General features: G+C 46.9%; 2 protein-coding genes and 1 long non-coding RNA gene across 3 annotated transcripts; 2 read left to right on the top strand and 1 right to left on the bottom strand.

Annotated features, from left to right (window-relative positions):
• The first annotated feature begins 35691 nt into the window (after positions 1 to 35691).
• LOC149450118 (uncharacterized) lies at positions 35692 to 85252 on the top strand. Its single transcript, XM_089692350.1, is given in 5 exon segments — positions 35692 to 35836; positions 36918 to 38065; positions 66809 to 67741; positions 70086 to 70235; positions 83612 to 85252. Coding segments are annotated over 5 exon segments (3366 nt in total). The 3' UTR covers positions 84602 to 85252.
• On the top strand, positions 74676 to 81701 carry LOC149450119 (uncharacterized). The gene is made up of 3 exons (XR_016315309.1): positions 74676 to 74732; positions 81113 to 81226; positions 81573 to 81701. It is a non-coding gene; the product is annotated as an uncharacterized LOC149450119 (long non-coding RNA).
• A 13891-nt stretch (positions 85253 to 99143) lies between the features above and the next one.
• Positions 99144 to 135350, bottom strand: LOC149450117 (uncharacterized). The gene is made up of 8 exons (XM_089692349.1): positions 135207 to 135350; positions 134655 to 134789; positions 134445 to 134568; positions 134231 to 134328; positions 133945 to 134151; positions 109705 to 109926; positions 101658 to 101799; positions 99144 to 100336 (listed from the first exon to the last, which is right to left on the bottom strand). The coding sequence occupies exons 1-8, from the start codon at positions 135300 to 135302 to the stop codon at positions 100269 to 100271; spliced, it is 1092 nt and encodes a 363-aa protein (XP_089548475.1). The 5' UTR covers positions 135303 to 135350; the 3' UTR covers positions 99144 to 100268.
• Positions 135351 to 144179: the final 8829 nt, after the last annotated feature.

The raw sequence follows: 144179 nt of genomic DNA, 5'->3' as shown, positions 1-144179 counted from the left end.
AGGACCCCCAGAAATCCCCCCTGTATCCATCTCAGGCTCTCTCCTTCCAGTCACAGGGCTTTTCAGAGGACATCTGACGGAATGAGGACATGTTATTACCACCCCCACCACCTGATTTCACCATACAATGACACACTACCACATTGTAATTGTGTGCATTGTACGTAGTGGTGGTGTGGCCCCATTGAGCCTAGTGGGGGAGCTTGATAAGAGGTGCTGCTTGTCAGACTCTGCACCCCGAGGTAATAATGCTGCAGACACGGCCTGTTAATAGCCCCATCTGGCTGTTATTTTACAGTTTGAGAGCAGAAACACTGGCTCAGCTGTCCATTTTTACCACCCCCAAAACCCAACTGAAAGAGACCAATCTCATGAGCAGTGGTATCTAAAATAAATTGAATAACTAGCGCTAACTATGGTGAAATGAAAAAAAAATTACAATTAAATACTGTAGCTGCTAGTGCACACAACCCATGTCTCAGTGCGGGAAATTATACAATCATAATGTGAAGTGAAAAAATGCTGCGCTACATGAAACAATGGCACAATCCTTATATAACCAAAAAACAAAGTGAAAAAATAAAAAAAATATATATTATAAGATAAAATAGTAGAAAAAAATATTAATATTGAAATTAAAAAAAATAAAAAAATAAATATATATATATAAAAAACAAAAAACACAAAAAATAAAGAATAGTTTTAAGTATGAATCAAAAAAAAAGTCATTCAAAAAATCAAGTTCAATCAATAAAGTGTTCATTCAGTGAGCCCTCCTTTTGGATAATGAAAAATATGTGCATCTGTTATGAATTCCTGTGCAGAGACATCCTCCACCATGTATCTGCTCACCATCCTCCGCCATGTATCCGCTCACCATCCTCCGCCATGTATCCGCTCACCATCCTCCGCCATGTATCCGCTCACCATCCTCCGCCATGTATCCGCTCACCATCCTCCACCATGTATCCGCTCACCATCCTCCACCAGGTATCCGCTCACCATCCTCCACCGTGTATGTGCTCACCATCCTCCACCATGTATCTGCTCACCATCCTCCACCGTGTATCTGCTCACCATCCTCCACCGTGTATCTGCTCACCATCCTCCACCGTGTATCTGCTCACCATTCTCCACCGTGTATGTGCTCACCATCCTCCACCATGTATCTGCTCACCATCCTCCACCATGTATCTGCTCACCATCCTCCACCATGTATCTGCTCACGTCACGCAGTGTGACCGCACATTGTACAATGTTACCGTCTAACTGCACTTTTGGTCCCATATGGACTCAGAAGATCAGCTTGCTGAATGAAGACTCCAAAGTAATCTCCCTCCTGATAAGCGTCTTTGTATCAGCCGTATTCCTCATTAAAAATAACTCAACATGGTGCTTTATCCTTTTATACTTTTATCAATTACACATAAGAAATGCTCTCACGTTCCGGAGGTGTACATTGCACCATGTATGATGAAGATCCAGTGATGTACTGATCAGACACAAGGTGGCAGTATCATCTCAGCAGCAGAGTCCTGCACATGCTCAGAACAGACACCGTCCATCGGAGAGGAGTGTGCGGATGACGTCATGACGTTGCCATTCATCCGGACAGCGGTTGTAGTACTCTACAAACGGCTCTTGGAAGGACATTACAGCAGGCAATAGCATTCACTAAGGGGCCCCGTGCTTTGCCTTGCCTCATATGACGAATGGTGTCTGTTCTGAGCATGTGCAGGACTCTGCTGCTGAGATGATACTGCCACCTTGTGTCTGATCAGTACATCACTGGATCTTCATCATACATGGTGCAATATACACCTCCGGAACGTGAGAGCATTTCTTATGTGTAATTGATGAATAAAAGTATAAAAGGATAAAGCACCATGTGGAGTTCTTATTAATGAGGAATACGGCTGATACAAAGACGCTTATCAGGAGGGAGATTACTTTGGAGTCTTCATTCAGCAAGCTGATCCTCTGAGTCCATATGGGACCAAAAGTGCAGTTAGACGGTAACATTGTACAATGTGTGGTCACACTGCGTGAGGTGAGCAGATATATGGTGGAGGATGGTGAGCAGATACATGGTGGAGGATGGTGAGCAGATATATGGTGGAGGATGGTGAGCAGATACATGGTGGAGGATGGTGAGCAGATACATGGTGGAGGATGGTGAGCAGATTCATGGTGGAGGATGGTGAGCAGATACATGGTGGAGGACGGTGGGCAGATACATGGTGGAGGATGGTGAGCAGATACATGGTGGAGGATGGTGAGCAGATTCATGGTGGAGGATGGTGAGCAGATACATGGTGGAGGATGGTGAGCAGATTCATGGTGGAGGACGGTGGGCAGATACATGGTGGAGGATGGTGAGCAGATACATGGTGGAGGATGGTGAGCAGATTCATGGTGGAGGATGGTGAGCAGATACATGGTGGAGGATGGTGAGCAGATACATGGCGGAGGATGGTGAGCAGATACATGGCGGAAGATGGTGAGCAGATACCTGGCGGAGGATGGTGAGCAGATACATGGCGGAGGATGGTGAGCAGATACATGGCGGAGGATGGTGAGCAAATACATGGCAGAGGATGGTGAGCAGATACATGGCGGGGGATGGTGAGCAGATACATGGTGGAGGATGTCTCTGCACGGGAATTGATGACAGATGCATATATTTTTCATTATCCAAAGATGGGGTTCACTGAATGAACACTATTGATTGAACTTGATTTTTTTAATGACTTTTGTTTGATTCAAGCTTAAAAATATATTTAACTTTTTGTGTGATTTTTGTTTTATATATATTTATACTTACAGTGAGGAACAGAAGTATTTGAACCCCCTGCAATTTTGCAAGTTCTCCCACTTAGAAATCATGGAGGGGTCTGACATTCACATTGCAGGTGCATTCCCACTCTGAGAGACAGAATTAAAAAATAATTCAGGAAATCCCATTGTATGATTTGTAAAGAATGTATTTGTCTCGCACTGCTGAACAGAAGCATTTGAACACCTAAGAAACAGCAAGAATTCTGGCTCTCAAAGACCTGTTACTGCGCCTTTAAAAAGTCCACCTCTACTCCACTCATTCATCTAACTTAGTAGCACCTGTCTGAGCTCTTTAAAGACACCTGTCCACCCCACAGTCAGTCAGACGCCAACTACTACCATGGGCAAGATCAAAGAGCTGTCAGAAGACACCAGAGACAAAACTGTGGACCTCCACAAGGCTGGAAAGGGCTATGGGGCAATTGCCAAGCAGCTTGGTGAAAATAGATCAACTGTTGGAGCAATTGTTAGAAAATGGAAGAGCCTTGAGCAGAGGAATGACGTTGCAAGCTGACTGAGGCTGGGTGCAACAAGTCTGTCCATGTCTGCAGTATGGGTTGAACAAAGCTCAGCTTACACAAAGCCTGTCTGGTCAAAGACTGCACTGCGTTTATACAGTCTCTTAGTACCTGTTGTGAACATGCAGAATAACGCTCCAGAAAGTAATCCACATCATCCTCTAATAACCATACCAGGGACTCTACCTGGTCGGCACTAAATGGCGGCAAAAATTCATCCCTGCTTTCGGGGGTACCAGATGAAACCAACTCTGCACAAACCTGAATCAATGGTTGCACCTCAGAGAACTCTGTGCCCTGATCTACTAGGCAATGAGCGATCCTTATGCACTCTAGTAGTTGATCCCGGGGATACTCCTTCAGAGTCTGATAAGCATAATCTCTGTCATCAAAGACTAGCAGAGACAAATACACAACCTCATCAAGATCCATCCTTCCCAGCAACAAGCCAAGATGGCTTCCCTGTGCAGCCACTTCTGGTCAGGATTGGCCTTGGATTAATGTCAGGGCAGTTCAATCAGAGTCAGGGATCAAGCAGGATCAGACAGGAAGCAGACAGGATGCAGGTACAGGGGCTCTTGGGAAAACATACACCAAGTCGCTGATTGCAAGTCTGGCCATTCCTTATATGCACCTCCTGCAATCAGCCTCGGGTGTTTTGGCGGACTGCAGAAGTGAGCCTCTGGTTGCTGAGAGCACCCGCTGGCCAGTCCTGGTACTGCAAACCACAAGGCAGGTGAGTCCCACCACTATTGGTGAGTCCATTCCTGACAACTACATTCTGTACTCTGGGATGTAAATCACATACTCCTGACCACTACACTCTGTACTCTGGGATGGAAATCACATACTCCTGACCACTACATTCTGTACTGTGGGATGTAAATCACATACTCCTGACCACTACACTCTGTGCTCTGGGATGTAAATCACATACTCCTGACCACTACACTCTGTACTCTGGGATGGAAATCACATACTCCTGACCACTACACTCTGTACTCTGGGATGGAAATCACATACTCCTGACCACTACATTCTGTACTCTGGGATGTAAATCACATACTCCTGACCACTACACTCTGTACTCTGGGATGGAAATCACATACTCCTGACCACTACACTCTGTACTCTGGGATGGAAATCACATACTCCTGACCACTGCATGTTGTTTGCAGGGCTGTATGAAGTAGTCTCCTGACCCCTGCACTCTGGGCCATTATTCATGGTGAACCAGAAACTGGATGACCTGTAAAGGCTTGTAAAGTTGTCAGGGATCGCGGGACCTCTCCCGGCGCACGCGCACTTGCGACAGCTCACGCCTGGACACAGGCACTAGATCCCGGCGGGCCGCGGCTGACAGGACGCCGCGCATGCGCAATAGGAGCCGCGGGCACGCCTCGGGCGGCCAATGACAGCCCGGGGGCGCGTCCTGGCCGGCCAATGACAGTGCAGGGCGCACTATTTAAAGATGCCCTGCACTGTCACAGATTGCCGCAAGGTCTATCTGTGATCCTGAAGTTCCTGTACCTGATTAGTGACCCTGATTGCCCTGGCTACGCTGCCTTCTCCTGTGATTTGACCTGGATTGCCCTGACTATGCTGCCTTCTCCTCTGCTTTGACCCGGATTGCCCTGACTACGCTGCCTTCTCCTGTGCTTTGACCCGGATTGCCCTGACTACTCTGCCTTCTCCTTTCCTGACCCCTGGCTTGTTTGACCATTCTGCGGACTGACTTATCCTGCTGACCCTGCATGTGACCTGACTATTCTTCGCCTGCTGATTCGGTACCTCGCTTACCCCACGGGACCACGGCTCGTGACCATCCTGCTAGGTCCCGCCGTCCTTCTCACAGCTGGCTCTCCCGGTACCTGCATACATCCCCGGAGGCTCCCTCTGCCACTGGTGGCCCTGCTCGGAGGTCGTGACCTGGCCCTGGTCTGTTACAAGTCCATCCCCACCATCAGGGGCCCTGGTGAAAGCACAGACTGGGCTTAGACTCTACGCTCTGGGTAGGTCTGTCAAGTGGGCAGCCTGAGGCACCACCTGGCGGATCATAACAAAAGTGTTTCCTGTGAGAAATGTTTGGGCCCCAGAGATCCCCATCGTTGCCCCGACACACACAATTCTTTTCACTCAAATTCTTTATTATAGTTTTACTTCTAACAAGATTGTAATCATAGAATCAGGAAATAACAAAGGAAGGAATCTGATTGGTCAGGAAGATCCCTTGTCTGGAATGTGAGGGCGGGGTCATTATTATTGGTGTACAATACAATACACAACGTGTTCCATTATTATAACAAAGTATTGTAGAAAAGATCCCAACATGTAACATGGCTGAATGAATGCTGGTCATATTAGTTCATCTATTCTCTAAGTGGGGCGGTATCTATTGGGCCAATCCCTTTTACAAACCACACATAATATCGCCCTTCAAAGTGAAAACAAACAATTTGCACAAAATCAAAGAGTAGAAATATTTTCCGGTGGATCCCCTCTACCCAGACCCCATATGTAGACATAGAACAACAAGCTGTGTTCCCTCTCGTGCCGCACTCCTCCAACCACCCAAACCCACACAGAAGCCAAGGGAAATAATGAGAGGAAAGTTCCCCCCTAGTTTGGGGCGGAGTTCTCCTTCCCTCCTGTTGGGGGATGGGAGAAGGATGGACTGAAGACAGAGAGACGCTTCGGGGTCACCACTGTTCTGTAGAGCCTTGAAATGAAGGACATCAACTTCAGAAGTTCTTGTTGTCTGTGTAAAGTTCCCCGATAACGAGATCTGGGCTCTCCCAGCTTCTAGCTCTGTAACCCGCTATATCATTATCAGGAAACGCAACTCCGACACCCAAGAAGGGCTGAAGTTGTGTCCTTCATTTCCAGGATCTACTGACCACTCTGCACCCCGACATTTACTGCACTTCATCCATGTCTTTGGGGACCTCATCTCCTTATGAACTGTTTCTTCCATGATGATCAGCCATGGAGTATATCTGAGGTGTATATCAGGGTGTGCTTCTTCCCCACATGAGAGCTGGGATGTCCAGCAACATTCATCTAGAAGACATTTCCCGCACTCAAGGCACTAATATACCTCCAGGGTTGTGTGGGACCCCTCATGTACAGGAAGACAGGACTTCAGTGAGGAACAATCACCTCACTCAGGACAGGAATATGGCTTCTCTGCCATGTGAGATCTCTGATGTTTCGAAAGACCGTACTTCTGTGAAAAACATTGGCCGCACTCAGGACAGGAATATGGCTTCTCCCCCGTATGAAATCTCTGATGTCTGAAAAGACTGCACTTCCGTGAAAACCATTTCCCGCAATCAGGACAGGAATACGGCTTCTCCCCCGTATGAGATCTCTGATGTTTGTAAAGACTGGATTTTACTGAAAAACATTTCCCGCACTCAGGACAGGAATACGGCTTCTCCCCTGTGTGAGATCTCTGATGTGTGTAAAAACGGGACTTGTCTAAAAAACTTTTCCCACACTCAGGACAGGAATATTTCTTTTCCCCTGTGTGAAATTTCAGATGTCTGTAAAGACTGGAATTCTGTGAAAAACATTTTCCACACTCAGGACAAGAATACTTCTTCTCCCCCTTGTGAAATCTCAGATGTCTGTAAAGATTGGTCGTCTGTGAAAAACATTTCCCGCACTCAGGACAGGAATACGGCTTCTCCCCCGTGTGAAATCTCAGATGTCTGTAAAGATTGGACGTCTGTGAAAAACATTTCCCGCACTCAGGACAGGAATACGGCTTCTCTCCTATGTGAGATCTTTTATGCACATTAAGTTTGGATTTAGAACAGAAACCCTTCCCGCACTCAGGACAGGAATACGGCTTCTCCCCTGTGTGAGATCTCTGATGTGTGTTAAGATTTGACTTATCTGAAAAACATTTCCCGCACTCAGAACAAGAATGTGACTTCTCCCCCGTGTGAGATCTTTTATGCCTATTAAGGTGGGATTTAAAATGGAATCCCTTCCCGCACTCAGTACAAGGAAACCTCTTCCCTGTTGGAAGGCCGGCCTGGTCCCGCACAGTCTGAGGTTCCTCAGGATACGAGGAATCCGATGGTCCATCTACACTGGGTGGTGCCAGATGGACATTGGAGGGAGCCGGGTTTTCTCCTGGACTATACTGTGTGATGTCCTCATCTTCTAGTTTCCAGTCTGGAGACAAAGTGAGACAATCCTCGGAGGTTTTCCTCATCTCCCGGCCATGGACTAAAATACAAAGACAAAGAGGATTACTAGACAGGAGCTGATTGGTTCCCCCAAACCAGGACTCCGCCCACATCAGGCAGCTTGGTCTCTGAGGAGCTTACAATTCCACCCTCAAGGGAACTAGGAAATGGCTCCTCTGATCTCCTACCAGGTCATTTCTTTATTCATGGACCTTAGTCAGAGAGTGAGGAAACAACCAGAACTGTCTTTTATAGGAGGGACAGTGATGAGGGGATTATAGGACGAGGGTCCCCACCCCCTCTATCACTCATCGCCATCTTCCCAACACAAGAAGTACTGCACTTCCTTATTTAGTCCATGATTTAGTCATGAAGAACAGCGGGGCTGAGCCCCACCAGAGGTCAGAGAGTGAGGATGGGGGGAGAACAACCAAGATGAAGACTGGACTGATCCTGAAGACCACCATCATTGGGGTATTGACTCCTCCCTCATTATCACTTTCTGTTTAAGGGTCCAAAGTTGGAGGATGTTATCACATTATTATCACCATGTAGAAGTCTATGCTCCAATCACATCATCCGATATAAAATGTCCAGCTGGGAGGAAATGGGGGGAACAAAAGAGAATCCATATTATGTGTATATATAGCTGTCAGGGAATTCCATGATCCCCGTAGCGATGGTCCCGGAGCAGGCGCAGTATGCCGCCCTGTGCAGGGACACTGGCACTAGGTCCAGGCCGGACGCTGCGTTCGAGTTGGCGCATGCGCAGTAGAAGCCGCGGCCACCCGCTGGGCACCAATGGCAGCGCAGGGCGGGATATTTAAATGGGCCTGAGCTGTCATTCAGTGCCTTCTGGTCTCCTTGTATCCTGTGAACCTGTGCCCTGTAAGTTATTGACCTGGATTGTACCTGACCTTGCTATAGACTCCGTGCTCTAGGAACGCCTATTCAGTGGAGTGCTAGTGGTACCGTCGGGCGGTCCCTTACAATAGCAGTAGGGGGAGGGTGGAGAGCAGAAGTCAGGACTATGGAATGTACAACATAGAGTATATAGTGCAGGGGTCAGGAGGATGTAATGTACAACATAGAGTATATAGTGCAGGGGTCAGGAGTATGTAATGTACAACATAGAGTATATAGTGCAGGGGTCAGGAGTATGTAATGTACAACATAGAGTATATAGTGCAGGGGTCAGGAGTATGTAATGTACAAACTAGAGTGCAAAGTGCAGGGGTCAGGAGTATGTAATGTACAACAGAGTATATAGTGCAGGGGTCAGGAGTATGTAATGTACAACATAGAGCATATAGTGCAGGGGTCAGGAGTATGTAATCTACAACATAGAGCATATAGTGCAGGGGTCAGGAGTATGTAATGTACAACATAGAGTATATAGTGCAGGGGTCAGGAGTATGTAATGTACAACATAGAGTATATAGTGCAGGGGTCAGGAGTATGGAATGTACAACACAGAGTATATAGTGCAGGGGTCAGGAGTATGTAATGTACAACATAGAGTATATAGTGCAGGGGTCAGGAGTATGTAATGTACAACAGAGTATATAGTGCAGGGGTCAGGAGTATGTAATGTACAACAGAGTATATAGTGCAGGGGTCAGGAGGATGTAATGTACAAGTTATGTAGTATAAGGGTCAGGACTCTCAGTATTAGTATTCTGTAATCAGTGGAAGCTTAAATGTTTACTGTAGACAACATGTAGAGGTGAGCTGGGATTAAACCATCATGAAACAGGTTAGATTGGATGTGACGGTGTAAGTGGTATACTTGGACAGAAGGGTGGCAGTGGACGTGGTATACTTGGACAGAGGGGTGTTGTTGGACGTGTTATACTTGGACAGAGGGGTGGCAGTGGACGTGGTATACTTGGACAGAGGGGTGGCGGTGAACGTGGTATACTTGGACAGAGGGGTGGCAGTGGACGTGGTTAACTTGGACAAGGGGTGGCAGTGGACGTGATAAACTTGGACAGAGGGGTGGCAGTGGACGTGGTATACTTGGACAGAGGGGTGGCGGTGGACGTGGTATACTTGGACAGAGGGGTGATGGTGGACGTGGTATACTTGGACAGAGGGGTGGCAGTGGACGTGGTTAACTTGGACAGAGGGGTGGCAGTGGACGTGGTATACTTGGACAGGGGGGTGATGGTGGACGTGGTATACTTGGACAGAGGGGTGGCGGTGGACGTGGTATATTTGGACAGAGGAGTGGCGGTGGACGTGGTATACTTAGACAGAGGGGTGGCGGTGGACGTGGTATACTTGGACAGAGGGGTGGCGGTGGACGTGGTATACTTGGACAGAGGGGTGGCGGTGGATGTGGTATACTTGGACAAAGGGGTGATGTGGACGTGGTATACTTGGACAGAGGGGGGGCGATGGATGTGGTATACTTGGACAGAGGGGTGGCGGGGGACGTGGTATACTTGGACAGAGGGGTGTTGGTGGACGTGGTATACTTGGACAGAGGGGTGGCGGTGGACGTGGTATACTTGGACAGAGGGGTGGCGGTGGACGTGGTATACTTGGACACAGTTCCCCACACATGGCTAACGTGTAAGGTAAAGTCTATGGGCTGGAAAAATCTGAATGTAAATGGATAGAAAACTGGCTAAAAGATCGTATTCAGAGAGTAGTGGGTAATGATTCATACTCTGAATGGTCTGGGGGTGTCAGTGGTGTACCCCAAGGTTCAGTGTTATTAGTGGGGTACCCCAAGGTTCAGTGTTATTAGTGGGGTAGGATTTCTGAACTCTATAACTTCCCTACAGACTAAATCATAAACTATGGGAGATATCTGAAAATTGATCAATCCTGAAGTACTGACAGCCAATCTTATTTCTTGAGGTCCAAGAATGTCAGAACAGTACAGATATCCCCCAAATGTCAGGACGGTACAGATATCCCCCAAATGTCAGGACGGTACAGATATCCCCCAAATGTCAGGACGGTACAGATATCCCACCAAATGTCAGGACGGTACAGATATCCCCCAAATGTCAGAACGCTACAGATATCCCCCAAATGTCAGAACGGTACAGATATCCCCCAAATGTCAGAACGGTACAGATATCCCCCAAATGTCAGGACAGTACAGATATCCCCCAAATGTGAGAACGGTATAGATATCCCCCAAATGTCAGAATGGTACAGATATCCCCCAAATGTCAGGACGGTACAGATATCCCCCAAATGTCAGGACGGTACAGATATCCCCCAAATGTCAGGACAGTACAGATATCCCCCAAATGTCAGAACGGTATATTTATCCCCTAAATGTCAGAATGGTACAGATATCCCCCAAATGTCAGGACGGTACAGATATCCCCTAAATGTCAGAATGGTACAGATATCCCCCAAATGTCAGAACGGTACAGATATCCCCCCAAATGTCAGGACGGTACAGATATCCCCAAATGTCAGCACGGTACAGATATCCCCCAAATGTCAGAACGGTACAGATATACCCTAAATGTCAGAACGGTACAGATATCCCCAAATGTCAGCACGGTACAGATATCCCCCAAATGTCAGAACGGTACAGATATCCCCCAAATGTCAGGACGGTACAGATATCCCCCAAATGTCAGAACGGTACAGATATCCCCCAAATGTCAGAACGGTACAGATATCCCCCAAATGTCAGAACGGTACAGATATCCCCAAATGTCAGCACGGTACAGATATCCCCCAAATGTCAGGACGGTACAGATATCCCACCAAATGTCAGGACGGTACAGATATCCCCCAAATGTCAGAACGCTACAGATATCCCCCAAATGTCAGAACGGTACAGATATCCCCCAAATGTCAGAATGGTACAGATATCCCCCAAATGTCAGGACAGTACAGATATCCCCCAAATGTGAGAACGGTATACAGTTGTGTCCAAAATTATTCAACCCCCAATGCTGTAAAGGGGTTTAGGGACTATAGTGTACATTTGGAATTGTATTCAGAATCAAATCCTACAAGGACGTTGTAACTACCCAAATGCAACTAAAATGACATCAATTGTTTATGTAATACAGTAGTAAATGGTTCTTATGTGGTTTCTTCATTGCCACAATTATTCAACCCCTTAAAGACTACCACTCTGAAGAACAGAGGTTCATACAGGTGCTTTCCATCAGGTATTGAAAACACCTGTGGATGTCACCGAGCAGCAATCAAGCATAATAAGCACCAATTAGGCAGCTTTAAAATGACTGTGATACTCAGCTCCTTCTAGACATTTACTGGTGTGGTTACAAACATGGTGAAGGCAAGAGAATGGTCCAGGAAGACAAGAGAAGAGGTGATTTCTCTTCACAGGAAGGGCAATGGCTATAAGAAGATTGCAAAGATGTTAAACATACCAAGAGACACCTTAGGAAGCATCATTCGCAAATTCAAGGCAAAGGGCACTGTTGAAACGCTACCTGGTCGTGGCAGAAAGAAGATGCTGACTTCGACTGCTGTGCGCTACCTGAAGCGTAGAGTGGAGAGAAGTCCCCGTGTGACTGCTGAGGAACTGAGAAAAGATTTGTCAGATGTGGGTACAGAAGTTTCAGCCCAGACAATAAGACGCACACTGCGTAATGAAGGCCTCCGTGCCAGAACTCCCAGGCGTACCCCCTTGCTGTCTCCAAAGAATAAGAAGAGTCGACTGCAGTATGCCAAAAGCCATGTGGACAAACCACAAAAGTTGTGGGATAGTGTTCTGTGGACTGATGAAACAAAATTAGAACTGTTTGGGCCCATGGATCAACGCTATGTTTGGAGGAGGAAGAACAAGGCCTATGATGAAAAGAACACCTTGCCTACTGTGAAGCATGGTGGAGGGTCAATCATGCTTTGGGGCTGTTTTGCTTCTGCAGGTACAGGGAAGCTTCAGCGTGTGCAAGGTACCATGAATTCTCTTCAGTACCAGGAGATATTGGATGGAAACGTGATGCAGTCCGTCACACACCTGAGGCTTGGGAGACGTTGGACCTTTCAACAGGACAATGATCCCAAGCATACCTCCAAGTCCACTAGAGCATGGTTGCAGAGGAAAGGCTGGAACATTTTGGAGTGGCCATCGCAGTCACCAGACTTAAATCCGATTGAGAACCTCTGGTGGGACTTAAAGAAAGCAGTTGCAGTGCGCAAGCCTAAGAATGTGACTGAACTGGAGGCCTTTGCCCATGAAGAATGGGCGAAGATACCCGTAGATCGCTGCAAGACACTTGTGTCAAGCTATGCTTCACGTTTAAAAGCTGTTATAACTGTAAAAGGATGCTGTACTAAGTACTAAGATTGAATGTCACTTGGGGGTTGAATAAAACTGATAATGCTGTGAGCACAGAAAAGACATTTGTGGTTATTTCATTATAACTGTTATGTTATATTTGTCTGACCTACAAGTGCCTCTTTAATGTAAATGTAAGCAAGATGACTGAATGATCAAAAGCAATGTCAAACTGGCCAAAACACTCAATTTCAGTGGGGGTTGAATAATTTTGGCCACAACTGTAGATATCCCCCAAATGTCAGAATGGTACAGATATCCCCCAAATGTCAGGACGGTACAGATATCCCCCAAATGTCAGGACGGTACAGATATCCCCCAAATGTCAGGACAGTACAGATATCCCCCAAATGTCAGGACAGTACAGATATCCCCCAAATGTCAGAATGGTACAGATATCCCCCAAATGTCAGGACGGTACAGATATCCCCTAAATGTCAGAATGGTACAGATATCCCCCAAATGTCAGAACGTTACAGATATCCCCCCAAATGTCAGGACGGTACAGATATCCCCAAATGTCAGCACGGTACAGATATCCCCCAAATGTCAGAACGGTACAGATATACCCTAAATGTCAGAACGGTACAGATATCCCCAAATGTCAGCACGGTACAGATATCCCCCAAATGTCAGAACGGTACAGATATCCCCCAAATGTCAGGACGGTACAGATATCCCCCAAATGTCAGGACGGTACAGATATCCCCCAAATGTCAGGACGGTACAGATATCCCCCAAATGTCAGAACGGTACAGATATCCCCAAATGTCAGCACGGTACAGATATCCCCCAAATGTCAGGACGGTACAGATATCCCACAAATGTCAGGACGGTACAGATATCCCCCAAATGTCAGGACGGTACAGATATCCCCCAAATGTCAGGACGGTACAGATATCCCCCAAATGTCAGAACGGTACAGATATCCCCAAATGTCAGCACGGTACAGATATCCCCAAATGTCAGCACGGTACAGATATCCCCCAAATGTCAGGACGGTACAGATATCCCCCAAATATAAGGACAGTACAGATATCCCCCAAATGTCAGGACAGTACAGATATCCCCCAAATATCTGACAGTACAGATATCCCCCAAATGTCAGGACGGTACAGATATCCCCCAAATGTCAGGACGGTACAGATATCCCCAAAATGTCAGGACGGTACAGATATCCCCCAAATGTCAGGACGGTACAGATATCCCCCAAATGTCAGGACGGTACAGATATCCCCAAAATGTCAGGACGGTACAGATATCCCCCAAATATCAGGACGGTACAGATATCCCCCAAATGTCAGGACGGTACAGATATCCCCCAAATGTCAGGACGGTACAGATATCCCCCAAATATCAGGACGGTACAGATATCCCCCAAATGTCAGGACGGTACAGATATCCCCCAAATGTCAGGACGGTACAGATATCCCCCAAATGTCAGGAAAGTACAGATACCCCTAAATTTTAGTTTGGGTACAATGTTGCATTACCGTGCAATTGTCATTCAAAGTGTGAGAGCGCTGAAACCTGAAAATTGGCCTGGGCACGAAGGGGGTAGAAGTGCCCGGTATGGAAGGGGTTAGTGGGGTACCCCAAGGTTCAGTGTTATTAGTGGGGTACCCCAAGATTCATTGTTGGGACCCCAACTTATTAATATATTTATAAACAATATCGGGTCTGATATTAAAGATCCCAAGAGGGGATATGATCTCCATGTATAATACATAAGGGGGGATATGATCTCCATGTATAATACATAAGGGGGGATATGATCTCCATGTATAATACATAAGGGGGGATATGATTTCCATGTATAATACATAAGGGGGGATATGATCTCCATGTATAATACATAAGGGGGATATGATCACCATGTATAATACATAAGGGGGGATATGATCTCCATGTATAATACATAAGGGGGGATATGATCTCCATGTATAATACATAAGGGGGGATATGATCTCCATGTATAATACATAAGGGGGGATATGATTTCCATGTATAATACATAAGGGGGGATATGATCTCCATGTATAATACATAAGGGGGATATGATCACCATGTATAATACATAAGGGGGGATATGATCTCCATGTATAATACATAAGGGGGGATATGATCTCCATGTATAATACATAAGGGGGGATATGATCTCCATGTATAATACATAAGGGGGATATGATCACCATGTATAATACATAAGGGGGGATATGATCTCCATGTATAATACATAAGGGGGGATATGATCTCCATGTATAATACATAAGGGGGGATATGATCTCCATGTATAATACATAAGGGGGGATATGATCTCCATGTATAATACATAAGGGGGGATATGATCTCCATGTATAATACATAAGGGGGATATGATCTCCATGTATAATACATAAGGGGGATATGATCTCCATGTATAATACATAAGGGGGGATATGATCTCCATGTATAATACATAAGGGAGGATATGATCTCCATGTATAATACATAAGGGGGGGATATGATCTCCATGTATAATACATAAGGGGGGATATGATCACCATGTATAATACATAAGGGGGATATGATCACCATGTATAATACATAAGGGGGATATGATCTCCATGTATAATACATAAGGGGGATATGATCTCCATGTATAATACATAAGGGGGATATGATCTCCATGTATAATACATAAGGGGGGATATGATCTCCATGTATAATACATAAGGGGGGATATGATCTCCATGTATAATACATAAGGGGGGGATATGATCTCCATGTATAATACATAAGGGGGATATGATCTCCATGTATAATACATAAGGGGGGGATATGATCTCCATGTATAATACATAAGGGGGATATGATCTCCATGTATAATACATAAGGGGGGATATGATCTCCATGTATAATACATAAGGGGGGATATGATCTCCATGTATAATACATAAGGGGGGATATGATCTCCATGTATAATACATAAGGGGGGATATGATCTCCATGTATAATACATAAGGGGGGATATGATCTCCATGTATAATACATAAGGGGGATATGATCACCGTGTATAATACATAAGGGGGATATGATCTCCATGTATAATACATAAGGGGGATATGATCTCCATGTATAATACATAAGGGGGGATATGATCTCCATGTATAATACATAAGGGGGATATGATCACCGTGTATAATACATAAGGGGGATATGATCTCCATGTATAATACATAAGGGGGGATATGATCTCCATGTATAATACATAAGGGGGGATATGATCTCCATGTATAATACATAAGGGGGGATATGATCTCCATGTATAATACATAAGGGGGGATATGATCTCCATGTATAATACATAAGGGGGATATGATCACCATGTATAATACATAAGGGGGGGATATGATCTCCATGTATAATACATAAGGGGGGATATGATCTCCATGTATAATACATAAGGGGGGATATGATCTCCATGTATAATACATAAGGGGGATATGATCTCCATGTATAATACATAAGGGGGGATATGATCTCCATGTATAATACATAAGGGGGGATATGATCTCCATGTATAATACATAAGGGGGATATGATCACCATGTATAATACATAAGGGGGGATTGCTGTAGGAAAGTCCTGGATTCTTTCTTGGATACACAGAATATAACTGGATATAACATTTATAGGGAAAGTTGATCCAGGGAATATCCGATTGCCTCTCGGGGGGGTCAGGAAGGAATTGTTTCCCCTGCAGGAGCAGATTGGATCGCTCTTTGCTGGGTTTTTTCCTTCTGGTGGATCAGCTGTGGGTGTCGGATTATAACTTTTATTATTAATGGTACAACTAGATGGAATGTCTGTTTTCAGCCAGACTAACTATGTAACTATGTAGGTCCCACACCGCTGCCTCCCATCTCCTGAGACTGCACTCAGTGACTTGGGTCTGAGACACTACAGACATATCCCTCCACCCGGCACAGCCAGCAGATAACAGAGAAGGGCCCCTGGAAAAGTCAGGCACAAGGCAGGAGACCCCAGTCACATGTCCTGGGTGCCTACATTATGCAATGCTTAGAGTAAAAATCAACATTTTGCTGCCAGCTGAACCCCAGAACCTCCATAAATCCAGTCTAGATACATAAATTGTGTCTGCAGCACAGAGAAGGAAGATTATCCGAGAGAAATCCAGGAATACAGGACGGGGAACACAGCTCAGGAAAGTGACCAGGGGATTCCAGGCTGATATCACCCAGTCCCCGCCCTACTCTGGACCAATCAGTGAGCAGTATGGGTGGAGGAATGGATTTAGTGTTCATGACCCACCTGTGCTGATCTCTGTAGGAGTGTCCTCCTCTATAAATGTCCCCGTTATTCCATCCTCCTCCATAGACTGCTGATCATCCCTCACATACGCCTCTTCTTCTTCTGCTTTCACCTCAAATTCTATATCGATTGGATCTCCACTCTAAATCAAGGAAATGAGAGAAAATATCATCTGTAAAATGTAAGATTTATGATTGTGACATCACACACAAAATCCACACATTGTCTCCCTTCACAGAGCAGATCACATGTGATATGTCGGTACATTTCCCCTAAATACCGCATGCCATCCTGAAACTGTCCATTTCCTATCCCGTGTTGCGGTATTGACCACAAACACTGAACACGCTCAGTAAATACCGCATGAACAGGCGTTACATTCACAGAAGGAAATAAAGAATGAAATGCATGCGGTCATTAATTAGTGGTGGAGACATGCGGCATTCAGGAAATGTGTACTGCTTGTTAAAGAGTGGGCGGCCGCTGGCATCCTTGACAACCAGTATACAACATGGTTGTTAGGGAGCGAGCGGCCGCCACGTCCTAACAAACCAATAAATATAAAAAAAAGAATTACCGGCAATGAAATATGAAGAAAATAGCATAGGATTCCCCCTTTGGCGGGGTCTAGTATGGATTTTGAGGGGGACCCCTTGCCAAAATGAAAGAAATACATATCATACCCCTATCTGAGCATGCAGCCCAGCAGGTCAGGAATGGGGGTGATGAGCAAGTGACCCCCCCCATCCTGAAACATACCAGGCCACGTGCCCTTAACATGGAGTGGATGCTCTGGGGCGGGGGGGGGGGCTTTGCTCCCCCAGAGCACCTTGTCCATGTTGATGAGGACAAGGGACTCTTCCCCACAACCCAGGCTAGTGGCTGTGGGGGTTTGCAGGCAGAGGACTTACAAAATTTAACAAGGGGGCCCTCAGATCCCTCACCCCATGTGAATCAGTATGGGGTACATGGTACCCCTAATTATTCACCACCAAAAAGTATTCTGTTAAATACAGCAGGCAGTTTTTGAAAAGTCCTTTATTAAAAAAGCAAAACTAAAGGAAAATGTCCCCCCAGTGTAGATCCATCATCAATCACGATGCTCGCTGTCACCGCTGACTCGGAAAGAAAAGCTCCGCTCCCAATGAAGACTCCCCTCTGTCTGACAGCTCTGCTGCCTCCTGCCACTAAATATACTAAGGGACGGTGCCACTTGGTGACGTCACTGACCAGGGCATGTTGTATTGGTGACGTCACTGACTGGGGCATGTTGTATTGGTGACGTCACTGACCGGGGCATGTTGTATTGGTGACGTCACAAGAGGGCAAGGCCACCCAGTGATGTCACAGGGTGGTAGCGCTCCTTAGTTTATTTAGAAGTGGGAGGTGGCGGAGCTGTCAGACAGCAGGAGGAGAGCTTTGTTTTTTCTTTGAGTCAGCGATGACAGCGAGTATTGTGATTGGATCATCGATGGATCTACATCAGGGGGATATTGTTCTTTATTTTTGTTTTGTCAAAAATATCTTCAAGTGATTTTTTACACTACACTACAATGCCCAGGGTTGTGGGGAAGGGACCCCTGTCCCCATCAACATGGGGACAAGGTGCTTTTGGGAGGGCAGAGCGTCCCTGCCCTGAAGCACCCACCCAATGTTGAGGGTATGTGGCCTGGTATGGTTCAGGAGGAAGGTGGGCACTCACTAAGGGTCTGGTATTGATTTTGGAGGGGAAACCACACTTTTTGTATTATTTTGTCATCGGGGTTCCCCTCAAAATCCATACCAGACCTGGAACTTGGCAGCCGTCTGCTCCTTGTTTACTGGTTGTTGGGTACACTGACGGCTGCCCTCTCCATAACAACAAGCTATTTACAAGTGTTGCTATGGACACCAGTGGTAAATTACCCGCAGGATTCACTACTAAAAAACAGAATGCAGCATCTTACTACATACTGGGATACGGGAAGATACCGCTTTGTGATTGGACCCCATAGTCTCTACAAGTCCATGTTCTAGATTCTCCATCCCACCAACCTTGTAATGGTGAGGGATGGTGTGACCTTCCTGTGTGGAATCCCAGGAATACAGAGGACGGGGACATCTCTCTGGTGGGTTCCTGGTATTAGGTGGCTCCATCATATCCTTGTGTCCTTCTGAAAACTCCTCCATCACTCCATACTCCTCATCCTCCTCTTTATACTCTTCTTTAACATCAATATTATCATCCCCGAGGATTCCACTCTGAAAGATATAATAAAACATTCATTGTAACAAACATGCTGTGTATAAATCACAACTACCAATAATTGTCATCATCTACCTGATGATGGTGAGGGATGGTGTGACCTTCCTGTGTGGAATCCTGGGAATACAGAGGACGGGGACATCTCTCTGGTGGGTTCCCATGACTGGATCCATCTGTAGGAAACACACACACTGACTGAATCCATTGTTTCTATGTGTTTATCAGATGATGGGGGATCTAGGTGGATCCTCCGTACTGCTCTCTCCTTTACAATAAAGTCTCCTCTTACCCGGTGATGTGAGGGGCGGCTGATTGTCCATCATGACGTCCTTGTAGAGATCCTTGTGTCCTTCTAAATACTCCCACTCCTCCATGGAGAAATAGACAGTGACACCCTGACACCTTATAGGAACCTGACACACACAATGATACAGTCACCATCCAGACACATCCCTTGTCTGTTACTGGAGAATGTCCCAGAATTCCCGGCACCGCTCACCTCTCCTGTCAGCAGATGGACCATCCTGGTGGTCAGTTCTAGAATCTTCTGCTCTTTCTCCCTCTCAGGTATCAGAGAATGAGATGGAGGCACCATGGTGAGGCTCTGGGTTCTGCTCCATCCTCCTGAGATTGGCTCCCCACTAGACTTCTTCTTTACAACATAATCCTACAGATCAGGAGAAAAATAAAACAATATCAACCACCTGACATCATCTAAATGTGTGCAAAAATAAAATGATCTATTGACCAGAATAGACAAGAGTGATGTCATGTTACCTCCCAGAATCCTCCTCACCTCTCTGGTCAGGTCTGTGTTTTATTAATAGAGATGAGAGTGATGTCATGTGACCTCCCAGAATCCTCCTCACCTATCCGCTCAGGTCTGTGTTTTATTAATAGAGATAAGAGTGATGTCATGTGACCTCCCAGAATCCTCCTCACCTCTCCGGTCAGCAGGTAGATGATCTCCAGGGTGAGGTTTAGTATCTTCTCAGTCATGTGACTCCGGTCCTCCTCCATCCTCATTGGTGCCATCATGTGATCTATACAGGTCTCCTTGTAGACGGATAACTTTGGGAAATGAAAGTAAGAATGATTTGGATGGTATTGGTCACACAATAATAGGATGTGGATGTGAGGGGGGAATAGGAGGGTTGCTGGACATTGAAGAACTACTCCCCTCATGGGAAGACATTTTGTTTGGACTGTTTAGTGTTTACTACAATTTTGAGGTCCGGGGCCCCTTTTCTCTGTTGGGTTTGTTTGGTCTCTGAACTGGTTTTGATGAGTATTAGATCTGCAGACAAGGAATGATAAATCTGATCCTTCCTATGACTAGTTTGCTCTGAGGCAGTGCTGTGAGGTCAATGTCGGCTCATCATGCAGGGATGGTCACTTTACATCGCCCGACGCCCGGGACATGTAGTTCTGGGGGCCGGGCAAGTATTGTTTTTAATCTTTATCCCTGCTGAGGGCAAGCCGCAGGGCTCTCCTTTCAGGTGCCAGCCTCTGCCACCCTGTGTGTGTGAACCTCTCCTGTACCTACTATGCTTCCCCGGCTCTGCTTGCCCATCTGTGGGCCCGGGTCAGCGGGTGTCGGAGGGTAGAGGGGATGGAGGAGAGCGGACACGTTCACTCCCTTCTTGTCCTGACCCAGAAGTGATGTTATGACAGATTTCCCGACCATCGAGGCCGGCAAAGAATGTAATGCAGTGTGATGTGCGCTACATTACATCCAATGGAGTACAGGGGAGACATTGGGGGTCTTTTAGACCCTGGATGTCTCAATAAAGAGAACCTGTCATCAAAAGTCATTTCATAGAGGACTTTGTCCCCTTAAGTAAAAATGTTTTTTTTAATTGTAAACAATTAAAGTTACACCCAAGTACATAACTCCTCCCCTTAAAAAATGTTGAGGCTCCCCCACCCCCACATATATGCACGCCCAAACATAAGAGCACACGCTGGAGCGCCTACATGTGATAACATTGATTGTGATACACGTTACATATCGCCGGTCACACCAGAATGAGAGGATAATTCTAGGAGCAGACCTCCTCCGTACTCTATACTGATGACCTAGAAGGGGCTATAAATGTGTCCCCTATAGATAATACCGGGACTAAAGGTTGTCACCATTTCAGCACACACAACTTAAGGTTTGACATGTTGGATATCTATTTACTCGCTGCAACCTCGGCTTTTATATTATTACACATAAATGGGTCATTTATTGCTTTTTGTGCCCTGAAATCAGCTTAAGTGTATTTTTTTAATGAAATTTGGCATTTCCTAGACTTTGTGATAATATTTTGTGACGTAAAAATTAGAACTGCCGCTATTTTATTCTCTAAAGTCTCTACTTTCAGAAAATCGATATTTTGGGGGTTTTATGTCATCTTCAGGCCTAAAATGATTTTCTAAACGTGTGCAAAAAATGGCTCTGGGCGTGAAAGGGAGAAAGGATAAGCCAGACACTCCCCTTTTCTGAGGAGCAGCCAATCAGTTCTCATTACACTGCAAGGTCTCTCCCCTCCCTGCTAGTCCCCGGGTGCAGTGCTGGAGACAGGCGGGGGAGGGGAGGAGGAGATAAACAGAACAATGTTACACATATTACACATTTAAATTGCTATAAAACTCTTTTAATTTTTTTAAAGCCCCCAACATTCCTAAAAGAGCCTCAGATTTATATATATTGTTGTAAATAGGAAATAACATCTTATTACCTCTTCTGCTGCCACTTCCACCAACGTCTCCTCTATACTTCTTCCCACGTCACCTCTGATCTGGAACTTCCTGTCTGTACCTGACATCACTTCCTGTCTGTGCCTGACATCACTTCCTGTCTGTGCCTGACATCACTTCCTGTCTGTACCTGACATCACTTCCTGTCTGTCTTCCATAGAGACTTCCTATCTGCATAGAAGTTAGATCCCCACCTTGTGGAGCTCAGAGGAACTGCAGCCCTGAGATCCATCCCATAATCCCCCTTCCTGTATAATATGTACCTTACAGGGATACTACGGGAGATGAAACATTACTGAATAAAGGAAGAAGAAATAAATGTAACTCTTATGTAACCAACTGTTCAACAAACATCTCTTATTACATATAGAAAAGTCTTACAAACACAGAACACAAAATACAAATGTATAGCTAATGAGAGCGATCACGCCAAACCTGATCCTTCTGGGGGGGACAATGCAAAAATATATATCAATCCACTCATAATGACATCATCTTCTGGGAGTGTCTGCACATCCATCCATTTCATACACATTTCATTGTCTCAGCAGATCTCCTGCAGCCTATTAGCTCCCATTTCCCTTTCTATGTCTCGGCAGATCCCCTGCAGCCTATTAGCTCCCATTTCCCTCTCTATGTCTCAGCAGATCTCCTGCAGCCTATTAGCGCCCATTTCCCTCTCTATGTCTCAGCGAATCTCCTGCAGCCTATTAGCACCCATTTCCCTCTCTATATCTCAGCAGATCTCCTGCAGCCTATTAGCACCCATTTCCATCTCTATGTCACATATTACAACAAGCAGTCACAAAGGTAAATGTAAAATAAAAGCAGAGAGGGAGAGAAGGCTGATAAAGCAGCTCATCGATGAGAGGTACATAAGAACATACAATGTCAATACAAAACAGTGACATGGCCATCAATCACAAACGATCGGAGCAGACAGATCGGTGTCATAGGTGTCCCGTGGGTCCTGAACTGCCTCCAGCGCAGGGACAGTAGCAGGGTGTAAAGCAGGTAGGTACTCCAACTTTCTCATTTCTGCTCTGACCTTCATCAGTGCCGGTAACATGGGGGACATAGAAGACAGCCAATGCATGGGAATGGTTCTCCTGGATGCCCTCATGTAGGTGGAAAGTTTCTGTTCATATTTAGAGAGACCCGAAAAGGTAGACCCAACAGAAAGTAAATGGGCTCAAAAGGGACAGGAGCCCGCAGAAGTCACCACAATGGATTAAGGACCTCCCCCAAAAGGGCGCAATGGACCGGCAATCCCAAAAAATGTGGAAAAGAGTGTCAGTTTCCGTCCCACAACACCAGCAAACAGAAGAAACATTTGGATTACGATCATGGAGAACCTCAGGGGTCCGATACCAAAACATCGGGGTCTTAGAAGGATTTTCTGTATACATTACACACACAGAAGATTTAGAAGAGGCCTCCCAAATCCTACTCCATTGATCCAACCCAATATCACATTGAAGGAAACGGGACCATTTACACATATAAAGGGGAGAACCAATAGAAAAAGGGCGACATCTACAAGCAATGTATACGTAGCGGAAATGATGTCCCGGTGGTGTGGGCCTTGGATGCAGATATGATCTAAAGGGGTAGGTTGTTCAAGAGTCAGAGAAGAGGCTTTGGAGGCAAAAATGTGTTGTATCTGTAGATAAAATACTGATGGGGTGGAATACGAGCAGCTTTTTGAATGTCGGGAGAATTTAAGGTTGTGAATTACGGGATTGACCAAATGTCACAATTGGAATAGATAAGCCTCAGCCCAAGGATGGACTCGACCAATGGCCAGACCATCTGGGAGACTTGGATTAAAAATGATGTTGGTCAAGGGGGAACACTTAGAGCCTAGGATGAATCTAACCCTACACCTCCTCCATATAGACAACATAAACTGCATGGGTCCTAATATGAGAGGAGAGGTAGTGCGGGCTGTGACAAAATAAGTCCCCCTCATTCCCTCTTTACACCAAGTCACAGCCAGACATGCACGCCTAGGTTAGCAAGTCGCTGTGGGCGTGTGCATGTGGGTGGGATCCGTGACAACCTCTGATGACTCCTCTGTCATCCAATAAAGCTGATGGAACTCTGATGTCTTCCTTGTCCTACGATGAAGCTGATGCACCTCTGATGTCTGCCTATCCTCTGATGAAGTTGATGGACCTCTGATGACTCCCCTGTCCTCCAATAAAGCTGATGGAACTCTGATGTCTCCCTAGTCCTACGATGAAGCTGATGGACCTCTGATGTCTCCCCTGTCCTCTGATGAAGCTGATAGACCTCTGATTTCTCCTCTGTCCTCTGATAAAGCTAATGGAACTCTGATGTCTCCCCTGTCTCTAATGAAGCTGATGGACCTCTGATGTCTGCCTATCCTCTGATGAAGCTGATGGAACTCTGATGTCTCCCTAGTCCTACGATGAAGCTGATGGACCTCTGATGTCTCCCTAGTCCTACGATGAAGCTGATGGACCTCTGACTTCTCCTCTGTCCTCTGATAAAGCTAATAAAACTCTGATGTCTCCCCTGTCTCTAATGAAGCTGATGGACCTCTGATGTCTCCTCTGTCCTCTGATGAAGCTAATGGACCTCTGATGTCTCCCATCTCCAATGAGGCTAATGGACCTCTGATGTATGCCTATCCTCTGATGAAGCTGATGGACCTCTGATGACTCCCTTGTTCTACAATGAAACTGATGGACATTTTGATGTCTCCCCATTCTCAGATGAAGCTGATGGACCTCTGATGTCTCTCCTGTCATATGATGGACCTCTGACGTCTCCCCATCCTCTGATATCCACCAGTCAATGTTCACTGAAGGAAGGGGGATCCAGGAGTGAACATTCACTGAAAGAAGGGGGGATCCAGGAGCGAATGCTCACTCCAGGAGGGAGAAATCCAGGAGTTAATGTTCACCATGGGAAGTGGAAATCCAGGAGTAAATGTTCAATGAAGGAAGTGGGATTCCAGGAGAGAATGTTCACTAATCTCCCACCCCTCTAACTGGCATCACCCCCTGTGTCAATCCTAGGTGTGCTAATGGGCCCATGGCATAGGTGTGTGGGGGGACCTACCTTTACCAGGGTGTGTGGGGAAAACCCCCATTGCTGGGCTATGCAGGGGGACCTACCATTACTTATGTGTATGGAGGAATCCATCATAACCTGGGTGTGTGCGAGAGGGCTCACCATTACCAGGGTGTGTACACGGGGGGGCACCATTGCTGGGGTGTGTGGGGGAACCCACCATTACAATGGAGTTCGGGGGAGCCAACCATTACTGGGGTATATGGGGACCCACCATTTGTCAAAAAGATAACACCGTGTTATCATTAGTTCATTTTGAAGTGGAGTTCCCCTTCATCTTCATTCTTCTCCTAATGCTGGATGAGGATCTGGTATGGATATTAAAGGGGAACCCCACACTTATTTAGTTTTGAAGCAGAGTTTTCCTTTATATTGTTAGACCTCACAGTTGAGCTGAACTTTTACTGCCCCCTATATCTGCAGAGGCAGTGGGCAGTGTCTACACATATCCCAGTAGTGATGGTTGTCTTCGCAGTCACAGCAGGAATTATCCCCAAGATGTCACTTTTGATGGGTGTAGCTCCTGCTGAATGTGACCCATTGAAGTGAATGAGGCTGTTCTTTGACCCCAACAAGTGCACTCAATGCATGTGACTCACAAACTGCACCAAAAACACAAGGCAGGTGCATTTTTGATGTGGTTTGCCATGTTTTCCATTGATTTCAATGGGGAGGTGCATTTTTTGTGTGGCTTTTTTTTTACCACACCAAACCTGCACTAAAAATGTGACAAGCAGGACTTCGAAAAATGCAGCGGCCCCGCATCGGCTGAGTGTGAATCTGGGAGGGAAATGTAATTTGTTGGCAATTTAAAACTCTTCTCTAGATTTGTAAATGTCAGGGACGTGCGATGATTGATACCCCCTTACACAGATAATGGGGACTTGTAATCTGACAGATTCACACAGGAATTGTTCATTGCTGAAGGAGCCCCGAGAAACCTTTGGAGGACCCCTGGCTGAGAAAGGCTGGACTAGGCAGTCATATATCTCTGCCCCCCTTGGTGGGAGTGGAGGTGACCCCTCTATAAGTGTAGCGATCCCCCCAAAGGGGGTAAGTTTGTTCACTCCAGCACTCTGCCTCCCAAGAACTGTCTCAGCCCCAACTGACACCCCTGACAATAGTGAAGTACAAGGACCAATGAAAAGCACACACGGTATAATAAACACAGAGATCAGCTTTACTGTAAGACCTCTATGGGAAGTAATAAACATGAACAACAGGTATACGTTCGGTGAATCCAGAGAACAGCAAATCCTGAGACCGGAAGCAATATAACTCACTTTTCAACTCAGGCTGCTTTCAGGGGATTCCAACCGTGAATAACCCCAAGAGCAGAGGAAACACTTACATGGCGCCCTCAAAGTGGGTATAAACCCCTTTACATAAACTCAGCTCTATGATGTCCAAGCAGGAGGAGAGCAGAAGGATGACTCTCTGTGGTGTCAGACTTCTCCCTTCTAACCCCCGACACCACAAGCCCAATAGGCAAACACTGCGCCCAACTGATGCTTCATAGCTACTTTCCAAGGTAGAGCTATTCCCTCCCACACCATGCAATATAGAGGCCTGAATACGCATGCGCGTGCCCGTATGGCACCAGTAACTTCAGTCTCTTGGTAACAGGATGAATGTTGGGGTCTTCAGCGAGACACTTTCATTGGTGCACTTACACTCCTATGGTAAAGTATCATTGTAATCCCGTGGCAGGATTTGTATAGCAAAGCAAACACTGTGTCTGTATAGCAGGACCATCTACACAACCCAGTGCCTGGTGAGTATGGGAGAAGTGTCATGTCTCTGTGTGCCGTGTTCCTGTCATCTGCCAGGGGGCAAAATCCCTCTCACCAGATCCTGGGACTAAGGCCCAAACCATGGTCCTGGAAATGACCGGCTCCTGTGGTCACCTCACGATGAGCCCTTCACACTGGCGGTGTAGGCACTGTACTGTAGGCCACATCTCTCAGGTTGGATGTTCCCTGACTGATGCAGATACCTAAACATGGAGTGAACTGACCCTGAGCACTTCTCTGCCAGGTCCAGACTGTCTCCTGCCACATGCAGACTGCCTCCCCTCAGGAAAAACAAGATGGAGTCCTTCACTCTGCTCTCACTAAGCATGCTGGTCTCTGTAGTTCCATCCCTCATATCAGCCTATCAGGCCATTTCTGTTCAGGACTGCATATTCCACAATGCTTTGCAGCTGCACCTCCTGCTTGAGAAAGTCCCTGTCATTGGCTCCTTTAATACCTCTTCTGATTGGCTCTCTCTGTATTACAGTCTGAGAGGAGAAGGGAGGGCTGAAATCCCTCACTGCCTTGTGTGTATCCAGTGCAAGTGTCAGATTTCACAGGAGATGCCAGTCAGCAGGTTACAGCAGTCACAGATAGGAGTCATTTCCTCCCCTACACAAGGATCTACAGTCCATACACACCCAGCACAAGGCCGGGGTCACACTACCAGACGCTTCTCAGGGCTGCAGTTCCTCTGAGCTCCACAAGGTGGGGATCTCACTTCTACCCACACAGGAAGTGTCTATGGAAGACAGACAGGAAGTGATGTCAGGTACAGACAGGAAGTGATGTCAGGTACAGGCAGGAAGTTCCGGGCGAGAGCTGAATTGGGAGGAAGCAGAGAGGAGACTTTGCTGAAAGTGGCAGCAGAGGAGGTAATAAGATGTTATTTCCTATTTACACCCAGTAACCCCCCATCATGTCCGTCCTCTTTCTCCATAGTCATGTCCGTCCTCTTCCTCCATAGTCATGTCCATCCTCCATAGTCACTGTGACGTCTTTTATCTCCAGCAGATGATGATACACACGTATATAGTGTGGGAACCCAGATTAACCCCTTCAGGGGCAGAACATCCCCCACTTCTGGGGCCGGAACATTCTCCTCATTGTGGAGAAGTGTCACCTTCTCACCTCATCAGTCTATACTAATGGATTATACCACTTTTATAAGTGCCGGGGAATGGAGAATCCTATGACATCACACTGACCTCACAGCTCCTCCTCCCAATGTCCCTCCATCCAGAGTCAGAGAATCCTATGACATCACACTGACCTCACAGCTCCTCCTCCCAATGTCCCTCCATCCAGAGTCAGAGAATCCTATGACATCACACCGACCTCACAGCTCCTCCTCCCAATGTCCCTCCATTTGGCTGCTTTCTTTTTATTCTATGGTCTTAGGATGTGGGAGACCCTTGGCATCCTCATAAGCAAAACAAAACTGTAGATCCTGTGTTGTATGTAATGACGTCAGAATTCCTTATACCCTGCGTAGTGTGGGGGTCCTGTGGGGGAAATGATACCTCAGCCTGAAGTGGGGCTTTAATAAAATGGAGACCTGAATGGAGAGGTGAGGAGGATTCTGGGAATATCATTTGATGTGACTCTTTGTGTTCAGATGTAGAGTTTTCCTCCTGTGAAGTCTGGAGATCATATGACATCACATTGCCTCCACCTCCCTCCCTGATAGAAGAGAGAAAGAAGAAGAAGATTCTAGAAGTCACCAGAGAGATCACTGAGCTGCTGACAGGAGAGGTGAGCGGTGCCGGGAATTCTGGGACATTCTCCAGTAACAGACAAGGGATGTGTCTGGATGGTGACTGTATCATTGTGTGTGTCAGGTTCCTATAAGGTGTCAGGGTGTCACTGTCTATTTCTCCATGGAGGAGTGGGAGTATTTAGAAGGACACAAGGACCTCTACAAGGACGTCATGATGGACAATCAGCCGCCCCTCACATCACCGGGTAAGAGGAGACTTTATTGTAAAGGAGAGAGCAGTACGGAGGATCCACCTAGATCCCCCATCATCTGATAAACACATAGAAACAATGGATTCAGTCAGTGTGTGTGTTTCCTACAGATGGATCCAGTCATGGGAACCCACCAGAGAGATGTCCCTGTCCTCTGTATTCCCGGGATTCCACACAGGAAGGTCACACCATCCCTCACCATCATCAGGTAGATGAGGAACAATCACTGATAGTATCATTAGGATCTGTACATTATCTGCATTGTTACCATTGATGGCATTTTATTATATATTCAGAGTGGAAACCTGAGAGACACTAAAGTTGAGGTTAAAGAAGAGATAAAAGAGGAGGAAGATGAGGATGGGGGGATGGAGGAGTCAGAGATTCCAGAAGAACACAAAGATCTGTACCAGGACACCATGGTGGAGTCATCCAGCTACAGGAACCCACCAGAGAGATGTCCCCGTCCTCTGTATTCCCGGGATTCCACACAGGAAGGTCACACCATCCCTCACCATCATCAGGTAGATGATGACAATTATTGGTAGTTGTGATTTATACACAGCATGTTTGTTACAATGAATGTTTTATTATATCTTTCAGAGTGGAATCCTCGGGGATGATAATATTGATGTTAAAGAAGAGTATAAAGAGGAGGATGAGGAGTATGGAGTGATGGAGGAGTTTTCAGAAGGACACAAGGATATGATGGAGCCACCTAATACCAGGAACCCACCAGAGAGATGTCCCCGTCCTCTGTATTCCCGGGATTCCACACAGGAAGGTCACACCATCCCTCACTATTACAAGGTTGGTGGGATGGAGCATTCAGAACATGGACTCATAGAAGTGATTTTTTTATGTGATGCCACAATATTGGAGTTCATGTTTTACAGATGAACTCTTCTAAAATTATTTTGTTTTAGGTTGAAGATCTGATTGATATAAAAGTTGAGGGTAAAGCAGAAGAAGAAGAGGCGTATGTGAGGGATGATCAGCAGTCTATGGAGGAGGATGGAATAACGGGGACATTTATAGAGGAGGACACTCCTACAGAGATCAGCACAGGTGGGTCATGAACACTAAATCCATTCCTCCACCCATACTGCTCACTGATTGGTCCAGAGTAGGGCGGGGACTGGGTGATATCAGCCTGTAATCCCCTGGTCACTTTCCTGAGCTGTGTTCCCCGTCCTGTATTCCTGGATTTCTCTCGGATAATCTTCCTTCTCTGTGCTGCAGACACAATTTATGTCTCTAGACTGGATTTATGGAGGTTCTGGGGTTCAGCCGGCAGCAAAATGTTCATTTTCACCATAAGTGTTACTAGACCTAGGCACCTGGACATGTGCTTTTGATCTTATTCCTGATGGTGGTGACATAGCAATTTTCCCAGTATTTGTCACCTGTGCCGGGTGGAGGGATATGTCTGTAGTGTCTCAGACCCAAGTCACTGAGTGCAGTCTCAGGAGATGGGAGGCAGCGGTGTGGGACCTACATAGTCACATAGTTAGTCTGGCTGAAAAAAGACATCCATCTAGTTAAACCATTAAAAATAAAAGTTATAATCCGACACCCACAGCTGATCCACCAGAAGGCAAAAACCCAGCAAAGCACGATCCAATCTGCTCCTGCAGGGGAAAAAATCCCTTCCTGACCCCCCGAGAGGCAATCGGATATTCCCTGGATCAACTTTCCCTATAAATGTTATATCCAGTTATATTCTGTGTATCCAAGAAAGAATCCAGGACTTTCCTACAGCAATCCCCCCTTATGTATTATACATGGAGATCATATCCCCCCTTATGTATTATACATGGAGATCATATCCCCCCTTATGTATTATACATGGAGATCATATCCCCCCTTATGTATTATACATGGAGATCATATCCCCCCTATGTATTATACATGGAGATCATATCCCCCCTTATGTATTATACATGGAGATCATATCCCCCCTTATGTATTATACATGGAGATCATATCCCCCCCTTATGTATTATACATGGAGATCATATCCCCCCTTATGTATTATACATGGAGATCATATCCCCCCCTTATGTATTATACATGGAGATCATATCCCCCCTTATGTATTATACATGGAGATCATATCCCCCCTTATGTATTATACATGGAGATCATATCCCCCCCTTATGTATTATACATGGAGATCATATCCCCCCTTATGTATTATACATGGAGATCATATCCCCCCCTTATGTATTATACATGGAGATCATATCCCCCCCTCATGTATTATACATGGAGATCATATACCCCCTTATGTATTATACATGGAGATCATATCCCCCTTATGTATTATACATGGAGATCATATCCCCCCTTATGTATTATACATGGAGATCATATCCCCCCCTTATGTATTATACATGGAGATCATATCCCCCCTTATGTATTATACATGGAGATCATATCCCCCCTTATGTATTATACATGGAGATCATATCCCCCCCTTATGTATTATACATGGAGATCATATCCCCCCCTCATGTATTATACATGGAGATCATATCCCCCCTTATGTATTATACATGGAGATCATATCCCCCCCTTATGTATTATACATGGAGATCATATCCCCCCTTATGTATTATACATGGAGATCATACCCCCCCCCCTTATGTATTATACATGGAGATCATATCCCCCCTTATGTATTATACATGGAGATCATATCCCCCCTTATGTATTATACATGGAGATCATATCCCCCCTTATGTATTATACATGGAGATCATATCCCCCCTTATGTATTATACATGGAGATCATATCCCCCCTTATGTATTATACATGGAGATCATATCCCCCTTATGTATTATACATGGTGATCATATCCCCCTTATGTATTATACATGGAGATCATATCCCCCTTATGTATTATACATGGAGATCATATCCCCCCTTATGTATTATACATGGAGATCATATCCCCCCTTATGTATTATACATGGAGATCATATCCCCCCTTATGTATTATACATGGAGATCATATCCCCCTTATGTATTATACATGGTGATCATATCCCCCCTTATGTATTATACATGGTGATCATATCCCCCCTTATGTATTATACATGGAGATCATATCCCCCTTATGTATTATACATGGAGATCATATCTCCCCTTATGTATTATACATGGTGATCATATCCCCCCCCTTATGTATTATACATGGAGATCATATCCCCCTTATGTATTATACATGGAGATCATATCCCCCTTATGTATTATACATGGAGATCATATCCCCCCTTATGTATTATACATGGAGATCTTCAGTGACTTCATAACACTGAGAAATCCACCACCAAAAACGATGGAATGAACTCACCAGAGCTATTTGCTGGTCAAATTATAAACCAGCAACAGCGCTTGTGCTCTGGGAGCGATGAATAATGATGTCCAATTAGTAGATGTAGTAATACTCAATCACTTTCCAAGTAATCAATAATAGTAAGCAGCCTGAGGAATACTATATCCCGATCATAGAAAATACTCTGCAGCCAAAGGATCTCATGGGAAATTTCTCCACTCCATTTCATACCTCCATATATCCATGCAGCACACTCAGGAACAAAGAAGAGAACATAATGGTGCCGTACGTTTCTACCATTTATCTGGAGGGGCTTTGGAGGGGCTCTGAAATAGATCTTCATGTATTTTCAAATTGTATTAATGAGAATTGTTATGGTTTAAAGTTTACAGTTACGAAGGATTTTGAACGGGTTAATTTCCTGGATTTAAACTTCTATAAATATGAGGGACAGATTTATACTAAATCTTTTGTTAAAGATATTGATAAAAACAGCTCCATTCCAGTTTCTAGTGGACATCATCCTAAATGGTTAAAAGAAACTGTAGTTTAACCATTAGCCGCCCTGCCAATGGCCGTTTGGCTGCTTCAGAAGTGTCTCTCCACTCCGGGTGCACGCCATTTGGCGTCTTCCCGCACATGCGCAGTTTGCGCTAATGCAGAGCGGCGCAGCAGTGTGATCTGTCACCGGCCGTGCACCTCGGACACGGCTGATGACAGATCCGAGTACCGCCTCCCGTTGCTGGTACCATGTGACCTGCTGTGACCAATCACAGCAGGTCACATGACAGTTGTATACAATGGATGGCTTCATTCATGATGCCATCCATTGTATACTAGTGCCTAGCTGTGAATGGTCACAGCTAATCACATGCACATGTCATGTGATTAGCTGTGACCAAATCACAGCTAAGCACAAAAAAAAAAAAAAAAAAATCTGAATGAATCGATTTCATTCAGGTAAATGCTTGCTTATAGCAAAGTAATTCTTTGCTATAAGCAAATTGTGTAAAAAAAAAAAAATACTGATCACTTCCCCAAAGTAGTACAATGTTACTTTGGTAACATTGTACTACTTTGGTCATAGTAAAATATGAAAAACAAATCTTAAAAAAAATTAAAAAAATGTAATAAAAAATTAAATATAATAAAAAAATTAAAAAATATATATATTTTTTTTTTCATACTGTCACCAGTCAGTGTCGCTGTTCACCGCCATGCCAGTTATATGATGACGCTGAACTGCACTGGTGACAGTATGTAAAAAAAAATAGTGAAAATAATTTTTTTAATTTTTTCATTTTCCGAAAAATTATGACAAAAAAATACAACTTCAAAAAACTCGCCATGCCTCTTATGAAGTACGTCGGACTGTCTACTCTGCAAAAAGGGGTCATTTGGGGATATCTGTACTATTCTGACATTTGGGGGATATCTGTACTGTCCTGACATTTGGGGGATATCTGTACTGTTCTGACATTCTTGGACCTCAAGAAATTAGATTGGCTGTCAGTACTTCAGGATTGATCAATATTCAGATCTATACCATAGTTTGTGAACTCTATAACTTTCCTACAAACTAAATAATACATCCTAATTTGGGTTATTTTCACCAAAGACATGTAGCAGAATACATCTCGGCCTAAATTTATGAAGAACAATTATTTATTTGTAAACTTTTATAACAGAAACAAAGAAAAATGTGTTTTTTTTCAAAATTTTTGGTCTTTTTTGTTATTTTAGCAAAAAATAAAAACCCCAGCGGTGATTAAATACCACCAAAAGAAAGCTGTAGTTGTGTGAAGAAAATGACAAAAATTTTAGTTTGGGTACAATGTTGTATGACCGCGCAATTGTCATTCAAAGTGTGAGAGCGCTGAAACCTGAAAAATGGCCTGGGCAGGAAGGGGGAAAATTGCCCGGTATTGAAATGGTTAAGGAAAGATTTCGTTGACCAAACCGATCTATTGATAGACAGGTTTATTGATAAAGGATATAAAAAACCCTTTTTGGTGGCTGAAAGGGAAGTTATTGATAGAAAAGATAGAAGTAGTTTCCTGTCTAAGAGAAAGATTAAAAATGATAGATTTGATATTGCCTTTATTACCAACTTTAATAATCAATATAAAAAGATTGAGGGAATTTTTAAAAAATGTTGGCCAATTTTGTTAAAAGATGAGACACTGAAAAAGATTATTCCTGAAAGACCTAAATTTATTTATAAGAAAAATAGATCTGTAAGGAGGAAATTGGTACATAATGTTTTAGATCCACCTAAAGAAGTAACCTTCTTCCCCGATCTTAAGGGCTTTGTTTATTGTAACAAATGTAAAGCATGTAGAACGGTTAATAGATCTGGGAAAATAAAAAGGAAGAAATTTGTTTCAAATATAACAAAAAAGGAATATAGTATTGATACAACTTATTTCATGTAATTCCTCTCATGTAATATATGTTTTAGAATGCCCGTGTCAATGTCAGTATATAGGAAGAACAGGGAGACAGTTAAAAACTAGGATAAATGAACATTTGAATAATATAAAAAGAGGATTTGAGAAACACAGAGTCTGAAGACATTTCAAATGAAAACACAATAGTGATCTAAGTTTAACGACATTTTATGGTATTGAGAGAGCAGAAAGACATTGGAGGGTACTGATTTGATTAAAGAAATATCCAAGAAAGAGACGTTTTGGATATATGAACTGGATTCTTTAGTACCAAAAGGTTTAAATATAGATATTGATTTGAATTGTTTTTTGACTAATTTTTAAATATAGTGGCTAGCTATAGAGATTGGAGGATGGGAACTGGCTACACATATATTTTATATGTTTTGGAGATTATAATTTTAGGAAGATGGTGGTTTTTTTTATATATTTTTTATTTTTAATTTTTATTTTATTTTATATTCATTCCTTGTATTAGTATTTACATGCAGGGGAAATAGGAATTAGGTTGTCTATTCCCTTCCTTTTGTGTGTATATTAATGACTGTTTTTTATATATATTTGGTATTTGATATATATTTTTCCTTTATGAGAAGAGTGATGCTTTAAGTTGTGTGTATGGCCCTTTAATGTTGTTATGAGCGGGGGAGAGCCATACACACGATAAAATGTATTGAATGTTTGTATGTTTGTGTGGGTGGCCCTTCAATAGCGTTTCACTGTGGAGGGTCAGACACACAAAGGTTTGGATTCAGCCATTTATTCATCCTATCTACATTCGTGTGGAGCGGACTGAATGGAGAGTTCTAATGACCTGATTAATTGAGCGGTGGTGGAGTGAGACAGCACTGTGGTGATTGGCGGGTCATTAGCATTATGTAAATGTACGGCGGTATTTGTATGAGCCATCTGATGTTTCCATCTGTACCGCCCCTTGATGACGTGGTGACGAAACGCGCTGGGCGTGGCCTACTCGATGCGGATGTCAGAACGCTCCTTGTCCATTGTTCGGTGGAGGTGATCCGTGGTGAGCGGTATTTGTACCCCACCTCTGTTGAGCATTGCAATTTAAGCTGGTGTCTGTCTGGACACCTTGTTTGTGAGTTTTTTATGAGCTTTTTTTATTAAATAGATAAATGGTAGAAACGTACGGCACCATTATGTTCTCTTCTTTGTTCCTGAGTGTGCTGCATGTATATATGGAGGTATGAAATGGAGTGGAGAAATTTCCCATGAGATCCTTTGGCTGCAGAGTATTTTCTATGATCGGGATATAGTATTCCTCAGGCTGCTTACTATTATTGATTACTTGGAAAGTGATTGAGTATTACTACATCTACTAATTGGACATCATTATTCATCGCTCCCAGAGCACAAGCGCTGTTGCTGGTTTATAATTTGACCAGCAAATAGCTCTGGTGAGTTCATTCAATCGTTTGTGGTGGTGGATTTGTATAACACTAATATATGACACATTTAAAGTTCAACCTGTAAGTAGAAAATTTCCATGACAACATGATATGGATTCTCTTTTGTTACACCCATTTCTTACCCGCTGGACATTTTATATCGGATGATGTGATTGGAGCACAGACTTTTACATGGTGATAATAATGTGATAACATCCTCCAACTTTGGACCCTTAAACAGTGATAATGAGGGAGGAGTCAATACCCCAATGATGGTAGTCTTCAGGATCAGTCCAGTCTTCATCTTGGTTGTTCTCCCCCCATCCTCACTCTCTGACCTCTGGTGGGGCTCAGCCCCGCTGTTCTTCATGACTAAATCATGGACTAAATAAGGAAGTGCAGTACTTCTTGTGTTGGGAAGATGGCGATGAGTGATAGAGGGGGTGGGGACCCTCGTCCTATAATCCCCTCATCACTGTCCCTCCTATAAAAGACAGTTCTGGTTGTTTCCTCACTCTCTGACTAAGGTCCATGAATAAAGAAATGACCTGGTAGGAGATCAGAGGAGCCATTTCCTAGTTCCCTTGAGGGTGGAATTGTAAGCTCCTCAGAGCCCAAGCTGCCTGATGTGGGCAGAGTCCTGGTTTGGGGGAACCAATCAGCTCCTGTCTAGTAATCCTCTTTGTCTTTGTATTTTAGTCCATGGCCGGGAGATGAGGAAAACCTCCGAGGATTGTCTCACTTTGTCTCCAGACTGGAAAGTAGAAGATGAGGACATCACCCAGTATAGTCTAGGAGAAAACCTGGCTCCCTCCAATGTCCATCCGGCACCACCCAGTGTAGATGGACCATCGGATCCCTCGGATCCTGAGGAACCTCAGACTGTGTGGGACCGGGCCGGCCTTCCAACAGAGAAGAGATTCTCCTGTACTGAGTGCGGGAAGGGTTTCTGTTCTAAAGCTGTTCTTAATAGGCATAAAAGATCTCACACAGGAGAGAAGCCTTATTTCTGTACAGAGTGCGGAAAATGTTTTTCAGTGAAGTCTAGTTTTCACACACATCAAAGAACTCACACGGGGGAGAAGCCGTATTCCTGTCCTGAGTGTGGGAAAAGTTTTTCAGTGAAGTCCAGTTTTCACATACATCAAAGAACTCACACGGGGGAGAAGCCATATTCCTGTCCTGAGTGTGGGAAATCTTTTTCAGAGAAGGCCAGACTTTACACACATCAAAGAACTCACACGGGGGTGAAGCCATATTCTTGTCCTGAGTGTGGGAAATCTTTTTCAGTGAAGTGCAGTCTTTACACACATCAGAGATCTCACACGGGGGAGAAGCCATATTCCTGTCCTGAGTGTGGGAAATCTTTTTCAGAGAAGGCCAGACTTTACACACATCAAAGAACTCACACGGGGGAGAAGCCATATTCATGTCCTGAGTGTGGGAAATGTTTTTCAGTGAAGTGCAGTCTTTACACACATCAGAGATCTCACACGGGGGAGAAGCCATATTCCTGTCCTGAGTGTGGGAAATCTTTTTCAGAGAAGGCCAGACTTTACACACATCAAAGAACTCACACGGGGGAGAAGCCATATTCATGTCCTGAGTGTGGGAAATGTTTTTCAGTGAAGTCCCGTCTTTACACACATCAAAGAACTCACACGGGGGAGAAGCCGTATTCTTGTTCTGAGTGCTTAAAATGTTTTTCACAGAAGTCCCATCTTTACACACATGAAAGATCTCACACGGGGGAGAAGCCATATTTTTGTCCTGAGTGTGGGAAATGTTTTTCACAGAAGTCCCATGTTTACCCACATCAAAGATCTCACACGGGGGAGAAGCCACTTTCCTGTCCTGAGTGAGGGAAATGTTCCGCACTGAAGTCCTGTCTTCCTGTACATCTGGGATTATAATGGGGAAGACAGATCAGACAGGGGTCAGTACTTATTGGGGTTGGAATGGGGAAAGATGGGGGGAGGGCTATGGCAGATGGTAAGAAGGTTCCCATGTTATAAACAACCAGTGGAATTGGTACCATTTGTATGAAAATAAAAATTACACAAAAATCGTGTGAACAAGGTGTCAGTGAATGAACAAGGTGTTGGTGAATGGCCAAGGTGTCGGTGAATGAAAGTGTTCACCAATGCCAGAAGTGTGCCCAGCACAATAGGTGAGTTTGAAGGTTTGGTGCATGAAGAGAACTAGGATTGAATTGGTATTGCTGAATCTTGGCTTCATTCCTCACATGACTGGGCCATTCATATTCCTGGCTCGGTTCTCTTTTGGAGAGACGGGGGAAATAAGAAAGGTGGTGATGTCTGTCTCTATGTGAGAAGTGATCTCAGAGTGAGTGTGAAAGAGGACCTAGTTGATGGAGAGTGTGATGAGGCTGAAGTATTATGGGTGGAACTGTACATGGGGGGCGGTACTACAAAGGTCATCATTGGAGTTTGTTATAGGCCTCCCAGTGTTAATGAGGAGGTGGAGACTCAGCTCCTCCCACAGATGGAAAGGGCTGGGACAGTGATAATAATGGGGGATGGTAACTACCCAGAAAGTGACTTGAGTAATGGTACTGCAGGAACAGTTAAAGGGCAAAAAGAATGTATAAACCTACTACAGGACAGTTTTATGGTGCAGTTCATAGAGGCCCCAACTAGGAATGATGCTCTGCTGGATCTGGTCATCTCCAACCATGCAGAGCTTATTACGAATGTCCATATATAGAACATCTGGGTAGCAGTGACCATAACATGATTGCATTTATTGTTAGCTGTAAACAGCGAGCACATACGGGGAAAATAAAAATGCTCAACTTTAAGAGAGTTAATTTTCCAAGGCTGAGAGCTGCTCTCCAAGACTTAGACTGGGAGGGCATATTGGCATTGATGAACACAACACAGAAATGGGAGTTCTTCAAAAAGACTGTATGTGACCACACTGCAAAATATATTCCCATGGGCAACAAGTATAAAAGGCTAAAAATCAAACCTATGTGGCTTACGGCCAAAGTTACAAAAGCGATAGATAATAAGAAAAGAGCTTTTATTAAATATAAAAATGAAGGAACGTGATCATCGTTTACACATTACAAAGAATAGAACAGAATATGCAAAAAGGAAATAAAGACACAAAAACTGAAAACAAACGACAGAAAGATATCAGGACGACCCCAAAACATTCCTCCAATATATGAATAGTAGAAAGGTCCGGTCCCAGCATGTAGGCCCTTTACAGAACCATCTAGAGGGGGTGACTGGGGACAAAGAGAAGGACAATGTATGAAATCCCTTCTTCAGCTCTGTGTATACAAAGGAGCATGGGGGGGCTCTTGTCCATAATGGGGGGGTGGTACTGACACCCCCCAGATGATCCACATTGGCTCACAATTGATATGATCCAGAAATATTTAGACAGAATAAAGGTGAATAAAGCCCCTGGACCGGATGGCAGACACCCACGGGGCCTTAAAGAAGTCAGCTCTGTCATCTCACAGCCATTGTTTCTCATTTTTAGGGACTCTTTAACCTCTTCAGCGCCAGCCACTGCATATGTATGTTTGCAGGGCGGCACGGCTGCACAAAACCACGTTTTAAAACGTGTTTTTGCAAAACAGGTGGGCGTGCGTGAGGCACGTGCCCGCCCTACCTGTCCCGCGGGTGTCAGCAGTGGGTCTCTGCCGCCGGGTCACGGCCGGTCATTACCGGCCGTTTCCCCACGATTCACGGTGATCGCTGACAGAGAGCAGGGCTGCATTGTTTACACACAGCCCTGCTCTGTGTCAGTTCCCTGACAGCTCGTGACAAGCTGAAGAGGGAGAGAAGAGTTTTTCTCTCTTGATCAGCCTGCCCTGTCCAGCACACACCCCCGCCCCCTAGTAAAACACTCCCCTCACACAGTAAACCCCTAAAATGTTAACCCCTTCCTCCCCAGTGCCATTAGTACAGTGTCAGTGGGGTTTTTTTTCACTGATCCCTGTATTGGTGTCAGGGCTCCAGGTATGACCAGAGGTATGTGGACTGACGCAGGGAAACGCAGGCTTCAGATATGTTATAACAATATAATTTATTAACACTAACAATACATAAACGCAGTGCAATACTAAAACATAACACAGTGCAAACGAACCAAACCAAACCACCCACAGATAACAATACATACAATGCAAGCGTAGTCAGGCAGGCCGGGTCAATAACAATCGGGCAGGTAGGAACAGGAGGAGCAGGCAGAGAGTAGTCAGGTCACGAGCCGGGTACAGCAACTAACGGGCAGGTAGGTACAGGGGGTCAGGCAGAGAATAGTCGGGGTCACAAGCCAGGGATCAAACAGGAGAAGTCAGCAGAGGTCCAGATCAAGCAGGGTCAGCAACGAATCAGTCAGACAGGGACAGGAACAGGGATGCAGGTAACAAGATACAGGGGCCCAGGAAAAACACACACACCAAGGCCCAGACTGCAGGTCTGGCCATCCCTTAAATACACCTGCATAATCAGCTTCAGGTGTTTGGCTGGCTGCAGGGTTGAGTCTCTGATTGCTAAGAGCACCCGCTGGCCAGCCCTGGTACTGCAGCCCACAAGGCAGGTGAGTCCCACCATTACTGGCAAGTCCATTCCTGACAATTGGTGTCACTGGGGATGTCAGTGACCCCAAGTTAGTTCCCCCCCAGTGTCAAAATGTCCGCCGCAGTCCTGCCATAAGTTGCTGATCACCCCGCCTTAAGTCGCGGATCGCCGCCATAAGTCGCTGATTGCCACCATAAGTCACTGATCGCCACCGTATGTTGCTGATCGCCGCCATTATTAGTATAAAAAAATTAAAAATCCCAGTATCTTTCCCGCCATTTGTAAACACTATAAAAATTTCATGTAAACCAATTAATTTACACATATCGGGATTTTTTTTTAGCAGAGACATGTCGCAGAATGCATTTTGGACAAAATTTGTAACAAAATTAATTTTTTTAATTGACATGTTTTATAGCAAAAAGTCCAAAATATTGTTTTTTTTTCTAAAAATTGTCAGCCTTTTATTTTAAAGCGCAAAAAAGTTAAAACGCACAGGCAATCAAATACCACCGAAAGAAAGCTCAATTTGTGTGAAAAAAAGGATGTAAATTTAATTTGGTGCAGTGTTGCATGACCGCGCAATTGTCCGTTAAAGTAACGCAGCGCCGTAACACAAACCTCTTCTGTAACCACTTCCTGACCACCCTACAGCAGAAATACTACTACAGGGCGGCATGGGTACGCAAAATCACATATATATATATATATACGTGATTCGCGCTCCCATGGTTTTCACACCCCTCCCAGATAGCATCAAATTGTCCGTCAGTACACCAGTCATCACATTTAACCCCTTGATTGCCAGGAGCACGCTCATGTACAATAAACCTCCATTGCTAGTATAGTGTCTGAACGGGTCAATATCTTTGATCAGGTCAGCACTATACCAGCGTTCACATTAGTATAGCGTCCCCAAAAATGCAGCATTAGTGGGATCAGGCCCGGCACCTGCCAACACCTGCATTTAGCCCCTACACTTACCCCCCCTTCTCCCCTAGCAAGTGCAGTGTCAGTAGGTCACTGTCACTTGATACATTGCACACAAATGTATGGTCGCAGAATCAGGCCTGATCTCTGTTAGCACTTGCCGGTAAATATTGATGACTCTCATATGCAGCAGAGTGCCAGTACTAGTGCCGCGCTACCTTTTGGTGAACTGGCGAGTACCAGCAGTCTAGTACATCCTGGTCTTTCACATACCTCCTTGATTTTTGGAGCTGTTTTTCACGGAATATCTGTATGCGTTGATTGTGGATCAAAGCAGTTTATATGAACAATTTATCGCCACCAACCCAAATTCAAACCTTGCCAGACCAGTCGCATGGAAACTTATTATGGTTTTCAAATTTACATTTTTTTGGTCCTAACCCTCAACATGGGCATTACTAAAAGAAATGAATTGTGGTTGTATTGGTCCGCAGACCCGATTCATCATATGCCGTGTTCTCTGCTGCCATGGCCAGGCATAGATATGAGTATAATGTGATTTATGCATTTCAGCGACAATACACTCTGTCATCCTCGGGGTGACCCTGAATTTGACCGGCTCCACAAAATTCAGCCCCTCGCAAATCACCTTAACCTAAAATTTGCAGATGTCTATACTCCCCAGCAAAACATCTGCGTTGATGAGTCCCTCATTCATTTTTCTGGCCTCCTTGCATTCAAACAATTTCTCCCCAGCAAGCATGCCAGATATGGGGTCACGATGTAGAAGACCTGTGAGAGGACATCAGGCTATACTTATAAGTTTTGGATTTACAAGGGAAAATATAGTCACATGGAGCCCCCCCGGATGCCCAGACTACATGGGGAGCAGTGACAAGATAGTTTGGGACTTGGTGTCATCATTTCTCCATATGGGGTACCACTTATACGTGGACAATTTTTATTCAAGCGTGCCACTATTTAGACATTTGTTCAATCTTGGAACTGGCACATGTGGCAAAGTGTGACCTAATGTGTGCCCACCATTAGAAGTGGGTGGATGCAGGGCGGTATATTCTAATGGTGGGCATACCACACACTTTTTCTGGCAGAGATTTCTTCTCTTTTTTCATTCAGTCCACAGGCTGCATACAAAAAAAAAAGAACATAGCATATATACCCAACAAGGACCAGCAACGTACTGGTATATCACTGGACTTTGAATGGTTATACCAGGATGATGCCTATAGCTGCAGGCATCATCCTGGTGTTGTTTTTTTCAGCCGGCGATCTGCTTTTATGTAAAAGCAATCCTAGCGGCTAATTAGCTGCAGGATTGCTTTTACAAGCAGCGGGATATGATGTCCCCCCTCCCCCGCTGCCTTCCACGGCCTTCTCAGGCAGTCCCGTGCCATCAGGGGAACCTGAGAATACAGCCGGTGTTTCTGCCAGCTGACCATAGAGCTGATTGGAGACCAGAATGGTGCCAATCATCTCTATAGTCTAAGAATTTGGAAGCTACGAGCATTTCATCACTTCAGTTTCGCAGGATATAAACAGCGCCATTTGTAAATTGGGAAAGCATCTGATCACCGATGTTGGTTTGATTAGATAATGTAAGGGCAGAGGAGAGATCCAGAGTCTGATAGACCCCAGATTTCTCAAAAAAGAATATATGACAATGCCCATTGCAATTATAGGGGATATTTGCATTCCCTGTGATAGCATTAAAAGTGATAAAAAAAAGAAATAAAAGGTACAATGTTAAAATAATTTAAAAAAATCAAAATAACTAAAAAAAAAAAATTGCCCCTCCCACGCGCGCACACCTGTGTGCACAAGCCTTGACCCTGTGCCGTTATGTAAACAGCGGTTGCACCATGCATGTGAGGTATCGCCATGAACGTCAGATCAAGGGCAGTAATTCTAACACTAGACCTCCTCTGTAAATCTAAAATGGTGGCTTTTAAAGGCTTTTAAAGCGTTGCGTATGGATATTAAAAATGTATGCAGTTTGTCGCCATTGAACGTGGCATGCGCAGTCTTAAAGCATGTCATGTTTGGTATCTATTTACTCGGCATATCATTATCCTTTATATTTTACCAAACAATTGGCCAATATATTGTGTTTTTGTGCATTAAAAGTAAAAAAAGTGTATTTTGTTTTTAAAAATTGCTTTTGAAAAATCACTGCGCGAGTACTATGTGCCATAAAAAATTGTAGTACCCACCATTTTATTCACTAGGGTGTCTGCTTTAAAAAAATATATAATGTTTGGGGGTTTAAATTAATTTCCTAGCAAAAAATACAGATTTTTTTCATGTGAACAAAAAGGCTTGGTCTTCAGGTGGCTAGAAGAGTGAATGATGTGTGGCATAAACTTCTAATGCTGGGCATAAAATGACCCCACCCCCCAAAATGACACCTTTTTGTAAAGTAGTCACCCCAAACTATTTGCTGAGAGGCATGTTGAATCAATAGAAGAATTTATTTTTTTACCACAAGTTTTTGGAAAATGACAAAAATAAATATATATTTTTTTTTACACAAAATTGTCACTTAAATGATTCACTGCTCACACATGCCATGGGTATATGTGGAATTACTCCCCAAAACACATTTTGCTACTTCTCCCGAGTATGGGGGTACCACTTGTGTGAGACGTTTTGGCAGTATAGCCAAGTACAGGACCCCAAAATCCAATAAGCACCTTCAGGCTTTTAAAGGACTTTATTTCCTCATTACACTTCCTGACTACCTATCACAGTTTCGGAGGCCATGAAATGCCAGGATAGCACCAAACCCCCCCCCCCCAAATTACCCCTTTTTCGAAAGTAGACACCCCAAGGAATTTGATAAAAAACACGGTAAGTATTTTGCAGATCTCATTTGTTGCCACAAGTTTTTGGAAAATGAAGAAAAAAAACAAAAACATATTTTTTCTATTTTTTTTATATTTCAAAACCTTGTGAGAAAAAAATGAGATCTTCAAAATACTCCCCATGCCTCTTTTTAAATTCCTTGGGGTGTCTACTTTCCAGAAAGGGGTCATTTGGGGGGGTTTGGTGCTATCCTGGCATTTCAGGGCCTCCGAAACTGTGATAGGTAGTGAGGCAGTGTAATGAGAAAGTTACGCACCTTCAGGCTTTCAAAGTGGTCATTGGCTTTCAGGCTCCTGTATGTGGCTAGGCTCCCAAAAAGTCTCTCACATGTGGTATCCCCATACTCAGTAGAAGTAGCAGAATGTATTTTGGGGTGTAATTCCACATATACCATGGCTTGTGCGAGAAATAAATCATTTAAATGACAACTTTGTGTAAAAAAAAAAAAAAAATTTTTGTCATTTTCCAGAAACTTGTGGAAAAAAAATAAATCTTCCATGGACTCAATATGCCTCTCAGCAGATAGCTTAGGGTGTCTAATTTCCAAAAAGGGGTCATTTGAGGGTGTTTGTACTATTCTGATATTTTAGCACCTCAAGAAATGTGATGGGCAGTCAGAAAGTAAAAGCTGTAAATTCCATTATCTCTCCCATAGTTTGTAGACGCTATAACTATCACACAAAGCAATCAATATACACTTATTGGGATTTTTTAACCAAAAACATGGAGCAGAATACATTTTGGCCTAAATTTATAACTAACTTTGAGTTTACTATATTTTTTATAGCTGAAAGTAAAAAGGTGATCAAATACCACCGAAAGAAAGCTCTATTTGTGTGAAAAAAATGTTTAGGTGCAGCATTGCATGACCGCGCAATTATCAGTTGAATTAGTGCAGCGCCGAGTAGTAAAAAGAGGCGTGGTCATTAAGGGGGGTAAATCCTCTGGAGGTCAAGGGGTTAAAGAGCTGATAACATTGCTTAACATGGACAAGAGCTGAACCACGCCTTATCATCCAGAGGGTGATGCTCTCCCTGAGCGTTTCAATCGTACCTTGCTGAATATGTTGGGTACCCTCCCTAATGGTGCTAAACAAACCTGGAGCCGACATGTTGGAGCTATGGTACATGCCTAGAATTGTACCAGACATGAGTCAACTGGTCTCTCTCCTTATTTTCTCATGTTTGGGAGAGAAGCCCGTCTGCCTATTGACATTCAGTTGCATGTGTCTACCGATGGACTGGAACATAGAAATCACTACCAGTATGTGGCACAACTCAAACATAGGTTACAAGAGGCCTATCGAATTTCTGAGGAAAATGCTGCAAAAATAAATGCTGCCAATAAAAGACGCTTAGATGCCAAAGTTCGTTACAAAGACTTGCAACTGGTGATAAAGTGCTTCTTCGCAATTTGGGACCCTCAGCCAAACATAAGTTAGCTGATGGCTGGAGAAATTAGTTGTTTGAAGTTATAGAAAAACTGCCTAGAATTCCAGTCTACCGGATTCGAGGACCTGAGGATCGGATCAAAGCCTGGCATAGGAATCACTTGCTTCCAGTACCACAAGTTGCTACTGAGGATGAGGAGCCCCAACCTGATATTGCTACAGATTCTAATGATGTGCCTTGTGCAGACAGTGGAGGACAGTGTGATGACAATGACTGGTTTACACCTCCACCAGAGTCTCCTGTACAGGCTCCTTCACCTATTACTAATGGGGGTCTTCCTCAGAGGGGAGGTCTGAACCCAACCACTCCTGCTTTTGAACCAACAGCCCAAACCTTTGTGCCTACAGTTCCAGGCATGATTGGAGCACCAATTTTTCCCACTAGTGCAGCCCCAGATTTATCTGGACTAATGCCTGAGGGCTTGATGAGAGGAGATCCTGTTCGATGACCTCCACCAATGTTTACTAATGGCACCTTGGGAAGACCCTGCTATGCTGTACAGAACTATGCTGTACAACCTCATGTTCTGATGGACATTACAGCCCATTCTAGACTGGGTAGCATGATGCCTACTTGTTACTAACCATGTTTTCTTTGCAGCTAATCTCTGTAATAGATTGCTTCTGGAGAAGTGGTCTGCAGAAGGCGACAACGATTATAACTTGCTATATTTTGTAGTTGTTTTATGTGTATTGCCACTAGAGATGAGCGAATCGAAGTAGCCGAAGTGGAATTCGAGTCGAATATCGGAAAAATTTCGATTCGCGCCGAATCCGAAAAATAGCCTACTTCGGACGCGCGAATCGAAATTTTTCCGAAAATGGCGGCGGACATGTGCGGCGACGGAGCGGGGATGTCTGGGAAGGCACGCAGACAAGGCGCGCTGACCCATAATGCATTCCTCAATGACATGTGACCGCATCAGCCAATCAGCAGCCAGCCAGCCAGCACTGTGTAATGGTCGAGCTATAAATAGCGGCCATTTTGGAATTCTTCATTTGCCTGCAGTCATTGAACAGAGGCAGACCGCTCTGTATTAGGGACAGAGTTAGGGCCACAGAAACGATACTTGGGGACAGAGAAACGTTACTTAGGGACAGAGAACCATTACTCAGGGACACAGAATTGTTAATGAGGGCCACAGAATCGTTACTTAGGGACAAAGAAACGCTAGTTAGGGCCACAGAATTCTTACTCAGGGAAAGACAGAATTGTTACTGAGTGCCAGAGAATTGTTACTTAGGGCCACAGAAACGTTATTAGGGCCACAGAATTGTTACTCAGGGACAGACAGAATTGTTACTGAGTGCCAGAGAATTGTTACTTAGGGCCACAGAAACTTTAGTTAGGGCCACAGAATTGTTACTCAGGGACAGACACAGAATTGTTACTGAGGGCCACAGAACTGTTACTTAGGGCCACAGAAACGTTATTAGGGCCACAGAATTGTTACTCAGGGACAGACAGAATTGTTACTGAGTGCCAGAGAATTGTTACTTAGGGCCACAGAAACTTTAGTTAGGGCCACAGAATTGTTACTCAGGGACAGACACAGAATTGTTACTGAGGGCCACAGAACTGTTACTTAGGGCCACAGAAACTTTAGTTAGGGCCACAGAATTGTTACTCAGGGACAGACACAGAATTGTTACTGAGGGCCACAGAACTGTTACTTAGGGCCACAGAAACTTTAGTTAGGGCCACAGAATTGTTACTCAGGGACAGACACAGAATTGTTACTGAGGGCCACAGAACTGTTACTTAGGGCCACAGAATTGTTACTCGCACAGACACAGAATTGTTACTCAGGGACACAGAATTGTTACTGAGGGCCACAAAACTGTTACTTAGGGCCACAGAATTGTTACTCGCACAGACACAGAATTGTTACACAGGGACACAGAATTGTTACTGAGGGCCACATAACCGTTACTTAGGGCCACAGAAATGTTACTGAGGGCCACAGAACTGTTACTTAGGGCCACAGAATTGTTACTCGCACAGACACAGAATTGTTACTCAGGGACACAAAATTGTTACTGAGGGCCACAGAACTGTTACTTAGGGCCACAGAATTGTTACTCGCACAGACACAGAATTGTTACTCAGGGACACAGAATTGTTACTGAGGGCCACAGAACTGTTACTTAGGGCCACAGAATTGTTACTCGCACAGACACAGAATTGTTACACAGGGACACAGAATTGTTACTGAGGGCCACAGAACCGTTACTTAGGGCCACAGAATTGTTACTCAGGGACACAGATTTGTTACTGAGGGCCAAAGAACTGTTACTTAGGGCCACAGAATTGTTACTCGCACAGACACAGAATTGTTACTCAGGGACACAGAACTGTTACTGAGGGCCACAGAACTGTTACTTAGGGCCACAGAATTGTTACTCGCACAGACACAGAATTGTTACTCAGGGACACAGAATTGTTACTGAGGGCCACAGAACTGTTACTTAGGGCCACAGAATTGTTACTCGCACAGACACAGAATTGTTACTCAGGGACACAGAATTGTTACTGAGGGCCACAGAACTGTTACTTAGGGCCACAGAATTGTTACGCGCACGGACACAGAATTGTTACTCAGGGACACAGAATTGTTACTGAGGGCCACAGAACCGTTACTTAGGGCCACAGAATTGTTACTCGCACAGACACAGAATTGTTACACAGGGACACAGAATTGTTACTGAGGGCCACAGAACCGTTACTTAGGGCCACAGAATTGTTACTCAGGGACACAGAATTGTTACTGAGGGCCACAGAACTGTTACTTAGGGCCACAGAATTGTTACTCGCACAGACACAGAATTGTTACTCAGGGACACAGAACTGTTAATGAGGGCCACAGAACTGTTACTTAGGGCCACAGAATTGTTACTCGCACAGACACAGAATTGTTACTCAGGGACACAGAACTGTTACTGAGGGCCACAGAACTGTTACTTAGGGCCACAGAATTGTTACTCGCACAGACACAGAATTGTTACTCAGGGACACAGAATTGTTACTGAGGGCCACAGAACCGTTACTTAGGGCCACAGAATTGTTACTCGCACAGACACAGAATTGTTACACAGGGACACAGAATTGTTACTGAGGGCCACAGAACCGTTACTTAGGGCCACATAAACGTTAATCAGGGACACAGAATTGTTACTGAGGGCCACAGAACCGTTACTTAGGGCCACAGAAACGTTAATCAGGGACACATAATTGTTACTGAGGGCCACAGAACTGTTACTTAGGGCCACAGAATTGTTACTCGGACAGATACAGAATTGTTACTCAGGGACACAGAATTGTTACTGAGGGCCACAGAACTGTTACTTAGGGCCACAGAATTGTTACTCGCACAGACACAGAATTGTTACTCAGGGACACAGAATTGTTACTGAGGTCCACAGAACTGTTACTTAGGGCCACAGAATTGTTACTCGCACAGACACAGAATTGTTACTCAGGGACACAGAATTGTTACTGAGGGCCACAGAACCGTTACCTAGGGCCACATAAACGTTAATCAGGGACACAGAATTGTTACTGAGGGCCACAGAACCGTTACTTGGGGCCACAGAAATGTTAATCAGGGACACAGAATTGTTACTGAGGGCCACAGAACTGTTACTTAGGGCCACAGAATTGTTACTCGGACAGACACAGAATTGTTACTCAGGGACACAGAATTGTTACTGAGGGCCACAGAACTGTTACTTAGGGCCACAGAATTGTTACTCGCACAGACACAGAATTGTTACTCAGGGACACAGAATTGTTACTGAGGGCCACAGAACTGTTACTTAGGGCCACAGAATTGTTACTCGCACAGACACAGAATTGTTACTGAGGGACACAGAATTGTTACTGAGGGCCACAGAACCGTTACTTAGGGCCACAGAATTGTTACTCAGGGACAGACACAGAATTGTTTCTTGAGGGACACAGAATTGTTACTGAGGGCCACAGAACCGTTACTTAGGGCCACATAAACGTTAATCAGGGACACAGAATTGTTACTGAGGGCCACAGAACCGTTACTTAGGGCCACAGAAACGTTAATCAGGGACACATAATTGTTACTGAGGGCCACAGAACTGTTACTTAGGGCCACAGAATTGTTACTCGGACAGATACAGAATTGTTACTCAGGGACACAGAATTGTTACTGAGGGCCACAGAACTGTTACTTAGGGCCACAGAATTGTTACTCGCACAGACACAGAATTGTTACTCAGGGACACAGAATTGTTACTGAGGGCCACAGAACTGTTACTTAGGGCCACAGAATTGTTACTCGCACAGACACAGAATTGTTACTCAGGGACACAGAATTGTTACTGAGGGCCACAGAACCGTTACCTAGGGCCACATAAACGTTAATCAGGGACACAGAATTGTTACTGAGGGCCACAGAACCGTTACTTGGGGCCACAGAAACGTTAATCAGGGACACAGAATTGTTACTGAGGGCCACAGAACTGTTACTTAGGGCCACAGAATTGTTACTCGGACAGACACAGAATTGTTACTCAGGGACACAGAATTGTTACTGAGGGCCACAGAACTGTTACTTAGGGCCACAGAATTGTTACTCGCACAGACACAGAATTGTTACTCAGGGACACAGAATTGTTACTGAGGGCCACAGAACTGTTACTTAGGGCCACAGAATTGTTACTCGCACAGACACAGAATTGTTACTGAGGGACACAGAATTGTTACTGAGGGCCACAGAACCGTTACTTAGGGCCACATAAACGTTAATCAGGGACACAGAATTGTTACTGAGGGCCACAGAACCGTTACTTGGGGCCACAGAAACGTTAATCAGGGACACAGAATTGTTACTGAGGGCCACAGAACCGTTACTTAGGGCCACAGAATTGTTACTCAGTGACAGACACAGAATTGTTTCTTGAGGGACACAGAATTGTTACTGAGGGCCACAGAACCGTTACTTAGGGCCACATAAACGTTAATCAGGGACACAGAATTGTTACTGAGGGCCACAGAACCGTTACTTAGGGCCACATAAACGTTAATCAGGGACACAGAATTGTTACTGAGGGCCACAGAACCGTTACTTAGGGCCACAGAATTGTTACTCAGGGACACAGAATTGTTACTGAGGGCCACAGAACTGTTACTTAGGGCCACAGAATTGTTACTCGGACAGACACAGAATTGTTACTCAGGGACACAGAATTGTTACTCAGGGACACATAATCGTTGAATTAAAGAGTATGTCAGACAACATGCAGAGGAGTGGCAGAGGAGGCAATGTTTTAGGAGCGAGCAGACGTGGCAGCAGAGGAAGGGGTCGAGGCAGCACTATTCACAGCCAGAGGCCAGTGCTCCCGGTGTCATCCAGCGGTCGTGTCTCCACCGACAATCCTGCCGTCATCGATTGGTTGGCTCGGTCGTCTTCCTCTTCCCAGGTCACCTCTGACATCTACAGCCAACGGTCGCTGTGTACGTCAGACACAACCATTAGTTGGCATGGCCCGGGAGCAAGCCCACTGAAATCACAGGTCCTCTACCTGCCCCTGTCCTTTGCTGTTCCCTCACCAAGCAAAGTATCGCATGCTGTGGGCTCAGCCCCACTGTACAGTGAGGAAGAGCTAACAGAGGGCGGTCAGGAACGGGGGGAGACATCCGCCTCTTCAGCAGCCAGGCGAAGAAGTAGTGGCGAGGAGAGTGGCTCGGTAGCCGGTCTAGAGACAGGTCTGTCTCCTGACCCAGACGCAGCCGAGGGGGATAGTAGTGAGGCGGAGACCGTACTTGATGATGAGGAGGTTGATCGCACTTGGCTGCCTCGTCGTCATCAGGCAATTTCTTCCGCATCATCAGGAGAAGAGGGTGCCAGCTTGGCAGCGAGCGAAACAGTCGGTGGGTTGCCCAGGAGGCAGCAGGGTCGCATCAGTGTCAGTGGAGCCAAACGTCCACGGAGTAGAGCACCAGCTCCACTGCAGCCTACCACCACGGCCAGTAGTGGTGCCGGTGCGCACGGAGGAAGTAGCAGTCAGCCAGTGAGGAGTAGCGGGGGCAAAGTTTCCTACTCGGCGGTGTGGCAATTTTTCGTCAAGCCGCCCGAGGAAGTAAACGTAGCCGTATGTCGACTATGTGGCCAGAAATGCAAGCGTGGCCAGGGGGCCCATGTTGGGACTACAGCGTTGCGTCAGCATATGCAGCGTCACCATTCGGTGGCCTGGGAAAACCGTGATAAAGATACGGCGGTTCTGCCTGCCCCAGCCCCCGCTCCATCACCCGCTCCGTTACTTGCTCCGTCACCCGACGTCGTCAATCGCCCTCTATCAGCCAGTCAAGGCTCCAACACCTCTGCTGAGGGGAGTTGTCGCTCGTTGGCATCTTCCGTTCGTTCAGATGCTCCTTCTCCTGCTACTCCTCTTCTCGGATTCCGTCAGCAGTCTTTCTTGGAATCCGTTTCCAAGAGACAACAGTTTGCGAGCACGCACCCGACGGTGCAGAAGCTGAACGTCCTCCTGTCCAAGTTGCTGGTGCTGCAGTCCCTCCCTTTCCAACTGGTGGACTCAGCACCTTTCCGAGAAATGATGGCTTGTGCCGCGCCGCGGTGGAGAGTGCCAAGCCGTCATTTCTTTGCCCAAAAGGCAGTGCCAGCCCTGCATTCACATGTAGAAGAGATGGTGGGCCAGTCTTTGAGCATGTCGGTCTCTGCCAAAGTGCACGGCAGCGCCGACGTGTGGAGCTGTAACTACGGTCAGGGACAGTACATGTCATTTACGGCCCACTGGGTGAACGTGGTGCCGGCACAGCCGCACCAGCAACTTGGACAGGTCACGACGCTTTTGCCTCCACGTTTGCACGTCCTTGGTCCAGCAAACATGTCCGCCTCTACCACCTCTTTTTCCGCCGTGTCCTCAGCCGCCACCCCCGTGCCAAGTCCCATTACCCGACCGGCATATCACATGTGCAGGGCGCAACGGTGTCACGCTGTGCTGCACCTGGTATGCCTTGGCGAACGTAGTCACACAGGGGAGGAACTTCTGAGTGTAATGAACAGAGAAATCGACAGATGGCTGTCTCCGCGCAAACTGAAAATCGGAACCATGTTGACCGACAACGGAAAGAACATGGTGTCTGCTCTGCGTCAAGGAAGGTTGTGCCATGCGCCATGCATGGCTCACGTGTTCAATCTGGTTGTCAAGCGGTTCCTAAAATCCACCATCCCACTGCAAGACATCCTTAAAATGTCACGTAAACTGTGCATGCATTTCAGCCATTCCTACACCGCAAAGAACACCCTCATTGAGCTGCAGCGGCAGAACGGAATTCCACAGCATCGCCTGATCTGCGACGTTGCAACAAGGTGGAATTCAACCCTACACATGTTAGACCGCCCTTACGAGCAGCGAAAGGCCATCACCGATTTCCTGATGTTACAAGCGGATAAAGGTACTCCCCTGTGTAACTTTGATGTCAGCCATTGGCAGCTCATGTGTGACACCTGCCGCTTGCTCAGGCCCTTTGAGGAGGCCACGCTATTCGTGAGTCGGCAGGACTATGGGATGAACGACGTCATTCCTCTGTTGCACGTCCTGGAACAAATGCTGTTAACAATGGCTGGTCAGGGTGCGGTAGACGTGGCGCACAGATCTCAACGCCACATGACCCCTGTGGGGGCAGGACAGGAAGAAGAGGAGGAGGTAGAGGAGGACATTTGTGCTCAGGAATTATTGAGTGAAATGGGTGGTTTTTCCACTCAGCGGACAGGAGTGGAGGAGCAGGAGCATCTGGGAGAGGAGGAGGAGGAGGAGGAGACAGAGGACCCAGACGCACCGTGGCAGTATGCTGTGGAGATGGAGGCAGGGAGTCCCTCGCATTCCTTGGCACAAATGGCCCATAGCATGCTCGGTTGCTTGCGTAGCGACAGCCGAATAATAACCATCAGACAGAGGGATGACTTTTGGCTGTCCACCTTGTTGGACCCTCGCTATCGTTCCAAAATGGTGGCCTTTTTCACACCTGCTGAGAGGGAGGCCAAAATTACGTACTATAAAAACCACCTATGTAGTCAGTTGGTCTCTGCCTTTGTGCGCCAACGTCCATCCTCAGACACTGTGGGCCCTGTGCGCTCGCGTTCCGCTGCCATGGCAGCAGGGGAGGGGTGGGGTGGTAGGAGCAGTGGCAGCTCCACCAGCAGCGGCTGCCTCAGTCTGCAGTCGATGATGAGTAGCTTTCTTCACCAGCGCAGTGAGGAAACTACTAACCAGCCGCAGCAGCAGCAGCATCAGGTGGACCTGGAGCAGGAGCTCAAACAACAGGCTTGGGCCTACTTGGACAGCACCCTGCCAACCGAGGTAGACAATCCCCTTGACTACTGGGCAACGAAACTTGACCTTTGGCCCCAACTAGCTGAATTTGCCCTTGAAAGGCTGTCATGCCCGGCCAGTAGCGTGGCATCTGAGCGCGTGTTTAGTGCGGCAGGAGGTATTGTAACTCCGCGGAGGACACGACTGTCCACCCAAAGTGTGGAGAGACTCACGTTTGTGAAAATGAATCAGGCGTGGATTAGTCTGGATTTCAAACCACCAGTTCCTGACACAACTGACTAAATCCGCCATGAATCATGCCCCTGCCATGTGCCACTTTCAGGTCTCCTCACACACTGCTGGTGTGTTCCATTTTTTGTCATAGGGTGCTGGCAGATTACGGGCCTCCCATTGCTGCTGTCTCCATCGCCACACTCTGCCATGTGCCACTTTCAGGTCTCCTCACACACTGCTGTTGTGTTGAATTTTTTGACATAGGGTGCTGGCAGATTACGGGCCTCCCATAGCTGCTGCCAGGCCCCTAATCTGCCATGGGCCCCTATATACCGCCTCCTCATGCTGCTGCCAAGTCCAGAGTCTCTCATGGGTCCCTGTACGGCCTCCCATTGCTGCTGTCTCCATCGCCACACTCTGCCATGTGCCACATTCAGGTCTCTTCACACTGCTGGTGTGTTGAATTTTTTGACATAGGGTGCTGGCAGATTACGGGCCTCCCATAGCTGCTGCCAGGCCCCTAATCTGCCATGGGCCCCTGTACCGCCTCCTCATGCTGCTGCCAGGTCCACAGTCTCTCATGCCATGTGCCACTTTCCGGTCTCCTCACACTGCTGGTGTGTTGAATTTTTTGACATAGGGTGCTGGCAGATTACGGGCCTCCCATAGCTGCTGCCAGGCCCCTAATCTGCCATGGGCCCCTATATACCGCCTCCTCATGCTGCTGCCAAGTCCAGAGTCTCTCATGGGTCCCTGTACGGCCTCCCATTGCTGCTGTCTCCATCGCCACACTCTGCCATGTGCCACATTCAGGTCTCTTCACACTGCTGGTGTGTTGAATTTTTTGACATAGGGTGCTGGCAGATTACGGGCCTCCCATAGCTGCTGCCAGGCCCCTAATCTGCCATGGGCCCCTGTACCGCCTCCTCATGCTGCTGCCAGGTCCACAGTCTCTCATGCCATGTGCCACTTTCCGGTCTCCTCACACTGCTGGTGTGTTGAATTTTTTGACATAGGGTGCTGGCAGATTACGGGCCTCCCATAGCTGCTGCCAGGCCCCTAATCTGCCATGGGCCCCTATATACCGCCTCCTCATGCTGCTGCCAAGTCCAAAGTCTCTAATGGGTCCCTGTACGGCCTCCCATTGCTGCTGTCTCCATCGCCACACTCTGCCATGTGCCACATTCAGGTCTCTTCACACTGCTGGTGTGTTGAATTTTTTGACATAGGGTGCTGGCAGATTACGGGCCTCCCATAGCTGCTGCCAGGCCCCTAATCTGCCATGGGCCCCTATATACCGCCTCCTCATGCTGCTGCCAAGTCCAGAGTCTCTCATGGGTCCCTGTACGGCCTCCCATTGCTGCTGTCTCCATCGCCACACTCTGCCATGTGCCACTTTCAGGTCTCCTCACACACTGCTGTTGTGTTGAATTTTTTGACATAGGGTGCTGGCAGATTACGGGCCTCCCATAGCTGCTGCCAGGCCCCTAATCTGCCATGGGCCCCTATATACCGCCTCCTTATGCTGCTGCCAAGTCCAGAGTCTCTCATGGGTCCCTGTACGGCCTCCCATTGCTGCTCTCTGCATCGCCACACTCTGCCATGTGCCACATTCAGGTCTCTTCACACTGCTGGTGTGTTGAATTTTTTGACATAGGGTGCTGGCAGATTACGGGCCTCCCATAGCTGCTGCCAGGCCCCTAATCTGCCATGGGCCCCTGTACCGCCTCCTCATGCTGCTGCCAGGTCCACAGTCTCTCATGCCATGTGCCACTTTCCGGTCTCCTCACACTGCTGGTGTGTTGAATTTTTTGACATAGGGTGCTGGCAGATTACGGGCCTCCCATAGCTGCTGCCAGGCCCCTAATCTGCCATGGGCCCCTATACCGCCTCCTCATGCTGCTGCCAAGTCCAGAGTCTGTCATGGGTCCCTGTACGGCCTCCCATTGCTGCTCTCTCCATCGCCACACTCTGCCATGTGCCACATTCAGGTCTCTTCACACTGCTGGTGTGTTGAATTTTTTGACATAGGGTGCTGGCAGATTACGGGCCTCCCATAGCTGCTGCCAGGCCCCTAATCTGCCATGGGCCCCTGTACCGCCTCCTCATGCTGCTGCCAGGTCCACAGTCTCTCATGCCATGTGCCACTTTCCGGTCTCCTCACACTGCTGGTGTGTTGAATTTTTTAACATAGGGTGCTGGCAGATTACGGGCCTCCCATAGCTGCTGCCAGGCCCCTAATCTGCCATGGGCCACTATATACTGCCTCCTCATGCTGCTGCCAAGTCCAGAGTCTCTCATGGGTCCCTGTACGGCCTCCCATTGCTGCTGTCTCCATCACCACACTCTGCCATGTGCCACTTTCAGGTCTCTTCACACTGCTGGTGTGTTGAATTTTTTGACATAGGGTGCTGGCAGATTACGGGCCTCCCATTGCTGCTGCCAGGCCCGTAATCTGCCATGGGCCCCTGTACCGCCTCTTCATGCTGCTGCCAGGTCCAGAGTGTCTCATGGGTCCCTGTACGGCCTCCCATTGCTGCTGCCAGGAGGCAGCAGGGTCGCAGCAGTGTCAGTGGAGGCAAACGGCCACGGAGTAGAGCACCAGCTCCACTGCAGCCTACCACCACGGCCAGTAGTGGTGCCGGTGTGCACGGAGGAAGTAGCAGTCAGCCAGTGAGGAGTAGCGGAGGCAAAGTTTCCTACTCTGCGGTGTGGCAATTTTTCGTCAAGCCGCCCGAGGAAGTAAACGTAGCCGTATGTCAACTATGTGGCCAGAAAGTCAAGCGTGGCCAGGGGGCCCATGTTGGGACTACAGCGTTGCGTCAGCATATGCAGCGTCGCCATTCGGTGGCCTGGGAAAACCGTGATAAAGATACGGCAGTTCTGCCTGCCCCAGCCCAGGGTTCCATTTTGTCATAGGGTGCTGGCAGATTACAGGCCTCCCATAGGTGCCGCCAGGCCCCAAATCGGCCATGGGCCCCCGTACCGCCTGGTTACGCTGCTGCTGAGCCCACAGTGTGACCTGGGTCCCTGTACGGCCTCCCATTGCTCCCAATCTACCATGTGCCACTTTGAGGTCTCCTCACACTCCTGCGGTTTTCCATTTTGTCATAGTTTGCTGGCAGATTAAAGGCCTCCCATAGGTGCCGCCAGGCCCCAAATCGGCCATGGGCCCCCGTACCGCCTGGTCACGCTGCTGCTGGTCCCACAGTGTGACCTGGGTCTCTGTACGGCCTCCCATTGCTTCCACTCTGCCATGTGCCACTTTGAAATCTCCTCACACTCCTGCGGTTGTCCATTTTGTCATAGGTTGCTGGCAGATTACAGGCCTTCCATAGGTGCCGCCAGGCCCCAAATCGGCCATGGGCCCCCGTACCGCCTGGTCACGCTGCTGCTGGTCCCACAGTGTGACCTGGGTCCCTGTACGGCCTCCCATTGCTTCCACTCTGCCATGTGCCACTTTGAAATCTCCTCACACTCCTGCGGTTGTCCATTTTGTCATAGGTTGCTGGCAGATTACAGGCCTTCCATAGGTGCCGCCAGGCCCCAAATCGGCCATGGGCCCCCGTACCGCCTGGTCACGCTGCTGCTGGTCCCACAGTGTGACCTGGGTCCCTGTACGGCCTCCCATTGCTTCCACTCTGCCATGTGCCACTTTGAGGTCTCCTCACACTCCTGTGCTTTTCCATTTTGACATAGGTTGCTGGCAGATTACAGGCCTTCCATAGGTGCCGCCAGGCCCCAAATCGGCCATGGGCCCCCGTACCGCCTGGTCACGCTGCTGCTGGTCCCACAGTGTGACCTGGGTCCCTGTACGGCCTCCCATTGCTCCCACTCTGCCATGTGCCACTTTGAGGTCTCCTCACACTCCTGCGGTTTTCCATTTTGTCATAGGTTGCTGGCAGATTAGCGGCCTTCCATAGGTGCCGCCAGGCCCCATATCGGCCATGGGTCCCCGTACCGCCTGGTCACGCTGCTGCTGGTCCCACAGTGTGACCTGGGTCCCTGTACCGCCTCCCATTGCTCCCACTCTGCCATGTGCCACTTTGAGGTCTCCTCACACTCCTGCGGTTTTCCATTTTGTCATAGGTTGCTGGCAGATTAGCGGCCTTCCATAGGTGCCGCCAGGCCCCATATCGGCCATGGGCCCCCGTACCGCCTGGTCACGCTGCTGCTGGTCCCACAGTGTGACCTGGGTCCCTGTACGGCCTCCCATTGCTTCCACTCTGCCATGTGCCACTTTGAAATCTCCTCACACTCCTGCGGTTGTCCATTTTGTCATAGGTTGCTGGCAGATTACAGGCCTTCCATAGGTGCCGCCAGGCCCCAAATCGGCCATGGGCCCCCGTACCGCCTGGTCACGCTGCTGCTGGTCCCACAGTGTGACCTGGGTCCCTGTATGGCCTCCCATTGCTTCCACTCTGCCATGTGCCACTTTGAAATCTCCTCACACTCCTGCGGTTGTCCATTTTGTCATAGGTTGCTGGCAGATTACAGGCCTTCCATAGGTGCCGCCAGGCCCCAAATCGGCCATGGGCCCCCGTACCGCCTGGTCACGCTGCTGCTGGTCCCACAGTGTGACCTGGGTCCCTGTACGGCCTCCCATTGCTTCCACTCTGCCATGTGCCACTTTGAGGTCTCCTCACACTCCTGTGCTTTTCCATTTTGAGATAGGTTGCTGGCAGATTACAGGCCTTCCATAGGTGCCGCCAGGCCCCAAATCGGCCATGGGCCCCCGTACCGCCTGGTCACGCTGCTGCTGGTCCCACAGTGTGACCTGGGTCCCTGTACGGCCTCCCATTGCTCCCACTCTGCCATGTGCCACTTTGAGGTCTCCTCACACTCCTGCGGTTTTCCATTTTGTCATAGGTTGCTGGCAGATTAGCGGCCTTCCATAGGTGCCGCCAGGCCCCATATCGGCCATGGGCCCCCGTACCGCCTGGTCACGCTGCTGCTGGTCCCACAGTGTGACCTGGGTCCCTGTACCGCCTCCCATTGCTCCCACTCTGCCATGTGCCACTTTGAGGTCTCCTCACACTCCTGCGGTTTTCCATTTTGTCATAGGTTGCTGGCAGATTAGCGGCCTTCCATAGGTGCCGCCAGGCCCCATATCGGCCATGGGCCCCCGTACCGCCTGGTCACGCTGCTGCTGGTCCCACAGTGTGACCTGGGTCCCTGTACGGCCTCCCATTGCTTCCACTCTGCCATGTGCCACTTTGAAATCTCCTCACACTCCTGCGGTTGTCCATTTTGTCATAGGTTGCTGGCAGATTAGCGGCCTTCCATAGGTGCCGCCAGGCCCCATATCGGCCATGGGCCCCCGTACCGCCTGGTCACGCTGCTGTTGGTCCCACAGTGTGACCTGGGTCCCTGTACGGCCTCCCATTGCTTCCACTCTGCCATGTGCCACTTTGAAATCTCCTCACACTCCTGCGGTTGTCCATTTTGTCATAGGTTGCTGGCAGATTACAGGCCTTCCATAGGTGCCGCCAGGCCCCATATCGGCCATGGGCCCCCGTACCGCCTGGTCACGCTGCTGTTGGTCCCACAGTGTGACCTGGGTCCCTGTACGGCCTCCCATTGCTTCCACTCTGCCATGTGCCACTTTGAAATCTCCTCACACTCCTGCGGTTGTCCATTTTGTCATAGGTTGCTGGCAGATTACAGGCCTTCCATAGGTGCCGCAAGGCCCCAAATCGGCCATGGGCCCCCGTACTGCCTGGTCACGCTGCTGCTGAGCCCACAGTGTGACCTAGGTCCCTGTACGGCCTCCCATTGCTCCCACTCTGCCATGTGCCACTTTGAGGTCTCCTCACACTGCTGGTGTGTTCAATTTTTTGACATAGGGTGCTGGCAGATTACGGGCCTCCCATTGCTGCTGCCAGGCACGTAATCTGCCATGGGCCCCCGTACCGACTCCTCATGCTGTGACGTTGCAACAAGGTGGAATTCAACACTACATATGTTAGACCGCCTTTACGAACAGCGAAAGGCCATCACAGATTTCCTGATGTTAAAAGCGGATAAAGGTACTCCCTGTGTAACTTAGATGTCAGCCATTGTCAGCTCATGCGTGACACCTGCGCTTGCTCAGGCCCTTTGAGGAGGCCACGCTATTCGTGAGTCGGCAGGACTATGGGATGAACGAGGTCAAATCGGCCATGGGCCCCCGTACCGCCTGGTCACGCTGATGCTGGTCCCACAGTGTGACCTGGGTCCCTGTACCGCCTCCCATTGCTCCCACTCTGCCATGTGCCACTTTGAGGTCTCCTCACACTCCTGCGGTTTTCCATTTTGTCATAGGTTGCTGGCAGGTTACAGGCCTCCCATAGGTGCTGCCAGGCCCCAAATCGGCCATAGGCCCCCGTACCGCCTGGTCACGCTGCTGCTGGGCCCACAGTGTGACCTGGGTCCCTGTACCGCCTCCCATTGCTCCCACTCTGCCATGTGCCACTTTGAGGTCTCCTCACACTCCTGCTGGTTTCCATTTTGTCATAGGTTGCTGTATGGCCTCCCATTGCTGCTGCCTCCACCGCCACACTGTGGCTCCACACTCTGGTTTTGGCCCCGTGACTGGCCAAATGAGTGAAGTGTGCGGTGATTCTAAGATCGACGGCACTCATCTGCATGTCATACTGACTGACAGTATTATTTCTCTTCCCCAGCAGACTCCAAGGGCATTTAAATTAAAGGTACAGTGTTCTGCACTAATATTAAGTCTCTCTGAAGCCTAGAAACACCCTTTTTTAAGTTAAATTCACAGCGAATATATTCGACTCGAATCGAATATTGTCCACGAATTCGCCGAATCAGTCGAATCGAATTTTTCATTTCTTCGCTCATCTCTAATTGCCACGTTGGAAGGATTTTCAGCAGGGGGAGAATGTAGTGATGTGATATATTCTTTGCCCATTTTCCAGTGTATACTTCTATTATGCAGTGTTTGTTTTGCCCTTTTCCAATATGGCTGCTATGCTCTCTGGGCACTGAGGATGAGATCATCAGAGAGAGACTTGTGAAAAGGAGGGAAGTGTGGATTTCCTGGGGGAGAGAGAGAACTTAGACTGTCAGTGTTGCAGCCTCCCCTCACTGAGACATGCAGAAAACACTGTTAATGCTTTAATGTTCCTGTGTGGAAGATACTTTATGTTGGATGGTCACTGAATGTGATTTCTCCAATACATGGACTTCCATATACAATGCTGTGTGGATTACTGTCTATGTGGATGATACATTTCTCAGTTGGGATTTCACTTGTTATCCACAAGCCCCAATTGAGTGGAGGCACTAGTGCTTGTTAGAGATCTTGTCCTGATCACAAAGATTATACAGACTCTGCTCCTAAATACTATACAGGTGATGCCATTACACACTTTTCATCTCCCGTAGTATCCCTGTAAGGTACATATTATACAGGAAAGGGGATTATGGGATGGATCTCGGGGCTGCAGTTCCTCTGAACTCCACAAGGTGGGGATCTCACCTATACTCACACAGGAAGTCTCTATGGCATGAGGACAGGAAGTGATGTCAGGTACAGACAGGAAGTGATGTCAGGTACAGACAGGACACAGAGAGGAGACGGTGGACATGGCAGCAGAGGTAATAAGATGTTATATTTTATTTACACCCAGTAACCCCCGATCATGTCCGTCCTCTTCCTCCATAGTCATGTCCGTCCTCTTCCTCCATAGTCATGTCCATCCTCTTCCTCCATAGACATGTCCATCCTCTTCCTCCATAGTCATATCCTCTTCGATAGTCATGTCCATCCTCTTCCTCCATAGTCATGCCCGTCCTCTTCCTCCATAGTCATGTCCGTCCTCTTCCTTCATAGTCATATCTGTCCTCTTCTATAGTCATGTCCATCCTCTTCCTCCATAGTCATGCCCGTCCTCTTCCTCCATAGTCATGTCCGTCCTCTTCCTCCATAGTCATGTCTGTCCTCTTCCTTCATAGTCATATCTGTCCTCTTCTATAGTCATGTCCATCCTCTTCCTCCATAGTCATGCCCGTCCTCTTCCTCCATAGTCATGTCCATCCTCTTCCTCCATAGTCACGTTCGTCCTCTTCCTCCATAGTCACGTCCGTCCTCTTCCTCCATAGTCACGTCCGTCCTCTTCCTCCATAGTCATGTCCGTCCTCTTCCTCCATAGTCATGTCCGTCCTCTTCCTCCATAGTCACTGTAACGTCTTTTATCTCCAGCAGATGATGATACACACATATATAGTGTGGGAACCCAGATGAACCCCTTCAGGGGCAGAACATTCCCCCACTTCCGGGGCCGGAACATTCTCCTCATTGTGGAGATAAATTCTAGTAATATGGTCCTCTAAACAAACAGCACTGACAATAAATAGACAAGACAAGGACCATCCTGACCATACATGGCCTACAAAGGGCAATGATGACACTACACAGGCAGCCAATGGGCAATCATTACACTATGCAGCCAACACAATGATGGAGTGCCGGGGTCAGGAGTATGGAGCATAGAGCCCCTTACATTGCTGCTCAAGAGGAAGGAAACATTCCTTTGTAACAGAAAATGTATATAAATCTGAGACTCTTTTAGGAATGTTGGGGGCTTTAAAAAATTAAAGGGGCTTTATAACAACTTAAATGTGTAATACGTGTAACATTGCGCTGTTTATCTCCTCCTCCCCTCCCCCGCCTGTCTCCAGAACCGCACCCGGGGACTAGCAGGGAGGGGAGTGACCTTGAAGTGTAATGATAACCGATTGGCTGCTCCTCAGGAAAGGGGAGTGTCCGGCTTATCTTTTATCCCTTTCACTCCCAGAGCCATTTTTGCATTTTTTGCATGTTTAAAAAATCATTTTATCCTGAAGATGACACAAAACCCCCAAAATATTGATTTTCTGAAAGTAGAGACTTTAGAGAATAAAATAGCGGCAGTTCTATTTTTTTATGTCAGAAAATATTATCACAAAGTCTAGGAAATGCCAAATTTCTGTAAAAAATACACTTAAGTTAATTTCAGGGCACAAAAAAGCAATAAATGACCCATTTATATGTAAAAATATAAAAGCTGAGGTTGCAGCGAGTAAATAGATATCCAACATGTCAAACCTTAAGTTGTGTGTGCTGAAATGGTGACAACCTTTAGTCCCGGTATTATCTATAGGGGACACATTTATAGCCCCTTCTAGGTCATCAGTATGGAGTACGGAGGAGGTCTGCTCCTAGAATTATCCTCTCATTCTGGTGTGACCGGCGATATGTAACGTGTATCACAATCAATGTTATCACGTGTAGGCGCTCCAACGTGTGCTCTTACATTTGGGTGTGCATATATGTGGGGGTGGGGGAGCCTAAAAATTTTTTAAGGGAGGAGTTATATACTTGGGTGTAACTTTGATTCTTTACAATTAAAAAAAAAACATTTTTACTTAAGGGGACAAAGTCCTCTATGAAATGACTTTTGATGACAGGTTCTCTTTATTGAGACATCCAGGGTCTAAAAGACCCCCAATGTCTCCCCTGTACTCCATTGGATGTAATGTAGTGCACATCGCACCGCATTACATTCTTTGCCGGCCTCGATGGTCGGGAAATCTGTCATAACGTCACTTCTGGGTCAGGACAAGAAGGGAGTGAACGTGTCTGCTCTCCTCCGTCCCCTCTCCCCTCCGGCACCCGCTGACCCGGGCCCACAGATGGGCAAGCAGAGCCGGGGAAGCATAGTAGGTACAGGAGAGGATCACACACACGGGGTGGCAGAGGCTGGCACCTGAAAGGAGAGCCCTGCGGCTTGCCCTCAGCAGGGATAAAGAATAAAAACAATACTTGTCCGGCCCCCAGAACTACATGTCCCGGGCGTCGGGTGATGTAAAGTGACCATCCCTGCATGATGAGCCGACATTGACCTCACAGCACTGCCTCAGAGCAAACTAGTCATAGGAAGGATCAGATTTATCATTCCTTGTCTGCAGATCTAATACTCATCAAAACCAGTTCAGAGACCAAACAAACCCAACAGAGAAAAGGGGCCCCGGACCTCAAAATTGTAGTACACAATAAACAGTCCAAAATAAATGTCATCCCATGGGGGGAGTAGTCCTTCAATGTCCAGCAACCCTCCTATTCCCCCCTCACATCCACATCCTATTATTGTGTGACCAATACCATCCAAATCATTCTTACTTTCATTTCCCAAAGTTATCCGTCTACAAGGAGACCTGTATAGATCACATGATGGCACCAATGAGGATGGAGGAGGACCGGAGTCACATGACTGAGAAGATACTAAACCTCACCCTGGAGATCATCTACCTGCTGACCGGAGAGGTGAGGAGGATTCTGGGAGGTCACATGACATCACTCTCATCTCTATTAATAAAACACAGACCTGACCAGAGAGGTGAGGAGGATTCTGGGAGGTCACATGACATCATTCTCATCTCTATTAATAAAACACAGACCTGACCGGAGAGGTGAGGAGGATTCTGGGAGGTCACATGACATCATTCTCATCTCTATTAATAAAACACAGACCTGACCGGAGAGGTGAGGAGGATTCTGGGAGGTCACATGACATCACTCTTATCTCTATTAATAAAACACAGACCTGACCGGAGAGGTGAGGAGGATTCTGGGAGGTCAAATGACATCACTCTCATCTCTATTAATAAAACACAGACCTGACCGGAGAGGTGAGGAGGATTCTGGGAGGTCACATGACATCACTCTTATCTCTATTAATAAACACAGACCTGACCGGAGAGGTGAGGAGGATTCTGGGAGTCTAACACAATGTTTCTATTGGTTCCTCAATACAGAGATTTCCTCTTCTGAAGTCAGGTGATCATATGACCATCACAGTGCCTCCATGTGACTCCCTAAACCCTGAGAGACACAACATGCAGAAGATTCTAGAAGTCACCAAGAAGATGATGGAGCTGCTGACAGGAGAGGTGAGCGGTGCCGGGAATTCTGGGATATTATCCAATCACTGATAGTATCATTAGGATCTGTACATTATCTGCATTGTTACCATTGATGTCAGTTTTATTATATATTCAGAGTGGAAACCTGAGAGATCCTAAAGTTGAGGTTAAAGAAGAGATAAAAGAGGAGGAGGATGAGGATGGGGGGATGGAGGAGTCAGAGCTTCTAAAAGGACACAAAGATCTGTACCAGGACACCATGGTGGAGTCATCCAGCTACAGGAACCCACCAGAGAGATGTCCCCGTCCTCTGTATTCCCGGGATTCCACACAGGAAGGTCACACCATCCCTCACCATCATCAGGTAGATGAGTGACAATCACTGATAGTATCATTAGGATCTGTACATTATCTGCATTGTTACCATTGATGGCATTTTTATTATATATTCAGAGTGGAAACCTGAGAGATCCTAAAGCTGAGGTTAAAGAAGAGTATAAAGAGGAGGATGAGGAGTATGGAGTGATGGAGGAGTTTTCAGAAGGACACAAGGATATGATGGAGCCACCTAATACCAGGAACCCACCAGAGAGATGTCCCCGTCCTCTGTATTCCCAGGATTCCACACAGGAAGGTCACACCATCCCTCACTGTTACATGGTTGGTTGGACAGAGCATCTTGAACATGGATTTTTCATGTTAGCTTATATTTATATATTATGTTGAATTTCTCATTTTCTTGATTTAGGGTGAATATATAAAAGTTGAGGTTAAAGCAGAAGAAGAGGCGTATGTGAGGGATGATCAGCAGTCTATGGAGGAGGATGGAATAACGGGGACATTTATAGAGGAGGACACTCCTACAGAGATCAGCACAGGTGGGTCATGAACACTAAATCCATTCCTCCACCCATACTGCTCACTGATTGGTCCAGAGTAGGGCGGGGACTGGGTGATATCAGCCTGTAATCCCCTGGTCACTTTCCTGAGCTGTGTTCCCCGTCCTGTATTCCTGGATTTCTCTCGGATAATCTTCCTTCTCTGTGCTGCAGACACAATTTATGTATCAGTTCTGGTTGTTTCCTCACTCTCTGACTAAGGTCCATGAATAAAGAAATGACCTGGTAGGAGATCAGAGGAGCCATTTCCTAGTTCCCTTGAGGGTGGAATTGTAAGCTCCTCAGAGACCAAGCTGCCTGATGTGGGCGGAGTCCTGGTTTGGGGGAACCAATCAGCTCCTGTCTAGTAATCCTCTTTGTCTTTGTATTTTAGTCCATGGCCGGGAGATGAGGAAAACCTCCGAGGATTGTCTCACTTTGTCTCCAGACTGGAAAGTAGAAGATGAGGACATCACACAGTATAGTCCAGGAGAAAACCCGGCTCCCTCCAATGTCCATCCGGCACCACCCAGTGTAGATGGACCATCGGATTCCTCGTATCCTGAGGAACCTCAGACTGTGCGGGACCGGGCCGGCCTTCCAACAGGAAAGAGCTTCTCCTGTACTGAGTGCGGGAAGGGTTTCCATTTCAAATCCAAACTTAACGTGCATAAAAGATCTCACACAGGAGAGAAGCCGTATTCTTGTCCTGAATGCAAAAAAAGTTTTTCACAAAGGTCCAATCTTTACAGACATCAGAGTTAGCATACGGGGCAAAAGCCGTATTCCTGTCTTGAGTGTGGAAAATGTTTTTCAGACAATTCCAGTCTTTACACACATCGAAAATTGCACAAGGGGGAGAGGAAATATTCTTGTCCTGAGTGCGGGAAATGTTTTTTACGGAAGTCCAATCTTTACAAACATCGGCGGTCTCACACGGGGGAGAAGCCACATTCCTGTCCTGAGTGCGGGAAATGTTTTTCAGACAAGTTCAGTCTTTGCAAACATCAAAGGTCTCACACGGGGGAGAAGCCATATTCCTGTCCCCAGTGCGGGAAATGTTTTTCACAGAAGTCTACTCTTTACACACATCAGAGATCTCACACGGGGGAGAAGCCTTATTCCTGTGCTGAGTGCGGGAAATGTTTTTCAGTAAAGTCTAATCTTTATACACATCAGAGATCTCACACAAGGGAGCAGCCATATTCCTGTCTTGAGTGCGAGAAATGTTTTTCAGACAAGTTCAGTCTTTACAAACATCAAAGGTGTCACACGGGACAGAAGCCGTATTCCTGTCCTGAGTGCGGGAAATGTTTTTCAGATAAGTCCAATCTTTACAGACATCAGAGATCTCACACGGGTGAGAAGCCACTTTCCTGTCCTGAGTGAGGGAAATGTTCCTCACTGAAGTCCTGTCTTCTTGTACATCAGGGGTCCCACACAACCCTGGAGGTGTATTAGTGCCTTGAGTGTGGGAAATGTATTCTAGATGAATGTTGCTGGACATCCCAGCTCTCATGTGGGGAAGAAGCACACCCTGATATACAGCTCAGATATACTCCATGGTTGATCTTCATCATGGAAGAAACAGTCCATAAGGAGATCAGAGGTCACCAAAGACATGGATGAAGTGTGGGACCGGGTTGGCCATTTATGTCAGAAGAAGAATAAAAATGGAGTCCTGCCCTGTCATTGGCTGAGTACATTTTGTGGTGTTAAGTTTTGTAACTATTTACAGGCCTTTTAATTTTTACTTGTTGAATGAATATGACACACCTTTGCCTAGGCATGATGAATATTGGCCGTATTTTATTTCATATAGTGATTTCCTATAGTCATTAGCTCCATCTAGTGGCAATAATGAGGCACTGCTGTACTATTGCCAATTCATGAACACTAGATGGCACTACACTCTTGCATTGTTAGGTGGCTCCCCAGGCCACAGGATCACTACATAGTGGAAGTGGTGCTCTGAAAGGCCCGGCAGACTTTTGGCATCTACTGTGGTAGTCGAAGTTCTTTCTCCTCCACCTTGTCTGGACGTTGGGCTGCAAGCGTATATATGCAGTGTAGGCGAGGATGACAGAATCGAGGTGGTGCTTGTGCCTGTTTCCATGTCAGGCAGCACATCCATACATGCAGAGTATTCATGGAGAGTCTCCAAATGCTGTAAGCAGCTGGCAGTGTTCTCCCCCACAGGCCCACACACCCCAGATGTACATGGTTGCAGCCTGGATGACTCCTACAGGTAGACACAATGACTGGTCACAAGGTTCTTGGGGGCAGCACCAGCACACACCTTCATGATTGGGAGTGGCAGTGGGCACTGGTAGGCTGGGTGAGTGATCAACTGGGGTAACCAGGGCACAGTGCCTTCTCAGCGGACCAGGATCGCTGGATTGTTGGTCATATTATATGGGTCAGCAGGGCCTACTAGATGGCAGAAAGGTCGGGTCAAGGTCTCCTTTTTGGGGCTCTGACTCTAATCACCTATCAGGTATTTCTGCAACCTCTAGGGATATCTTGCCTCCGATTCCTGTGTGATTATGGAAGACTCTATATTTGCTTGGTTAAGGGATAGCATAGCATTTGGGATTGGTGCCGGTTGGACCTTTTAGGTCACAAACACATGTGTTCCCTTTCACCTCTCTCCTTGTTATGGAAGGGACCTGATGGAGGAAGCAAGAGCCAGATGACATTTTATACTGGAAGTAGGTCAGGCAAAGACTTCTTCATGGACTCTGCAATGCCCCAGGGAGAGCGAGTTCACTCAGAGAGGGTGTATGCTTCCAGTAGAGCCGGCAATCTCTCATCTCAACCAAAAGTTACTCTATTCAGAAGTTATCGGGAAGAGGGGCCACTCTGGTGCTGTCAGGGGGTAGGGAAAGCTCACATTTCCAACAATTTGCTGCTCCTTCTACTTCAACAAAATGTTACCATTGCTGCTCTCAAGTTTCATGCTTTCCTCCGCAGTCCCCATTTCCATTAGGAGTCCTGAGAATTCACTCCAGCTAAACAAGACTTCAGTTGAAGAGGCACCTCCACTCCACTCACCTGAGCATGGTGGGGCCCGACTATGAGTTGGAATTCTGAGCCTTTCTGCTCCTCACCTTTCCCTTCATTCTGCATAACAGATTTGTTCCTTCACAAACTCGTGATCTTCATTTGTTTCAGGGAGTGATTTCACAGAGGACAAGAGGTTCCTACTTTAGGCTCAAACCTTCTATGGTTTCAATACCAAACGGTGATGGTCATCTCATTATTATTATTATACAGTATTTATAAAGCGCCAATAGTTTGCTCAGCGCTGTACATTACAAAGGGGGACAGAACATGTGACAGAACAATACCAATACAATGCAAAACATGAGGGGATCGAGGGCCCTGCTCTTTCGAGCCTACAATCTAGGAGGGAGGGGGTGGTGGCACAGGAGGAGATAGCTGTGGGGGATGGAGTGGTAGGAAGAGTGGAGGAGGTCGGCAAGTTAGCAGGGGGTGGGGTAGGCTTCCCTGAAGAGATGAGTTTTCAGGGTGCGCCTAAAGGAGAGGAGATTCAGATTCTCATTCTGGATCTGAAGTCATTGTGACAGCTCTCTTCATGAGTGGAAGTTCTAGGTGGAATTTAGTATCTAGTGATACACTCTCTTCAGCTGGGAGTCCTCCAGGCATCAGTGGACATAAAGGGGGCCAACTTCCTGTGTCTTTCCTTTTCCAGAGGTCCCTGACATTTATGATGGAGGAATGTTATCTCCTGTTTGTGTCCTTACCGTTTGACCTGTCCACAATTCCTGATTCCCAGAGGTTCACTAGGGTCTTGGCTCTGATTCTGGGTCTTTTAATGGACTCTGGGTATTCCTATTGCAGGGTAAATGGAGGACTTACTTCTCTACTCTTTTCTTGGAACACACTGGGAGGGGATTTACTTTATACTGGCGTACACATAATCTGGTGCAGCTGTCCATAGTGACCAATCAGCTTCTAATTTTAGCTTGTTCAATAAAGCTCTGACAGTAAAACCTAGAAGTTGATAGGTTACTATGCACAGCTGCACCAGTTTTAGTAAATCCTCCTCCATGAGTCTCCCCTGATGCCCACTCAGAGATTGGTTGGGTTCTCCATTTGTTACTCCTGATTGGAATTTTGGGACCTGTCCCTGAAGTCTGCCCAGGTGAGAGTGGTTCTTCCTCCCGGGTAGACTCAGGTGACTTTGTCCAGGTCACTGGTAAGAATTCCTTCATTGGATTTTACCCGAGGTTCTTGGGAAGTAGGTTACCTTTTCCCCAGTGCTATTCCAGGCCTTTACTATGAAATGTCCTGATGGCGTGGAATGGGAGGTCACAATCATTAGATTCTGGACTGTTGGTTGTCTTTGAGATTGCTTTCTCCCTTTTTATTACCACAAGACTTGGTTGTTGTAGGTGGGGTTGCTGCTTCCAATGCTCTGATAGTGGGGGTGCTTAGTCTTGTTTTCCTGCATTGGTTGACATGACTGAAGGTCCCTGTGAGGGCCCACTTAGATAACACCATGGCTGGGTCTATGTAATTCATTAGAGAAGCCCCAGGTGTCCGGTTCTTTGTGTTCCTGCTCTAGTAGCCATGCCCCCTCCAGAAATGGAAGTTTTCAGGGTGGATTTTCCTCAGCTGCCAGCAGTTGTCTCTGGAGGAGTGAGTTCTTTGTTCAGAGGTGATTGGCAACCCATTGATTATGATTTACCTGTTGACCGCAGGTAGGTGATGGGTAGATTGCATCCCTTCATTGCTGGCCTTCTGAACCTGGACAGGAGTAGGGGTTGCATTTACTGGAACCAATCCCTTCTCATCAGGCTGCAGATGAAAGCCAGATTCTCCCTTGAGCTGGCAGTCAGTTGCTACCTGAGGAAAGGGGATTGATTCCAGTAAATGCAGCCCCCAATGTTCCTCCTGTCCCCTTCCTTCTTCTGCCTGGCCACTCTGTGTGCTCTACTTCAGTACTGTTGACTTCTCATCCTCTCCTCCCCCACTGGCTGCTGCGGAGGATCTTCTGGATGGTGAGCAGGAGTGCCAATCACTCACTGTGTTCATTCATAACTGAAACATAGTAAACTGTGTTTGCTATGCTTCAGTTTGTGAAGGAACAGGTAGCTCTGTGCATAGCTCCACAACAGGGTCATTACAATAAAACTCTACAAAAATAAATTAAATGGTAAAAACTAATAAACAAAAATAAAGTTGTAAAAAATATCATTTTAAATTAAAAACTACTGACACCATCCACTGCTCTACTGCCATCATTCTCTGCCTTACTGCCACAATTCACTGCTCTTATGAATGACACCATCCACTGCTCTACTGCCACCATCCACTGCTTTGACTGACACCATCCACTGCTCTTATGAATGACACCATTCACTGCTCTACTGCCATCATTCTCTGCCTTACTGCTACAATCCACTGCTCTTATGAATGACACCATCCACTGCTCCTATGAATGACACCATCCACTGCTCTACTGCCATCATCCTCTGCCATACTGCCACCATTCACTGCTCTGACTGACACCATTCACTGCCCTACTGACACGCTCACTGCTCTACTGCCACCATTCACTGCCCTACTGACACGTTCACTGCCCTACTGACAGACACTGTGCACTTTTAAAGTAGGCAAAGTTTATATTTTTACAATGACTTAATTATATTTTTCTAAGTTTTCCTTTCTATTTAGTTAGGCCTTGCTAGTTAAATTCCTAAAAAAAGCAGTGAACCGTGATATCTACCTGAACTACATAAGAGTCACGCACTACAAGGGGACTTCCTGTGTGTTGTTCCGGTGTCCAATCACCTGTAGGTGGTGCAGGATAGTAGGGATGTAATAAGATGCTGTGTGTCCCGTCATGTACCCCAACAAATGGCTTTTACAGGTCAACCAAAAATCCTATTTGTCTAAGAAGCCCCGAGAACCCTTTGAAGGACCCCTGGCTGAGGAAGGCTGGACTAGGCAGTCAGATATTTCTGTCCCCCCCCCGGTGGGAGTGGAGGTGACCCATCTACATAGTGGCCAACATTCCGTACAAATTTCCAGGGACACCTTCTTTTTCTCTGTGTCCAGCAAACCATCATGGGTGGAGAATTCACTTTAATTAGGGGCGGGGCATTCATTTGAAAAGCTTGTGATTCTAGAAGAAGCATATTGATGGTCTATTGTCCAATCAGATGTGATAACTACATACAGGAAGATTGACCACAATACAGACAGACACCGAGGTCTCGTTCATCACTGGCAGCATTTATGGATTTGGTTATCTGGACAGCTGTTAGGGCTTGTTTACATGTTCATCAGCCCTTACCGCCCCTCTGAAGAGTGATCTGTGGTGGATCGATTTTCATAGAGCTGTTGACAGGCAGCCAGGAGGCAATATATTGCCACTTGTATTCACACAGCCTGGAGCACTGCACAAAGAGGGGTGAGAAGAGGGACAGAGGATGAAGAGGTAGAAGAGGGACAGAGGATGAAGAGGGATGAAGAGGGGTGAGGAGGGAGAAGAGGGACAGAGGATGAAGAGGGAGAAGAGGGACAGAGGATGAAGAGAGGTGAGGCGGGAGAAGAGGGACAGAGGATGAAGAGAGGTGAGGAGGGAGAAGAGGGACAGAGGATGAAGAGAGGTGAGGAGGGAGAAGAGGGACAGAGGATGAAGAGGGGTGAGGGAGAAGAGGGACAGAGGATGAAGAGAGGTGAGGAGGGAGAAGAGGGGGTGAGGAGGAGGAATAGGGGGTGAGAAGGAGGAATAGGGGGTGAGGAGAGAGAAGAGGGGGTGAGGAGAGAGAAGAGGGGGTGAGGAGGAGGGATGGGGGTGAGGAGGGAGAAGAGGGGGTGAGGAGGGAGAAGAGGGACAGAGGATGAAGAGGGGTGAGGAGAGAGAAGAGGGTGCAAGGAGAGAGAAAAGGGAGCGAGGAGGGAGAAGATGGAGCGAGGAGGGAGAAGAGGGACAGAGGATGGTGAGGAGGGAGAAGAGGGGGTGAGGAGGGAGAAGAGGGGGTGAGGAAGAGGGATAGGGGGTGAGGAGGGAGAAGAGGGGGTGAGGAGGGAGAAGAGGGACAGAGGATGAAGAGGGGTGAGGAGAGAGAAGAGGGAGCGAGGAGGAGGAAAAGGAGGTGAGGAGGGAGAAGAGAGGGTGAGGAGGAGGTGACTGGAGCAGCATGGAGGGGGTGAGGAGGGTGTAGAAGGGGGAAGTCAATAGGGGACAAAAAGCTGGAAAGGAGAAGATGAGGATGAGAAGGTGATAGGGGGATGGGGAGATGAGGAGGGGATGAAGGAGGGAAAGAATGGTGAAGTGGGGGACTGGGAGCTGAAAAGGGTGATTGGGTGGAGAGGGGGGTGGTGAGGTGATAACGAGGAAGAGTGAGTGAGATCAAAATGGGGCTGAAGAGGGGGAAGGGAGAAGGACAGAGGGTAAAGGTGGGGACAGTTCAGTGATGAGGGAAAAGAAGGATGAATGGGGTGAAGAGTGGGGTGAGGAGGACACGGGTTGTAAGTAGGGGTATGAGGGGGTTAAATAGGGTACATGGGGGTACAGACAGGAAGGTGAGAGCAGTTCCTCATCTAAGTGGTGGGACATAGAAAAGGCCACCCCTCCCCCTTCCAACAAGACCCCACACAGCACCTTCAATCCCCCTTCTTCCACCACACACAGGGCCCCTGATGACTCTCATACAACCCCCCACACGGGGCCCTCCACTCCCCACCTCTCAGAGGACGAGATACACGGAAAAGCCATAACTTCTACATACCCGGCAGGGTTGGAGAAGCCAGGCACTCATCACCGGACACACTGCAGGAGGAGAATCCAGAGGAGCCCATTCCACACATTGTGCCCAGCGTCCTGATGGATCCAGAAAGCAGGAAAGTCTCAGCCTGACTGTTCTCTGATACCCGCCCAATGCTGATCGCTGCATGCCCATTGGCTGCTTACAGACCCATCTTAGACTCTGATTGGTCTTCCATTGCCTGGACCCGACACATTTACACTTTACATTGTGATTCTTGGGGCGCCGTCTGGGATACAGACATCACTGGACAAATCGCTAAAAAGAGAGAGACTGTCCTAGGAAATCAGATCTACAGTCCATACACACCCAGCACAAGGCCGGGGTCACACTACCAGACGCTTCTCGGGGCTGCAGTTCCTCTGAGCTCCACAAGGTGGGGATCTCACTTCTACCCAGACAGGAAGTCTCTATGGAAGACAGACAGGAAGTGATGTCAGGCACAGACAGGAAGTGATGTCAGGTACAGATGGGAAGTGATGTCAGGTACAGACAGGAAGTGATGTCAGGTACAGAAAGGAAGTAGAGAGGAGACATTGGTGGAATTGGCAGCAGAGGAGGTAATACGATGTTATTTCCTATTTACACCCAGTAACCCCCGTCATGTCCATCCTCTTCCTCCATAGTCACGTCCGTCCTCTTCCTCCATAGTCACGTCCGTCCTCTTCCTCCATAGTCACGTCCGTCCTCTTCCTCCATAGTCACGTCCGTCCTCTTCCTCCATAGTCACGTCCGTCCTGTTCCTCCATAGTCACGTCCGTCCTCTTCCTCCATAGTCACGTCCGTCCTCTTCCTCCATAGTCACGTCCATCCTCTTCCTCCATAGTCACGTCCGTCCTCTTCCTCCATAGTCACGTCCGTCCTCTTCCTCCATAGTCACTGTGACGTCTTTTATCTCCAGCAGATGATGATACACACATATATAGTGTGGGAACCCAGATGAACCCCTTCAGGGGCACAACATTCCCCCACTTCTGGTGTCTCCATAAAGAGGACCTGTCATTTCCCCTGTGATGTCACATAGAGGGTTCCTGACATGGGATGGTCACACCCCGGAGGGGGAGCAATCATTCTGGGGTCGTTATTCCCCACTAACTCTAATCTGATGACCTGTAAAATTGTTTCCAGCCATGTCTTTGCAGCATGTTGTGTAGGGAACATAGTCGCCATTTCATGGGGGGACACAAGTGTCAGGGCTGACATCATTTAGTGTGGGGGAGGGGGTGGGTTTATTACCAGCAAAAATATGCTGATTTTACCGTGTTTGAAAAATGTAAAGTCTGTATCCAGGAAAAGGAAAATGATGGAGATCTGGGGGGGCTAATTCACCCGAGAATATGGGGGATCTGCGTTCTGTACACATTTGCTGCACCACGTTCTAAACGCACTGCACTTGCAATCTGTTGTGGGTGTCAGTACAATGTTGATGACACCACAGACGCGGGGTGTCGGTACAATGCTGATGACACCACAGACGCAGGGTGTCGGTACAACGCTGATGACACCACAGACGCAGGGTGTCGGTACAACGCTGATGACACCACAGACGCAGGGTGTCGGTACAACGCTGATGACACCACAGACGCAGGGTGTCGGTACAACGCTGATGACACCACAGACGCAGGGTGTCGGTAAAACGCTGATGACACCACAGACGCAGGGTGTCGGTACAACGCTGATGACACCACAGACGCAGGGTGTCGGTACAACGCTGATGACACCACAGACGCAGGGTGTCGGTACAACGCTGATGACACCACAGACGCAGGGTGTCGGTAAAACGCTGATGACACCACAGACGCAGGGTGTCGGTACAACGCTGATGACACCACAGACGCAGGGTGTCGGTACAACGCTGATGACACCACAGGTGCAGGGTGTCGGTACAACGCTGATGACACCACAGACGCAGGGTGTCGGTAAAACGCTGATGACACCACAGACGCAGGGTGTCGGTACAACGCTGATGACACCACAGACGCAGGGTGTCGGTACAATGTTGATGACACCACAGACGCGGGGTGTCGGTACAACGCTGATGACACCACAGACGCAGGGTGTCGGTACAACGCTGATGACACCACAGACGCAGGGTGTCGGTACAACGCTGATGACACCACAGACGCAGGGTGTCGGTACAACGCTGATGACACCACAGACGCAGGGTGTCGGTACAACGCTGATGACACCACAGACGCAGGGTGTCGGTACAACGCTGATGACACCACAGACGCAGGGTGTCGGTACAACGCTGATGACACCACAGACGCAGGGTGTCGGTACAACGCTGATGACACCACAGACGCAGGGTGTCGGTACAACGCTGATGACACCACAGACGCAGGGTGTCGGTAAAACGCTGATGACACCACAGACGCAGGGTGTCGGTACAACGCTGATGACACCACAGACGCAGGGTGTCGGTACAACGCTGATGACACCACAGACGCAGGGTGTCGGTACAACGCTGATGACACCACAGGTGCAGGGTGTCGGTACAACGCTGATGACACCACAGACGCAGGGTGTCGGTAAAACGCTGATGACACCACAGACGCGGGGTGTCGGTACAACGCTGATGACACCACAGACGCAGGGTGTCGGTACAATGTTGATGACACCACAGACGCGGGGTGTCGGTACAACGCTGATGACACCACAGACGCAGGGTGTCGGTACAACGCTGATGACACCACAGACGCAGGGTGTCGGTACAACGCTGATGACACCACAGACGCAGGGTGTCGGTACAACGCTGATGACACCACAGACGCAGGGTGTCGGTACAACGCTGATGACACCACAGACGCAGGGTGTCGGTACAACGCTGATGACACCACAGACGCAGGGTGTCGGTACAACGCTGATGACACCACAGACGCAGGGTGTCGGTACAACGCTGATGACACCACAGACGCAGGGTGTCGGTACAACGCTGATGACACCACAGACGCAGGGTGTCGGTACAATGCTGATGACACCACAGACGCAGGGTGTCGGTACAACGCTGATGACACCACAGACGCAGGGTGTCGGTACAACGCTGATGACACCACAGACGCAGGGTGTCGGTACAACGCTGATGACACCACAGACGCAGGGTGTCGGTACAATGCTGATGACACCACAGACGCAGGGTGTCGGTACAACGCTGATGACACCACAGACGCAGGGTGTTGGTACAACGCTGATGACACCACAGACGCAGGGTGTCCATAGAATGCTGATGACACCACAGACGCAGGGTGTCAGTACAATGCTGATGACACCACAGACGCAGGGTGTCAGTACAATGCTGAAGACACCACAGACGCAGGGTGTCGGTACAACGCTGATGACACCACAGACGCAGGGTGTCGGTACAACGCTGATGACACCACAGACGCAGGGTGTCGGTACAACGCTGATGACACCACAGACGCAGGGTGTCGGTACAACGCTGATGACACCACAGACGCAGGGTGTCGGTACAACGCTGATGACACCACAGACGCAGGGTGTCGGTACAACGCTGATGACACCACAGACGCAGGGTGTCGGTAAAACGCTGATGACACCACAGACGCAGGGTGTCGGTACAACGCTGATGACACCACAGACGCAGGGTGTCGGTACAACGCTGATGACACCACAGACGCAGGGTGTCGGTACAACGCTGATGACACCACAGACGCAGGGTGTCCATAGAATGCTGATGACACCACAGACGCAGGGTGTCAGTACAATGCTGATGACACCACAGACGCAGGGTGTCGGTACAATGCTGAAGACACCACAGACGCAGGGTGTCGGTACAACGCTGATGACACCACAGACGCAGGGTGTCGGTACAACGCTGATGACACCACAGACGCAGGGTGTCGGTACAACGCTGATGACACCACAGACGCAGGGTGTCGGTACAACGCTGATGACACCACAGACGCAGGGTGTCCATAGAATGCTGATGACACCACAGACGCAGGGTGTCAGTACAATGCTGATGACACCACAGACGCAGGGTGTCGGTACAATGCTGAAGACACCACAGACGCAGGGTGTCGGTACAACGCTGATGACACCACAGACGCAGGGTGTCGGTACAACGCTGATGACACCACAGACGCAGGGTGTCGGTACAACGCTGATGACACCACAGACGCAGGGTGTCGGTACAACGCTGATGACACCACAGACGCAGGGTGTCGGTACAACGCTAATGACACCACAGACGCAGGGTGTCGGTACAACGCTGATGACACCACAGACGCAGGGTGTCGGTACAACGCTGATGACACCACAGACGCAGGGTGTCGGTACAACGCTAATGACACCACAGACGCAGGGTGTCGGTACAACGCTGATGACACCACAGACGCAGGGTGTCCATAGAATGCTGATGACACCACAGACGCAGGGTGTCAGTACAATGCTGATGACACCACAGACGCAGGGTGTCAGTACAATGCTGAAGACACCACAGAAGCAGGGTGTCGGTACAACGCTGATGACACCACAGACGCAGGGTGTCGGTACAACGCTGATGACACCACAGACGCAGGGTGTCGGTACAACGCTGATGACACCACAGACGCAGGGTGTCAGTACAATGCTGATGACACCACAGACGCAGGTGACAAATGCGGTGCGTTTGCCTGCACTGGATGGCATGGTACAGAAGGGTTTTGTAGAGTAGTACATGCACTACTTCTGCTGCGCTCCGCCTCACTTTCAGCCCATTCAAAGGAATCCAGTGAAATCGCACTGCACCCGGATTGTATGTGAACCACACAGGAACGCACAGCGCATTGCACCATTCATGGTGTCACCCACCTCTTGATGAACATTTATGACCCGGATCATATGTGAATCGCACAGGAACGCACAGCGCATTGCGCCATTCATGGTGTCACCCGCCTCCGGATGAACATGTAACCCTCGCATAACAGAAGCCCCCCAACTCCAAGAGGTAAATGGCAGTTTAGGTGTAGGGGATCAGGAAAAGCTCTTTGATATATCTGATCCTCTGCCAGCTGTCAGCACTCTCCTCTACCCCCCTACACTCTGGCAGTGGACTGTCCCTCTTCCTGTCCAGTGAAGGGCTATGGGCTCTGCATTGGTCTTGATGACATCACAGAACTTGCAACCAACAGAGTATAGGGGAGGAGAGGCTGCATGGACCGGTTGTACAACCCAGAGGAGCCTGCGGGAGGAGAGGATCTGGTGTGTAAAATTGTCCAATATTCTGATTGTGTTGAGTCATAGGGGGCTATTGTCATGGAGGCTTAGATAAGATATGTATGGGGGGGGATGGGGGGTCTGTACGCAGTTTGGGGGACATTTTGTATTTTATTAGAGAGTGATGATGGAGTTTTACTGTTTGCCTCAATAAATAATGAGACAGATATGGCTGTTGTGGGAACATTTATTATGTATAACGTCATGAGAGATCACCGAACGCTTTCTGTCCGGAGTCGTCTATCCAGGCAGGATGGGATTTCATTTTCATTATCATTTTTTGAGGTGTTTGACCCAAGACCATTGTGAAGGAGTTGGAGATGATTGGTCACTTATTCAGCCAATCATTATCCTCCTGTGTGTGCTGTGGCTGCATTAAATGGTTGGTGTACCCTGCTTCTAGTTTGTACAGCCCTACTACCATTATGTCCTGCAGCAACTGCTCTCCCTCTTCTATCTGCTTGTGCAGCAACTGCTCTCCCCTTACTATTCCCTGTGCAGCAACTGCTCTCCCCCTACTATCTTCCTGTGCAGCAACTGCTCTCCCCCTACTATCTCCCCATGCAGCAACTGCGCTCCCCCTACTATCTCCCCGTGCAGCAACTGCGCTCCCCCTACTATCTCCCCGTGCAGCAACTGCTCTCCCCCTACTATCTCCCTGTGCAGCAACTGCTCTCCCCCTACTATCTCCCTGTGCAGCAACTGCTCTCCCCCTGCTATCTCCCCGTGCAGTAACTGAACTCTCCCCACTGTCTCCCCATGCAGCAACTGCTCTCCTCCTCATCTCCCTATGCAGCAACTGAACTCCCCCCTACTATCTCCCCATATAATAACTGAACTCCCCCTACTATCTCCCCATGCAGTGACTGCTCTCCTCCTACTATCTCCCCATGCAGCAACTGCTCTTCCCCACTATCTCCCCGTGCAGCAACTGTTTTCCTACTATCTCCCCGTGCAGCAACTGTTTTCCTACTATCTCCCCATGCAGTAACTGCTCTCCTCCTACTATCTCCCCATGCAGCAACTGTTCTCCTACTATCTCCCCATGCAGCAACTGCTCTCCCCCTATTATCTCCCTGTGCAGCAACTGCTCTCTTCCTACTATCTCCCCACTATCTCCCTGTGCAGCAACTGCACTCTTCATACTATTTCACTGTGCAGCAACTGCTCTCCCCCCACTATCTCCCCGTGCAGCAACTGAACTCCCCCTACTATCTCCCCATGCAGTAACTGAACTCCCCCCACTGTCTCCCCTTGCAGCAACTGCTCTCCTCCTTTTATCTCCCCATTCAGCAACTGCTCTCCCCCCACTATCTCCCCATACAGCAACTGCTCTCCCCCCGCTATCTCCCCGTGCAGTAACTGCTCTCCTCCTATTATCTCCCCGTGCAGCAACTGCTCTCTTCCTACTATCTCCCCTTGCAGCAACTTCACTCTGCCTACTATCTCCCTGTGCAGCAAATGCTCTCCCCCCACTATCTCCCTGTGTGGCAGCTGCTGTCCCCCCACTGTCTCCCTGTGCAGCAAATCCACCTCTCACATGAGGTATCTCTGTCTTTGTAGTATTTTGATGGAGGTGGACACCCTGGCTTTTATTCATACTATGGTGATGGAGATGTTTAGGGTTTTTATTGATCACTGTTTACTGTATGGCGATGGCAGGCTGCATCAACATGTATATGCTGCACACCCATTGGTTATAGTTATTTGTTATTCCCTCTAGTGTTCTCTAGAATTGTTACATCGTATCTATTATTGCAATGGAGGAGGACCAGAGTCACAAGACTGAGAAAATACTAAACCTCACCCTGGGATCATCTACCTGCTGACCGGAGAGGTGAGGAGGATTCTGGGAGGTCACATGACATCACTCTGATCTCTATTAATAAAACACAGACCTGACTGGAGAGGTGAGGAGGATTCTGGGAGGTCACATGACATCACCCTTATCTCTATTAATAAAACACAGACCTGACCGGAGAGGTGAGGAGGATTCTGGGAGGTCACATGACATCACCCTTATCTCTATTAATAAAACACAGACCTGACCGGAGAGGTGAGGAGGATTCTGGGAGGTCACATGACATCACTCTCATCTCTATTAATAAAATACAGACCTGACCGGAGAGGTGAGGAGGATTCTGGGATTCTAACATGATATTCCTATTGGTTCCTCAATACAGAGATTTCCTCTCCTGAAGTCAGGTGATCATATGACCATCACAGTGCCTCCATGTGACTCCCTAAACCCTGAGAGACACAACATGCAGAAGATTCTAGAAGTCACCAAGAAGATGATGGAGCTGCTGACAGGAGAGGTGAGCGGTGCCGGGAATTCTGGGACATTCTCCAGTAACAGACAAGGGATGTGTCTGGATGGTGACTGTATCATTGTGTGTGTCAGGTTCCTATAAGGTGTCAGGGTGTCACTGTCTATTTCTCCATGGAGGAGTGGGAGTATTTAGAAGGACACAAGGATCTCTACAAGGACGTCATGATGGACAATCAGCCGCCCCTCACATCACCGGGTAAGAGGAGACTTTATTGTAAAGGAGAGAGCAGTACGGAGGATCCACCTAGATCCCCCATCATCTGATAAACACATAGAAACAATGGATTCAGTCAGTGTGTGTGTTTCCTACAGATGGATCCAGTCATGGGAACCCACCAGAGAGATGTCCCCGTCCTCTGTATTCCCGGGATTCCACACAGGAAGGTCACACCATCCCTCACCATCATCAGGTAGATGATGACAATTATTGGTAGTTGTGATTTATACACAGCATGTTTGTTACAATGAATGTTTTATTATATCTTTCAGAGTGGAATCCTCGGGGATGAGAATATTGATGTTAAAGAAGAGTATAAAGAGGAGGATGAGGAGTATGGAGTGATGGAGGAGTTTTCAGAAGGACACAAGGATATGATGGAGCCACCTAATACCAGGAACCCACCAGAGAGATGTCCCCGTCCTCTGTATTCCCGGGATTCCACACAGGAAGGTCACACCATCCCTCACTATTACAAGGTTGGTGGGGCTGAGAGCATGGACTTGGGACAATATATGGATTTTTTATGTGAGCTTATATTTTACAGGTGACCTCTTCTCTCATTTTCTTGGTTTAGAGTGAAGATCTGATAGATATAAAAGTTGAGGTTAAAGAAGAAGAAGAAGAGGCGTATGTGAGGGATGATCAGCAGTCTATGGAGGAGGATGGAATAACGGGGACATTTATAGAGGAGGACACTCCTACAGAGATCAGCACAGGTGGGTCATGAACACTAAATCCATTCCTCCACCCATACTGCTCACTGATTGGTCCAGAGTAGGGCGTGGACTGGGTGATATCAGCCTGTAATCCCCTGGTCACTTTCCTGAGCTGTGTTCCCCGTCCTGTATTCCTGGATTTCTCTCGGATAATCTTCCTTCTCTGTGCTGCAGACACAATTTATGTATCTAGACTGGATTTATGGAGGTTCTGGGGTTCAGCTGTCAGAAAGATGTTCATTTCACCATAGACATTACTAGACCTAGGCACCTGGGGTGTGTGCTTTGGGTCTTCTGCCCCATGCCTGGGTCTAGTAAGATTTCTGACAGAACAATTCTCCCAGGGTTCCTTGCTCTGTGGTCTGCTGGCTGTGCCGGGTGGAGGGATATGTCTGTAGTGTCTCAGACCCAAGTCACTGAGTGCAGTCTCAGGAGATGGGAGGCAGCGGTGTGGGATCTCTGCAACTTGTCTACAGTAAACATTTAATCTTCCACTGATTACTGAATACCAATATTATGAGTCCTGACCCTTATACTGTATAATTTATATTGTACATTACATACTCCTGACCCCTGCACTATATACTCTATGTTGTACATTACATACTCCTGACCCCTGCTCTCTATCTTCTTCCAACTGCTATATATAAACATAGGAAAACATTGGGAAGATGGCGATGAGTGATAGAGGGGGTGGGGCCCCTCGTCCTATAATCCCCTCATCACTGTCCCTCCTATAAAAGACAGTTCTGGTTGTTTCCTCACTCTCTGACTAAGGTCCATGAATAAAGAAATATCCTGGTAGGAGATCAGAGGAGCCATTTCCTAGTTCCCTTGAGGGTGGAATTGTAAGCTCCTCAGAGACCAAGCTGCCTGATGTGGGCGGAGTCCTGGTTTGGGGGAACCAATCAGCTCCTGTCTAGTAATCCTCTTTGTCTTTGTATTTTAGTCCATGACCGGGAGATGAGGAAAACCTCCAAGGATTGTCTCACTTTGTCTCCAGACTGGAAAGTAGAAGATGAGGACCTCACACAGTATATTCCAGGAGAAAACCCGGCTCCCTCCAATGTCCATCCGGCACCACCCAGTGTAGATGGACCATCGGATTCCTCGTATCCTGAGGAACCTCAGACTGTGCGGGACCAGGCCGGCCTTCCAACAGGGAAGAGCTTCTCCTGTTCTGAATGCGGGAAGGGTTTCTGTTCTAAATCCAAACTTACTATGCATAAAAGATCTCACACATGTGAGAATCTGTATTCCTGTCCTGAATGCGGGAAATGTTTTGTAGAAATGTCAGATCTTGTCATACATCAGAGATCTCACACGGGGGAGAAGCCATATTCCTGTCCTGAGTGTTGGAAATCTTTTTCAGTGAAGTCTAATCTTTATAAACATCAGAGATTGCACACTGGGGAGAAGCCATTTTCCTGTCCTGAGTGTGTGAAATGTTTTTCACAGAAGTCCTATCTTTACACACATCAGAGATCTCACACGGGGGAGAAGCCATATCCCTGTCCTGAGTGCGGGAAATGTTTTTCAGACAATTCCCATCTTTACAGACATCAGAGGCTGCACACGGGGGAGAAGCCGCATTTCTGTCCTGAGTGTGGGAAATCATTTTCAGTGAAGTCACATCTTTATACACATCAAATTTCTCACACGGGGGAGAAGGCATATTCTTGTCCTGAGTGCGGGAAAAGTTTTTCAGGGAAGTCCCATCTTGACACACATCAGAGACTGCACACAGGAGAGAAGCCTTATTCCTGTTCTGAATGCGGGAAATGTTTTTCTGATAAGTCCAATCTTTACAAACATCAGAGATTGCACATGGGGGAGAAGCCGTATATCTGCCCTGAGTGTGGGAAATGTTTTTCAGTGAAGTCCAATCTTAAGAGACATCAGAGATCTCACACAAGGGAGAAGCCACTTTCCTGTCCTGAGTGAGGGAAATGTTCCTCACTGAAGTCTTGTCTTCCTGTACATCAGGGGTCCCACACAACCCTGGAGGTGTATTAGTGCCTGGAGTGCGGGAAATGTCTTCTAGATGAATGTTGCTGGACATCCCAGCTCTCATGTGGGGAAGAAGCACCCCCTGATATACACCTCAGATATACTCCATGGCTGATCTTCATCATGGAAGAAACAGTTCATAAGGAGATCAGAGGTCCCCAAAGACATAGATGAAGTCTGCGACCGTGTTGGCCATTGATAGGAGAAGAATAAAAATGGAGTCCTGCCTGAAAGGATCTAGAGAACCTCCATTGTGTTGATGTACGCTATTTTAAGTATTAAGTTAGGTTTTTGCAGATATATTAGAAGTTTAATGGAACTGTTTTAGTTTGCTGAAGGATATATCAACAAAAGATAACATGACCCTGACATTGTCTTTGTCCGGCTATTTCTCAGAAAGCTAGCAAAAACAGTTTTTGCTAGCTTGTTTTTGCTAGCAAGAAATGTATATGTCATGTTTCATGTAGTCAGCTCATGATGGAAACTTACAATTACAGTTTTAGAACTCGCTCCCCCCCCTTATTATTTCTGTATCCTATATAATCTTAGTAATGTCTAATAAACTTTGAACATCTCTGAACATAAGCTGCCGTTATTTCCGTGTTCAAGGGGTGTTCCCAGAATTCTGCTGATAAACCAGGAATCTCTCCACAGACCGGGGGTCTCTGAGGGGATAAGAAAATCATCCTTTCAGCTGGGGGCTTGGCCCAGGATGACCACCCACCTCACTTGGTAAGTAAACCTTTTGTCTTTTTATGACCAAAAGCTCTTTCTTGCCCTGTGTTGAGGGAAGGTCTTGAATCATTCTGTATTGTCTATATAGACCCGTGATAACCTGCAGCTACTTTTGGTAAGCAGACTTAACTCTTTGATAGCGTTACAAAAGAGTGCACTATATATATATATAAAAAAAGAGTGTTTTTGGTAAAACACAGATTGTTCTTTGGTAGAACACACTGTCCTTTGGTAGTGTTAGGGATCCAGGTATGACCAGAGATGTGTGGACTGACACAGGGAAGCACGTATATGATCCAAACGCACACGTTCCTGCGTTAAAAATGGCTGTGTGTATGAGTGGGTGCTGCAGTGACCATCGGCTGGAACCGAACAAAATCAGCAAGGAAAAAATGTCACCAGCACACCGAGGATCACCAATATGGGTCCAAAGGTTTTAATAAACCATCACATAGTTACAGCAAGGCAACGTTTCGGAGTCTCGCAGGACCCCTTCATCAGGCATGTGACGTCACATGCCTGATGAAGGGGTCCTGCGAGACTCCGAAACGTTGCCTTGCTGTAACTATGTGATGGTTTATTAAAACCTTTGGACCCATATTGGTGATCCTCGGTGTGCTGGTGACATTTTTTCCTGACTGACACAGGGAAACGCAGGCTTCAAGTATGGTATAAAACAATATAATTTATTAAGATTATACAGTACACAGTGCAAAAACCAAACCTTCAATAAATAACAATATGTGCGGGAACACAAACACAGTCAGGCAGGGTCAGTAACTATCGGGCAGACGGTACCAAGGAGCAGGCAGGAGAGTGGTCAGGAATAGCCGGGGTCAGTGCAGGCAGAGTTCTAGCAGAGTCACGATCAGGCAGAATGCAGATACAGGGGCTCATAGGAACAAACACCAAGGCACTGACTGCAGGCCTGGCCATTGCTTAAATACACCTCCTGCAATCAGTCTCAGGTGATGGCTTGATTGCAGAAGTGAGATTCTGGCTGCTGAGAGCACCCGCTGGCCAGCACTGGTACTGCAGCCCACAAGGCAGGTGAGCCCCAGCACCACCTGTGCTGAGCCCATTCCTAACAGGTAGAACAGTGAAGAGATAACTTTTGGGAAGTTATCAAAAGGTTAATAAGTTTGTGGAGCAGATTCTTGTTTATCTTTTGCTTTTTCTTTCTGTCGCATAGAAGTATAAGATAATTTGTTGTGTGGAACAAAATAAGATTATAAAAAGGTAAGATAGATAATCTTATCCACTGTCTAAATATGGGTCAAGGAGGTAGTTACCCACCAGGTCCCCCAGAAAAGGGAGAAAATTGTAAGGATTATGTTGCTAGAGTTTGTGGAATGGATTATTTAATAAATCGCTGGGTGGATTGTATGGCAGGCTGGACAGAAGATATGGGAAGTACAGACCCATTCCAGAGAGAGGGAGAGATTTTATGGGAATTTTAGGGATTTCTCTGAGAGTAACATCAGAAGGAGGTATTGTTGCCAGATCCTCCAAAGTACCTATTATACCCACCTATTTCAATGATGAGAGTCATCCCTCACACATTACATCCCCTCCTGATACACATCCAGTTTGGGCCACAAATTCTATGGATGTAGGATTGATTTCATGTACACCATACAGAGTCACACTCAAGGAAGGGGCATTGCCCTACAAACAGAGGCAATACAAATTGTCGCCAGAGAAGGAGGAAGGGATTGCTCCTCTAGTGGAAAGATTTTTAGAGACAGGTATTTTAGAAGAAACTGTTTCTCCTTACAACACACCTATCAATCCTGTTAAGAAGCCGGATGGCTCTTACAGGTTTGTACAAGATTTGAGGGCCATAAATAATTTGGTGGTTCCATTAGCCCCAATAGTGCCTGATGTGCCATCACTCCTCACCTCCATTCCATCCGATGCAGAATATTTTACAGTGATTGATTTAACAAATGCATTTTTTTTGGTTCCTGTGGACCACCAGACGAGGGCGCTATTTGTATTTATATTCTGAAATTGCCAGATGACCTGGTGTAGAATGCCCCAGGGTTTTGTAGATTGCCTGCAGTCTACTCACTTGCCCTCCAGACCACACTGAGGTCCTGGACCCCTCCCAATGGTTCGGTCCTCATTATATACAGTCATGGCCGAAATTGTTGGCACCCTTGATATTTTTCCTGAAAATCAAGTATTTCACACAAAAAAGGTATTGCATTAACACATGTTTTGCTATACACATGTTTATTCCCTTTGTATGTATTGGAACAAATATAAAACAGAGGCAGAAAAGCAAATATGACATAATGTCACACAAAACCCCAAAAATGGGCTGGACAAAAGTATTGGCACCCTTAACTTAATATTTGGTTGCACACCCTTTGGAAAACATAACTGAAATCAGTCGCTTCCTATAACCATCAATAAGCTTCTGACACCTCTCACCCGGAATTTTGGACCACTCTTCCTTTGCAAACAGCTCCAGGTCTCTCTTATTGGAAGGACACCTTTTCCCAACAGCAATTTTAAGATCTCTCCACAGGTGTTCAATGGGATTTAGATCTGGGCTCATTGCTGGCCACTTCAGAACTCTCCAGCGCTTCTTTGCCATCCATTTCTGAGTGCTTTTTGACGTATGTTTGGGGTCATTGTCCTGCTGGAAGACCCAGGATCTTGGACGCAAACCCAGCTTTCTGACACTGGGCCCTACAGTGCGACCCAAAATCCTTTGGTAATCCTCAGATTTCATGATGCCTTGCACACAGTCAAGGCACCCAGTGCCAGAGGCAGCAAAACAACCCCAAAACATCATTGAACCTCCACCATATTTTACCGTAGGTACTGTGTTTTGTTCTTTGTAGGCCTCATTCCGTTTTCGGTAAACAGTAGAATGATGTGCTTTACCGAAAAGCTCTATCTTGGTCTCATCTGTCCACAAGACGTTTTCCCAGAAGGCTTTTGGCTTACTCAAGTACATTTTGGCAAACTGTAGTCTTGCTTTTTTATGTCTCTGTGTCAGCAGTGGGGTCCTCCTGGGTCTCCTGCCATAGCGTTTCATTTCATTTAAATGTCGACGGATAGTTCGCGCTGACACTGATGCTCCCTGAGCCTGCAGGACAGCTTGAATGTCTTTGGAACATGTTTGGGGCTGCTTATCCACCATCCGGACTATTCTGCGTTGCAATCTTTCATCAATTTTCCTCATCCGTCCACGACCAGGGAGATTAGCTACAGTGCCATGGGTTGCAAACTTCTTGATAATGTTGCGCACTGTGGACAAAGGCAAATCTAGTTCTCTGGAGATGGACTTGTAACCTTGAGATTGTTGATATTTTGCCACAATTTTGGTTCTCAGGTCCTCAGACAGTTCTCGTCTCCTCTTTCTGTTGTCCATGCTTAGTGTGGCACAGACAGACACACAATGCAAAGGTTAAGTGAACGTCTCTCCTTTTTATCTGCTTTCAGGTGTGATTTCTATATTGCCCACACCTGTTACTTGCCCCAGGTGAGTTTACAGGAGCATCACATGCTTGTAACATTCTTATTTATCCGCAGTTGTGAAAGGGTGCCAATACTTTTGTCCAGCCCATTTTTGGAGGTTTGTGTGACATTATGTCGAATTTGCTTTCTTTCCTCCCTTTTTTTGTTTTGTCCCAATACACACAAAGGGAATAAACATGTGTATAGCAAAACATGTGTTAATGCAATACGTTTCGTGAGAAATACATGATTTCCTGGAGAAATATCAAGGGTGCCAACAATTTCGGCCATGACTGTATGTGGGACCTATTGATTTGTAGTTCAAGTCAGGCGGCCAGTCAGGAGGATAGTTGGTCTCTGTTAGAATGGTTGTCAGCGAATGGTCACAAAGCATCTAAAAAGAAACTGCAATGGTACCAAAAACAGGTTGAATACCTTGGTTTACTCTAAGTCATGGTGAGAGGAATGTCAGTCACAAAAGAGCTGCGGCTCTCGTGGGTCTGCCCCGCCCACAAACAAAAAAGGACATGCTAACTTTTCTTGGTATGATTGGTTACTGCCGCCAATGGATACCTGATTGTTCATTCTATGATCACACTCTGAGGTCTGCCACACTTTCAGAATCACCTGACATTCTCACATGGTCAAATGAAATGGTTGATGCCTTTGTGTACCTGAAGAATGCTATGGTAACGGCCCCTGGTCTTGGACTACCTGACTATAAGAAGATGTTTCATCTGTATGCGGGGGAAAATTGTACAACCATGGCGGGGGTCCTGGCTCAGGAACATGGAGGCAAGCTCCGCCCTGTAGCTTTTTTTTCCAAAGTAGTGCCAACTCAGGTTCAGGGCATGCCTGCTTGTCTGAGAGTTTTTGCATTCTGCGTGATGGTGGTAGAAATGGTTATTTCTTTCACATTGGGACATGAAACTACCCTACACACCACACACCAAGTGTCCTTACTACTGAAAAACATACACACTCAACACCTGTCAGCACAAAGGTTGAGCGGATATGAAGTGATTCTTCTATCTGATCCCAACTTGATTATTAAATATTCTTCAGCAAATTCAGGTCCTGCTCCAATTTTGAATGCCCTACTGGGGCTAAAGGGGGAAAAGGATGAAGTGGCACCAGAACACAATTGTATAACCCACATACAGCAAGACACTTCCCCTAGGCCCAACATGTCAGCTGTGGCTCTTCATGGGGCCCCAGATGTGTTTGTAGATGGCTCATGTTCTAGGCCAAATGATAATACTTACCATGCAGGATATGCCATTGTGCAACTTCCTGACAAAATACTCGAGGCAAAGCCAATCCCATATCAGTCAGCCCAAGCAGCCGAACTGATTGCCCTTACAAGAGCATGTCAATTATTTGCAGGGCAGGATGTCAACATTTACACAGACTCCAAGTACACCCATGGTGCTGTACATGATTTTGGGGTCATTTGGGAGAGAAGAGGATTCATTGCTGCTGATGGCAAAACCATATCTCACTCTTCCCTGATATCTGATCTACTCAAAGCCATACAGTTACCAAAAACATTAGCCATTCTTCATTGCAGGGCACATACAAATCGCAGAGATCATATTGCCAAAGGAAATGCATTAGCAGATAAGGTAGCAAAGGAAGCTGCATTACAACAGGTGGCCAGTGAGCAGATGTCTATGCCCACTTCAGGAGTCACAACCACCCCACATGACCAGATGTATGCAGATTTACAAACATTTGCTACAAAAATCGATCTAGCAGACTGGAATGGTTCTGGAGCACAACTAGATCCAGCTTCTGGTCTAGTGTGCTTAGAGGGGAAACCATGCATTCCCATGTCAAGTGCCCCATTGTTCATTGCACAGTACCACGGTCTAGGACATAGAGGATGGAAAACAACATGTGAAACATTATTGCAGGATTTTTACATTGCAGGTTTATCTAGGTTGGTGAAAGAATATGTTTCCAGGTGCATTACATGTATAAGGAACAATCCACAGAACCCAAAGAAATCACAACACCAGCATCTAGTGTACCCAACTACACCTTTCACCCATTTACAAATAGATTTTACCCACATGCCAAAAACAGGACAGAGGCAAGAGTTTTTGTTGGTAATGGTGGATATGTTCAGCAGATGGGTGGAAGCATTTGTCACTAATAAAGAAGATGCACAAACTGTAGTCAGAATTCTTACACCGGAGATAATACCCAGATGGGGATGTCCACTGCAGATAAATTCTGATAACGGACCAGCCATTGTGGCCAAGGTATGCCAAGACCTGGTAAATGTACTTAGATTGGAAATGTCATATTCCCTATCATCCTCAAAGTTGGGGTATAGTAGAAAGGATGAACAGGACAATTAAGGATAAGTTGAGGAAGGCCACTGGAGGAACCTATACCCACTGGAAGAAGATGTTACCTGCAATTCTAGCAGAGGTAAGAATGACACCTAAGAAGACTACAGGGTTATCTCCTTTTGAAATATTAATGGGAAGACCGTTCCCCACTCCTTGGGCTAGACAGCCACTTATGTTAGAAAGAGGGGACCTTGACCTGGTACAACAAGAATATGTGAGAAAATTGATTCAGACTTTACATCAGGTTGAAAGAAATGTTGCTCGCACCTCTCATTTATTTTCTCAGGAACCAACACACCCTTTCCAAGTGGCAGATGTGGTTGTGGTCCGCCAACTCGTTAAAGACAAGAAGCAAGGCTACCCCTTTGGACCGCCTACTACGGTGATAGTGGTTACCAGAACAGCTGTTCTGGTGGAGAATTCCCAGTCCTGGATCCATGCTAGTCGAGTGAAGAAGGTGAAGCAAACACCTGAGAAACACGAGATGGAAAAAGGAGGTGAAGTATGAGAGGAAAATCTTCAAAGAGCGGGTGAAGTAAGTGAAAAAGACCCTGAAGATGACATTCCTTACTTCCCCTCATGGTGCTTTGAAGATCTGGGTCCTATTGGGCACACTGACTGCTCTTTTTCCTGCCAGTATGGATCCTAACTAACTGTATTTATCACCCTGAGGACTTGGGTCTAATAAAAGGTATCTGTGGTCAAGGACTAGATTTAAATGGGACCCAGATAACCAAAAGTGAAAGAAAGTCAAAAAGAAGTTTTGAAGAGAACAATCCTTTTCAGGAAAATGTTGATGATGCAGTTTAAATCTTATGCTCAAAAGTCAGGTTCTGATAAATGTTGGATCTGTAGTAAGTTACATCCGAGCACATATGAAATTCCTCTTCTGGCCGCTCCAGTCAAAATATTTTTGTTAATAACAGGGAATGTAAGTATTGGTTTGACCAATATTACTTCTAATGCCACCATATCTTTTCCAACTCTGGGAGTCACTCAACTCCCCGATTGGTGTTTTAGACTGGGGAATACTTCCCACAAGGGAAAGGGAATGTGCTCTCAGTCCATATTAAATATATCTGATCCTGGAAGGAGGGATGGAACTTCTTCTGTGAAACTCTGGCAAGTAAATGGTAGAGCTCTGAATGAAAGTTTAGAAGGGATACAAGACAATGTGGGGAAAACTATGTTTGGAAAACTTCTTTTTTATTTCACACTTGTTGTCACCCCTGAATTTCATTCTGCAATACAAAAATTGTCGATCTCCTTGGAAAACAATACCTATATCTGTTGTGGTAAGATCTGTTACCCTTGGATACCGAGTAATGTCCAGGGCTGGTGCTATGTAGCCCAATTAGTGCCAATCATGGCAGCTATAGACCAGAAGGAACATCAGGTAAAAGCCAGTACATACCCAAAACACCAACTAACCCTGAGACAGAGAAGGGAAACCAAACAAGAAAAGGTAGATCTATTCTCTACAGGTGATAAGGTTTGGTCATGGTTCCCTACCTACACGGGATGGGGAATAACACTCATGAACAAAATAAATAATGACACAAACATTATTGATGATATACTGGAGAGGAACTCTAAGGACATGGGGTTGCTAAATACTGAGACCAGAGCTATTAGAGAACAGCTGGAGATGCAAGAATTAGCTATTGAAAGCATGAGTGCTGCTCTGACAGGTCTGTGTGAGATGACAGAGGATTCTGAATGTTGTACTTGGATATATAATACCACAATGACTGTTCCAGATTATTATGAAATAATAAAGCAACACAGGGAACAGGTAGATGGTTTAATGGAAGAAGCTAGAGCTATAGGAAAAGATGGATGATTGGTTTGATTGGTTAGGATCAGGATTTGGTTCCGTCTTTTCATGGATGAAAGGTATCGCTGTAAGAATAGTCATGATATTGTTTTTTGTTTTATTTTTATATCTATGTTTTAAATGCTCATTATATTGCATTGCTAGAGCTACCAAGCTGCAAAATACAAATGAAGGTTATCTGGCTATGTACAAAAAGATGAATGAGGTAAAGAATTGAGATCATGTTCATGATCTAAGAGGGGATTGAAAGGATCTAGAGAACCTCCATTGTGTTGATGTACGCCATTTTAAGTATTAAGTTAGGTTTTTGCAGATATATTAGAAGTTTAATGGAACTGTTTTAGTTTGCTGAAGGATGTATCAACAAAAGATAACATGACCCTGACAATGTCTTTGCCCAGCTATTTCTCAGAAAGCTAGCAAAAACAGTTTATACCAAGAAATGTATATGTCATGTTTCATGTAGTCAGCTCGTGATGGAAACTTACAAGTTACAGTTTTAGAACTCGCTCCCCCCCTCCCTTATTATTTCTGTATCCTATATAATCTTAGTAATGTCTAATAAACTTTCAACATCTCAACAGTTTATAAGACTTTGAATTTTATAGTGAGTGCTATTTTTTAAATCACAGAAAAAATCTGTGCGATCCACAAATTTACAGATCTGACATTTTCCACATCTATACATCCCTTTTGTACGTGACTTCAACCATGTTGTTTGTTTTAACGGTTGATAGTTGGAATGAATAAGGAGGTCACCAAGATTTGGTGCTCTTCTTGCTACCATTTGGAGGCGCTCACCTACAATCAGTTTGGGGCATTGGGTTAGATACTTCCAGTGCTTTTCTAATATTTGTTTCACAGCTTGCCATTGAGCTCCAAATTGAGTTATCATTCTAACAGGTTGTTCACTTAGTTTAACCTTCTCTTCCTTTTTTGGGGACAATAGACTCTTACGGTCAGTTTGATATGCCCGTCTCCGAGCTTTTCTAATCTGAGAGTGAGAATATCCCCGTTCTCTAAACCTTTTATAAAGGTCCTGCGCTTCCATCCTAAAGTCATTAATGTTCAAGCAGTTTCTTCGACATCTCAGGAACTGTCCTACCGGAATTCCTGTGATCAGTGAACGTGGATGATAACTTCTGGCCTCTAATAAGGTATTGGCTGCAGTTGGTTTTTTTAACGTTTTAGTAAGGAGCCTTTTGTCTTCAAGTCTAATTTCCAGGTCAAGAAAGGAGATACATCTTTCATCAAACACATATGTAAGTCCAATATTCAGGGAGTTTTGATTTAACTCCTCCATGAAAAGTTTTAATTCCTCCGATGTTCCTCTCCATACAAGGAAGATATCATCAATATATCTCAATCAAATCTGGGCATGTGCAAGAAACCCTGCTGACCTGAAGACAACCTGCTCCTCCCAAAAACCTAAATGCAGACAGGCATAGGCCGGGGCCCATGGTGCCCCCATACTTGTACCTCTAATCTGTTGATAAAAGGTATTGTTAAATTGGAAAAAATTATGTCGTAATGCAAAATCCAGTAACTCACTAATACATTTGTTTTGTCCCCCCAGAGTGGGGTATGTTTTATCAAGAAAGTAGAAAGTCGATCTCAAACCACATTCATGTGGGATTGATGTGTAAAGTGATTCTACATCTATTCCAACTAGAATAGAGTTTTCATTTATTATTAAATTTTCAATTTTAGCCAAAACATCTTTGGTATCTCTTACATAAGATAGATTAGGGACCATATCTTTGAGGAACAAATCAATGTATTTCCCTGTTTTATCTAAGGGACCATTAATGGCGGAAACAATAGGTCTACCCGGAGGATTTTCTTGATTCTTATGTATTTTAGGGATGATATAAAAGGTAGGATGATTAAATTCCTCAATTCTGAGATATTCAAACTCCTTTTTGGTAAGAAGACCCGGCTCTTTGCCCAACGTTAACATAGAGTTTAATTTTTTCACCACTACAGGGAAAGGATTAGTAGTTAATTTTCTATACGTAGATGAATCCCCCAATAGGCGCTTCACCTCTTTGACATAGTTTTGTTCATTTAAAATGACTACATTACCCCCCTCTTGTCACTTCTCTTAATTACTATATTTTTGGTCTCTTTTAATTCTTTAAGGGCTTTTCTTTCCTTTTTTGTAAGATTGTCACCAATTGGCATTCTCCACTCAAGGTTTTTAAGATCATCTGCAACTAAATCTAGAAATGCCGATATCCTCATGTTGGAAAGTATTTTTGGCATTTTAGTCAACCTAATATTTAGATCGACTTTTCTGATCACATCATTGTGATTATCCAATTCTTTGCAGCACATATATATCCAGACCGGTCTTGGTGTGATTTTAATGGTTTTAGGTCTGTGTGTATTGTCTCATACTGAGGTGATGGTAAACCAGGGCGATTGCCCTATTGTCAATCATTAATGTGTGATAAAGCATAGCTTTTGGAAAATTTTCAGAGATATGTGACTGCCTAGTCCAGCCTTTCTCAGCCAGGGTTCCTCCAAAGGGTTCTAGGGCTTCCTTGTCACTTCATTGGGCTGTATATGGAAGTGTCACCGACCAGCCATTTCTGGATACACAGCTTTGTCATCATTGCACACACACACAATTGTTTTCTGTTCAATACATTTTTTATTATAATTTCACTTTTAACAAGATTGCAGAAAAAAAAAATCAGTAAATGGTAAAAGAAGGAATACGATTGGTCAGGAAGATCCCTTGTCTGGAATGTGGGGGCGGAGTCATTATTATTGGTGTACAATACAATACACAACGTGTTCCATTATTATAACAAAGTATTGTAGAAAAGATCCCAACATGTGACATGGCTGAATGAATGCTGGTCATAGTAGTTCATCTATTCTCTAAGTGGGGCGGTATCTATTGGGCCAATCCCTTTTACAAACCACACATAATATCGCCCTTCAAAGTAAAAACAGAAACAATTTGCACAAAATCAAAGAGTAGAAATATTTTCCGGTGGATCCCCTCTACACAGACCCCATATGTAGACATAGAACAACAAGCTGTGTTCCCTCTCGTGCCGCACTCCTCCAACCACCCAAACCCACACAGAAGCCAAGGGAAATAATGAGAGGAAAGTTCCCCCCTAGTTTGGGGCGGAGTTCTCCTTCCCTCCTGTTGGGGGATGGGAGAAGGATGGACTGAAGACAGAGAGCCGCTTCGGGGTCACCACTGTTCTGTAGAACCTTGAAATGAAGGACATCAACTTCAGAAGTTCTTGTTGTCTGTGTAAAGTTCCCCGATAACGAGATCTGGGCTCTCCCGGCTTCTAGCTCTGTAACCCGCTATATCATTATCAGGAAACGCAACTCCGACACCCAAGAAGGGCTGAAGTTGTGTCCTTCATTTCCAGGATCTACTGACCACTCTGCACCCCGACATTTACTGCACTTCATCCATGTCTTTGGGGGCCTCTGATCTCCTTATGAACTGTTTCTTCCATGATGAAGATCAGCCATGGAGTATATCTGAGGTGTATATCAGGGTGTGCTTCTTCCCTACATGAGAGCTGGGATGTCCAGCAACATTCATCTAGAAGACATTTCCCGCACTCAAGGCACTAATATACCTCCAGGGTTGTGTGGGACCCCTGATGTACAGGAAGACAGGACTTCAGTGAGGAACATTTCTCTCACTCAGGACAGGAAAGTGGCTTCTCCCCCGTGTGAGATCTCTGATGTTTGGAAAGATGGGACTTCTGTGAAAAACATTTTCCACACTCAAGACAGGAATACAACTTCTCCCCCGTGTGACATCTCTGATGTTTGTGAAGACTAGACATGTCTATAAAAGATTTCCTGCACTCTGTACAAGAATATGGCTTCTCCCCCGTATGAGATCTCTGATGTGTGTAAAGAATGGACTTCTGTGAAAAACATTTCCCGCACTCTGGACAGGAATACGGCTTCTCCCCTGTGTGAGATCTCTGATGTGTGTAAAGACTGGACTTCACTGAAAAACATTTCCCACACTCTGGACAGGAATACGGCTTCTTCCCTGTGTGAGATCTCTGATGTGTATAAAGATTGGACTTCCATGAAAAACATTTCCCGCACTCAGAACAGGAATATAGCTTTGTTCCCATGTGAGATTTCTGATGTGTATGAAGATTGGTCTTCTTTGAAAAACATTTCCCACACACAGGACAGGAATATGGCTTCTCCCCCGTGTGAGATCGCTGATGTGTGTAAAGACTAGACTTCACTGAAAAACATTTCCCGCACTCAGGACAGGAATACGGCTTCTCCCCCGTGTGAGATCTCTGATGTGTGTAAAGATGGGATATCTGTGTAAAACATTTCCCACAGACAGGACAGGAATATGGCTTCTCCCCCGTGTGATATCTCTGATGTGTGTGAAGACTGGACTTCTGTGAAAAACATTTCCCGCACTCTGGACAGGAATACAGCTTCTCCCCCGTGTGAGATCTCTGATGTGTGTAAAGATTGGACATCTGTGAAAAACATTTCCCACACTCAGGACAGGAATATGGCTTTTCCCCCGTGTGAGATCTCTTATGTGTGTTAAGATTGTACTTACATGAAAAACATTTCCCGCACTCAGGACAGGAATACGGCTTCTCCCCTGTGTGAGATCTTTTACGCACATTAAGATGGGATTTACAGTGGAAACCCTTCCCGCACTCAGTGCAGGAGAAGCTCTTCCCTGTTGGAAGGCCGACCCGGTCCAGGACAGTCTGAGGTTCCTCAGGATACGAGGAATCCGATGGTCCATCTACACTGGGTGGTGCCGGATGGACATTGGAGGGAGCCGGGTTTTCTCCTGGACTATACTGTGTGATGTCCTCATCTTCTACTTTCCAGTCTGGAGACAAAGTGAGACAATCCTCGGAGGTTTTCCTCATCTCCCGGCCATGGACTAAAATACAAAGACAAAGAGGATTACTAGACAGGAGCTGATTGGTTCCCCCAAACCAGGACTCCGCCCACATCAGGCAGCTTGGTCTCTGAGGAGCTTACAATTCCACCCTCAAGGGAACTAGGAAATGGCTCCTCTGATCTCCTACCAGGTCATTTCTTTATTCATGGACCTTAGTCAGAGAGTGAGGAAACAACCAGAACTGTCTTTTATAGGAAGGACAGTGATAAGGGGATTATAGGACGAGGGTCCCCACCCCCTCTATCACTCATCGCCATCTTCCCAACACAAGAAGTACTGCACTTCCTTATTTACTCCATGATTTAGTCATGAAGAACAGCAGGGCTGAGCCCCACCAGAGGTCAGAGAGTGAGGATGAGGGGAGAACAACCAAGATGAAGACTGGACTGATCCTGAAGACCACCATCATTGGGGGATTGACTCCTCCCTCATTATCACTTTCTGTTTAAGGGTCCAAAGTTGGAGGATGTTATCACATTATTATCACCATGTAAAAGTCTGTGCTCCAATCACATCATCCGATATAAAATGTCCAGCTGGTAGGAAATGGGGGGAACAAAAGAGAATCCATATTATGTGTATATATAGCAGTGGGGGGAGGGAGAGATCAGAAGTCAGGAGAATGTAATGTACAACATGGAGTATATAGTGCAGGGGTCAGGAGTATGTAATGTACAACATAGAGTATATAGTGCAGGGGTCAGGAGTATGTAATGTACAACACAGAGTATATAGTGCAGGGGTCAGGAGTATGTAATGTACAATATAGAGTATATAGTGCAGGGGTCAGGAGTATGTAATGTACACCATGGAGTATATAGTGCAGGGGTCAGGAGGATGTAATGTACAACAGAGTATATAGTGCAGGGGTCAGGAGTATGTAATGTACAACATAGAGTATATAGTGCAGGGGTCAGGAGGATGTAATGTACAACATAGAGTATATAGTGCAGGGTCAGGAGTATGTAATGTACAACATAGAGTATATAGTGCAGGGGTCAGGAGTATGTAATGTACACCATGGAGTATATAGTGCAGGGGTCAGGAGTATGTAATGTACAACAGATGTTATGTTCCTGTGATGTCAGGTTCCTGTGATGTAAAAAATAAGACAAAGATGAATCATTTCAGAACTTTTTCCATCTTTAATGTGACCTATAAACTGTACAACTCAGTTGAACAACAAAATGAAATCGTTTAGGTGGGGATAGTAAAAATAAAAAACTAAAATAATCTGGTTGCATAAGTGAGCACACCCTTACACTAATCCTTTGTTGAAGCCCCTTTTGATGTGATTCCAGCACTCAGTCTTTTTGGGGGAGGAGTCTATCAGCACGGCACATCCTGACTTGGCAATATTTGCCCGCTCATCCTTGCAAAAACACTCCAAATCTGTCAGATTGCGTGTCATCTCCTGCGCACAGCCCTCTGCAGATCACCCCACAGCTTGTCCATCAGATTCAGGTCTGGGCTCTGGCATTCCAAATCTTCCATCTTTTTCTGGTGAAGCCGTTCCTTTGTGGATTTGGATGGATGCTTTGTGGTTGTCATGCTGAAAGGTGAAGCTCCTCTTTGTTCAGCTTTGTAGCAGAAGCCAGAAGGTTTTGTGCCGATATTGACTGGCATTTGGACCTGTTCATAATTCCCTCTACCTTGACCCCAGTTCCAGCTGAAGAAAAACAGCCCCAAAGCATGATGCTGCCACCACCATGCTTCACAGTGGGTATGGTGTTCTTCTGGTGATGTGCAGTGTTGTTTTTGTGCCAAACATATCTTTTGGAATTATGGCCAGAAAGTTCAACCTTGGTGTCATCAGACCAAAACACATTTCCCACATGTTTCTGGGAGACTTCAGATGTGTTTTTACAGAATGTAGCCGGGCTTGGGTGGTTTTCTTCCAAAGAAAAGTCTTCCGTCTTCCACTCTACCCCATAGCCCAGACATATGAAGAACACGGAGATTGTTGTCACATGGACCACACAGCCAGGACTTGCCACATATTCCTGCAGCTCCTTTCATGTTGCTGTAGGCCTCTTGGCCGCCTCCCACACCAGTGTTCTTCTCGTCTTCTCATCCATTTTGGAGGGACGGCCAGTTCTTGGTGATGTCACTGTTGGTGATGTCACTGTTGGTGATGTCACTGCTGCGCCATATTCTCTCCACTTGATGATGACTGTCTTCACTGTGTTCCATTGTACATCTAATGCCTTGGAAATTCTTTTGTACCCTTCTCCTGACCGATACCTTTTAACAATGAGATCCCTCTGATGCTTTGCAAGCTCTCTGCAGACCATGGCTTTTTCTGTAGGATGCGACTAAGAAAATGTAAGAAAAGACAGACTAGAACAGCTGAACTTTATTTGGGGTTAATCAGAGACACTTTAAATGATGGCGGGTGTGTACTGACTCCTATATCACATGATTGTGAGTGTGAATGCTTAATTATGAACACAGCTACATCCCCAGTTATAAGAGGGTGTGCACACTTATGCAACCACATTATTTTAGTATTTTTTGTTGACTTCCTCACTCAAAGTTTTCAGTTTGTTTTTAAATTGAGTTGTACAGTTTATAGGTCACATTAAAGGTGGAAAAGTTCTGAAATTAGTTATCTTTGTCTCATTTTTTTACATCACAGAAACCTGACATTTTAACAGTGGTGTGTAGACTTTTTATATCCACTATAGAGTATATACTGCAGGGGTCAGGAGTATGTAATGTACAACATGGAGTATATAGTGCAGGGGTCAGGAGTATGTAATGTACAACAGAGTATATAGTGCAGGGGTCAGGAGTATGTAATGTACAACATAGAGTATATAGTGCAGGGGTCAGGAGTATGTAATGTACAACATAGAGTATATAGTGCAGGGGTCAGGAGTATGTAATGTACAACATAGAGTATATAGTGCAGGGGTCAGGAGTATGTAATGTACAACATAGAGTATATAGTGCAGGAGTCAGGAGTATGTAATGTACAACATAGAGTATGTAGTGCAGGAGTCAGGAGGATGTAATGTACAACATAGAGTATATAGTGCAGGGGTCAGGAGTATGTAATGTACAACATAGAGTATGTAGTGCAGGGGTCAGGAGTATGTAATGTACAACATAGAGTATATAGCGCAGGGGTCAGGAGTATGTAATGTACAATATAAATTATATAATCTAATGATCAGGGCTGATAATATTGTTATTCAGTATTTAAACGGTTGCTTGCCTCCCATCTCCTGAGACTGCACTCAGTGACTTGGGTCTGAGACACTACAGACATATCCCTCCACCCGGCACAGCCAGCAGATAACAGAGAAGGTCCCCTGGAGGAGTCAGGCACAAGGCAGGAGACCCCAGTCACATGTCCTGGGTGCCTACATTATGCAATGCTTAGAGTAAAAAACAACATTTTGCTGCCAGCTGAACCCCAGAACCTCCATAAATCCAGTCTAGAGACATAAATTGTGTCTGCAGCACAGAGAAGGAAGATTATCCGAGAGAAATCCTGGAATACAGGACGGGGAACACAGCTCAGGAAAGTGACCAGGGGATTACAGGCTGATATCACCCAGTCCCCGCCCTACTCTGGACCAATCAGTGAGCAGTATGGGTGGAGGAATGGATTTAGTGTTCATGACCCACCTGTGCTGATCTCTGTAGGAGTGTCCTCCTCTATAAATGTCCCCGTTATTCCATCCTCCTCCATAGACTGCTGATCATCCCTCACATACGCCTCTTCTTCTTCTGCTTTCACCTCAAATTCTATATTGATTGGATCTCCACTCTAAATCAAGGAAATGAAAGAAAATATCATCTGTAAAATGTAAGGTCACATAAACATCCACACATTGTCTCTACAAGTCCATGTTCTAGATCAGCAATGAGCAAACTACGGCCCGCATACGGCCCGGCGGACCTTTTAATCCGGCCCGCGGAGCTAGGCTCCCGCTAGGCTCCTCTCACAGTCCGCCCTGAAGACCAGTGTAGCATGAAAATCTGTCTCCTATGAGGATCTGTCCCCCTCGACGTATCTGCGCATGTGCCGGAGATCACCGATCGGCTGCTAATGCCTGAAACTGGCACATGCGCAGATACGTCGAGGGGGACAGATCCTCATAGGAGACAGATTTTCATGCTACACCGGAACGACGCGGGAACACGGCGAGAGGAACGCGCGGAGCAAAGGTAAGTGAATTGACACAATATGGGGAATGAATTACTATGTGGGATGAATTACTATATGGGGGATGAATTACTATGTGGGATGAATTACTATGTGGGATGAATTACTATATGGGGATGAATTACTATAGGGGGGATGAATTACTATAGGGGGGATGAATTACTATATGGGGGATGAATTACTATGGGGGATGAATTACTATGTGGGGGATGAATTACTATGTGGGGGATGAATTACTATAGGGGGGATGAATTACTATAGGGGGGATGAATTACTATATGGGGGATGAATTACTATGGGGGATGAATTACTATGGGGGATGAATTACTATATGGGGGATGAATTACTATATGGGGGATGAATTACTATATGGGGGATGAATTACTATGGGGGATGAATTACTATGGGGGATGAATTACTATATGGGGGATGAATTACTATAGGGGGGATGAATTACTATATGGGGGATGAATTACTATATGGGGGATGAATTACTATATGGGGGATGAATTTGTCAGGGATCCCCGCGATCCGTCCCTCGATGGTCCCGGCGCAGGCGCACTGCTCCTCCCAGTACACGGGCACTAGGTCCGGGCCGGCCGCGGCGTTCGAGTTTGCGCATGCGCAGTAGAAGCCGCGGCCGCCCGCTGGGCACCAATGGCAGCGCAGGGCGGGATATTTAAAGGTCCCTGAGCTGTCATTTCGTTGCCTTCTGGTCTTACCTGCATTCCTGATCCTGTGAACCTGTATACTGTAAGTTATTGACCCGGATTGCTCTTGACCTTGCTGATTTCTCCTGCCCAGACCCTTGCTTGCCTGACCTCTCTCCCTGGATGCCCCTCTGTAGATCTGACCTCCTGTTGCTGACCTGGCGTGTGACCCGACGATTCTCTGCCTGCTCCCTTGTACCTTACCGTCCTCTACATTACCGACTCGGCCTGTCTGACTACGCACTTGCTCAGCCATCCATCCATCCATCCCATCAGGGTCACCCGACCTCCTCACATTTGGCTCTCCCTGGTTGGAACCCCTGGCGGACACCCCTACCACTGACAGGTGTGCTCAGTAGAGGCGACCTGGTCTCAGGGTACTACAAGTCCATCCCCACCATCAGGGGCCCTGGTGAACAAGTACCCTGGGGCTTAGATTCCGCGCTCTGGGCACGCCTGACCGGTGGAGTGCTAGTGGTGCCGCTCGGCGGTCCCTCACAGTACCAGAAGGCCATGACTGAGCCTCGAGGAGGACTCACCCCGTTGGACGAGGTGTGCAGGCACCTGTCTACCCTGACGCAGGCTGTAAACACATTACAGGACAGATGTCTGCAGATCGAGAATCGGTTTCAGGCCTGCACCATATCTGTTCCTGTTTCACAGGCCCCGGCTCCTGCACCTCCAGTCGCAGCAGCCCACGAGCCGGCTCCTGGGCCTCCCACATCACTCCCTATGGCGGAACCCCGAGTACCCTTACCCGAGCGCTTCCATGGGGATCGCACACGTTTTCGGTCATTTCGTGACTCTTGTCTTCTCTTTTTTGAACTACAGCCACGGACCTTTTTGACAGAGTCAGTGAAAGTGGGGTTTGTTGTCTCCCTGCTGCAGGGTGAACCCCAAGACTGGGCCCACCGACTAAGGGGAAGCAATGACCCTCACCTGATTTCGGTTGACAGCTTTTTTAACGCTATGGCCATCTTATATGATGACCCACAACGGGCGGCCTCGGCCGAGGCCACGTTATACACACTCCGACAAGGTCGGCGGACGGCTGAGGAATACGCCTCTGACTTTAGGCGCTGGATGGGTGACACTCGTTGGAACGAGTTCGCCCTTTTACACCAGTTTCGTATGGGCCTATCTGAGGCCCTGAAAGACGAGCTCGCCCGGGTAGAGGTGCCCGAGATATTAGAGGACTTGATTGCACTCACTATTAAAATTGACCGTAGGCTACGGGAGCGCAGATTGGAGAGGTCTGGTCAGGGTCGCGGAAATCCCTGGGGGTCATTTCAGGAATCCGGTCAACATACTAGGCCAAGCATCCAGAACCTGCCGGCTGAAGATGCCCCCGAACCCATGCAGCTAGGCCTGGCTTGGCCTAAACTATCGCCTGAGGAACGCCAGCGCAGACGCTCCCAGAATCTGTGCCTGTACTGCGGCGAAGCTGGTCACATGGTGCGTTCCTGCCCGCAGAAACTGAGTAAGTTCACTTCATCTTCTTTATCTGTTGGCGATATGACCCCGTCCCAGTACTTAGTTGTTCCCCTCTCCTTTCAGCTTTCCGAAAGGACCGTGGAGGTGTCGGCCATAGTTGATTCGGGGGCATGCAGCTGTTTTGTGGATATCAATTTTGCTCACCAGCAGGGTATTCCCCTCCGCCCAAAGGAGAAGGGGTTTCATATCTTTTTAGCTGATGGTTCCCGGATAAAGTCAGGAGTAGTCAACCAGGAGACCCCTTCCATTATGACTTCCATTGCCGGTCAGCACCGGGAACTCCTCCGCCTGGATGCTATTGCATCACCCCTTTTCCCAGTCATTCTGGGGCTCCCTTGGTTGCGGGCCCATAACCCCCAAATTGACTGGGAAACTGGGGTTGTCTCGTTCCCTTCCCCATATTGTCGGGAACTGTGTCGAACTTCGGGCCCGGGGGTCCCCCAGGTTCTTTTGTGCTCTGAGGGGGATGACAGCCTGAAACAAGTGGTTCCTGCAGCCTATCACAAGTTCCTTGACGTGTTCAGTGAACGGGGAGCAGATGCTCTACCCCCCCACCGCCCATATGACTGTCCAATTGATCTGTTGCCCGGTTCTGAAATCCCGTTCGGACAAATTTTTCCCCTTTCTGAGCTGGAATTAGGGGCCCTGAAGGACTATATTGAGGATAGCCTCCGTAAGGGATTCATCCGTCCCTCCACTTCCCCAGCAGGTGCAGGGATCTTCTTTGTAGAAAAGAAGGACAAGACTTTGAGGCCATGCATTGACTATCGGGAGCTGAATAGGGTCACCATTAAAAATCGTTACCCATTACCTCTGGTACCTGAATTGTTCCAGAGCTTAAAGGCTGCGGTAGTATTTACCAAGTTGGACTTAAGGGGAGCCTACAATTTGGTTCGCATAAGGGAGGGGGATGAGTGGAAGACGGCCTTCCGCACCCGATTCGGCCATTTTGAATACCTGGTCATGCCTTTCGGGTTATGCAATGCGCCAGCCACCTTCCAGCACTTTGTAAACGACATCTTTAGGGACTTCCTGGACATCTTTGTCATCGTCTACTTAGACGACATTTTGATTTTCTCATCCTCCCTGGGGGAGCACAGGGTACATGTAACAAAGGTGTTGGGGCGGTTGCGGCAGCACGGGTTGTACGCTAAAGCAGAGAAATGCTGCTTTGAACAGGCTAGCGTTACATTCCTGGGTCTGATTATCTCCACCACGGGGGTCGCAATGGACCCTCAGAAGGTCTCAGCGATCCTAGATTGGCCTGAACCCACGGACAGGAAAAGTGTCCAACGTTTTATTGGGTTCGCAAATTTCTACCGGAAGTTCATCAAGAACTTCTCGGGTCTGGTCTCCCCTATCACTCAATTAACTAAGCTTGGGACGCGATTCAGATGGACGCCCGAGGCACAGGAAGCCTTTGAGGCCCTAAAAAGGTTATTTACCTCGGCACCCATTCTGGGTCATCCCGACGCCTCCCTGCCCTACATCTTAGAAGTAGATGCATCTGAAAACGCGGTTGGCTCCATCCTTTCCCAGCGGAAGGGCGCCAAGGAATTACTTCACCCAGTAGCATTCTTTTCACGGAAACTTACCCCGGCGGAGAGGAACTACGACATTGGGGATCGCGAGCTACTGGCTATCAAAACCGCTTTAGAGGAATGGAGGTACCTGCTGGAAGGTGCCTCCCATCCCATCCTGATATTCACGGACCACAAGAACCTGGAATATCTGAGGACGGCCAAACGTCTACGCCCACGACAAGCAAGATGGGCATTGTTTTTCTCGAGGTTCCAGTTCCACATCACATACAGGCCCGGCTCGAAAAACACGAAGCCTGACGCATTATCGCGCATGTATGAGGACACCAAGGAGATCCCAGTGCCCGACACTATTCTTCTGGCAGGGAATTTCTTGGCCCTTCAGACAAACCTTCGCTCCGAGATCCTGAGGGCGTCCACAGCAATGTCTACCTCCGATGGGGCCCCCCTCCAGAACAAGGAGGGACTCCTATGGAGGGAGGACCGGATTGTGGTGCCAGAGGATGCCCGAACCTTAGTCTTGGGACATTGCCATGACCACCCACTGGCAGGACATTTTGGACCGGTCAAGACCCTGGAACTTCTCCGGCGTTCCTTCTGGTGGCCGGACATGGCCAAGGATTGTAAGATCTACGTGGGCTCCTGTGCCATCTGCCAGCGGAACAAGCCGTCAAGGAACAAGGCATGGGGCCTGCTACGTCCATTGCCCATCCCTGAACGGCCCTGGCAGAGAATCTCCATGGACTTCATAGTCGAGCTCCCTCCTTCGCTGGATCACACAGCAATCCTCGTGGTTGTGGACCGCTTATCCAAGATGGCCCATTTCATCCCTTTACGGAAGACTCCATCTGCAGCCGAGACGGCACAAGTCTTTATTCGAGAGATCGTTAGACTGCATGGGGTTCCCGAAGACATCGTCTCGGACCGAGGGGTGCAGTTTACCTCGCGGTTTTGGAGGGCGCTGTGCAAAGCCCTGGATATCAAGCTGTCTCTTTCCTCGGCATTTCACCCTCAGACCAATGGCCAGACCGAGAGGACCAATCAGACCCTGGAGCAATACCTGCGATGCTACACATCATTCTCTCAGGACGACTGGGCGCCACTCCTCCCTTTGGCAGAATTCGCGTACAACAACGCTTGCCATTCAGCAACTGGGCAGTCCCCGTTCTTCGCCAACTATGGGTTTCATCCTGTCTTCCTCCCGGACTTGGTCCCGGAATGCCCGATTCCAGCGACGCAGGATGCACTGACCTTCTTCACCTCCAACAATAAGAAATTACAGGAAGCCATCCGTCAAGCCCAAGAAGACTATAAGAAGGCTTTCAATAGGAAGCGAAGAGGGAACCTGGTGTTGCAGCCCGGAGAGAAGGTTTGGCTGGCTACGTCAAACTTGAGGATGCTTTGCCCGTCGAAGAAGTTGGGACCTAAATTCATAGGCCCTTTTTGCATCAAACGGATGGTCAATGAGGTGGCCTATGAACTTGTTCTCCCTGACACACTCAAGATCCACCCTGTCTTCCACGTGTCCCTGTTGAAACCGGTAGTCCCTGATGCCTTCCCGGAACGGGAATCCAGGCCCCCGGAGGCCGTAACGGTTGAAGAGGAAGAGGAATTTGAGGTGGAGGCAATCTTGAAGTGCCGTCGAAGGGGGGGCCAGACCCAATTTCTCATCAAGTGGAAGGGCTACGGCCCTGAGGACAATTCGTGGGAACCAGCCCATAATGTCCATGCACCTAGGCTTGTCCGGAGGTTTCTTTGTGATCACCCGTGGTGGAGAGATCGGGTGGGCATCCGGAGGTTGCCCGTAGGGGGGGGGCAATGTCAGGGATCCCCGCGATCCGTCCCTCGATGGTCCCGGCGCAGGCGCACTGCTCCTCCCAGTACACGGGCACTAGGTCCGGGCCGGCCGCGGCGTTCGAGTTCGCGCATGCGCAGTAGAAGCCGCGGCCGCCCGCTGGGCACCAATGGCAGCGCAGGGCGGGATATTTAAAGGTCCCTGAGCTGTCATTTCGTTGCCTTCTGGTCTTACCTGCATTCCTGATCCTGTGAACCTGTATACTGTAAGTTATTGACCCGGATTGCTCTTGACCTTGCTGATTTCTCCTGCCCAGACCCTTGCTTGCCTGACCTCTCTCCCTGGATGCCCCTCTGTAGATCTGACCTCCTGTTGCTGACCTGGCGTGTGACCCGACGATTCTCTGCCTGCTCCCTTGTACCTTACCGTCCTCTACATTACCGACTCGGCCTGTCTGACTACGCACTTGCTCAGCCATCCATCCATCCCATCAGGGTCACCCGACCTCCTCACATTTGGCTCTCCCTGGTTGGAACCCCTGGCGGACACCCCTACCACTGACAGGTGTGCTCAGTAGAGGCGACCTGGTCTCAGGGTACTACAAGTCCATCCCCACCATCAGGGGCCCTGGTGAACAAGTACCCTGGGGCTTAGATTCCGCGCTCTGGGCACGCCTGACCGGTGGAGTGCTAGTGGTGCCGCTCGGCGGTCCCTCACAGAATTACTATATGGGGGATGAATTACTATATGGGGGATGAATTACTATGGGGGATGAATTACTATGTGGGGGATGAATTACTATATGGGGGATGAATTACTATGGGGGATGAATTACTATGGGGGATGAATTACTATGGGGGATGAATTACTATGTGGGGGATGAATTACTATAGGGAGGATGAATTACTATATGGGGGATGAATTACTATGTGGGGGATGAATTACTATGTGGGGGATGAATTACTATGTGGGGGATGAATTACTATGTGGGGGATGAATTACTATATGGGGGATGAATTACAATGGGGGATGAATTACTATGTGGGGGATGAATTACTATGTGGGGGATGAATTACTATATGGGGGATGAATTACTATAGGGGGGATGAATTACTATAGGGGGGATGAATTACTATGGGGGATGAATTACTATATGGGGGATGAATTACTATGGGGGATGAATTACTATATGGGGGATGAATTACTATGGGGGATTAAATACTATGGGGGATGAATTACTATATGGGGGATGAATTACTATATGGGGGATGAATTACTATAGGGGGGATGAATTACTATAGGGGGGATGAATTACTATATGGGGGATGAATTACTATATGGGGGATGAATTACTATATGGGGGATGAATTACTATATGGGGGATTAAATACTATGGGGGATGAATTACTATGGGGGGATGAATTACTATGGGGGGATGAATTACTATATGGGGGATGAATTACTATGGGGGGATGAATTACTATGGGGGATGAATTACTATGGGGGATGAATTACTTTGGGGGATGAATTACTATATGGGGGATGAATTACTATGGGGGATGAATTACTATATGGGGGATGAATAACTATGGGGGATGAATTACTATGGGGGATGAATTACTATGGGGGATGAATTACTATATGGGGGATGAATTACTATGGGGGATGAATTACTATAGGGGGGATGAATTACTATATGGGGGATGAATTACTATATGGGGGATTAAATACTATGGGGGGATGAATTACTATGGGGGGATGATTTACTATATGGGGGATGATTTACTATATGGGGGATGAATTACTATGCTTACTATGGGGGAATATTACTATACTTACTATGGATGACACATACACATCATTAATCTACTCTTGGTCCGGCCCCCGGGTCCAATATATGAACCCATTGCGGCCCTCAAGTCAAAAAGTTTGCCCACCCCTGTTCTAGATGCTCCGTCCCACCAACCTTGTAATAGTGAGGGATGGTGTGACCTTCCTGTGTGGAATCCTGGGAATTCAGAGGACGGGGACATCTCTCTGGTGGGTTCCTGTAGCTGGATGACTCCACCATGGTGTCCAGATACAGATCTTTCTGTTCCTTTAGAAGCTCCGACTCCTCCATCCCCCCATCCTCCTCCTCTTTTATCTCTTCTTTAACCTCAACTTTAGGATCTCTCAGGTTTCCACTCTGAATATATAATAAAAATGACATCAATGGTAACAATGCATATAATGTACAGATCCTAATGATACTATCAGTGATTGTTCCTCATCTACCTGATGATGGTGAGGGATGGTGTGACCTTCCTGTGTGGAATCCCGGGAATACAGAGGACGGGGACATCTCTCTGGTGGGTTCCCATGACTGGATCCATCTGTAGGAAACACACACACTGACTGAATCCATTGTTTCTATGTGTTTATCAGATAATGGGGGATCTAGGTGGATCCTCCGTACTGCTCTCTCCTTTACAATAAAGTCTCCTCTTACCCGGTGATGTGAGGGGCGGCTGATTGTCCATCATGACGTCCTTGTAGAGATCCTTGTGTCCTTCTAAATATTGATGTGTATCATCATCTGCTGGAGATAAAATATGTCACAGTGACATCCTAAAAGCATCAGAAAAAAGTCAGATGGAAAGACATTGGGAGGAGGAGCTGTTAGGTCAATGTGATGTCATAGGATTCTCTGACTCTGGATGGAGGGACATTGGGAGGAGGAGCTATGAGGTCAGTGTGATGTCATAGGATTCTCTTACTCTGGATGGAGGGACATTGGGAGGAGGAGCTGTGAGGTCAGTGTGATGTCATAGGATTCTCTGACTCTGGATGGAGGGACATTGGGAGGAGGAGCTGTGAGGTCAGTGTGATGTCATAGGATTCTCTGACTCCGGATGGAGGGACTTTGGGAGGAGGAGCTGTGAGGTCAGTGTGATGTCATAGGATTCTCTGACTCTGGATGGAGGGACATTAGGAGGAGTAGCCGTGAGGTCATTGTGATGTCATAGGATTCTCTGACTCTGGATGGAGGGACATTGGGAGGAGGAGCTGTGAGGTCGGTGTGATGTCATAGGACATATAGACTCTGGATGGAGGGACATTTGGATGGGGAGATTTGAGGGGTCTTCTATATGAGGCTCCCATGCAAACCAAATCCTTGTTCCTGGGTGTGTCCCACCTCTCCTAAACTGAAGAGTGACCTTTGACCTTTACCATCCAGAAATCTGTCCGGAATCTGTGGAAGTAAGCTGTCATGTGATCAGGTGACGTGCGGAGGAACGGAGTGTAAATAGCAGACAATTGTCTCCAGAGCCCCTAATGGTGGGGATGGATTTGGCAGCGTGCTGGTGCCAAGTTTCCTCCCCCCAGGGTCACTGCAGGTGTGGAGAAAAGCTGTGTAAGAGGATATGGAGGAGAGATGAGGAGGAGATCCAGGAATCAGGAGAAAGGTCAGGGCAAGCAACAGACGAGCGCATCCAAGAGACCAAGCCGGGGTCACTACACAGAAAATCAATCCAAGGAAACAACAGGCAGGACGAGGAATAGCAAGAAGGAGCTGAGAGACAAATGAGAATATTGCTCAGCCAATGGGAGATGATCTCAGCATGACTTCCATCATGAAGGAGATGAGGGGGAGGGGAGGAAGTCACTGAAGGTGACCATAGATCCATGGAAATTCAGCTGGTTCAGCAGGGATCGCTCACATTTCCATCCATGTGTGGCCACTGCCGGATAAAAGCCACTCCCCCAGCGGCTGCAGCCAATAGCTTCAGTGCTGATCCGTGTATTCTGAGAGCGGAGGAGTCCCCCCATTGTCAGAATACAAGAGTGCAGCGGGGAGGATTCCCCCATCCACCTCCAATGTGTGGATGGGGGAATCACTTCAGTTTTTATGGTCATCCCGCTGGCTGAACGATAAAACTGAACCATGTAGGCCAGCTTTGGGAGCAAATATATTATCATCAACTCCTCCCCCTGAAGGGGTTAATCTGCGTATTACCTCCTCTGCTGCCAGATCCAGGAATGTCTCCTCTCTGCTTCCTCATTCATAGAACGTCCTGCCTGTACCTGACATCACTTCCTGTCTGTACCTGACATCACTTCCTGTCTGTCTTCCATAGAGACTTCCTGTCTGGGTAGAAGTGAGATCCCCACCTTGTGGAGCTCAGAAGAACTGCAGCCCCGAGAAGCGTCTGGTAGTGTGACCCCGGCCTTGTGCTGGGTGTGTATGGACTGTAGATCCTTATAGAGGGGTCACCTCCACTCCCACCAAGGGGGACAGAAATATATGACTGCTCGGGGGAGGGGTTTTGGCCCCTTTGATTTTGCAGTAACATTGATTGTAGATTTAGTCCTGTAGAACATCTAGTATATGGATACAAAGCCCCCCAGCTGGGAGTAAAGGGTGGAAATGGCTGGTGACCCCCAGATTTGGGCAATGATGTCATCACTATAAATGGATAAAACCCGCGCTATGTGTAACAACTCCAAACCTACAAAAACCTTCTAGCGGACTGCTGCTGTAACAAAGGGAAGGATTCCCTGTCATCTAGAAGAGCATTATGTGTCACAGCGCTGTCCTATTGTGTGTGCACAGAAATCATCACAAATACACTACAAATATGTGGAGACATTCAGAGATAAAGAGCTCGGGGCTCCAAATCCTATTCTCTGCACATCCACTGCTTCCACTTTACACCCACTTCATTGGTCTTATGGGGTTTATCAATAAATGAAGGAAACTGAACCGTGTGCAAATCATCCACAACATAAAGTGCTTTGTGCTCAAGATGCTGCTCCCTGCAGATCCACTGCTTCCACTTTACACCCACTTCATTCATCTCATCAGATTTGCTGCTATAGGAAATCATGTAAAATGATCGTAAAAACAATTCTGCAGGTAATTGGCCACTAGGATTACTTTTACATGAAAGCCGACCTCCAGCTAATAAACCAGCACTAGAATGATGCCTGTAGCTGCAAGCATCCTCCCGGTATAACCACTCCAAGTCCAGCGACGTTCCAGTACATTGCTGGTCCATGTTGGACATATATGTACCAGCAGAGAACACGGACATACGATGAATCGGGTCTGCGGACCAATATGACTGCAATTTATTCTTTTCTGTAATGTCCATGTTGGGGGTTCGGCCCAATAAGTTTTAATTTCATAAACGGTGATAGAGTTCCATGTGAATTGTGTGACAAGAGTTGAATTTGGGGGGCGGCCATGTATTGTGGTGTATAAATTGCCTTGGCCCACAATTGGTACAAATCTTCTGTGAAGAACAGTGGAGGGGCTGAACACTAGTGCTGGCAGTGACCGGGCCGATCCGGCTAACACTGAGTATTGGGGACACTATACAAAGCCGGCACTAGTATAGTTCTGTTCATGATCAATATATTGATCCGTACAAACACTATACTAGTAATGGCGGTGATCAGCGACCTATAGCGTGAGTGCCACAGTGTGCGGCCAATCTAACGCCAGCTGACCCTGGCTGGGAGGGGCTTACTGACCCTGACACTATGTGATGTCACTAGTGGCAGGAATACAGAGATCAGTGAAACATTCTATATACTGACACTGTACTAACTACACGGGATGGGTGATAAGGTGTGGTCATGGTTCCCTACCTACACGGGATGGGGAATAAGGTGTGGTCATGGTTCCCTACCTACACGGGATGGGTGATAAGGTGTGGTCATGGTTCCCTACCTACACGGGATGGGTGATAAGGTGTGGTCATGGTTCCCTACCTACACAGGATGGGGAATAAGGTGTGGTCATGGTTCCCTACCTACACGGGATGGGTGATAAGGTGTGGTCATGGTTCCCTACCTACACAGGATGGGGAATAAGGTGTGGTCATGGTTCCCTACCTACACGGGATGGGGAATAAGGTGTGGTCATGGTTCCCTACCTACACGGGATGGGTGATAAGGTGTGGTCATGGTTCCCTACCTACACGGGATGGGTGATAAGGTGTGGTCATGGTTCCCTACCTACACGGGATGGGGAATAAGGTGTGGTCATGGTTCCCTACCTACACGGGATGGGGAATAAGGTGTGGTCATGGTTCCCTACCTACACGGGATGGGGAATAACACTCATGATAAATAATGACACAAACATTATTGATGATATACTGGAGAGGACCTCTAAGGACATGGGGTTGCTAAATACTGAGACCAGAGCTATTAGAGAACAGCTGGAGATGCCAGAATTAGCTATGGAAAGCATGAGTGCTGCTCTGACAGGTCTGTGTGAGATGACAGAGGACATTTATCAGTCAGGGATACGCCAGTAGGAGGAGCTCGAGCGGCAGCACAATGATGTCATATCCGGCGTCGACGCCATCTTGGTGCACCCGGATATATCCACACATGCAGTACACCCATGCTGTAGTGGAACTAATGCTGTGAAAACATCTACAGATGTGAGTAGATCCGTCTTTATATTTTAACAATAAAAGGTTTCACACTATATCGGATTTTCTTACTTTATTGGGGACGAGTTTGGAAGGTCATTGGCCCTGAGAAACAGGAGAGTTCAGGGGAGACCCCGGTACAGAGGAGGAGAGAGTCCCAACATTACTACTAACAAGGAAGCTTTCCTGTGGAACAGCAATACTGCAAGGCTCATTGGCCCTGTGGGGCCGGGGCAGGAAGGTGAGGGGGCACCCCAGCCACTGAGGATTGTCACTGATTGGTTGCACACCTGCATGAAGATCATAATTATTATCATGAGTTGATTTTTTCCGTTTAAGGACACTTTATTATTGTGTTGTGCATGCCACACACTATGAAGGGGTTTATGCCCCCATGTAGCATGTATTGAGGGACACAAGGACTATTGCACTTTATAGGCCATCTGGAATATTGGGGTTCTATTTACTTCTATACTTATGTGTTTCTATCACATCCTTGTAAGAGTTTTCTATATGTGCTCACAGCAGTTTATTTGTATTATTCCATTATATTTGTCTCTGTGATATTATTGTCTAGCGCTGCTCTACCTATATATTCATCTCAGCCCCCCTGACCACATTGTGACCCCTCTGGCTATCACACCTGAGCTGCTAAGCAGCTTCTGACCAACCATTAGGGTCTAGATCCCCCTGGCTGAACTAGGAGGGCGCTACAATGTATAATCTTCTACCTCAAAAGTCCAATTTTACTAGACATACAAAAGTATATGTGAGCTAGAAGGAATCACTCTCCTGTGGGAACACTTCAAACATTAGAGCTCCCCCTAGCTGGAGCCTGGTAATGACATTACTAGGAGGTCTGTTCATTTATCTGCTCCATACTTCCCGTCTTTATATAATTTAATATAACATAATACAATATAATAGAATATATTATATCTCCTGACATTTAGGGGTCTATTCATAAAAAACATTTGTATAGCAGTGTGCTCAGTGACAAAGCATGTACATTCCTCCTGTGTGAATGGGAAACAATTTAAAATGAATTTTGACTTAAAATGGAAAATGTTGCCTTTTGTTAGAATTTCTATGAGGAAGATCATATTTTCATCGTTTCCCCGGGTTGAACCATGGGAGTTATTATACCAAATAATAGACGAGGGTCATTTTCAGGTCTCAAGTCCCGCAAGGGACAAACTTCTCCCCAACTGAAGTATTTAGTTCTGTGTATAGAGAAGGAATGGAAGCCGGGACCCCTCAGTGCAGGAACAAGGGGGGGGGTGATTACAAACACCAAATAATCCCGTGGTGGTCCCCACATCCTCTAGTCTAGCTGAGATGTCATTGTTCTGCCAACGAGAAGGATGAACAAGATGAAGAGATGCGGTATATGGAAGTATTCTCTACGTTTCTGCAGACACAGGGGCCATTATTCCAAGCTGAGGGATTCTGGGAGAGCTCGGGAAAAAATGTCACAATGGAAGAATTTCTGTACTCCAATGTAATGACGACAAGAGAAGTCCCACATCATGGATTATACACTGTGTCACGGATAAAATGCACGCCCACGACAACTAGCTAACCAAGGCATGGTCCGCCCGTGACTTGGGGTAAAGAGGGAATGAGGGGGACTTTGAGCATATAAGACTGGCCAGGATACCCTTTCACAGCCCACACTACCTCTGGCCACCACTAGAGGGAGACTCCACTCCAGCTGGCTGACCACACACAGGCAGATATGAATCTTATATACAATCTGGTGCACGCTAAGGATTGAGGAGCAGTCTAGCAATTGGCACCCCCTTCTAGGATTCCTCCAGCTATCCTACAAGCTAGAACCTCGGTGTTAATCACTCTTCCACTGTCCACAGACCCCCACATTAGACACACAACACATGGTAGCTTGCCACCACCCAACAGTTTGTCCACAGACTGTTCTACTGGGCCACCACACACACACAGATCTCCGTCTGGCAGATCTATGTTACAATCTGCAGGCAATCTGCCAACACGCAGTACAATTGCATACAGATTGGCAATGAACTTAGACCGAGCACATAGACTCTACAATACAACAATCTCTCCGGAGATATGAGCCCGAGCTTAGTACACAGAAGTCACTTATTCATTTTATGATTTAATATCCCAAAAGTGGGCAATGCATTAAATATGTACAAAGAAAAAAAGTTGCCGAAAATACAAAAAGACACACAATTGGCTATTCACAATAAAATAAAAGGGAATAAAAACAGAAATAAAACTTTTAGCAAGATTTATCCTGTGACCCGAGCAAGTCAGAGAAAGTCCGTGATTCACCAGTCACATGGAACCGGCTCTGTACGAATCACCCCGTCCATATCTCAGGGTCCTCAATTTATTGAAATATGGATGTGGGCTGCACATTAGCCCTTGGCCAATCAACCCTGGGGGGTGTTCCTGTAGCAGCCCATTGGATGTTCTGGGTTCTGAAGTGCCCAGAGCTGAATGGGCCAGGAATAGTTTGGATCACTTGGTCAGCGATAGAATTTCCGACACCAGTGTGTTAGTCCGAACACAACAGAACCAATCGCTGTTCAGCTGTTGCAATCAGGCACCATATAACTGTTTCCTGTGTTTCTCTGGAATTCCACAGGGGCTACAAATAGTTTTACATGCAGATGTAGCCTACAGTGTGTCCAATCAGAAGGAAGTATTTTCATCTCTCTGCAACAAATATTTTAGCTTTTATGAGAGATGAAATACATTCCTTTGATTTGTGGATATAAATCAAAGCCGACAGACACTTCGGAGCCTTCTCAAGGTCTCCTGCTGACTCTTGTAGCCGAAATGACTAGGATTCTTCTTCTAGGTTCAAGAAGGTGGCAAACTCTGGCTACATAGGTGACAACATTGTATTGGCATCCAGGTGACACCTCTAGCCTAGAAGCTGCTCTGTCCTTTCAGATGCTAATTGGTGAACATATGTCTCTGACCGAATACTGAACACTTATCTGTAATAACATGGAATAAAACTAGATTCACAATTACATATTTCTACTGATCACCTCACATCTCAGCTACCCAACCCTTACAAATATGTTACACACTGCTCCAAAAAATGAAAGGAACACTTTGAAAACCCATCAGATCTCAATGAGGAACAATCTCCTGCTGGATCTTTATACTGACATGGATGGGGTAATGTGTTAGGAATGTAAGGATGCCCCATTGTTTTATGGAAATGAAAATGATCGACCTACAGAAAACTGAATTCAAAGGCACCCCAAAAATCAAGAAAAATGATGCAGCAGGCGAGTCCATTTTACCGAAATTTAATTGCAGCAACTCAGAATGGTCCTCGGTAGATTGTATGGCCCCCATATGCTTGCATGCATGCCTGACAATGTTGAGGCATGCTCCTAATGAGACCATGGATGGTGTCCTGGGGGATTTCATCACTGTGCTCCTGGACAGTCTAAAGTGCAACCGGGCAGCTTGGATGAATCTAAACATGACATTCCAGAGGTGTTCTATTGGATTTAGGTCAGGCCAGCATGGGGGCCATTCAGTGGTATTAATTCCTTCATCCTTCAGAAACTGCCTGCACACTTTTGCCACATGAGGCCGGGTATTGTCGTGCACCAGGAGGAACCAAGGACCCAATGCACCAGGAGGAACCCAGGACCCAATGCACCAGGAGGAACCCAGGACCCACTGCACCAGTGTAGGGTCTGAAAATGGGTCCAAAGATTTCATCCCAATACCTAATGGCAGTCAGGGGGCCATTGTCTAGCCTGTAGAGGTCTGTGCGTCCCTCCATGAATATGCCTCCCCAGACCATCAGTGACCCACCACCAAAACTGTCATTCTGAATGATGTTAAAGGCAGCAGAATGTTCTCCACGGCTTCTCCAGACCCTTTCATGTCTGTCACATGTGCTCAGGGGGAACCTGCTCTCATCTGTGAAAAACACAGGGCACCAGTGGTGGACCTGACAATTCTGGTGTTCAATTGCAAATGTCAATCCAGCTCTATGGTGCTGGGTAGTGAGCACAGGGCCCACTAGAGGATGTTGGGCCCTCAGGCCACCCTCATGAAGTTCCTCCTTGCACAAAGGAGCATATACGGTTCTGCTGGTGGGTTAAGGAACTTCTACGGCCCTTTCCAGCTCTCCTAGAGTAACTGCCTGTCTCCTGGAATCTCCTCCATGCTCATCTCCTGGAATCTCCTCCATGCTCTTGTCTCCTGGAATCTCTTCCATGCTCTTGTCTCCTGGAATCTCCTCCATGCTCTTGCTGGGAGACACAGCAAACCTTCTTGCAATGGCAAGTGTTGAAGTGCCATCGTGGAGGAGTTGGACTACCTGTGCAACCTCTGTAGGGTCCAGGTATGACCTCATGCTACCAGTAGTGACACTGACCCGAGCCAAAAGAAAAACTAGTGAAGAACAGTCAGTAAAGATGAGTAGGGAAAAAAATGTCAGTGGCTTCCACCTGTAAATTCCTGTTTTGAGGGTTGTCTCATTGTTGCCCATCTAGTGCACCTGTTGTTAATTTCATTAACACCAAAGCAGCTGAAACTGATTAACAATTCCCTCTGCGACTTCACTGACCAGATCAATATCTCAGGATTCTCATTGACTTGATGCTAGACTCTGATTAATAAGTCTTTCTTTCATTTTTTGAGCCGTGTATTATTGAGACCTTTACAGTAAGATGTGCATTTCCTCATGTAATGTTCTATTTGTGTGTTTTGTTTTTTATGTTTCACTTCCCTCCACCCATCAACCAATAGGTTTGGAGACCACTGCTCTAGTGGGACCAGGGAAAAGAAAGAAGAGATGCAGCAGAGCACAGCACTGGATCAAGAATAAACTCAGGGTAAACGGATCCACCTTGCATTAGAGTGGAAAGCCAGCTGTGATGACATTTGCGTACTGCTGCCCAGAATCTCTGGCGAGAAGGGGGAGTACAGACACACTCCTGGGATGGATTACTGCTACCCAGCCTAACCAGAGGGATACCACCTACCAGGAGCTCATAGGGGGACCCCTAGTGGAAGAGGACCATCAGCCTCATACCCAACAGAGGGAGGACCACCCACTATCAGATGACATCGGGATTATTTATACACAAAACCGCATTTATTATGCGCGTCCAGTGAGTGCGCATTGCTTTATCACTACCACACGGGTACCGGATCTCTAAGTCACCTGAGCACTTATATCTTTATATTGATTTGCTGGACTATCTCCTTCGGCTTTTGAACTTTTATTTATATATATTTACAATTTAATAAGGATTTATTTTCTTTTCTTTACACACATTGGTTTTAACATCGAGCGCTGCACTTTATATATACATTGCTATTTCCTAGGGTGATATTGGTACCTTTTTTGTGCATAGCAGCTTGTTACCTATATACTTAGGCGCTTGTACTACTTACTGCATACATTTTTGTTTTTTCTGTTGGTTGGACTGGATGGATTGGTGTCTTTTTTCCATCCAGATGAACTCTGTAACTATGTAACAAGGTGACTCCAGTAACACTGCTGAGACTCATTTCATTTTGGTGAAAAGGTACAAAAAGGAACCTCCCTGTTTCCATATAATTCATGCTATATGAAAAGACGTGATGGGGATAAAATACCAGATTGTCTCATAAGAATGTAGGAAGTATATTATGGTATGTTTGCTGATTTGTAATCCCATGATATATATTTAGTGTTTTGGAGTTTATCGGTATTGTTAGGAATATTGTATGCATGCTACCAAAGCCGTAATCAATCAGTAGATCAGTATACAAATTATTCTTTTATTATCTCTCCTCTGTGTGTACAACTATTATTCTAATTGCTTTATGTAATCCAACCTCCTGATAGTTACAATTCTCCATTTAATCACTGTTACACCAAAACGTAATGATTGTAAATGAGGAATAATATCTACTCTCCAAGGCATTCTATAGATTTCACAAGGGCCAATTTGTTATAGTGAAATATTCATTTTTTCTGATCACAGATTAGTTACTTCTGACCCCAAAAAAACTCAGACCAGACAATTCTTATCCAAGGATGACACCCAGTGGCCATGGGAGGTAATGCTTGAGTAAACATGGGTTAGAGAATCAGATTCCCCAAGCACAGAGAAGGTTCCGCCTTCTGGGCCAGGTTTATTCAGATTTGATGAGAGTATAAGTCATAACTAGATAAAACCGGCAGGAACACTCACAGAGGGAGGACCATCTACACAGCCATCTGGAAGGTAGACACCATCTCACACTCAGATCATCTAAAGACACTCATCAACTGAAGAAGAGACACCATTTTGTGGAAGCTCAATCCCAACCATTAATTGGCAGCCATCTTTGAGTCTGATCATCAGTTCTCCAAAAAGATGACCTGATACTTGGAGGGTAATTGTATATTTTCTGTTGATTTTGCTTGCTTAGACTAGTAAGTCAATTGCCACATTCCTTTGTAACCTAATAACTCTCCCCATGATAACATCACTTCAAGTTCAGTCATTTATAAAAATGTTCCTGTTCTTAGGCCATAGTGGTGGACTATTCTGCATAGTTTATTCCTTCTGCAGGAGACAGATTATTGTCCGTTTTTATTGGTTACGATGTTTACAGTGAGACTAATTATTTGAATTTTATTCACTCTATTTTAGAATTTTTACAGAAACATCTTAGTGTCAGTGTAAATCACAATCTGACTATTGCTTATGGTGTTTGTAAGTGACTTATGTAAATAAATATTGATTTTCATACTCTGCAGTCTATACCTACACAGATCTTGTTTGAGTTCTTAAAGAATTTTTCAGATTAAGTTATTTTTATAAATCATTTTTTGTATTGGAGACACTGTGATTAAAACCAAAAATACCTCATTTGGCCTTTAGATGACGCTAAGTATCCTAGCAATTAACACCATCTAGTGTCCAAAAGTGTCAGGGAACACCTGAACAATTGATTTAGTCAGCTAAATCAATTGTTCAGGTGTTCCCTGACACTTTGGACACTAGATGGGGCTAATTGCTAGGATACTTAGCGTCATCTAATGGCCAAATGAGGTATTTTTGGTTTTAAATCAATGGTTGGTTTAATTCTGTGGTTTTATGTAATTTATATCTTCAATGTTTGAAAATGTATGATCTCAGGTCTTTGTACGAAATTACCCCTAACATAGTAAACTAAGGGGTCTATGCAAAAAATATATTGGGGGAGTGTAACAAGCATGTGTCCAGCTGTGACAAATTCTGGCCATATTTTAATAAACTCAGTGATTTCCTATAATCGTCAGCTCCCTCTAGTGGCCATAATAATGTATTACTTCCAAAATACCTCAATCAGGAAAAACAGTTTAATACCACATTATTGCCACTAGTTTGAGCCAATGATCATAGGAAATCACTGTATGAAAAGACCAACATGTGACATGGCTGAATGAATGCTGGTCATATTAGTTCATCTATTCTCTAAGTGGGGTGGTTACTTTAGGGCCAATCCCTTTTACAAACCACACATAATACCGACCTTCAAAGTGAAAACAAAAACGATTTGCACAAAATCAAAGAGTAGAAATAGTTTCCGGTGGATCCCCTCTACCCAGACCCCATACGTAGACATAGAACAACAAGCTGTGTTCCATCTCGTGCCGCACTCCTCCAACCACACAAACCCACACAGAAGCCAAGGGAAATAATGAGAGGAAAGTTCCCCCCTAGTTTGGGGTGGAGTTCTCCTTCCCTCCTGTTGGGGGATGGGAGAAGGATGGACTGAAGACAGAGAGATGCTTCGGGGTCACCACTGTTCTGTAGAGCCTTGAAATGAAGGACATCAACTTCAGAAGTTCTTGTTGTCTGTGTAAAGTTCCCCGATAACGAGATCTGGGCTCTCCCGGCTTCTAGCTCTGTAACCCGCTATATCATTATCAGGAAACGCAACTCCGACACCCAAGAAGGGCTGAAGTTGTGTCCTTCATTTCCAGGATCTACTGACCACTCTGCACCCCGACATTTACTGCACTTCATCCATGTCTTTGGGGGCCTCATCTCCTTATGAACTGTTTCTTCTATGATGAAGATCAGCCATGGAGTATATCTGAGGTGTATATCAGGGTGTGCTTCTTCCCCACATGAGAGCTGGGATGTCCAGCAACATTCATCTAGAAGACATTTCCCACACTCAGGACACTAAAACACCTCCAGGGTAGTGTGGGACCCCTGATGTACAGGAAGACAGGACTTCAGCGAGGAACATTTCCCTCACTCAGGACAGGAAAGTGGCTTCTGCCCCGTGTGAGATCTCTGATGTTTGGAAAGATGGAACTTCCGTGAAAAACATTTTCCACACTCAGGACAGGAATATGGCTTCTCCCCCGTGTGAGATCTCTGATGTATGTAAAGATCGGAATTCTGTGAAAAACATTTTCCGCACTCAGGACAGGAATACGGCTTCTCCCCTGTGTGAGATCTCTGATGTGTGTAAAGATTGGACTTCCGTGAAAAACATTTCCCGCACTCAGGACAGGAATACGGCTTCTCCCCTGTGTGAGATCTCTGATGTATGTAAAGATAGGACTTGTATGAAAAACATTTCCCACACTCAGGACAGGAATATGGCTTCTCCCCCGTGTGAGATCTCTGATGTGTGTAAAGATTGGACTTCCGTGAAAAACATTTTCCGCACTCAGGACAGGAATACGGCTTCTCCCCTGTGTGAGATCTCTGATGTCTGTAAAGATGGGACTTGTGTGAAAAACATTTCCCACACTCAGGACAGAAATACGACTTATCACCTGTGTGAGATCTCCGATGTGTGTAAAGATTGGACATATGTGAAAAACATTTCCCGCACTCCGAACAGAAATATGGCTTCTCTCCCGTGTGAGATCTTTTATGTACATTAAGATTGTACTTAGAACAGAACCCCTTCCCGCACTCAGTACAGGAGAACCTCTTCCCTGTTGGAAGGCCGGCCCAGTCCCGCACAGTCTGAGATTCCTCAGGATACGAGGAATCCGATGGTCCATCTACACTGGGTGGTGCCGGATGGACATTGGAGGGAGCCGGGTTTTCTCCTGCACTATACTGTGTGATGTCCTCATCATCTACTTTCCAGTCTGGAGACAAAGTGATACAATCCTCTGAGGTTTTCCTCATCTCCCGGCCATGGACTAAAATACAAAGACAAAGAGGATTACTAGACAGGAGCTGATTGGGTTCCCCCAAACCAGGACTCCGCCCACATCAGGCAGCTTGGTCTCTGAGGAGCTTACAATTCCACCCTCCAGGGAACTAGGAAATGGCTCCTCTGATCTCCTACCAGGTCATTTCTTTATTCATGGACCTTAGTCAGAGAGTGAGGAAACAACCAGAACTGTCTTTTATAGGAGGGACAGTGATGAGGGGATTATAGGACGAGGGCCCCACCCCCTCTATCACTCATCGCCATCTTCCCAACACAAGAAGTACTGCACTTCCTTATTTAGTCCATGATTTAGTCATGAAGAACAGCGGGGCTGAGCCCCACCAGAGGTCAGAGAGTGAGGATGGGGGAGAACAACCAAGATAAAGACTGGACTGATCCTGAAGACCACCATCATTGGGGTATTGAATCCTCCCTCATTATCACTTTCTGTTTAAGGGTCCAAAATTGGAGGATGTTATCACATTATTATCACCATGTAAAAGTCTGTGCTCCAATCACATCATCCGATATAAAATGTCCAAATGGTAGGAAATGGGGGGAACAAAAGAGAATCCATATTATGTGTAAATATAGAAGTGGGGGGAGAGCAGAAGTCAGGAGTATGTAATGTACAACATGGAGTATATAGTGCAGGGGTCAGGAGTATGTAATGTACAACATAGAGTATATAGTGCAGGGGTCAGGAGGATGTAATGTACAACATAGAGTATATAGTGCAGGGGTCAGGAGGATGTAATGTACAACATAGAGTATATAGTGCAGAGGTCAGGAGTATGTAATGTACAACATAGAGTATATAGTGCAGGGGTCAGGAGTATGTAATGTACAACAGAGTATATAGTGCAGGGGTCAGGAGTATGTAATGTACAACAGAGTATATAGTGCAGGGGTCAGGAGTATGTAATGTACAACAGAGTATATAGTGCAGGGGTCAGGAGTATGTAATGTACAACATACAGTATATAGTGCAGGGGTCAGGAGTATGAAATGTACAACATACAGTATATAGTGCAGGGGTCAGGAGTATGTAATGTACAACATACAGTATATAGTGCAGGGTCAGGAGTATGTAATGTACAACAGAGTATATAGTCCAGGGGTCAGGAGTAGGTAATGTACAGCATAGCGTATATAGTGCAGGGGTCAGGAGGATGTAATGTACAACAGAATGTATAGTGTAGTGGACAGGATTATGTAATGTACAACAGAGTATATAGTGCAGGGGTCAGGAGTATATAATGTACAACATAGACTATATAGTGCAGGGGTCAGGAGGATGTAATGTACAACCGAATGTATAGTGCAGGGGTCAGGAGTATGTAATGTACAACATAGAGTATATAGTGCAGGGGTCAGGAGTATGTAATGTGCAACATAGAGTATATAGTGCAGGGGTCAGGAGTATGTAATATACAACATAGAGTATATAGTGCAGAGGTCAGGAGTATGTAATGTACAACAGAGTATATAGTGCAGCGGTCAGGAGTATGTAATGTACAACACAGTATATAGTGCAGGGGTCAGGAGTATGTAATCTACAACATAGAGTATATAGTGCAGGGGTCAGGAGTATGTAATACACAACATAGAGTATATAGTGCAGGGGTCAGGAGTATGTAATGTACAACATGGAGTATATAGTGCAGGGGTCAGGAGTATGTAATGTACAACATGGAGTATATAGTGCAGGGGTCAGGAGTATGTAATGTACAGCATACAGTATATAGTGCAGGGGTCAGGAGTATGTAATGTACAACATAGAGTATATAGTTCAGGGGTCAGGAGTATGTAATGTACAACATAGAGTATATAGTGCAGGGGTCAGGAGTATGTAATGTACAGCATAGAGTATATAGTGCAGGGGTCAGGAGTATGTAATGTACAACATAGAGTATATAGTGCAGGGGTCAGGAGTATGTAATGTACAACAGAGTATATAGTGAAGGGGTCAGGAGTATGTAATGTACAAGTTATATAGTATAAGGGTCAGGACTCACAGTATTAGTATTCTGTAATCAGTGGAAGCTTAAATGTTTACTGTAGACAACATGTACAACATGTAGAGGTGATCTGGGATTAAACCATCATGAAACAGGTTAGATTGGAGGTGACCAAATCCTTGGACAGAGGGGTGGCTTAGAACGTGGTACACTTGGACAGAGGGGTGACGGTGGACGTGGTACAATTGGACAGAGGGGTGGCGGTGAACGTGCTACACTTGGACAGAGGGGTGGCGGTGAACGTGCTACACTTGGACAGAGGGGTGGCGGTGAACGTGCTACACTTGGACAGAGGGGTGGCGGTGGACGTGGTACACGTGGACAGAGGGGTGGCGGTGGACGTGGTACACGTGGACAGAGGGGTGGCGGTGGACGTGGTACACTTGGACAGAGGGGTGGCGGTGGTACACTTGGACAGAGGGGTGGCTGTGGACGTGGTACACTTGGACAGAGGGGTGGCTGTGGACGTGGTACACTTGGACAGAGGGGTGGCTGTGGACGTGGTACACTTGGACAGAGGGGTGGCTGTGGACGTGGTACACTTGGACAGAGGGGTGGCTGTGGACGTGGTACACTTGGACAGAGGGGTGGCTGTGGACGTGGTACACTTGGACAGAGGGGTGGCTGTGGACGTGGTACACTTGGACAGAGGGGTGGCTGTGGACGTGGTACACTTGGACAGAGGGGTGGCTGTGGACGTGGTACACTTGGACAGAGGGGTGGCTGTGGACGTGGTACACTTGGACAGAGGGGTGGCTGTGGACGTGGTACACTTGGACAGAGGGGTGGCTGTGGACGTGGTACACTTGGACAGAGGGGTGGCTGTGGACGTGGTACACTTGGACAGAGGGGTGGCTGTGGACGTGGTACACTTGGACAGAGGGGTGGCTGTGGACGTGGTACACTTGGACAGAGGGGTGGCTGTGGACGTGGTACACTTGGACAGAGGGGTGGCTGTGGACGTGGTACACTTGGACAGAGGGGTGGCTGTGGACGTGGTACACTTGGACAGAGGGGTGGCTGTGGACGTGGTACACTTGGACAGAGGGGTGGCTGTGGACGTGGTACACTTGGACAGAGGGGTGGCTGTTGACGTGGTACACTTGGACAGAGGGGTGGCTGTGGACATGCTATACTTGGACAGAGGGGTAGCGGTGGACATGCTATACTTGGACAGAGGGGTAGCGGTGGACATGCTATACTTGGACAGAGGGGTGGCTGTGGACGTGGTACACTTGGACAGAGGGGTGGCTGTGGACATGCTATACTTGGACAGAGGGGTGGCTGTGGACGTGGTACACTTGGACAGAGGGGTGGCTGTGGACGTGGTACACTTGGACAGAGGGGTAGCGGTGGACATGGTATACTTGGACAGAGGGGTAGCGGTGGATGTGATATACTTGGACAGAGGGGTGGCGGTGGATGTGGTACACTTGGACAGAGGGGTGGCTGTGGACGTGGTACACTTGGACGGAGGGGTGGCGGTGGATGTGGTACACTTGGACAGAGGGGTGGCTGTGGACATGTTATACTTGGACAGAGGGGTGGCTGTGGACATGCTATACTTGGACAGAGGGGTGGCTGTGGACATGCTATACTTGGACAGAGGGGTGGCTGTGGACGTGGTATACGTGGTCAGAGGGGTGGCGGTGGACATGGTATACTTGGACAGAGGGGTGGCGGTGGACGTGATATACTTGGACAGAGGAGTTGCGGTGGACGTGGTACACTTGGACAGAGGGGTGGCTGTGGACGTGGTACACTTGGACAGAGGGGTGGCTGTGGACGTGGTACACTTGGACGGAGGGGTGGCTGTGGACGTGGTACACTTGGACGGAGGGGTGGCTGTGGACGTGGTACACTTGGACGGAGGGGAGGCGGTGGACGTGGTACACGTGGACAGAGGGGTGGCTGTGGACGTGGTACACTTGGACAGAGGGGTGGCTGTGGACGTGGTACACTTGGACGGAGGGGAGGCGGTGGACGTGGTACACTTGGACGGAGGGGAGGCGGTGGACGTGGTACACGTGGACAGAGGGGTGGCTGTGGACGTGGTACACTTGGACAGAGGGGTGGCTGTTGACGTGGTACACTTGGACAGAGGGGTGGCTGTGGACATGCTATACTTGGACAGAGGGGTGGCTGTGGACGTGGTACACTTGGACAGAGGGGTGGCTGTGGACGTGCTATACTTGGACAGAGGGGTGGCTGTGGACGTGGTATACTTGGACGGAGGGGAGGCGGTGGACGTGGTATACGTGGACAGAGGGGTGGCGGTGGACGTGGTATACGTGGACAGAGGGGTGGCGGTGGACGTGGTATACGTGGACAGAGGAGTGGCGGTGGACGTGGTATACGTGGTCAGAGAGGTGGCGGTGGACATGGTATACTTGGACAGAGGGGTAGCGGTGGATGTGATATACTTGGACAGAGGGGTGGCGGTGGATGTGGTATACATGGACAGAGAGGTGGCGGTGGACGTGGTATACATGGACAGAGAGGTGGCGGGGGACATGGTATATTCGGACAGAGGAGTGGACGTGGTATACTTGGACAGAGGAGTGGCGGTGGACGTGCTACACTTGGACAGAGGGGTGGCGGTGGACGTGCTACACTTGGACAGAGGGGTGGCGGTGGACGTGCTACACTTGGACAGAGGGGTGGCGGTGGACGTGCTACACTTGGACAGAGGGGTGGCGGTGGACGTGCTACACTTGGACAGAGGGGTGGCTGTGGACGTGGTACACTTGGACAGAGGGGTGGCTGTGGACGTGGTACACTTGGACAGAGGGGTGGCTGTGGACGTGGTACACTTGGACAGAGGGGTGGCTGTGGACGTGGTACACTTGGACAGAGGGGTGGCTCTGGACGTGGTACACTTGGACAGAGGGGTGGCTCTGGACGTGGTACACTTGGACAGAGGGGTGGCTCTGGACGTGGTACACTTGGACAGAGGGGTGGCTGTGGACGTGTTACACTTGGACAGAGGGGTGGCTGTGGACGTGGTACACTTGGACAGAGGGGTGGCTGTGGACGTGGTACACTTGGACAGAGGGGTGGCTGTGGACGTGGTACACTTGGACAGAGGGGTGGCTGTGGACATGCTATACTTGGACAGAGGGGTGGCTGTGGACATGCTATACTTGGACAGAGGGGTAGCGGTGGACATGGTATACTTGGACAGAGGGGTAGCGGTGGACATGCTATACTTGGACAGAGGGGTGGCTGTGGACGTGGTACACTTGGACAGAGGGGTGGCTGTGGACATGCTATACTTGGACAGAGGGGTGGCTGTGGACGTGGTACACTTGGACAGAGGGGTAGCGGTGGACGTGGTATACTTGGACAGAGGGGTGGCGGTGGATGTGGTACACTTGGACAGAGGGGTGGCTGTGGACGTGGTACACTTGGACGGAGGGGTGGCGGTGGATGTGGTACACTTGGACAGAGGGGTGGCTGTGGACATGCTATACTTGGACAGAGGGGTGGCTGTGGACATGCTATACTTGGACAGAGGGGTGGCTGTGGACGTGGTATACGTGGTCAGAGGGGTGGCGGTGGACATGGTATACTTGGACAGAGGGGTGGCGGTGGACGTGATATACTTGGACAGAGGAGTTGCGGTGGACGTGGTACACTTGGACAGAGGGGTGGCTGTAAACGTGGTACACTTGGACAGAGGGGTGGCTGTGGACGTGGTACACTTGGACGGAGGGGTGGCTGTGGACGTGGTACACTTGGACGGAGGGGAGGCGGTGGACGTGGTACACGTGGACAGAGGGGTGGCTGTGGACGTGGTACACTTGGACAGAGGGGTGGCTGTGGACGTGGTACACTTGGACGTGGTACACTTGGACGGAGGGGTGGCTGTGGACGTGGTACACTTGGACGGAGGGGAGGCGGTGGACGTGGTACACGTGGACAGAGGGGTGGCTGTGGACGTGGTACACTTGGACAGAGGGGTGGCTGTTGACGTGGTACACTTGGACAGAGGGGTGGCTGTGGACGTGCTATACTTGGACAGAGGGGTGGCTGTGGACGTGGTACACTTGGACAGAGGGGTGGCTGTGGACGTGCTATACTTGGACAGAGGGGTGGCTGTGGACGTGGTACACTTGGACAGAGGGGTGGCTGTGGACGTGGTACACTTGGACAGAGGGGTGGCTGTGGACGTGGTACACTTGGACAGAGGGGTGGCGGTGGACGTGGTATACTTGGACGGAGGGGAGGCGGTGGACGTGGTATACGTGGACAGAGGGGTGGCGGTGGACGTGGTATACGTGGACAGAGGAGTGGCGGTGGACGTGGTATACGTGGTCAGAGGGGTGGCGGTGGACATGGTATACTTGGACAGAGGGGTAGCGGTGGATGTGATATACTTGGACAGAGGGGTGGCGGTGGATGTGGTATACATGGACAGAGAGGTGGCGGTGGACGTGGTATACATGGACAGAGAGGTGGCGGGGGACATGGTATATTCGGACAGAGGAGTGGACGTGGTATACTTGGACAGAGGAGTGGTGGTGGACGTGGTATACTTGGACAGAGGGGTGGCGGTGGATGTGGTATACATGGACAGAGGGGTGGCGGTGGACGTGGTATACGTGGACAGAGGGATGGCTAATATGTAAGGTAAAGTCTACGGACTGGAAAAATCTGAATGTAAATGGATAGAAAACTGGATAAAAGATTATATTCAGAGAGTAGTGGTTAATGATTCATACTCTGGGGGTGTCAGTGGGGTACCCAAGAGTTCAGTGTTATTAGTGGGGTACTCCAAGGCTCAGTTCTATTAGTGGGGGACCCCAAAGTTCAGTGTCATCAGTGGTGTATCCCAAGGTTCAGTGTTATTAGTGGGGTACCCCAGGGTTCAGTGTGATTAGTCGGGTACCCCAGGGTTCAGTGTTATTAGTGGGGTACCCCAGGGTTCAGTGTGATTAGTGGGGTACCCCAGGGTTCAGTGTGATTAGTGGGGTACCCCAGGGTTCAGTGTGATTAGTGGGGTACCCCAGGGTTCAGTGTTATTAGTGGGGTACCCCAAGGTTCAGTGTTATTAGTGGGGTACCCCAGGGTTCAGTGTGATTAGTGGGGTACCCCAGGGTTCAGTGTGATTAGTGGGGTACCCCAGGGTTCAGTGTTATTAGTGGGATATCCCAGGGTTCAGTGTTATTAGTGGGTTATCCCAGGGATTAGTGTTATTAGTGGGGTACCCCAAGATTCACTGTTATTAGTGGGGTACCCCAAGGGTTCAGTGTTATTAGTGGGGTACCCCAGGGTTCAGTGATATTAGTGGGGTACCCCAAGGTTCAGTGTTATTAGTGGGGTACCCCAAGGCTCAGTGTCATTAGTGGGGTACCCCAAGGTTCAGTCTTATTAGTGGGGTACCCCAAGGTTCAGTGTTATTAGTGGGGTACCCCAGGGTTCAGTGTTGGGACCCTTACTTATTAATATATATATAAACAATATGGGGTGTGAGATTATAAATCCCATTCCAGTCTTTGCAGATGACACCAAGCTGTGCCGGGGAATAACGTCCTTACAGGATGTCTCCAACTTACAAGCCGACCTCAATGCTCTGTGTAATTGGGGGGCTATGGGGCCAATGAGGGCTAATGGTGATAAATGTAAGGTTCTGCACTTGGGGGGCTAAGAATATGCATCATACATACTAGGGGGGTACAACTGGGGGGGTCAATGGTGGAGAAGGATCTGGGGGGATCAATTGTGGAGAAGGATCAGGGGAGGTCAATGGTGAAAGATCTGAAGGGGTTCAATGGGGGAGAGGGATATGGGGGGTCAATGGTGGAGAGGGATATGAGGGGTCAATGGTGGAAAAGTATCTGGGGGGGTCAATGGTGGAGAAGGATCTGTGAGGGTCAATGGTGAAGGATCTGGGGGAGAATGGTCGAGAAGGATCTGGAGTGGTAGGGGTCATTGGTGGAGAAGGATCTGGGGGGGGGGGTCAATGGTGGAGAAAGATCTGGGGGGGTCAATGGTGGAGAAGGATCTGGGGGGGGTCAATGGTGGAGAAGGATCTGGGGGGGGCAATGGTGGAGAAGGATCTGGGGGGGGGGTCAGTGGTGGAGAAGGATCTGGGGGTTCTAGTAGATCACAAGCTTAATAATGGCAGCAATGAAAAGCTGCGGGTTCTAAAGCGAGCAAAATCCTCTCTTGTATTAGGAGAGGTATAGACTCCAGAGAGAGAGATATCACCCCCCCCTCCCCCCCCCCCCCCCGGGTACAAATAATTAGTAAGACCTCATCTGGAATATGCAGTTCAGTTTTGAGCTCCAATTCACAAAAAGAACATTGGGGAACTGGAGGAAGTACAGAGAAGGGCAACCAAACTGATACGAGGCATGGAGGAGATCAGCTATGAGGAAAGATTAGAGGAACTGAATGTATTCTCTACTGAGAAGAGGAGATTAAGGGGGATATGATCTCCATGTATAATACATAAGGGGGGGATATGATCTCCATGTATAATACATAAGGGGGGGATATGATCTCCATGTATAATACATAAGGGGGATATGATCTCCATGTAGAATACATAAGGGGGATATGATCTCCATGTATAATACATAAGGGGGATATGATCTCCATGTATAATACATAAGGGGGATATGATCTCCATGTATAATACATAAGGGGGGATATGATCTCCATGTATAATACATAAGGGGGGATATGATCTCCATGTATAATACATAAGGGGGGATATGATCTCCATGTAGAATACATAAGGGGGATATGATCTCCATGTATAACACATAAGGGGGGATATGATCTCCATGTATAATACATAAGGGGGGGATATGATCTCCATGTATAATACATAAGGGGGGATATGATCTCCATGTATAATACATAAGGGGGATATGATCTCCATGTATAATACATAAGGGGGGATATGATCTCCATGTATAATACATAAGGGGTGATATGATCTCCATGTATAATACATAAGGGGTGATATGATCTCCATGTATAATACATAAGGGGGGGATATGATCTCCATGTATAATACATAAGGGGGGGATATGATCTCCATGTATAATACATAAGGGGGGATATGATCTCCATGTATAATACATAAGGGGGGATATGATCTCCATGTATAATACATAAGGGGGGATATGATCACCATGTATAATACATAAGGGGGGATATGATCTCCATGTATAATACATAAGGGGGATATGATCTCCATGTATAATACATAAGGGGGATATGATCTCCATGTATAATACATAAGGGGGGATATGATCTCCATGTATAACACATAAGGGGGGATATGATCTCCATGTATAATACATAAGGGGGGATATGATCTCCATGTATAATACATAAGGGGGGGATATGATCTCCATGTATAATACATAAGGGGGGATATGATCTCCATGTATAATACATAAGGGGGGATATGATCTCCATGTATAATACATAAGGGGGGGATATGATCTCCATGTATAATACATAAGGGGGATATGATCTCCATGTATAATACATAAGGGGGGGATATGATCTCCATGTATAATACATAAGGGGGGATATGATCTCCATGTATAATACATAAGGGGGGATATGATCTCCATGTATAATACATAAGGGGGGGTTGCTGTAGGAAAGTCCTGGATTCTTTCTTGGATACACAGAATATAACTGGATATAACATTTATAGGGAAAGTTGATCCAGGGTATATCCGATTGCCTCTCGGGGGGTCAGGAAGGAATTTTTTCCCCTGCAGGAGGAGAATGGATCGTGCTTTGCTGGGTTTTTGCCTTCTGGTGGATCAGCTGTGGGTGTCGGATTATAACTTTTATTTTTAATGGTACAACTAGATGGATGTCTTTTTTCAGCCAGACTAACTATGTAACTATGTAGGTCCCACACCGCTGCCTCCCATCTCCTGAGACTGCACTCAGTGACTTGGGTCTGAGACACTACAGACATATCCCTCCACCCGGCACAGCCAGCAGATAACAGAGGAGGTCCCCTGGAAGAGTCAGGCACAAGGCAGGAGACCCCAGTCACATGTCCTGGGTGCCTACATTATGCAATGCTTACAGTAAAAATCAACATTTTGCTGCCAGCTGAACCCCAGAACCTCCATAAATCCAGTCTAGAGACATAAATTGTGTCTGCAGCACAGAGAAGGAAGATTATCCGAGAGAAATCCAGGAATACAGGACGGGGAACACAGCTCAGGAAAGTGACCAGGGGATTACAGGCTGATATCACCCAGTCCCCGCCCTACTCTGGACCAATCAGTGAGCAGTATGGGTGGAGGAATGGATTTAGTGTTCATGACCCACCTGTGCTGATCTCTGTAGGAGTGTCCTCCTCTATAAATGTCCCCGTTATTCCATCCTCCTCCATAGACTGCTGATCATCCCTCACATACGCCTCTTCTTCTTCTGCTTTCACCTCAAATTCTATATCGATTGGATCTCCACTCTAAATCAAGGAAATGAGAGAAAATATCATCTGAAAAATGTAAGATTTATGATTGTGACATCACACACAAAATCCATTGTCTCCACAAGTCCATGTTCTAGATGTTCCATCCCACCAACCTTGCAATGATGAGGGATGGTGTGACCTTCCTGTGTGGAATCCCGGGAATACAGAGGACGGGGACATCTCTCTGGTGGGTTCCTGGTATTTGGTGGCTCCATCATATCCTTGTGTCCTTCTGAAAACTCCTCCATCACTCCATACTCCTCATCCTCCTCTTTATACTCTTCTTTAACATCAATATTATCATCCCCGAGGATTCCACTCTGAAAGATAGAATAAAACATTCATTGTAACAAACATGCTGTGTATAAATCACAACTACCAATAATTGTCATCATCTACCTGATGATGGTGAAGGATGGTGTGACCTTCCTGTGTGGAATCCCGGGAATACAGAGGACGGGGACATCTCTCTGGTGGGTTCCCATGACTGGATCCATCTGTAGGAAACACACACACTGACTGAATCCATTGTTTCTATGTGTTTATCAGATGATGGGGGATCTAGGTGGATCCTCCGTACTGCTCTCTCCTTTACAATAAAGTCTCCTCTTACCCGGTGATGTGAGGGGCGGCTGATTGTCCATCATGACGTCCTTGTAGAGATCCTTGTGTCCTTCTAAATACTCCCACTCCTCCATGGAGAAATAGACAGTGACACCCTGACACCTTATAGGAACCTGACACACACAATGATACAGTCACCATCCAGACACATCCCTTGTCTGTTACTGGAGAATGTCCCAGAATTCCCGGCACCGCTCACCTCTCCTGTCAGCAGCTCCATCATCTTCTTGGTGACTTCTATAATCTTCTGCATGTTGTGTCTCTCAGGGTTTAGGGAGTCACATGGAGGCACTGTGATGGTCATATGATCACCTGACTTCAGAAGAGGAAATCTCTGTATTGAGGAACCAATAGGAATATCATGTTAGACTCCCAGAATCCTCCTCACCTCTCCGGTCAGGCCTGTTTTATTAATAGAGATAAGAGTGATGTCATGTGACCTCCCAGAATCCTCCTCACCTCTCCGGTCAGGTCTGTGTGTTATTAATAGAGATAAGAGTGATGTCATGTGACCTCCCAGAATCCTCCTCACCTCTCCGGTCAGGTCTGTGTTTTATTAATAGAGATGAGAGTGATGTCATGTGACCTCCCAGAATCCTCCTCACCTCTCTGGTCAGGTCTGTGTTTTATTAATAGAGATAGAAGTAATGTCATGTGACCTCCCAGAATCCTCCTCACCTCTTTGGTCAGGTCTGTGTTTTATTAATAGAGATAAGAGTGATGTCATGTGACCTCCCAGAATCCTCCTCACCTCTCCGGTCAGCAGGTAGATGATCTCCAGGGTGAGGTTTAGTATCTTCTCAGTCATGTGACTCCGGTCCTCCTCCATCCTCATTGGTGCCATCATGTGATCTATACAGGTCTCCTTGTAGACGGATAACTTTGGGAAATGAAAGTAAGAATGATTTGGATGGTATTGGTCACACAATAATAGGATGTGGATGTGAGGGGGGAATAGGAGGGTTGCTGGACATTGAAGAACTACTCCCCCATGGGAAGATGTTTAGTCGGGACTGTTTAGTATTTGTTACACTTTGGAGGTCCCGGGACCCTCTTGACCTGCCAGATCAGAAATCCCCTTTTCTCTGTTGGGTTTGTTTGGTCTCTGAACTGGTTTTGATGAGTTTTAGATCTTCAGACAAGGAATGATAAATACGATCCTTCCTTTGACATGTTTCCTCTGAGGCAGTGCTGTGAGGTCAATGTTGGGTCATCGTGGTGTCCAGGAAGGGGAACTTGCTGACTATTGGCTGGATTTACTGGCTAATCAGGATAATTGCCAGAACTCCGGCTGCAAGGCTCCAATCTCTGACAGCTTTCTAACTGACAGGAGTGATGTCACTGTCACTCTCTGCAGTATGAGAAGGGATTGGATAGAATAGAAGGATGGTGCTGGTGGAGGAGAGAGCTGTGAGGGAGGGGTCTGGTCTCCTTCCTCCAATGGTAGCCCAGTATGGGTAGGAGGAGGATGGCAGGGGGTAGGGTCTTGTTTTCATCATTGGCAAGTATACTGTAGTACACAGGACATTGTACAGAGTGGTGGGGGGTTCCTGGGGCTCTGAATTCCAGCACCGGGCACTGCCAGAGCCTGTGTCATGGGAAGGTATTGGAGTGTCTCCTGAAGATGTTCAGCACTGACCCCTGACTACCTTTTAGTAGATAATTCACCAACAGACCTCCTCTAAGAATGAGTTCCCACCAAGGGGTGAAAGACTGTCCTTCTTCATTCCGCTTGGTATCTTGGAAAATGTTATTTGACCGGTCAGATGATATGAAGGTGAAGGTTTCTTTCCTTTCCTGGTAGGAGTTCTGTAAGAAGGTCTGGAAAATAGGTTCAGGTGGGAGGACAACCAGAGACCAAGAGCCCCCCTCCCTACCTCAGAGTCCCATGAGCCCTACAACCTTCTCTTCCCTCAGAGATATGCTACCTGCCAACCCTATCAACCCAGATTTCACCATCTACTCTACACCCTCAGGGGTCCCAAAGTCTCTCATCCTTAGTACCTCCTGAGAGTCCTCTCAGCTCCCCTTCATCCCTCAGACCCCTCATTTTTTTCCTCCTTCTGACACCAATGATGGAACATATTCTTCATGGCAGGCTGGGGAATGTTTTGTTCCGGGTAGAGAAGAAAAATCTGTTTGGCTGCACATCCAAAAAAATAAATCACCTTTATTTGGACATATTCAAACCAGACCCTCCACAATGTATAAAAGAGGGAACATAGCACTTCAGTGGTGATTGCTCTTCATTCATTTGGAATGTTTTCTTCCTCCTGAGCAGCAATGTAAGGGGCATGTAAGGACTACTCCCCCCATGGGAAGATATTTACATTGGACTGTTTAGTGTTTGTTACATCTTGAAGGACCTGGAACCCTCTTGTCCTGTTGGATCAGAAATCCCCTTTTCTCTGTTGGGTTTGTTTTGTTTCTGAACTGGTTTGCAGCTGAATCAGGACTCCTCTAAGAACAAGTGCTCACTGAGTGAAGGAATGTCCTTCTCTATGTTACTTGATATTCCAGAACATATCACATGACCAGTGAGACAATAAGATGATTAAGATTGCCGGTTCTGTAAGGTCGGAAAAATAAGTACAGGTGGGGGGGCACCACAGACCCAGAGACCTCCCCTCCCTCCGAGTCCCCTGAGCCCTCCAGCCCCCTATTCCCCCCAAAGCCCTGCAGCCTGATTACCCCTTAAAAGGTCCCAGATTCCCCCTTCAGAGGCCCTAAAGTCTTTCAGCTTTACTAAACCCTCACAGCCCTTCAGCTCGTCTACTTCCCTCAGACCCCTCAGTATTTCCCTCCCTCTGACACCAATGATGGAACATATTCTTCATGGCAGGCTGGGGAATGTATTCTTCCTCCTTCCCAGCAATGTAAGGGGCTCTATGCTCCATCCTCCTGACCCCGGCACTCCATCATTGTGTTGGCTGCATAGTGTAATGATTGCCCATTGGCTGCCTGTGTAGTGTCATCATTGTCCTTTGTAGGCCATGTATGGTCAGGATGGTCCTTGTCTTGTCTATTTGTTGTCAGTGCTGTTTGCTTAGAGGACCATATTACTAGAATTTATCTCCACAATGAGGAGAATGTTCCGGCCCCGGAAGTGGGGGAATGTTCTGCCCCTGAAGGGGTTCATCTGGGTTCCCACACTATATATGTGTGTATCATCATCTGTTGGAGATAAAAGACGTCACAGTGACTATGGAGGAAGAGGATGGACATGACTATGGAGGAAGAGGACGGACGTGACTATGGAGGCAGAGGACGGACGTGACTATGGAGGCAGAGGACGGACATGATGGGGGGTTAATGGGTGTAAATAGGAAATAACATCTTATTACCTCCTCTGTTGCCACTTCCAGCAATGTCTCCTCATCTTTGTGCCACATGGAATTTCCTGTCTGTAGCTGACATCACTTCCTGTCTTCCATAGAGTTCCAACATGTTCTGTCCCCCTTTGTAATGTACAGCGCTGAGCAAACTATTGGCGCTTTATAAATACTGTATAATAATAATAATAATAATAGAGACTTCCTGTTTAGTATAAGTGAGATCACCACCATGTGGAGCTCAGAGGAACTGCAGCCATGAGAAATGTCTCAAGGTGTGATCACGGCCTTGTGCTGTGTTCAGCATTTTGAATGTTTTCTTGTCATATTTGCCCTTTAACCCCTTCAATTCCGGGCACTTTTACCCCCTTCCTGCCCAGGACAATTTTTAGGTTCCCTATTCTTCATTCAGACTCTACTGGTAGACAACAAGGTCCCCCAATCAGTCCGTCACCTTCCAGTCTCTGCAGCAGAATACCAGGATGGAGTCTAGATGACGCCTCCCACTGACTCTGCCCCACTCCATGACTTGGAGATGTGGAGTGGAGATGACACCTTGGAAGAGGACTGAACCCCAAATGTCTATCAGACAAACTATGAAGGTCCAAACTCCCTCAGATTCAGAAATGAGATGACATTTCACAGAGGAGAGATTCATTTATACTTTACCAGGTGAGGGGAGCTGTGGTGGATGATAGGACCGCCCCCGAGGATTCCCAATGGCTGCTCCCCATAGAATCTGTTCTGGTATGGAGAGTCTGGATTGGTGGAGAGTGGAGATGAGGATCAGATGAGTGTCTGTGAAGATCCGTGTGCACCGTCCAGTGTCAGTCCTTGTCTGAGAGCCCCTCCCCTTTTATATCCAAAACCCCCTTATCTAAGGAAAAGAGGTGTGGCTTAGAGTATTTACCCGCATCTGATAGGCCAACATTTCTGTTGACTTTCCCTCTTTCCGGAGGTTTCCACTTCCAGAGATGTTTCCTCTGTTAATGATTGGTGGGACACAGACAATCCAATCTTCATACATACATGGAGGCCCTCTGCCATTCACAGAGGAGATGTTTCTGATCCCCTCCCCCGACACGTGATCTCCCTGCCTGCAGATTCAGAGTGAAGGACAAATATTCCACACTTATCAGCTGCTCATTGGAGGATCTTTCCCATCCCCCCTGTAGCTGGCCAGCTAAGACCAGTCCTAGGTTGCTAATATGGGTCACATATATGTGTATACCAAACCTGCCAATAACCTCAGTACAGTATATATGTACATATGTTAAAGCCAAAAGCAGAATCATTGCTGTGATTTATGTCTTTGATTGTTATATGACATTTATATATTCATTGTGTTAGCAGAAGCAGAAAAGGAAAATATGCCTTTAAGAGTTAGTATAAGGTGAGCCAATCACAGACAGCCTCACACTGTACAGAGCCTTAACCAATCCCAGCCAGTTTCACATCTATGCCTGTGTAAAACTCCCTGCTAGGATTTTCTAGAGCAGTGTTTTTCAACCTTTTTTGTGCAAAGGCACACTTTTTTCATGAAAAAAATCACGAGGCACACCACCATTAGAAAATGTTAAAAAAATTTAACTCTGTGCCTATATTGACTATATATAAAGTAATTCTCTTGAATAGGAATCAAACACAAAGAAATTATTTTATAATTACTTTATTATGAAATAATAAAGTATTTTATAATTGGACCCGGGGGCCGGACCAAGAGTAGATGAATGATGTGTATGTGTCATCCATTATAAGTATAGTAATATTCCCCCATAGTAAGCATAGTAATTCATCCCCCATATAGTAATTCATCCCCCATAGTAATTAATCCCCCATATAGTAATTCATCCCCCATAGTAATTCATCCCCCATAGTAATTCATCCCCCATATAGTAATTCATCCCCCATAGTAATTAATCCCCCATATAGTAATTCATCCCCCATAGTAATTCATCCCCCATAGTAATTCATCCCCCATATAGTAATTCATCCCCCATAGTAATTCATCCCCCATATAGTAATTCATCCCCCATAGTAATTCATCCCCCATAGTAATTCATCCCCCATAGTAATTCATCCCCCATATAGTAATTCATCCCCCATAGTAATTCATCCCCCATAGTAATTCATCCCCCCTATAGTAATTCATCCCCCATAGTAATTCATCCCCCATATAGTAATTCATCCCCCATAGTAATTCATCCCCCATATAGTAATTCATCCCCCATATAGTAATTCATCCCCCATAGTAATTCATCCCCCATATAGTAATTCATCCCCCATAGTAATTCATCCCCCATATAGTAATTCATCCCCCATAGTAATTCATCCCCCATATTAATTCATCCCCCATATTAAGTCCCCAAGCCCCCCCTGTGTCAATTCACTTACCTTTGCTCCGCGCGTTCCTCTCGCCATCTTCCCGCGCCGTTCCGGTGTAGCATGAAAATCTGTCTCCTATGAGGATCTGTCCCCCTCGACGTATCTGCGCATGTGCCAGTTTCAGGCATTAGCAGCCGATCGGCGATCTCCGGCACATGCGCAGATACGTCGAGGGGGACAGATCATCCTGACAGTATCACGCTCCGCGGGCCGGATTAAAAGGTCTATGTTACGGATGAAATTGCAATTTTTCCCACGGCACACCAGACAATATCTCACGGCACACTAGTGTGCCGCGGCACAGTGGTTGAAAAACGCTGTTCTAGAGACACATGCTCACCAGACAGAAGAGGAAACAGACAAAGTTCCAATCAGAAGAGCTTTATGGAGGCAGAGCAGGCCAAATAGGTATTTAATGCACTTGTGTGTTCCTCTGTTGTTTAACAGTGCAGGTAGATCTGTGTGTAAAACTGTTGTATGTGTTTACTTGTAGTTCCACCGAACTTACGAACTTATGAATCAAGTCACTGTAGAGTAATCTAACGAATTTATAAATCCAAGTGAATTTATCAATCTATTGAAATATACAGAACAAATTTATCAAATCTATTGAACCTATTGAGATAAGATATTGAATCAACCCAATGTAATACGAATTAAACCATTGTAATATGAAACAAAACAAGCCATTGTAAGCAGTTATATGAAGAAGATTGAAGTTATTAAAGAAGTTAACTAAAGTATTCGGTGTGCTCTTTAAACCTACTGCATCCATAGAGCGGCATTGGAGGAATTACAGAGTAAAGTCAGTCTAATCAAACAAAGAAACAGCAATTGCATCATTTTTCTAATGCCACAGCGCACTAGGCACCAAAGGGTGCTGCGCCTGCCACACCCCCACCGCCACAGACAGCAAAAATGCCAATGTGAACGGGGTGATTAGGGTGTAATCAGACACATTCATAACACCCTGTGCACACTCCTGCAGCCTATTAGTGCCCATTTCCCTCTCTATGTCTCAGTGGATCTCCTGCAGCCTATTAGCACCCTTTTCCCTCTCTATGTCTCAGCGGATCTCCTGCAGCCTATTAGCTCCCATTTCCCTTTTGATGTCTCAGCAGATCTCCTTCAGGGGGATCAGATTAGTGGTGATTCTGCCACATCTGTCTGCTCCACCCCCTCCTCTTCCTCTATGGCCTCTTCTGCTGAATTGTCCTCTGAACCAGCAGTGCTCCGTAAGCATCCAAGGGACTACATAAGCAGTCAGGCTAAAAGATCCCACGTGGTGCTTCAGCTGGTCTGTCTAACAGACAAGAGCCACACGGGGCCAGAGATTCTGTCAGCTCCGCAGGGGCATGCTCAGAGGTGGTTGATGCCATGGCAGCTTGAGCCAGGAATGGTTGTATGTGACAATGGCACCAACCTTCTCTCCGCCTTCTTACAGGGACACTTGGTACATGTTCCATGCTTGGTACACATCCTGAATTTGGTGGTGCAGTGTTTCTTGAACAGGTACCCAGGCTTTCAAGATGTTCTGAGGCAGGCCAGAAAAGTCTGGCCATTCCCTGCAGTCATACACGGCCAGTGTTCAGCTGGCAGAAATTCAACAGGAATTCAATCTGCCCACCAACCACCTCATTTGTGACATGTCCACTCGGTGGAACTCCACTTTGGAAGTGCTACAGTGGCTGCACACACAGCAGAGGACCATCAATGAGTACCTGTGTGAGAATGGCACAAGGACAGGCTCAGGGGAACTTGGCTTCTTTCCACCATACCAGTGGCTGCTAATAATGGATGCATGCACTGTCCTGTCACCATCTGAGGAGGCCACAAGGATGGTGAGCTGTGACACTGCATGCATCAGTGACACTATCCCTGTAGTCTTCCTGCTGGAGCACACGCTGCATGGAATCATGGACAGGGCACTGGAGGCAGAACATCGGGAGGAAGAGGAGGATTTCCTGTCCTCTCAAGGCCCCCTTTATGCAGAAACCATTCCTGTGGGGCCGCAGAACACACAGAAGGAGGAGGAAGTGGAGGAGGAGGAGGAGGAGGATTGCAGCAACATGGAAATAGAGGATCACATAGAGCAGTATTCAAGGGACACTTTTCAGTCCTCAGAAACCCAGCCAGGAGTAGTACATGGCTGGGAGGAGGTAGTTCCTGACAATGTCATCCTCAGTGACCCAGAGGACTCAGAATCTCCTGCCTCCTCAAACTTACACTGCATGGGCTCCCTGATTCTGCAAAGCCTGTGTAAGGACCTGAGGATGTGTGTTATCAAGAAGAGGGATCAATACTGGTTGGCAACCCTTCTTGATCCACGTTACAAGGGTCAAGGTGCAGAGCTCATCCAGTCTTCCCAGAGGGAGCAGAGGATGAAACATCCTGAGGATGCCTTGAAATTGTGGAACACCTTTCCAGACACTGGGAGGTCACCATTTCCTGGACAACGTGTTTCTGAGGCTTCATTCTGTCAAAGGAAGAGCGGTGGAGAAGGCGGCCAGCTGACCGATGCCTTTAAACAGTTCTTTAGTCCTCAGCGCCCAGGGCTGTTAGGTTTAAGCACCCATCGGCAGGGTCTGCATCATATGGTGCAGGATTATCTAGGGGCAAGAACAGACTTGGAGACCTTTCCAACTGAACATCCACTGGGTTACTGGGTCTTGAGGATGGATCATTGGCCAGAACTTGCTCAATATGCCATCAAGGTACTGGCATCCACTGTGCTTTCTGAATGGACATTCAGTGCTACTGGAGGTTTTGTGATGGATAAGAGTGCGTCTGTCCACAGACTCCGCTGACCAGCTGACATTTATCAATATGAATCAATCCTGGATAATTTTTCTATCATTTTTAACAGTTTTCAACTGCAGGGCCCATGAATGCACCCAGCAATAGTAACTGTGAGGGGATACAGTGTTCAGGCACCATCAACACTGAAGGCCACATTTTTCTATACCTGTATGAGAGGTGCATTACATATAATTAGAATTTTTAGAGCCGGGTCCAATCCTGCACTTGTCAAGAATAACTCTGAAGGGTTACGGTGTCAGTCCTGCTGTAGCAGGTTCTATACATTGTACAGATGTGCAACTTTGCAGGTAGTTTAAGGGACCCCCAGGCATGATATTTAAATGAATATTTTTTTTTTTTTTTACTTTAAGCAATGAGAAATGACTGCCCCTTTAAAAACTGTACTATTAGAATTTTTTTTCCACTGATTCATGTCCATCAGGGCAGTACCCGAGTCCCCATACCACTTTTATTGCTAACACCTAGCATATAATCCTTCAAAATGGGCATTTTTGAATTTTCAAGTTCGAGTCCCATAGGTTCGATGTTGTCGGCGAAACTTTGGTCTGTTCGAATGTTCTACCATGAACTGAACTGGGGGGTGTTCAGCCCATCACTAGTGATACACTAGAAGTGCAGAGAGAGCACACAGAGCAGATCACACAAAACCCGACATACGGGGTATATTGGGGAATGTGAGGACACAGTACAGATAACAAGACAAAGCACAACAAAATAGTCCACCAGGTAGCAATGTAATACCACATAGATAGTCCATGTAGGATGGCCAAGCAAAATGGAGAACCAGTACACCAGGCCACCAGACGGTATGGCAAGGGGAATGTACCCAGCCCACAGGGTGAATACAGCGTAGCAGTGGTTAAGTCCAGCACACAAGGCAGTGATCTACGCCGACCAGTGTAGGATATAGCAAGGGTCAAATCCAGCTGATACAGCAGGGATCCGGGCAGACAAGTGGTTGAGTCCAGCACAGGGCAGGGATCTGGGCAGACAAGTGGTTGAGTCCAGCACAGGGCAGGGATCTGGGCAGACAAGTGGCAGGGATCTGGGCAGACAAGTGGTTGAGTCCAGCACAGGGCAGGGATCTGGGCAGACAAGTGGCAGGGATCTGGACAGACAAGTGGTTGAGTCCAGCACAGGGCAGGGATCTGGGCAGACAAGTGGTTGAGTCCAGCACAGGGCAGGCA

Source organism: Staurois parvus, unplaced genomic scaffold (assembly GCF_062004578.1).
Source record: "Staurois parvus isolate SC_StPar_1 unplaced genomic scaffold, SC_StPar_1.0 ptg000582l, whole genome shotgun sequence".
Taxonomy (NCBI): domain Eukaryota; kingdom Metazoa; phylum Chordata; class Amphibia; order Anura; family Ranidae; genus Staurois; species Staurois parvus.
This window is presented reverse-complemented; position numbering and strand designations above follow the sequence as displayed.

Excerpts from the sequence above, each read along its gene's own strand:
- LOC149450117 (XM_089692349.1), bottom strand. The coding sequence starts at position 135,302 with ATGATGGCACCAATGAGGATGGAGGAGGACCGGAGTCACATGACTGAG. Across the intron at positions 134,329-134,444 it reads GCCGCCCCTCACATCACCGG|ATGGATCCAGTCATGGGAAC; the intron begins GTAAGAGGAGAC and ends TGTTTCCTACAG. Across the intron at positions 109,927-133,944 it reads CCATCCCTCATCATTGCAAG|AGTGGAAACCTGAGAGATCC; the intron begins GTTGGTGGGATG and ends TTATATATTCAG.